This window comes from Sorex araneus, chromosome X, assembly GCF_027595985.1.
Source record: "Sorex araneus isolate mSorAra2 chromosome X, mSorAra2.pri, whole genome shotgun sequence".
Taxonomy (NCBI): domain Eukaryota; kingdom Metazoa; phylum Chordata; class Mammalia; order Eulipotyphla; family Soricidae; genus Sorex; species Sorex araneus.
Genome location: NC_073313.1, coordinates 332,320,783 through 332,425,698, shown reverse-complemented (window position 1 = coordinate 332,425,698; position 104,916 = coordinate 332,320,783). Strand labels below are relative to the sequence as shown.

Here is a 104,916-nt window from a genome sequence, read left to right as displayed (position 1 = left end):
AGCAAATTATTAACAACAATATAAATCATTTAGGGCCTGCTATTGGGGCAGGCTTGGGTGGTGGTTGGGAAAATTGGAAATAACGGCGGTGGGAAGGTGTAATGGTGGTGGGATTAGTATTGGAATATTAAATATGACAAATCATGAACAACTCTGTAAAAAATAAGTTAAATAATAAAACAGGCCTGTTTGAATTATTTCACAGGGATTTGGTCTTTGGGTTTTTTGTTGTTTTTGGTTTCTGGGTTGGGTTTTTTTTTTTTTTTTTGGTAACAAGCCTTGGGGGTAATTTTCCCTTAGTTTGTCAAGAGTTTGATAAAGGAAGTTTGCATAAGAAAAGTGCATTTCAAAGGAGTCGTTTTCTCCTAGGAATCGAGCTAGCACAACCAGGCCCCTTAATATCAAAACGTTAGCACTGTAGCACTATCCTCCCATTGTTCATCCATTTGCTTGGACGGGCACCAGTAACGTCTCCATTGTGAGACTTGTTACTGTTCCCTCTGGTAAACACTAATTTTATAGCCCAAGAGGTTAGTTTTGTTTTATATCATTTATTTGTCTGTTTTCTCTGCATATCACATATGAGTGAAATCAGAGTGTTCATCCATTTTCGTTAAACTGGGGGACCTGAAACATTTTTTTCAACTATAAATTATTTCCTATTGGATCTTCTGTCAATACTAGAATTAAGAATAATTTAACTAGGGCTAATTAGAAGTATTAATGAAAGGTACACAAAGCCAGGAAGCTTGTGGGGCGAAAAGTCTCCATTCTAATTTTTCTCTTTAAAACAAACAAGCATACAACTAATTTTATTTCATGCTTTTTCAAATTACTGCTGAATACTGGAGTGATAGCACAGTGGGTAGGACGTTTGCCTTAAGCACAGCTGACCTGGGTTCGATTCCTCTGTCCCTCTCGGAGACCCCAGCAAGCTACCGAGAGTATTCCACTGGCATGGCAGAGCTTGGCAAGCTACCCGTGGCATATTCGATATGCCAAAAACAGTAACAGTAATCAAAACGTTAAGGGAGAAAAATTACATCGTTTTATAATTAGTATTGTTGTGTGTGTGTGTATGTGTGTGTGCACACGCGCGCGCACGCATGTGCGTATGCAACATCCATTTGTGCTCAGGGAACACTCCTGGTGGGGACCATGTGGAGTGCCCAGCACCTAACCAGGCGTGTCTGATGTTCAAGACAAGCACTACCACCCCATACTATTTCTTGGGCGCTTAATACAATTGTTCACAAATGTACTGCACACTTCTGTGAGCCAGAGGATCCATTAGTCAGTGATAAAAAGATGTGACAGCTATTGAGTAACTTCCAATGAAGGATACAAATAAACCATGTGACATACATTGATAGGGGTTGAATAAGATATAAAGGCATCCAACTGGTTTTGTGGAAAAAGTTTTCATAAGTTAATTATGTCTAAACAAGACCTTAAGAATGAGTAGATATTAGCCTGCTAAAATGAGGTCGTTTCTAGTGAGAACTGGTGGGAAGTATTAGCCAGGTAGAAGAGAATGAATGTAAGCAGGGGAAAGGATAAGTTCTTCTGAAAAACTTAAGTGTAGGGCTGGAGAGATAGTACAGCTACCTCTGGGGTGCTTGCCTTGCATGGGGATGACCAGGTTCAATCTCCAAGCACCCAACTTGGTCCTTGAGGCTGGCCAGAAGTGATCCCTGAGCACAGAGCCAGGAGTAAGGGAGTAAGCCTTGTAACCCAAAACACAAAAACCAAAAACACATCTGCTTATCTGAGATGCCACTTCGTTATCCCCAAGAGAATTGAAGTAGAGGTATATTTGAATTTCAGAAGAGATAATAATCAGCATACAGAGTACGTGGTACCATCACGCCAAGGAAAGAAAGGGGCTTAGAAACAGTGAGAGAAGAAGCCTAAAGGGAGACTCAGGAGTAACTAGAGAAACAGAAATACAACAGGGTATTATGTCAAGTCTGCTTTTCCAGGCAATTAAACTCCCTTTAAAGATTGATTTTAAAAGTCATAAGGAATGAAAATCTTTATTGATCCAAGAAGTCCTAGTCGACTTAATGGCTTCTGAAGTGGAAAAAATTTAGAGACAACTTTTGAGAAGTTTGGCTGATACAGGGAACAATATGGCTGTGGATAAGGTAAATGTGGAACTGAACAATTTTTGAAGTTGGTAGAAACTTCAGCACTATTGTAAATTAGTGTAAATTAGTCAGTATATAGGGTACAAAGGGGAAAATTGAAGGAATAAGTTCCATAAAGGGATAGCCTGAGCAAGAAAAGCAAATGGCTCTTTCCTCCTTTATGACATGATAGGTATTAGATTTTGCTAGGGTTTCCTCATTACTAATCAAGATGCCCTCTTTCGTGATATTCAGTACTGTGTATCTTCAATATCACTGTACTGTACTTTTTTTTTTTCTTTTTGGGTCACACCCGGCGATGCTCAGGGGTTATTTCTGGCTCTGCACTCAGGCCATATGGGATGCCACTTTGTTATCCCCAAGAGAATAGGAGTCCTTATCCCACAGTCAGTAAATAAGCTTTTGCTAGTCCTATTTCTTATAAAAATTACCAGCTTTGGGGCTGGAGTGATAGTACAGTTGATAGGGTGCTTGCCTTGCATGTGATAGACTCGGGTTCAATTCCAGACATCCCATATGGTCTCAAGAGCCAGGAGTAAGCCCTGAGCACCAATAGGTGACCTCAAAACACCCCCCTCCATAACCCATCCTTAGCAAAGTTAAATATAGATGCAAAGTTAAATATAAATATATAACTATTTCACTGTTAAATATAGATGCATTATGCCGACCCAGTAACTTTTCCCCTAACAAGTTGTGATCTGACCAAGTGGTTGGTGATGTACATTTATTCATTCCTGTATCTTATTATATATATATATATATATATATATATATATATATATATATATATATATACTTTTGGCTTTTTTGGGTCACACCTGGCAACGCACAGTAGTTACTCCTGGCTTTCCATTCAGAGATCACTCTTGGCAGTGCTCGGAGGACCATATGGGATGCTGGGAATCGAACCCAGCTCGGTCCATGCAAGGCAAACACCCTACCCGCTGTACTATCACTCCAGCCCCTCATTCCTGTATCTTGAATTTGGAAACATTTATACTCTGGGTGGGAAAGGAATTGTACTGTTATCTTTTTTCTTTATGGTTTTGGCACCACACTAGGCGATTCTTAGGGATTATTTTTAGCTCTGCATTCAGTAATTACTCCTGGTGGTACTTGGGGGGGCATATGAGGTGCCAGGGAATCAAACCCAGGTTGGCCACGTCCAAAGCAAACTCTACCTGCCGTACTATTGCTCTGGCCCTGTCTTTGTTTTCTTTTTTTTTTTTGGGGGGGGGGTGGGTCACACCTGGCCATGCACAGGGTTACTCCTGGCTCTGCACTCAGGAATTACCCCTGGCGGTGCTCAGGGGACCATGTGGGATGCTGGGATTTGAAGACAGCTCGGCCGCGTGCAAGGCAAACGCCCTACCCGCTGTGCTATCTCTCCAGCCCAGTTTTTTAAATGTAAAAGGCAAAGCAACTTTGCTACTGTATCTCTTTATTAAAGCAATAGCTTTGCACACAGCCAACCTGGGTTCAATTCCTGGCACCTCGTACGATCAAAGTCCTGCCAAGAGTGATTCTTGAAGGTAGAATAGGAGTAAGCCCTCAACATGGCCAGTGTGCCTCCCTCCCCAAAAAAAAGGGTGACAATTATTAAAAAAAGAAAAGAAGAAAATGTAACCTCCAGGTAGTTAAATTATTATACTCAGAACATTCAAACTATAGTTCTGTAACTGAAAGAGAGATGCTATTAAAAGCATACCCAGAGAATAAATTTTGAACAGATAACTGATGAATTTATGGACATATCCCAGGAAAGAAAAACCACTAATAAATTCCAGAAATTAAATGTCACTGGGAAAAAATAACCAGAAAGAGAAAACAATTCTGCTATCAACTGTTTCATTTTTGTTTCATATAAGAATTTATTATTTTCCAAATGGGTATTTATACAGATACATAAAAATGATTCCCATTTTTAAAAACATACTAAAAATATACATTAACCACAAAAAAAAGTACTTACTCTGACTGGAAATAATGACAAGCATGGCTATTTTCAAAATAGCAATAAACACAAGCAGCCAACATATATAAATCATGACAAACATACACCTCGTTTTTGATAAAAATAAGTTCTATTTTTACATTAATGCTTTATTATCAGCTTTTATATGAGATCCTCAACTTTATTTACATTGACTATGAAATTTCTATTATGTATAACTCAAAGGCACTCAATTCAGAGGTTATAAAGTCCTGAGTTTAAGTAGGGAATATGATTAATAATTAAAATTTAAACATAAATAATCCTAAAGATCAGAGATATGAAAATGTTTAAAGTGTAATATTTGGTACAAAAATAAACCATGACTTAATAATAATAGAGTTTTACACAATGTTGAAGACCAAGTAAGGCAAAGGATACCCTCAGAATTAAACTTAATTTCTCCCCCCATTCAAGTTCATAAATTCTGAAGTAAGTTTTTTGGTTGTTAAATTCCTCAGAAAGTTACACCACAGTCAAAATAAAACAACAAAAATTGAGTTAAAGAGAGTTCCTCATCTTAGTCTCCAAAATAATGAACAATTTCTTCAAAAATATAGACTGAACAAATAGTACAATAGGAGGAAGAATCATAAAGAGAAATTTTAAAAAATTAAAGGACAGCCTTTAAATGCACCGACTGAAACAAGATTTACAATTGGTCATTTGAATTATTCCTTTAGCTTCTTGTAGCTAAACAGAAATAAATTCACAGATGGATACTGAGATTACTAACACTAGGTAGACTGATCAAAGCTTAAGCTTAAAAATTAAATCTATATTTGGTTCCAGAGAAATATGAAATTTACCTACAGCTATGTTCTACTGATGCTAATTAAAAGCACAAGTTGATATTTTTAACAAAAAATGGTTTCACAAATATTTTCTTGGCTTTAAAATTTTTTTTCATATATGCATAGAAATGAGATGAGAATAAGAAGTGTTCTGTATTATTTGTAGAGTTCATAAGGCCTTTGTCTTTGTTAGTCACCTTGGATGTGAATACCAGTAGGGTCATTAATTGGATGCTGGCCTAAATAATTTTCAAAGTGCTACTATTTCCAATAGATGAGACCCTCAATTTTCTGAATTTTCAGGATGATTATTTTCAGTTCTTTTCTCTGGTGATATATACAAGAAGTTACAGCAGATATATAAAGGGAAGATGAGAAGCCTGCTGTCCAAGTTCATCACTACTTGTTCCTATAAAAAATAAATAAACAGAATGTTACAACTTCAATGGTAAGCAGAGAGTAATAGTAAAAACACAACAACATGAAAAACAAGACTACTGAAAATACAAGGAGATTGTATGGTGGCATCTGAAGTTTGAGGCCCCACTAAATTCTCAAAACCATCATGGACAGGCTGTGTGACACTGGACAATTTACTGATTTCATGAAGTGCAGTTTTCCACTGTAAACTGGAGGACTATAAGCATACTCCATCTCATAGGATTTCGCCAAGGATTAAATGAGACATGCAAAGATAGCTATATGAAGTATTCAGTAATGAGTTATTTCTAATTTTAAAAGTTCCACATAAGTAGATACTCAAAAGTATGAGTATCTACATATTTTTGCAACGATTTATTGAAGAAATATAAAGACTACTCATTTGGTTTTATTATTATTATTTTTTAATTTCTGAAGACCTTTAGATACAGCAGATGACTGGGATGAAGGTAAGGAATAACCACCAACAAGCCTGGTTTCCCCTCTTAACTAAGATTCCCCACTACCTCTAAAACAAAACAATTTTTAAAACATTTAACTTTAGGGATGAGTGATATCACAGCGAATAGGGCATTTGCCTTGCACGCGGCTGACCCAGGTTCGATTCCCAGCATCCCATATGGTCACCTGAGCACCACCAGGAGTAATTCCTGAGTGCAGAGCCAGGAGTAACCCCTGTGCATTGCCAGGTATGTATGGCCCAAAAAGCAAAATAAATAAATAAATAAATAAATTTTATTTTTGGTGTTTGGGCTACTGCCGATTATGCTCAGGGCTTATTCCTGGCTCAGCATTCAGAAATCATTCCTGGAGTGCTTGGGAGACTATCAGGATGCTGGGGACTGAATTCGAGGTGGCTTGTGCAACTCAAGTGCCCTACTCTACCATACTATCACTCCAGCCCTAAAGAAAAAAAAAAATTTGTCTTTTAGAATGATCATGTAAAAATGAGGATGTTATGGGTATATAAAGCACTGGTTGAACTCTACAAGAAGAAAACATCCAACCCCATCAAAAAATGGGGCGAAGAAATGAACAGAAACTTTACCAAGGAAGAAATACGAATGGCCAAAAGGCACATGAAAAAGTGCTCTGCATCACTAATCATCAGAGAGATGCAGATCAAAACAACCATGAGATACCACCTCACACCACAGAGACTAGCACACATCCAAAAGAACAAAAGCAACCGCTGTTGGAGAGGATGTGGGGAGAAAGGGACCCTTCTTCACTGCTGGTGGGAATGCCGACTGGTTCAGCCCTTCTGGAAAACAATTTGGACGATTCTCAAAAAATTAGATATTGAATTCCCATTTGACCCAGCAATACCACTGCTGGGAATATATCCCAGAGAGGCAAAAAAGTACAATCGAAACAACATCTGCACATGTATGTTCATCGCAGCACTGTTTACAATAGCCAGAATCTGGAAAAAACCCGAATGCCCCAGAACGGATGACTGGTTGAGGAAACTTTGGTACATCTATACAATGGAATACTATGCAGCTGTTAGAAAAAAGGAGGTCAAGAATTTTGTAGTTAAGTGGATGGGCATGAAAAGTTTCATGCTGAGTGAAATGAGTCAGAAAGAGAGAGACAGACATAGAAAGATTGCACTCATCTATGGTATATAGAATAACAGAGTGGGAGACTATCACCCAAGAACTGTAGAAATAAGTACCAGGAGGTTGACTCCATGGCTTCGAGGCTGGCCTCACGTTCCGGGGAAAGGGCAACTCAGAGAAGCGATCACCAACTACATTGTAGTCGAAGGCCATGTGGGGGAAGGGAGTTGCGGGCTGAATGAGGGCTAGAGACTGAGCACAGCGGCCACTCAACACCTTTATTGCAAACCACAACAGCTAATTAGAGAGAGAGAACAGAAGGGAATGCCCTGCTACAGTGGCAGGGTGGGGTGGGGGGGAGATGGGATTGGGGAGGGTGGGAGGGACGCTGGGTTTACGGGTGGTGGAGAATGGGCACTGGTGAAGGGATGGGTTCCAAACTTTGTATGAGGGAAGTATAAGCACAAAAGTGTATAAATCTGTAACTGTACCCTCACGGTGATTCTCTAATTAAAAATAAATAAATTAAAAAAAATAAAATAAAAGTCTAAATATAAAAAAAAAATATATAAGATATTTACCATAATGTAAGCTCTGAAAGGAAAGAAACCTTTTATTTACTTATGTACCATTGAGACTAAAGGAATGCAAAACATAATGGAATCTCAAACATAAAATAAAGCAATGTATGAACTACAGTAAGTAGATACATATCATATTTTCAACAATTTTACCCTCTAATCAGAATAAATGATAATATGTGACATATAGCAAAAAAAAAAAAAAAAAAAAATGAGGATGTTATGAAATCCAGGACAGAATTTCAACCCAGGACAGAAGCAGGAGAATAAAACCTGAGAAGCACACATTTAAATATCACTCATGCTACAGATTGCTTGGAACCCTTCATTGGCTTCTATAGTGAAGAGCAAGTTCTCAGAATAAAAGCAGCAAGTGAAATGAGAACTTTCTGTCTACCTGAATATAACCTTAGTAATAGCACTGCAGAACTGTCGTCCCATTGTTCATCGATTTGCTGAAGTGGGCAACAGTAATGTCTCCATTGTGAGACTTGTTACTGTTTTTGGCATACTGAATACGCCATGGGTAGCTTGCCAGGCTCTGCCATGCGAGTGGGATACTCTCGGCAGCTTGCTGGGCTCTCCAAGAAGGATGGGGGAATCGAACCCAGGTCGGCCATGTACAAGACAAACACCCTACCCACTGTGCTATTGCTTCAGTCCTTAGTAAAAATATACATTTATTTCATTTTGTTTTATACATTTTGTAGACTATATAATTAAACAGTTTACATCTAGAGTTTCTTTTTTTTTTTTTAAACTGAGGTGTATATTCCTGCAATGACTAGGTACAAAAACTGAATACCAGAGCAATTTACTTAACTGGATTCAGTTTCTGTGTTGGAAGAACAGCAAATTCTCCCAAGTGTACCCAACAATTATCAAAATGTATAAAGGTAGGATATGAATTTGGATAAAGGTAGAAATTTGGATATCACACACATATAATTTCTATGAGCTTCCCCAAAGGGAAAGTGGTGTTTTGTTCTGAAAAAGGTAACAGTGATCAAGATGGTAAGGTCAGTCGAGGTGAGCACTGGGTTAACAGTGCTAAATTTAGCAGAGAGGAGGGCTATCAGGTTGGTCATTAGATGCTAATAACCATCACCTAGTCAAAGTTTGTAGTAAGGCACATTTGCTAAGCTTGTTGAGTACTTATGGGATGCCAGGGATCGAACTCAGGGTGCTAGGTGGGCCCGCTAGGGATGGGAGAGGCGTGCTGAAAGTAGACTATAGATTGAACATGATGGCCACCAATACCTCTATTGCAAACCACAACACCGAAAAGGAGAGAGAGAACAAAAGGGAATGCCCTGCCACAGAGGCAAGGAGGGGTGGGGAGGGGTGGGGGTGGGTGGGAGGGATACTGGGATCATTGGTGGTAAGAATGGGCACTGGTAGAGGGATGGGTACTCGAGCATTGTATGACTGAAACACAAGCACGAAAATACGCAAATCTGTAACTGTACCCTCACGGTAATTCACTAACAAAAAAAATAATAAATTAAAAAAAAATTGAGGGCAAAAGCTGTGCTCTGGGATCACTCCTGGCAGACTGGGGGATCTTACATGGTATTGGGGATCAAAACAGGGTCAGCCACAAGAACTCCCTGCCCACTTTAGTATCACTCTGGCTGCTCACCGAACTTTTCAATTCCAATGGGCAATTTACCTCTGTATTTTCCTTCTCCCACTCCTGACCTGGAAGCTGAAATTCCCACACACCACAGCATTAGAGAGGTGGCACAGTCCTAGGTTCTGAACCCTACTTTCTTTCTTTTTTTAAATTTTTTTTATTGACTTACCATGTGGAAAGTTACAAAGCTTTCAGGCTTAAGTCTCAGTTATACAATGATCGAACACCCATCCCTTCACCAGTGCACATGTTCCACCACCAGGAATTCCAGTATACCTCCCCCCCACCCCAGCCCCCACCCCAGCCCCCACCCCCTGCCTGTGTTGCTGATAAATTCCACTTTTTTTCTTTACTTTGATTACATTCAACATTTCAACAAAAAACTCACTATTATTGTTTGGAGCTTCCCCCCCCACCAAAGTCAGACCTGTTGAAAAGGAAGCATTTGATAATTTGTTTTCCATTGCTGACAATGAAGAGCTATGAGGCCGCGTGTTGAACCCTACTTTCAACCATCATTTCCCCATCTTTGTGTACAAGTCACTGCTGCCTCTTTGAGGTTCATGCCAGTCATTCTGTACTATGTCACTATTAGTTTCTTAAAGTCTATGATATGGAATTCCCAGGATCCATAAAAATCAAACATCTTAGGAATTATTTTTTTTTCCCCAGCTGAAAACCTTTCAATTAAAGCAACTCCAACAACAAAGGTGGCCCTGAGCCAACAGTACAAGTCCAGCAGACAGGGTGCTTGACTCCCACACGGCTGATTTGGTTTGATCTCTGCACCACATAACCAGTTCTGTGGCACACACCCCAGAGCCAGGAGAAAGCCCTGAGCCCTGCCAGGTGTGCTGTCCCCTCACCCCCCCCCCACACTACCCCAAAAGGGAGAAAACCAACTCAACTCCGAATCATCAGCTACAGGCTTCTTTCCCTTTCTTACTGTGCCATCTACACTTTCACCCCACTCTTACATTCTTTCAGGAGGGTACTTTATTTATCCTTAAATACCAGTAGGTTCTTTAAGTTTCCATCTTGTCACACTCACTACACATCCACTACAGTTATCTCATCTAACCATTGTTTCTAGTCCAGGCACTCCTTGTGAATGTCAAGCCAATTTACCCACTAGCCTATATGAAATATACCTTCAATTAACATCTTTTCATTTGTTTCAGGCCACATCCAGCAGTGTTCAGGGCTTACTCCTGGCTCTGCACGCAGGGATCACTCCTGGCAGGGCTCCAGGTTACCAGGGATCAAACCCGAACCTGGGCTGGCCACATTCAAGGCAAATCCCTTTCCCACTGCAATAACTCTCTGGTCCACTCTGCCTTAAATTGGAGATGTCATTGCTTCTCCACCTTCATTTGGTCATGTTTCTTTGCCTTCCTATAACTCAAATCTCAGGAATTATAAATCACGTTGCCTATGTTAGAAGATCAAAAACTTCCAGTGACTACATTCTTTCTCACCCTCACAAAAATGAAGCAAAAACTCTATCAACTTTCTTTCAAGAATCAGAAAAAACTCATTATAAATCAAACTGCCTAAATTAGAACATCAGAAATTTTCACTGACTATGCTCTTTCTCAATCCAGCCCTCACACAAACTAAGCACAAATTCTACCAACTGCACTACTTTGTTTCTAGAACCCATCAATGTTGATTTTTATGCCCACTAGTATCTTCTCTAGTTCAAGACTATGATTTCTTTTTGTTTGTTTTGGGGCCATGTGCAATGGAGCTTAGGAACAACACTCCTGGCCTGATGCTTAAAGACTGCCCCTGGTAGTGCGCAGGACAAAGGGCAGCACGAGGAACCGGCCCCAGGCCTCCTGCGGAGAAAGTGCTTGCTGTGTTCTGAGCTCTCTACCTGGCCAGCTTCTCATATATTATCCTGATTACAGGAGCTGCTTTTAAACTGTCTTCCTTACCAAAAGTTATCATGTCACTAATTCTTTCTACACACTGATTCTTCGATAATACAAATCCTGTTTGTATAATTCTATGAAACACACTAAAGTCACTAGCTTTCTTTTTCCTTTTGGGCTACACCTGGTAGTGCTCAGGGGACCATATGGGATGTCAGGATTCAAATCTGGCTCAGTTGTATAGAAGACAAGGACCCTACCTATTGTACTATCTCTCTGGCCCAATGGAAGACCAATTTTTTTCCCTTTCTTTTTTATTGGGGGTATGGTGAGGGGGAGTTGAACAGCCTATTGTGCTCAGGGCTTATTCCTGGGTCTGGACTCAGGGATCACTTCTGGCGGAACTCAGGGGACCATTTGGGGTGCTGAGGCTCGAACCTGGTCAGTCGCAAGCAAGACTGCTATAACTGCATGTTTTAACTGTTATACTATCTCTCAAGCCCCTCAAAAGGAAAACAAATATTGAAACAATATAAACGGCCAGTTTATATGTTCAAAGAGCAAATGAAGAAAGTAGTAGTAGTACAGGTACAGGTATGTATTTCGTGTGGTCAACTCCAGTTCTTTCCATGGAATCACATGGTCCCTCGCAGGTCTAGAAGGGCCCACACTTCCCAGATTGGCCCCAGAACTATAGGGTTCCAGCAGCACCACAAGATTTATAATATTTTGAAAAAGAATTAAGAGAAACTATTATTTCCTTATTATCAGATTTCCCTTACACCTCAAATCAAACTGTTTTTCCTTTTCCTGTTTCTGCAGTGCCAGGGGTTAAATCCAAGGCCTCGAACAAACACGAAAAGAGCTACTAAACTATGCTTTCTTTTTTTGTCTTAGTTAAACTTCTAGAAAAAATGGGGCAAATTGCGTAAAAAAATATTTATATGCAGTACTTTCATTTTCATCCTCAAGAAACTTTTAAATCATTTATAAATCAAATACCAATTCTATTTTCCAAAAAGTTTTCAAATTACATACTACAATGAAAGGAAAAATAAGCATACCTGATCCTTTTCAAGTGTAAGTATTTGGTAGCCAGTTGTTCTACTACATATTAGTTTTCCACTACTATCAAAAGAGGCCAAACGTAATCTAGGAGAAAGAAGATAAAAAATAAACAATTTTTTTAAACCACAGATTAATCTGAGTAACCCTTCCCTCATTTTAACACTCTTTTCATCCATCGTCTGTTTCGCATTCTCCTTAAAATGTCATTATCAAGCAATTCCCTTCATATTTACAAATTTGTGCATACTTTAAGGCACAGATATTAAGTTTATACATAGGACATAAAACGTTTATAGATAAGACTATTCTAAAATATCTATCAAATTTACTACCTTCACCATTTTAAGCTATATAACTCTGTGGGACGAGTAACTGACATTGTTCTGTCATCAGCACAATCCCTCTCAGAACGGTCTCTTCCTCTTCAACTGAACTCTACTTTACTTGCCCTGATGCTGGTCCATGACAACCACCACCAACTGTTCCTTGAATTCTTAATTCTCAAATTAGTAGAATCAGTATGTCTTTCATAGTTTGTCACTTAGAACAGTATTTTCAAGGTGCACCACTCGTGTTACAGTACGTAACATAATTTCCTTTATTTTTAAGGTTGAATAACATTCCATTGTAGTATGTATATACCATATTTTATTTACTGGTACATCTGGGATTTGTTTTAGTTTGGGGGCCACACCGACTCCAGGGCTTACGACTGTCTCTGTGCTCAAGGATCACTAATGGCAGAGCTTTCAGTGTGGGGTGCTGGGGGTCAAACCTGGGTCATCTGTGAGCCTGGCAGGTGCCCTACCCACTGTACTATCCCAGCCCCATGGCTGGTTCCTCTGTTAACAGACACTTGAGATTCCACCTTTTGCCTATGTGACTAATGCTGGTGTGAAAATGGGGTATGAGTATCTGTTGGTTTTATTTTTTTTCCTTTTTGGGTCACACCCAGCAATGCTCAGGGGTCACTTTTGGCTCTGCACTCAGGAATCACTCCTGGCAGTGCTCGGGGAACCATACGGGATGCCAGGGATCAAACCTGGGTTGGCCCCATGCAAGGTAAACGCCTTCCCCACTGGCTCCGGCCCCAAGTACCTCTGAGATCCAGCTTATAACCCTTTTAAGGTTTTTACCTCTTACAATTCTTTTTCGGTAACTACCCAGAATAATAGATTTTATGGCAATTCTATATTTAAACATCTTTTTTTAGGAAATGCCATAACATGTTCCCACAAAAGATGGATCACTTTCCATTCCCACTGAAGGTCCATTTGCTCCATTTCACTGGCCTTTGTTATCCTGATGGTATGAGATGGTCTCTTGTGTTTTCTGTGGGGGTGGGTGGCCAGAGATTGAACCCAGAACCTCACACATGAAGTATACTCATTACCACTGAGTCACATCCCTGGCCCCTCACTGTGGTTTTTATGTTTGTGTGTATAAAGTAAAAAAAGCTTAACTTAGACATAGGAAGAGGAAAGGTGAAATTAACAGCTGTGAGGGAGACCAGTTTTCCCCAGAAAGCAGCCCAGAAAGTAAAAGGAATTATATATCCCAAGTAGAGATGCATCCAACCCCAGAATGGAGACACCCACCCCCAGTGTGACTTTGTTATGATTTCCCTAATGACTGATGATGTTTAACAGCTTTTTGTGTGCTTATTGGGTATCTTTTACTGGGGAAGAGGGTGTTGTTATCTTCTTTGGAGAAAATGCTTATTTAAATCTAAACTGGGTTGTTTTCTGTCGCTGTGGCATTTTAGCTCTCGACATAGTCTCAAAATTAACTCCTATCAGATACATAGCTAGTAAATATTTTCATATTTCACAGCTTGTCCTTTCAATCTATTGGTAATATCTTTTGATAAATAACTTTTTCATTTTTGGTTAAATATAATTTATCATTTTTCTTTCATTGTCTTTACTTTGATATCATATTGGAGAAATCAGAGCCAAATCCACTGTCATGAAAGTGTTTCTTTTGGAGGGTGGAGAAAATCACATCTGGTGGTACTCAGGATTCATTCCTAGCAGTGCTTCAGGGGGACTATAAGTGGTGCCAGGTATCAAAGTGGGGTTGTTTACATGCAAGGTAGTGCCTTAATTCCCTGTACTGTTGCTACAGCCAAATTTTTTAGCCTCTATTTTCTTTCGAAAATTATTACATAGATTTTAAGTTGTATTCTTAGGTCATTAATAAACATTTAGTTTTTTTTTAATATGGTGTTAGCTTAAATTTTTTTATAGAAATATTTTTCACTTATTTGAGGGCACTTAGGGCCATACTCAGCAGTGCTCAGGGGTTATTCGTGACTATGCACAGGGATCATTCTTGGTGGTGGTTGGGGGACCATAAGCAGTGCCAGGGATCAAACTGGGGTCAGCCACAAGCTAGGCAAAAGCTTTATCCCATCTACTATTTCTCCAGTCTTATAAATACTATCTTTTAACAATACGTTCATTAAACTACTTTTCAATTTGTGAATATTCTGTTCATAAAAAAACTATTAGCTCAACAACCAGCCAAAATTTAAATATTAAATCCTATAGGAAGCTAAAGAAAACATTAAACATATTTTCCTGGGGAATACCTTGCTCTACATTAGTTAAAACATTTTATTTACTAGAAACAGTAGTAAGCCAATAGCTTCAAGTCCACTATCAATTCTATGTCATTCACAGTCTAGCCAGACTTATTCCTAATATACTAGTTCTTATGACTTTGATTATTAATACATGTTACAGGAACGGAGCCTTATCATTTCCCTGTACTTTCATAAAATCTTACCAAAGCTCTACCATTGCTAGAAAGAACTATCAAGGTTTTATTTCACTTCTTATTTTTCTTCTGTAGTGCGGAGCAGTGGGGCGGGGAAATCTCATCCTACCTAAATGCTATGCTCCTTCGAGGTTGTAAACTGACAGATCCGCTACATGGCTGATTCAGTGTATTGCGTTTGAAAATGATGTATCGATTGGTGTATGTGACAAGCAGGTCAAAGCCGAAGTTAAAACCTGTCCACCGCCAACAGTACTAAGAAATACAAAAAAGATAACTTATTTCAGTTTATCATATTAATAAATTTTTTTAAAGGCTCAAGTTTTTTCTTACCCCAAGTAATTTTTCTGTAATGGGTTCTAATATTCTGTCAGAGCCTCTCCTAAAGGCTTACCACACAAAATACATTTGTGAATATATATACTCATATAATATAGATCTCCATAAACATATCCTACAAAATAATATATATCAAAGCAAGAATAGCAGGATTTAAAGTATTATTCCTTAAGATACTATCCTAATTGCTGCTTCTTGATCCATTTCCTTTTCTCTCCAACTAGATTCTATCATAAGTAACATAGATCTTCTCTGCAACTCTAAGTTGGTATAGCTTTTAGGGGATCAGGAGCCTAGACAGAGGTAGCAAGAACCCATTAATAGTATCTTAATTAACCAGCATCTGAACAGAGCTATTTTAAATACCATCATGAGGCTTATAAAATTTGTTTATTCTAGCATCTAATAGTGAATGAGGAAATCAATCATAAGGGAACATGGTATGGTATAGTGAATTAAAGTTGGGCTTCAACTGTCTGGATGAGATTCTGGATTATAACAGCTCAAATTTGGGGGGGGGGGGGGTTGTGAGGCACTTCTGGTGATGCTCACAGATTATTCCTGGCTCTGCACTCAGGAATTACTCCTAGAGGTGCTCGGGGGACCATGTAGGATGCAAGGACTGAACCAGGATTGGCTGCATGCAAGGAAAACATCCTACCCAGTGTACTATTCACTCTGGCCCCAAGTTAGCTCAATATTTAACTGATATTTATTGAGCACATATTATGAGCACTGCTTTAAGCATTGCAGAAATAGGAGCAAATAAGTTTCTGCCCTACTAGAATATAAATGTGGAAAGAGGTTTCATAGTATGAAACAAAATGAAAAAAAAAAAAAAAAGAACACCAGGAAAGCGTGACGAGATAGGGGAGGTGGTGTGCTGGTTAGGCTGGTGGTGAGGGAAAGTCTCTATGGAGATGCTATGTGAGTAGAACTTTGAGACTATGGAGACCAGCGAGCTATATCTGGGGAAACGGTGACTCAAGAAAATGAGAAAAGCAAGTATAAAGCTTTGGACGTCAAAACGACCTGAGCATGTCGTGGGATCCTTATCCTAGAAGATGACACTAACCTGTACTAAATAAGCTTTCCTGAGGCACAATAGGTGCTACAATATTTTGCACTAACAATACAACAGTGTCTGAGAATAGTAAGCGTCCCAATCTTTACTTACTTCGCCATCTTTGGCGAGCTTTCTACCACACCTCATGCTATTTCCTTCCAGTTCTTCTTTGTTAATTTCTTGAGGCCTAGAAAGAAAAATAAGAGATAAAATTTCACAGGTATTAGTGGAATAGGCAATTAGTAGAAAAATAATTCTGAGTTAATAGGAGAGAGAGAAAAAAAATTGTTATTAGATTTTGAAATAAAATTGTACAGTAAAGATCCTCAGCACTCCATGGTCCCCAGAGTACTGGGCCAGAAGGAGCCCTTGAATGAACGCTGCTGGATTTGGCATAAAATCTAAAGATGTATGCACTGACTCATTCCAGTCCACCGTCTCTGCTAAATAAACATGATGCTGGGGAGAGGGGGGAAGTAAAACAAGAGGGTTTTTTTTTGTTTTTTTTTCTTTTTGGGTCACACCCGCTGATGCTCAGGGGTTACTCTTGGCTCTGCACTCAGGAATCACTCCCGGCAGTGCTCGGGGGACCATATGGGATGCTGGGAATCGAACCTGGGTCGGCCGAGTGCAAGGCAAATGCCCTACCTGCTGTGCTATCACTCCAGCCCCAAGAGAGTTTTAATTGAAGCCGATTTAGAAAGAAGTGAGGGGAGAGAAAGAGAAGTATGTGCTCAAATGAAACACAGGCCTCACCAGCATGGAAACAAGAAACAGAGACAAGCAATCGAGATACACATGGTCAAGCAACACAGGTTTAAGAGCCACATAAAAATGATTTAAAATCACTAACTTTTCACTTACTGCCCTGGATTCTAGACTATTTCACTAGGGCTCAGCCAACCTTAAGGTGGGGGTGTGTGAGGGAAGAAATCTATGAGAAATTCTGCTCACCTAGAAAATAAACACATTAAAAATGAAGTGCTGGGGCCAGAGAGCTAGAACACTGGACAAGGCATTATTAGCCTTGAACACAGCTTACCTGGGTTTGATCCCTGGTACCCCATAATGGCCCCTCAAGCCTGCCAGGAGTGATTGAGTGCATACCTGAATACTGGATATGGCTCCTTTCAAACAAAAATCAAGTGATAAATACTTAAAATATATTACTTAATATAGGGCTTGTTCTCCACTACCTCTTAATAATGCTGTTTCATATGCAAGCCATTTACTTTGTAGTATAACCATACAAATGCAATTACTTAGTAGAAAGCAAATCAATTTTTTATTAACTTGTATTTCCTTGGTACCCCATTTAAAAAACCTAAGAGAAAAATTTATTTCAACTTTTTATAGCAAATGCCTCTATGCATATGCAATATTTTTTAAGTGCTGGGATACTGGAGACACCATTGCCATAATAAAAACACTGAAAAAATTAAATAAATGTTTAAAAATGTAAAAGCAGAACTAATAAAACAACATTCAAGAATTCAGTACAGCAGGGAAAATAAATAATATTTATACTGCTTTGTAGAATTGTGATGTCAGGAGCATAGATAACGATGGCAAAGATTTTCTACAGGGGACTAGACGATCATCACAGTACCACTTATATCTAAGTGGGCGCTTGCTGAGATGAGGTCAGGGTGAATTCTAGGGAAGGGTACCTGCTACAGGTACTGCCCAGGAGTGACCCCAGAGCACCGAACTGTCACCCAAGCACCACTGAGAATGACCCCCAAACCAAAACCAAAGCCTGTCCCCCCAAACCCCCCAGACAAAAAAAAAAAACTCTGGAGCATAAAACAAAAGGAGCCAGGGAAATAGCTCATGTGAATGTGCTTAGGAGTGGGAAATCTTTCCCTTCCAGTAGCCAGGTGGACACCTTTGATGTCACTGTTGGGCCATACAATACAGGCAGGCAGAAAATGACTTGAAGCATATGTATCCGTTGATTTTGTGGGTGTTACACAGCTTGCAGGCTGGATGGCTCCCAATCCCTGCTCTAAAGCATATTCTTAGCAAGCCTGGGGCCCAGAGAGATTCAGTCTCTGCACCACTGGGAGTGGTCCCAGACACCTCAATGTAAGCAGATTTCTCTCTCTCTCTCTCTCTCTCTCTCTTAAAAATTTTTTTCTCTCTCGCAGCACTGCAAGAAAATCCAGATCCCGCATGTTCAAGGCATGAACTTTGCTGCAGAGCTACATCCCTGGCCCTGGAGTCTAGGCATTAATTATTAATAAATTATTATTAAAATATTCAAACAAAAATGTTAGAAATTAAAGACTCAGGCATGTGGCTCAGTGGTAAAGTGTATGCTTCTCAGGCAGAAGACCTGGGGTCCCTGTTACTACAATAAGAAAAAGAATAAGGAAAGTAGTGCAAAGATAAAATTTTCTCAACATTCTAGCTTTAATAATCTTTTGTTGTTTTGTTTTTTGGCCATGCCTGGTGGTGCTCAGAGTTTACTCCTGGCTCTGCACTCAGGATCACTTCAGGTGGAGCTCTGGGGACCTTATGGGGTGCCGGGATTGAACCCAGGGCTACTGCATGCAGACCACAGCAACAACAATTACATACATAGCCATATAACTAGGTGACAAAAAATTAGTATTATTCAATTTTACCAATATAGCAGTAATGACAAGCCAAACACAGCAGGGCTGACCAAAAAAGATATTTATAAAACTGGTAACATTATAAAAATGTAATAAGGAAAGTTGATCTTTTCTCTACTTTAATAGCTCCTGATTTTACAATACTGGTTTGTATGTGGTATGCTGACAGTACAACTCTGGATCTTACATGCAAAGGTAAGTGCTCAACCACTGAGCTACTCCGGCCCTCACGACTGATTTTTCAATAACATAAATACACTAAAAACTTTTTTTAAAAAATTTTACTGAATCACCGTAAGATAGTTACAAGCTTTCATGTTTGGGTTATTATCACACAATGATCAAACACCCATCCCTTCAACAGTGCACATTCCCCACCACCAATATCCAGAGTATACCCCCTTTTCCCACCCTCTCCCCGCCTCTATGGCAGACAATATTCCCCAGACTCTCTCTCTACTTTTGGGCATTATAGCTTGCAACACAGACACTGAGAGGTCATCATGTTAATAGACTAAAAACTTTTATAACAGGGCCTGAAAGAGGCTTTAATACCTCCCTGGCAAGCTTATGTTCATGAGTTTTAATCCCCAGCACTGCCACATGTGCCAAGTGGCAGCTCTACTCTCTGTGATCTCCCAGCTCCATAAGAAACTTCCAGCGACATATACAGCCGGATGTACATAGTACTATAACAGGGCAGTGTGAACCCTGGAGAGGACCTAGTCAAAAACCAGGCAAGCACCTGGTCAGGAAGTTCACTACTGGCATGTATATATAAGTTCCCTGGGGTACGTATAACCCCAGGAAACCACAATCAGAATGAGCGCCAGCACCACAACTAGAGTGCAAACCCTTGTGAGGACACGTGCAAGTGATGACTGCGGCAGAGCAGCCCTCAGTGCAGCCCTCACAGTGAGCACCGTGGCTGAGGGTGGGAGCCCCACAGCGAAAAGTGCAAGCAACAAGCTGGGCAGGAGTGCAATCCCGGGTCACTGCAATGACAACAAAAGGAAGAGGGCAAATGAAAACCTAAGAACAAAACTGACTCATCATGTAATCTGTCAGGAAACCAGTGGCACTGGGTCAAGGGGCCGACCCCCAGCTCTGCATTTGGGGGTTATTCCTGTGGTCTACAGGAGGCCATGTGATACCAGGGACCAGACCTGGCCTTCAGCAGGCAAAGCACGTGTTGTCCACTGAGCAATCTCTCTTGGCCTCTTTTACAGCAGAAATGTTTAATAAATAATGACATGATAGCATATGATACACTTACCCCATCTCACTATCTTGTTCTGCTCGGAGCATAGCAAGCCACTGCTGTTTATACACAGAAGACAGCCATTCTAAAAGTGAAAACAAATGAAGAAATATGGAAGAACAATAAGAATAAAACTTTTTAAAGGAGTTTATAAAATTCTACCATTTCTTAATTCATGTTCAAATGCCTTAATTCATGTTTAAATGTTTAAACAGCAATAATTTATATTTTACAAGTATTCTGTAACAACATGGCTTTTAATAGGGTAAACATTATTTGGTTTTTCCCAAAGATACTCTATGTCACACACATTAAAATTAGATGTCAGGGGGATGAGATCAACAGTGCAGTGTATAGGGCATTTGCCTTTTAATGCCACCAACCCAGTATTCTATATGGTCCTGTGAACACCACCAGGAATAATTTCTGAGTGCATAGCCAAGAGCAACTTGTGAGCAGTGTAGGATGTGGTCCAAAAACCAAAAAAAATTTAGAGTTTAGAGTTGGAATTAGAATTTAGAATTTAGGAATTAGAATTCAGATACAGCAGGTAGAGAGCTTGCCTTGCATGCAGCCAACCTGGGTTCAATCCCTAGTACCCGACATGGTCCCCCACAAGTGCACCAGGAGTGATCCCTGACCACAGAGTTAGGAGTAAGTCCCCGAACATTGCCAGGTGTGGCCCAAAAGCCAAACAAAAAACCCTAATTAAATTAGGATTCAGAGGCCAGAGCAATAGTACAGCAGGCAGAGCATTTGTGTTGCGTGTGGCCAACCCGGATTCCACTGCAGGCATCCCTACCAGCAGTAATCCCTCCCAGATGCTCCCCACCAGGAGTGAGCCTTGCCAAGAGTGAGCCCTCAGTGCACAGCCAGGAGTAAACTCCTAGGCACTGCTCGGAGCTCAAAACACAAACAAAAACTATAATTTCTACATTAACTAACACCAAAACAGGACCAGTAGCTTAATTTCAACTTTACTAGGACGTCTCAATAGAACAGCGGGAAGCCGAAATAGGTTGCAGGGAGGTGAGAAATGGTGAAGCAGTGAGGAGACAGCGTCTGTGATGACCCTGAAAGTGTTAGAAGACGGTACTAGGGAAGGAATTTAGGACTAAGGAAGGGTTTTGTGTGTTGCTGAGTGAAAGAGGCCTGACAATATCTATAGGATATGGGAAAAATGGGCAGGAGAAAGGCTGAACATACAGTTGAAATGATAAAGCGACATTCTAAAACAGGAAACTATAAATTTGAGCTTAAAACATGGCCGGATAGAGAGGGAACACCTTCACCTTGAGACGTGAACAAATTATTGTTCTATTCCTTTAGATTTCTGTAAGGAGACAGTTTCCATGCTGATGGTGAGATGACTGAGTAGGAAGCCTGGTAATACTGATCTGATAACGATGCTGAAACAAACAGGAGGTGTGACCAAATATAAACAGCTGGGTGTAGTGCCCAAGCTTTGCTGGGTGTGGGCTTCAGACAAAAAAAAAAAAGATAAAAAAATAAAATAAAGGGGTTAGAGAGATGGGGCTAAGGGGGAGCATTTAAGACTTGCAGGCAGCCCAACCCCAGTTTGATCCCCTGCTCAAGGCCCCCGAGCACTGCTGGGTGCAGATCTGGAGGCCCTGGAATACGCAGCACCGCAGGGCCTGAGCAGAGAAGCACATCCTCTTGCCCTCCACAACGGACTCTAAACTTTTTTAATTTAAATAATATTTTTGGCAGTGAAGTGAGGCATAAGGTGTTTTTTTAAGGAAGTGAGAGTAGAAAAATACTCACAGCACAGAGAACACTAGGAAGTAGCCTAAGCACACATTCATTTCTAGAGCTAGAGAGGTATTACAGAGGGCCCGGGTAAAGTAACTGCCTTGCATAAGGACACTCCCAGTTTGGTCCCCAGCACCACTGGGTCCTCTAAGCACCACTGGGAATGACCCAGAGCACAGAGTTAGGAGTAGCCTCTGTGTACCACTGAGTGTGGAAACAACTCTCAAACATTCCTTTCTAAAGGAGAGGGAGACTGGGAAAAGAGAAAGGAAGTAGAGAACTAGAGTGACATTTTCAAGGGTCTTTGGCATAGTGGTGGTGGTAGAAATGCAATGCAGTTGCATGCCAAAGCATAAACCTTCATGCTATTATGTCACCTCAATAATTATAACATTTTTAGTTAATACAATTATCTTTTTCTTGGGGGGGGGTGTCAGGCGTGGTAGATCACACCTAGCAGTGCTCAGGAGTTTCTACTGATTCTGCATCTGGAGGTCACTACTGATGGTACTTATGCATATAAATTCTTTTTGATTTTTTCTTTTTGAGTCACACCCGGCAATGCATAGGGGTTACTCCTGGCTCATATACCCAGGAATCACCCCTGGCGGTGCTCAGGGGACCATAGGGGATGCTGGGAATCGAACCCGGGTCAGTTGCATGCAAGGCAAACGCCCTACCCACTGTGCTATCGCTCCAGCCCCCGCATATAAATTCTTAACTTAAAAGGAAGTATAAGACTAGAGAGGGAGTAAGTAATTGGCCTTGACATCTAATATTTCAATGCATAGTTGTGAGTTTGGGTTCCTGTCCCCTTTCTCTGAAGACTGTATTTCCCACAGAAAAGCAGCTCGATAGCAGTATTAGCATGTGCTATGCAACAGCACCAGCAACTGTATAAAAATGTATGCCTAAAATGTTAAGAGTTACTTTTATTTTCTTCACTATTCATCACGTTATTTATAAGGATGCATCAAGATACTGCTAAACACAGGTATTATTTCTTATCATTCAACCATGTTCTTACCTGAAGGTACCAGAGAATCCTGTTCAATAATCCTCGCGGAGGCCAAATCACTGATAATGTACTGTAACCGTAAATGCTTGAATACCGACACAAATGGTTTTCCTTGCTCAGTTTCAAGAAAGGTCATGCCTTCAAAATCTATTAAAATGAAAGATGAGTTGGCTTTTTCCCCCCAATTTACTAATATTTTTCTGTGCAGGAACACACACGCCTTCTCTCTGAATATAAACATGAGCTCATTTTAAAGTTTTCAGGACTTCACACTGCTCAGATGGGCGGACACTTGGGCTGGAAACTCAGCTGCATACTTATCTGGGATTTGGAGTGTTCGGCGCAGCAAGATGGAAAAGGCAGGCCACGGATGGAGTCAGGGTTATGGCACCTCTCCAGAATGCTCTCCCCCAGGGACTGAACTCAGTTTAGAAGCCAAAATGCCTTCTTTTCTTTAGGATCTTTATAAGATACAGAGGATATGACTACCGCATGGAATTATTCTAACGGGCTTTCACAATTATGAAGTACACTAGTCAATATATTAAGTACCTATTAAAATGTACAATAAAAATGATACTTTTTTTTCCCTAGAAATACTCTCAGTTGCATCCCAATATACTCATGAGTAGGAAGGCAATTTCTGGAGTTACTGCTAGAAAACAGGGCCCTGCATGTAAGCCCTAGACTACTTCTTATTACACAAATACACCCAGGGCAGCAAACTCATTCCGATTTCTACTGCAGACTGGCGGGAATGCCGAGTCTCAAGTCCCAGTCTCAAGCCATGCTTCACATGGAACAAGTATCTCCTGCAGACCAGAAAGAAACTTCTACCCACTAAAATATATTTTCCTGGAAGCTGCAGAAAGACAAGGTTTATAACTTTTACAATTTCCAAATATTTATCCCTTACATTTCTCTATTCCTTTGGTGCTGTCTAGAGTCAAGCAAAACACAAGAAAGCAGTAAACTCAATGTTTAAAAATTAACAGGACTCTGCTTGTTTATAGCAAAAGCACAAGGCATGTAATTGAGATTTACATCTTTTTAATAGAAACATTAGTTCTAGGAGGTCACACGCTGAACAAAATGTGCTTATTTTTATTTTTAAAGTGGACTGAGAATTCTATTATGTTCTTACAGGTGTCCCATGATATAAAATGGTAAGAATCTAATGTAGGTTGTCTCAGAAATCTGAACATTACCCCATAAAGCCTTTTCTTCAAGGGCAGAGGAGACTGGTTTATTTACTTTTTTAAGAATGCAGAGAAATTGGGCGGAGCCATAGAAAAGCAGGTAAGGCACTTGCCTTGCTGACTCAGGTTTTATCCCTGGCATTCCATAAGATCCACTGAGCACCACCAGGAGTAATTTCTGAGTTTAGAGTCAGGAGTAACCCCTAAGCATTGCTGAGTGTCGCCAACTACCCTCCCCCACCAAGAAAAATTTATAGAATTAAAAATGTTTTAAAACTTCTATCTGACCTAAATGAAGCCATACTAATTGTAGCAGCCAAATTCAACTGCAATCCCTAAGTATATTTTCTTTTTATTATTCATGTGGTCCTGACGTACATGAATCTGAAAAGTCAAGTTAAGACAATCTAAGAGACAGTACAGGGATGAAGGCATTTGTCTTCCATGCAGCTGACTGGGGTTTGATCCCAGGCTCCACATACGGTCCCCTGAGCACCTTTAGGAGTGATCCCCGAGCAGAGCCAGGAGTAAGCTCTGAGACCACCTCATGTGGCTCAAAACAAAACAAAAAAGAAAATGTAAGGGGGGGTGCCCAGAGATATTTTAGGGGTACAATTCTAGGCACTCTGTGGTCTCTCAAGTACTACAGGAGCAACCCTCCTATTCACATAGCCAAGAGGAGCCCTTCAACCCCACTTGGTGTGGCCCCGAAACCACATACATTTTTAAAATTTCAGACATACCTTTTTTCCTCTTAGAAAACCAGACATCTGTTTCAGTCAAAAGCTGTTTTAAAGATCCATTCCAAGAAGGCACAAGTTGAAGGAACATCCACTGAAATTTAAAAATTTTTAAGACTTCATCATTTTCTGATTTTGCATTCTTAAACTTCCACCTTAAAATCTAGATTCTAAAAAATTTTCATTTCTATTTCACAAGCAATTACAAGAATAATTCTCATGATATGCTTTTAATGTTCCGATGATAAAAACTCGATGTGTGTGTAAAGACTGAATCGACTCTTGAGGATTACGGAGAGGGCCCAGTGGCCCGGAGCACAAGCCTTGCCCGGTGTGACCTCAGTTTGAACCCAAGTCCCAGTTTGCTCAGCACCACTAGAAGCACCCCAGAGCACTGGAGCTAGGAGCAGCTTCTGAGCACCAGCAGGTATAGCCCAAAACCAAAACTAAAATAATCCCTGTGCTTATGGTTTCAAATACTGTTGCTACAGAATAGACCTTTTACCTATAGTTGTAGGTCAAGTTTTTAATCTTTATTTTTTTTTTTACTTTAGGAGATTCAAAGCAGTGTTCAGGTGGCCTCTGCCCACCTCCTGGTGATTCGCAGACAATGGGGAACCAGCAGTTCAATGCAAGGGTCCCAGGATGCAGTACAGGGTCAGCACACTAGCCATTATTTTATCTCCATGTCTCTGACCAGGATTCTTTTTTTTCTTTAATTTTTTATTAGTGAATCACCGTGAGATAAAGTTACAGACTTACAAACTTCCATGCTTGCGTTTCAGTCATACAATGATCGAGTGTCCATCCCTCCACCAGTGCCCATTTTCCACCACCAATGATCCCAGCATCCTTTCTACCCCCACCCCCCCACCCCGTCCCCATCCCCTCCACCCCACCCCGCCTCTGTGGCAGGGCATTCCTTTTTGCTCTCTCTCTCCTTTTGGGTGCTGTGGTTTGCTATAGAGGTATTAAGTAGGCATCATGTTCGGTCTATAGCCTATTTTCAGCCCACATCTCCAATCCCTAGTGGGCCCACCTAGCACCCTTTGCTTGGTGGACCCTTCTCTAGCTGAGCTGCCTTTCCCCCAGCATGTGAGGCTGGCTTTCAAGCTGTGGAGCAATCCTCCTGGTTCTTATCTCTGCTGTTCTTGGGTGTTAGTCTCCCACTGTTACTTTATATTCTACAAATGAGTGCAATCTTTCTATGTCTGTCCCTCTCTTTCTGACTCATTTTACTTAACATGATACTTTCCATGTTGATCAACCTATATGCAAATTTTATGACTTCATCTTTTCTAATAGCTGCATAGTATTTCATTATGTAGGTGTCCCAAATTTTCTTTAACCAGTCATCTGTTCTCGGGCACTCGGGTTTTTTCCAGATTCTGGCTATTAGAAACAGTGCTGCAATGAACATATAGGTGCAGATGTCACTTTTACTATACTTTTTTGCATCTCCGGGATATATTCCCAGAAGTGGTATTGCTGGGTCAAATGGGAGCTCAATTTCTAATTCTTTGAGAAGCGTCCATACTGTTTTTCAAAAGGGCTGAACCAGTCGGCATTCCCACCAGCAGTGAAGGAGAGTTTCTTTCTCCCCATATCCATGCCAACACCGGTTGCTTTTGTTCTTTTGGATGTGTGCCAGTCTCTGTGGTATGAGATGGCATCTCATTGTTGTTTTGATCTGCATCTCTCTGATGATTAGTGATAAGGAGCATTTTTTCATGTGTCTTTTAGCCATTCGTATCTCTTCCTTGAGAAAGTTTCTGTTCATTTCATCGCCCCATTTCTGATGGGGTTGGATGTTTCCTTCTTGTGGAGTTCGACCAGTGCTTTGTAAATCCTTGATATCAACCTCTTATCAGATGGGTATTGGGTGAATATCCTTTCCCATTCTTTAGACTCTGTATTCTTCTGACCAGGATTCTTAAGAGCAGGGTGTGCCTCAAGTCTGACACAGTAATTTTAGAAAACTACTTACACCCTTGGAATAAGAATAATAACCAGTCTGCCTCTTCAGAGTTATAAAGTAGAATTACATTTAAAATGTTGAAACTGGGCCAGAGGGAGAGAATATATATAGTATGATATTAAGGCACGTGCCTGACCCCAGTCTGATCTCTGGCATCACCTATGGGTCCTGAGGATTACTGGGAGTGGTGCTTGAGCACAGAACATAGAGTAAGCCCTGAGCACTGACAGTTGTGCCCCCAAAACCAAAAAAGTTGAAACCTTTCTAAAGAACGAAGCACAACATGTGCCTAAAGTGCAAACTAGGCCTTTAAAAGAATCTCAACATTTCCTAGAAAACCTGTGTAAAATATCAACATAGTCATTAACTAACCAAATCTAAAGTTTTTTTGTGGTTTGATTTGAGGCCATGTCCAGTGGTGCTAGGGAGCTCCTTGCAGCTGCTGTTCAGGGAGTCACTCCTAACAGTGCTCAGAGTGATCTGGTACTCGGGATTGAACTTGGGCCTCCTGCTTTCAAAGCCTACATTCCAGTCCACTGAGCTACCTTTCTGAAAACCATTAAAAACATGCTAACATTTCTGATACCTAAGTAACATCTTTGTTGTTGAGAATAAAACAGAAATAGATTCCTAAAACAGAAAAATACAAAGGGACAAAATGAAAATCATTCATGATACCAAATCTGCAAACACAAAAACTTTTAACACATTAGTGTATTGTCTCTATCTTTCTCATATTCATAACTGTTCACTAAAAAACTAGGTAGGGGCCAGAGTGATGGCACAGTGGCAAGGCATTTGCCTTACACTCAGCAGACCTGGGTCCAATCTTCAGCACACCCCATGTGGTCTTCTGAACCTCATCAGGAAAGATCTCTGAGCCCAGAGCCAGAAGTATGCTTGGTGAGCCCATTTTAGGATATGGCCCCAAAATAAAAAACAAAATAGCTGTTCCTAGTTTTTCACTATTATAAACAGTGCTGAGGTGACATCCTCATAGTATGCTGTGCTCATACCTTTTTCAGAGCTGTATATACATCCATCTCCACTTGCATCACAAATAAGTTAGATGAGCCAATGAGCTGTTTCATGACATTTATACTAGAAAAAATGAATGAGAAGCAGAGTTTATTTTCATGTACATGTTAACAGACTTGGGAAAAAGACTCTTACCTTTTATCTTTTTTCTATTCAAAAGAAAATGTGAAATAAAAATTATATTACTGTCTTAATCCAAGACAAAATCTTAAGATATATTTGAACACAAGGAGACTTTTAATTATCAGACAGTGTGCCATAAAATAACATTTTTCGCTAATTAATGAAATTAAAGCAAGGTCCCAATTGGTTAAGCTTTAGAATGCTCTAATAATCTAGCAATCTTCTTCAGTTTTTTACCCTCTATGTTAAAAAAAGTTAATAGGATTTGTCAAAATTAACTGGAAATGGCTATATCTTCTAAGTAACCTTCAACTTCTAGTCTTCACTGTATCACTGTATCATTGTCATCCCGGTTTTCGTAGACTTACTTGAGTGGGCACCAGTACGGTCTCTATTACACTCAGAGACTTTTTTTTTTTTAATACCTGGCTGTGCTTAGGGCTTACTTCTCACCCTACACTTAAGGGATCACTCCTGCTGGGTTGAAGGACCATATGGGATGCCTGGGATCAAATCTGTCAGCCCCAAGATTTTAGCAGCCTCTCCTTACTCATCTTTCCCAACGATTGGAGGCTCTTTCAGAGTCAGGGGAACGAGACCTATCGTTATTGTTTTTGGCATATCGAATACGCCATGGGAAGCTTGCCAGACTTTGCCGTGCAGGCGGGATACTCTTGGTAGCTTGCTGGGCTCTCTGAGAGGTATGTATATATCTTTTGCTGTATTTGAGATATGAATACACCACGCGGAGCTTGCAAAGTTCTCCTATGGGGTCAATAGACTCTTGGTAGCTTGTCAGGTTCTCCAGTTCAACTTCTAGTTAAACTTCTAGTCTTAAGAGAAACAATTTGAAAATATGTAATTCTACTAAAGAGTAAAATTAAGAAATGTGTTGATGGATATGGCATGAAAAACACATGAAGTGTGTACCTATAGTATTTATAAAACACAGCGCTGTAAAGTAGTATCACTTTAGCTGAAAAATTAAAATTAAATGTATTAAAGCCAGACAGATTTATTGTAGGTAGGACACCTGCCTTGGAAGTGGCTGACTTAGATTCAATCCCCGGCATCTCGTATGTTCCCATGAATCCTGCCTGGAGTGATCCCTGAGTGCATAGCCAGGAATAAGCCCTAAGCCCTGCTGGGTGTGGCCCCAAACCCAAAATAAAATAAATGTGTTAGCTTCAAGTTAGAGTAGAAACATATGAAAACCATGTGTTCGTGCATGTGCTTGTGTGCGCGTGTGTGCATGTGCAGCTGGCTTCTGGCAATTCTTGGCCAACTGGGAAGGTGGCTCAGTTCTAGGGCCCTTGGATGCAGCACTGTGTGAGCCCTGTAGTCCCAGGGATGGAATCTGAGTCAGGCACTTTAGGCCCATCATCCTAACCACTAGACTATCTCCTTGCCCTCCAATGATCTTCAAAAACCAAACACATTTGCAGAAAACACTGTTTATGCTTTGACATCAGTAAGTGCTGACTTTATGTCGAATGACCTAACCTCTGTACTACCTCCTGACCCTCCAAAGACTTTCAAAAGCCAAACACACTGCAGAGAGCTTTGTTTCTGCCTTGGCATCTCTAAGTGGTGATTTTATGCAGGATGCTTCACTTTTTTTTTCTTTAAACCAAAGCATCTCTAAAAGGCAGAGGGAAGAAAGTCCAGAAATCCAGGATGTGGGTTAGCCATATAATTAACATTTTTATTAATTTATGAATTTCATCTAGAAAGTTTTTGTTTTGTTTTGCTTTTTGGGTCACACCGGCAACGCACAGGGGTTATTCCTGGCTCATGCATTTGAAAATTACCCCTGGCGGTGCTCCGGGGACCATATGGGATGCTGGGAATTGAACCCAAGTCGGCCGTATACAAGGCAAACGCCCTACCCACTGTGCTATCGCTTCAGCCCCTTCATCTAGTAAGATTTAAGAAGTGATAGCTCTCTCTAGTCCATATTGTATGGGGGTGTAAAAAGTTTAGGTTTTCTACCTCTTTTCCAGCCTTATTCCCCATATCAAAACCGACATTTTGGGAAGTTATGTGTGTTATCCGGAAGTGCTTTGGTTTTATCTCTTTATTGGAAAGACACATATTTCTCAGAACACTCATATCTGAATCTCAGAAGCAGCACTATCAAAGATGCACGAGCCTGAAAATGACTATCAGGCTTACTTACTGGTCTTTTTTTTTTTTCCACTTACTGGTCTTTTAAGGACTGGAGTGATAGCACAGTGGGCAGGGCATTTGCCTTGCATGCGGCCGACCCAGGTTTGATTTCTCCATCCCTCTCAGAGAGCCCAGCAAGCCACCAAGAGTATCCACCCACATAGCAGAGCCTGGCAAGCTCCCCGAGGCGTATTCAGATATGCCAAAAACAGTAACAAGTCTCACAATGGAGACGTTACTGGTGCCCGCGCAAGCAAATCGATGAACAACAGGACAGCAGTGCTACTTACTGGTCTTTTAAAAGGTCATTGCTTTCCTGAATTTGTTGCCCTTCACAGACATCTTAACTCAATTAAAACAAATTAAATCATGACACAACCCCTATCACTGAACCTCAATACATAGTGAACATTTAGAATTATTTGGTGAAAGAATGAATAATCCACACACTTAAAAATCAACCAAATGTGATTTATGTTCCAGTGGCTTGGGGAAAAAAAAAATGTGTAAAAAAAAAAAGTCTTAAAAAATACACTTTCAGAATCTATAAATTCAGCAATTCACAAAAAACTTGACACTCTTCCCTGATTTCATAGCAACAATGGTTCTACTCAAATGCATTCAAGCAGAAAACCCTAATTCTAATGTGTCACTTATAACAAAGAAATAAAATTTGCGTAGCATTTCTTCAGTTCATATATTTCGTTAAATCATTTTTTTATAAGTGGTGTATTTTGTTTCACACAAAAATTACATAGCCTACTTTAAAAATGGGCTGGAGTGACAGCACAGCAGGTAGGGCTACTGTGCACACAGCCAACCTGAGTTCGATCCCTGGCATCCCATATGGTCCCCTGAGCACTACCAGGAGTAATTCCTGAGCATTGCTGGGTGTGACCCAAAAAGAAAAAAAAAGTGATTTAAAATTTAAATACCTTAGTTCTTTAAAAAGTTCAACATTCTGGTGAGTCATCAAATTGTTTAGAAGCCATTCAAGACACCTGAAATCAAAACATGTACAATTACATTAACTTATGGCTTAGTAAGTAGGTCTTATATTTAAAATAAAAATAAAGCAGTAGGGGGGATTGGGAAAAAAATCAATAAAGCAGTAGTCTTGCTAGGACATGCTCAAAAATTTTTAATAATGAAAGTTTAATGTTGCTTTTGTAGCAATTAAATAAATGTCAGCTCCTTTTTACTAATGAGAGCACCCTAATAAGAAAACCTCATTTTCAGTTTATGTGAAATGGCTTATCATTTATTTCTGTATTTTCTTTATAATCTGAAATGAGTACTGTAGGGTTCTGAAGTTAAGACTGTTGCCAGTAGCTGCACAAATATGTCTACTATGCTTATTCCTTAAAATTTAATAGAAAACACATTCTAAAAAGTGATTAGTTTTTTATCAGTTTTTTTATAAGCACAAAAAATCTACCCATATTCACAAAGACAACACTTTGAGGCATTTTATAATTAGTCCAATGTAAAAAACAAGTGGCTTCTTAACAACAAAATTCTATTCTCCTCTCTTTTTTCCCACTTTTTTAAATAACTACACATTCTCTTACAAAACCGAAGAAGACTAATTCCCAAAAGTAGAATGAAAGGAAAAACAAGAAAGGGAACTCACTTTTTCTTCACAGAATCTAATCCATAGGTCCCTGCTGATGTGTAATAGCCACAAACAGTTTTCACATTAATTGTTTCCTTCATTGTCTCACCACACTGCTGTATTAAACCATCCTGCAAATATAAACAAGCATTGGAAAGACCCAGTTTATGTGGGAAAAATCAGCTTTAAATATGTGCTTTTACGGGGGGGAAGGGAAGACAAAGCCAAGAGTTGCAAGTTTAGATTTTTTATTAAGTCCATTAAAAACAACACACACCCAGAGTGCACACTAATAAATAAATTAAAAAAACTGTTCAGTAAATATCAAAACAAATTCTTAGAAGAGGTATAAAGGCAGTAAGATGAGTATTGCTATATTTTCTTTTGATTTAATAAGTGGAGTTCAGTTTTGCCTTTTCTCTTCAAATTAAGACCCCTTTACAGGAGCAAGAGAGGCAAGGGATTAAGGCATTTGCCTTGCATACTGCTAATTCTGTTTTGATCCCCAGCCCCACAGGGAACAACAGCACCCTCAACCCAGAGCCTGGCATTAAGTGGTTTTAACACCACTGGGTGTAGTCCAGTCTGCCTCCTCCCCACCAAAAGACCCCTTTACATAGTCAGCTGACCACGTCAAGACTTAGGTAAGAAATATGAATCAAATAAAAGATGTACCTAAAACATGTATTATTTTAAATTTACAGGGAAACTTTAAAATGCTATATAGAATAGTTTAAGTGAACTTTATAATTTATTATTGAACTTTCTCAAATAAAAAAATTATGGGGATGGAGATAGTACAAGAAACTGGTAAGCCCATGGTACTGCAAGTGGCCCTAGGTACCACTCAGGAGCCCCCCAAGCCCCACCCCCCAGCTATATATATATGCTCTTCTGGTTTTCTTAGGACTTGAAGAACAGATTTTAAAAAAGAAAGAGACATTCAACAGAGAATCAGCCGGGCGTTCTGGTGAGCAATGTGGCCGGAGAATGCTCCGGACCCAAAACCGGGCCAGCAACACCGGGGATCCAGACAGAGGAGGTGCAGCCACCACACCCTCTCCAGATGGAGCCCCAGCGACACTGAGCACGGCTCCGGGATGCGGGACTGGGACAACTCCGAACCGTGCGGCCACATTAGCGGCCGTGCGATCTTTTCTAAAAACTGAAAACATAGTCTTTTAATGGAAAACTAATTATCAAATGCTTCCCTGGTAGTAGGGCTGTCTTTCTTGAGGGGAATCTCCAGCGATAATAGTGAGTTTTGTGTTGAAATATGGAACATAATCAAGGTAAAGAGAAAATGAAGTGAAATTCATCAGTTATACAGTTGGGAGTGGGGGGCGGGGGCGGGGGGTATACTGGGGTTTTTGGCAGTGGAATATGGGCACTGGTGAATGGATGGGTGTTTGAATATTGTATAACTGAGACATAAACCTGAGAACTTTGTAACTTTCCACACGGTGATTCAATAAAAATTTAAAAAAATATTAAAAAATAAAAATAAAATAAAAAAGAAAGAGCCCCAGAGAGATAGCTCAACAGGCTGATACACCGCACAGTCCCCCAGCACCACTGCAAAATGACCTTCTTAGCATAGAGCCAGGAACAGCCTTCAGCACTACCAGGTGTGGCCCCAAAAACAAAACAATGAAAAGTGAAAAGAGAAAAAAAATGCTGGTGGTATCATTTCCACTCTAAGTATTTGTATTTTAATTTTTTGAAGTTTATAATACTATATATATTTTTAATACCGTATGTATTTTATGAATACCACAGGTTAATATTTATTATCCTCAAATATGTTAAGCATATAGAAAGAAAACTCATTTTTAATTTAAATTTCTGAAATATATTCATCATGCAAGTATATATTATTTAAGTCATAAAGAAAATGTAGACTGGATTTAGAACAAACCAAAAGAACTCAAGTAAGAAAATAAAATATACTCATTGATCAAAACATTTGAAAAATCAAATGATCTCAGCCAAGTATATTTAGCAAGATATTGTCTAACACTTTGAATATGCTAGTATTCAGATGCCATGTAAAAGGAAACTTTTGCAGATCAAAGTAAAATACTGCCTGTATTAGGACTTTATATTCACCTAGAAGTCTTTTTTCTTTTCTTTTGTATTTTTGGGCCACACCAGCAGTGCTCAGGGCTTACTCCTGGCTCTGCACTCAGAAATTACTCCTGGTAATGCACAGGGAACCATACAGGAAGCCAGGGATCAATCCTGGATTAGCTGCATGAAAGGCAAGCGCCCTACCCTCTGTGCCCCTCCCCTGGACGTCACTTTTGTCTCTTCCCCTCTCCGTTTTATATCTGCCACCACATCCGTTGGCTCATCCCTGCTTGATCTCTGAAACCTAGTCTTCCCTTTTCGTTCCACTGCTATTATTACTCTGATTCAGCCCTTCACTTGGACTAAAACTGATTTCCGTCTTCTCTAATGTATCCTATAATTTTTTGTAATTTTTGTATCCTATTATTTTTTGTATAATAATTTGTAAAGGATTCATCAGCCCTCCAATGAATCCTTTACAAATTATTATATTCTAAAACATAACTCAAGGCCTGGGGACACTTAGTGGCAAAAAGCCCCTCTGAGGCAAGAGGCCCTAAGTTAGATTCCTGATGCCACCTACCCTGTGCCAAGCTCAGGCCCAGCAAGTCTGCTGAATGAACCCCCTAGTACTGTAGCAAAGTGTGTGATCCTCAGTGCACAGCCAGGTGACACAAACTGCAACTGAGGCGGTATGAGCACCGGGCCAGAGCTCACACAGTCTTAGAGGGTAAGAACGCATATTTTCCATGGAGCCCCAGGTTCTATACCTAGCACTAAACGGTCCCCCAAGTACCACTGGAAACAACCAACCTCCTAGTACCACAACTGATGTACTCCATAAACCAAAAAACATGTGTACTATAGTCAGGAAGCGTGATGCATAGTAAGCACATATGTGAATACTACAATCCTTTCCCGCTCCCACCACACACACACACACACACACACACACACACACACACACACACACACACTCTCTTTCACTCTCTTCCTCTCTCTCTCTCCACAAATTGTGAGTTCCTTGAAAGTCGGGATTATATTTTCATTTACCTCTGGATCCATATGAGTAGTTTTGACTACTCAAAAGGCTTCGCTGAAAGAACAAATCTGTCATTGTACCAAAAATTAAAATGAATTTATTATGTGATTTACACATAAATGAGAAAAAAAGCCTGCATAGTAAACACTCATTTTTGAACCCAAGAACTAAATGAGTCAATGATAAGCTCTCTACCTGATAAGACATTAATAGGATTCTATAAAAATCCTTAGACAAAATTTTTATTATAGCTATTCTAAGATATAAATAAAGAGATAACTTCCAATCATTTTACATAGACAACATGACCCCCTTAGCTGTATAAGCTGTTTGGGGTTAAGTATTTTAAATGACTGAACATAAATGGTCTACATGTTTCATCTTTATTTTAAAAACTGTAAAAATCATGAAAAGCTAAGCTCTAATTCTAAGTTTGTGGAAAAGACAAACCCTCTGAAACCAAACACAACCATGATTCTTTCTGTAATCAAAGTCAATACTTACCAATTGTAGCATACAAGCTGCCGCCAGAATGGCAATAACACGACTGGGCTTTATTAAGACATCATCTCGATACAGTGAACCAAACGCAACCTGCAGTGCTGAAAGCGAAAGTATTATTTGCAGAGATGAAATAAGAATTAGACCCCAAGAAAATTTTTTAAAATTTCTGTAGAGAAAAGAATCACTAATTAAAAAACTGGTAATGGTCACTGGTTGATGATACTTATTTTTACTAACCATGATATAAATTTCTATCTAGTATGCCAAACTGAGCTAGAATTGTTTACACGCAATCCTGACATTAACGACCAGAATTAAGATAGATTTGGGAAAATTCTTATACCCCTAAACAAACCATCATTAAATATAAGTACGATTATATCTCAGTGCTTTCAATGATTTGCTAGTGTGGAGTAGATAACAATTATAACATTAGTTACCTTCTATATCTATATTCTGGTCAGGTATCTCCAGTTCAATAATATTCATGCTGGATTCTTTCCATGAACCACTGAACATACTAGAAAAATAGCCAGACTGAAAGGAGGAAAAAAAAATATTACTGAATACTTTGGAATTCTAAATTATTTTCCTATTTCTAACTTCAAGTAATTAATTTACTAAACTAATCCATTATTTCATAAAAAAAATACAGTCAAATATGTCTTTAGGAGAAAAAGAAACTAAGAATACTTAGGTATGTCAAAATACTTCTGGCTCGCTCTTTTGGTTCTTAGGTGTGCTGGCTGGGTGCTTTGAGGACTATGACCCACGTTTGATCTCCAGCACCCCCTGTGGTCCCATCTACCTGCCTCACGTTCCCGCAGCATGTTCAGGAGAAAGCCCGAAGCACTGCCAAGTGTCATCCATAAACCCAAAACAAACAAAAAGCCTTCTGGGCTGGAGAGACAGGAGAGCAGACAGGTGTTTTCTCTCCATGTGGCCCACCCTGGCTACGCAGCACCCAATAAGGTCCCCCAAACCCATCAGGAGTGACCCCGGAGCAGACAGGAGTGAGCACTGCCAGGTGTACCCTCCCACCAATTTCCTTCAGATATCTTAATTTTATTATTTTTAAAATTGAAGCACTGTGAGATTGACCCTTACAAAGCTGTAAAAGTTTATGAAGTTTTAATTTAGACCTCATTAGTAAAAATTTAGTTCTTACTAATGATGTTACCATAATTCTAATAAATGACACTGTCAGAGGACTAAATGGTTGTCCATGCAAAAAGATTACTAAGAAATGCAGTGAAGAGTATGGTTTAAAAGTGAATTTTAAAAGTGACTACTTTGTTTATTCAGATAGAAAAAGAAAATACTTACTTGACATAAATATATTTTGTGTAAGCTCCATTCTTCTCCTAGCGCACAAATCTTAATGTCACTATTTTCACCATTCAAAAATAATGTCTGATAAATATACTTGGATGTACTCTTTAATTTTTTCCTGTTTAAAAAAATGCAAATGTTACCAAAGTATAAAACAGAATTACTTTATATGCAATTCAGGATATTCCTTTAACAGACACAGAATGATCTCTCTCAGATATGGGATATAAAGAAACAGTGGTGGGGGGAGAGGCATGGTACCGCCAGCATTTCAACCTGTACCTGCAGGGCAAGTGCATCAGCAGCCTGATGGTGCCTTCAGGCTTCCTGATACCCTAAAACTGCCGCTGTGCCTTTGGCCAGACCCAACAATTTGGGGCCAAGTTTCCCAAGAAATTAAACAGCCAAAAGTTAGGTATGTGAGAACCACATCCACAAACCACCTCTGGCTCAGCTATACATGCTCATTTATTGGCCTTATTTCAGAGACCCATAAATACATTTCAAAAGAGATCAAAAGCCAACATTAATCTTAGAACCCTCGCAAACTGGGGTAAACTGGAGGGGGGCTTGCTGGCCAGGGGCCTGTTCAAGCAGAACCCCCAGCACCCTCTTCCTTCCACAATCCAAAATCACCACCACACCCCAAGTCTGACTCCACTGTCTCAAGACGGACCTCATCAAGATATAATCTGCTGAAAATTCGAGCCTGTGGGTTTTATGACTAAAATCTCCAGGCTTTTCTGGAGTTGGGATGGGCTACCTCCCCTCACAAACCAACTCCAGAGCCCGCAACCACGTAAGCTCTACTACCAGCCTTGCTTCAGAGACCCATAAGTAAATCTCAGAAGAGAGCAAAAGTCGCAGTTAATTCTGGACCCAGGCATGGCTGAACAGACCATTAGATGGGGGCAGGTTGGCCAGGGGCCAACCCAACCAGAACGCCCAACAGCCCCTTGCTTCCACAGTCCAAACTCACTACCAAACCCCCAGCCTGACTCCACCATCTCAGGACGAACCTCACCAAGATAGAATCTGCTAAAAATTCCGGTATGCAGGTTTTGTGACTGAAATCTCTAGGCTTTCTCGGGGTCGGGATGGGCTACCTCCCCCCACTCCCCATACTTCTGGAAGCCTCTGCAGCCACATTCACACCCCAAAGCAGCCACCCAATTGAAATACTCCAGCCTTACCGTCCAGATAAAAATACCAGATACCCTGAACAAACACTATGACCTGTTAGCACCTGTACTGCAAATCATAATGCACAAAAGAAAAAGGAGAGAGCAAGAAGGAAAGTACCTCCCATAGAGGGAGGCTGGGGGTGGGGAATGGGGTGTTGGGGGATGGTGGTAGGGAAACAGAGAACATTGGTGGTGGCAAATGTACACTGGTAGATGGATGGGTGCTGGATCATTGTATGACTGAAACCCAATTGTAAACAGCTTTGTAATGGTCTATCTCACAGACATTCAATTTAAATAATTTAAAAAAAAAGGTTATGTGGAGTTCATGCCCAATTCAATCAGCTTAATCAATGGCTGGCTGAATAAAGAGTACTCCTACATTAAAAATAAAATAATAAAGTTGGTGAAAAAATAAAAAAAAAACATAGTAGGGGAATAACAAACTTCCACAGACAATAAAAACAATGAGACAGAGAACTGGCTTACAGTGGGAGTCTTGCCACTGGGGGCAAGGAGGGACAGATCAGGGAAGGGAACAATATATTGGTGGAGGGAAGTGGTCACTCTGGAGGAGACAGTGCAGGGGGGGCGGGGGAGGAGAGAAACGGGACAGCGGACATTGGTGGATGAAAGTGGTCAGTGGTGAAGGGGTAGTGTTGGGCCATTGTATGACAAAAAATCATAAATAACTAATTCTGAAATTCATGGTGATTCAATTAAAAAAAGAAAAATCAAAAAAATCCTTTTGCTGAATTTCTATTAAATAAAGCTAATTTGTATATTGTATAAAAGGACAGAGGGATTACAAATATATTTATACTTGCTTACATGTGGAAGATTACACAGAAACATAACCAATAATAGAGATTTATCTGGGTACTGCCCACAGATTAATAATGGAGGCAAAGAACATGGGAGAAAGACCTTCCAATGTACAACTTTTTGAAATTTATGACTACTGAACTAAGTACACTAACCTAATTTAAAAAATTCAGAAGACAAGTTAGCACCGATTTTTGCTTGTCCCTATTTAGAAATTCACATTACAGAGGGTTTCGATACAACTGTAGTAATACTTCAATGAAAGAACGAAAGTGAAAATTACCTACACGAGAAATTTTTCAAAAAATGCACTTAATCTTTTGTTAATATCAGGTGTTTAATGAAACTAGTTTAAATGTTATTTCCTCCCTCTGGACAAAGGGCTTGTAGTTTAGAACAAAGGATTTCAAAATTATGCTCAATAGAAGTGTCTTACTGGCTCCAGGGGAAAGACATGAAGGGTGGACAAGGATTTCCACCTAACTTCAACCAGAGCAGCTACACACATATTTGTGCACATCTTGGATTTGTGCATAAGACTTAATTTAAAGGCAGAATTATATTTTTTTAAGTTTAATAATCAATACCCAAGATAACTCAATAAATATGTCCTAGGCAGAGGCTGATTAGTATCATTTCTATTCTGGTCAATCTGACAGCTTTCCTAAGACTGAGTTAAAACTTTTAAATCTTGGGGCCAGAGAGATACTGGGCAGGAAGGGCATGTGCCTTGCATGAAACCAACTGGGTTCAATCCCCAGCATCCCATATGGCCCCAAGAGCAGCACCAGGAGTAATTCCTGAGTGTAGAGCGAGTGGGTAGGGCATTTGCCTTGCACTCGGCTGACCTGGGTTCAATTCCCAGCATCCCATATGGTCCCCTGAGCATTGCCAGAAGTAATTCCTGAGTGCAGAGCCAGGAGTTAACCCCTGTGCATTGCCGAGTGTGACCCAAAAAGAAAAAAAAAAAAAAGGTGATGGCCTTGCCAGGTTAACCCTGATTAGATGACCCTGATTCAATCCCTAGCACTGCATATGGTCCCAGCCAGCACCTCGAAGAATTATCCCTAAGCACAGAGCTAGGAGTAAACCCAGAGTCACTGTTGTGACCCAAAAACAAACATACAAACAAAAAACAACAACAACAACAAATTTACAATGAAAGAACTTTCTAGTTAAATTTCAAAGCACCAGACTTGGGAAAACTCCAAAAATTCCAGAGCAGAGATCAAAATCAGCAAACTTCTTATTAACAATATCTAGAAGTATCAGTCTAGAAGTATCAGACATAAAGTTTTTGAAAATCAGATTTACAAAATTAAAGGATGAATAAAGTAAGAAACTTGCGCTTAGATAAGCACAAATTCTCTTTTTCATAACTTCTTAGGAAAATACTTCACTATATGGTTTCCTAAAAATGCAAGAAAGCGATAAGCTGCAAAAAACAGTAGACTCTAGCCTTAGAATATGGTGAAAGTTCCAGGGCAAGTTCAGCAAAGAGTTCAGGAGGAAATGCTCAGGATGACGGTTTAGATTTAGTAGAGGGGGATGGGCATGTGTTTGGAAAATCTGGAGGTCAATGTTTTTCTTCTGCAACTGCCAGTGGCGGAGTGAGATGAAGGTTTAGAAACTGTGGGAAAATAAAAGCACAGTTCCGGGCCAGAGAGATAGTACACGCACGAGGTGGACCAGAGTTCAGGTCCTGGGTACCACAAATGGTCCTCTGGGCCCTGCCAGGAGTGAACCCTGAGCACAGAGTCAGGTGTAAGCTCTGAGCACTGCCAGGTGTGGCCCCAAAACCAACACACAGAGAGAAGCAATGCACAAAAGTCCCTCTACTCCTAAAAACAGACAAAACCAGACTTTGGTTTTGGCCACACCTGAAAGTGCTCAGGACTTACACCTGGCCCTCTGCTCAGGTTCTGCAGGGCTCAGGTGACCATATGGGAATGCAAGGGATCAAAATAGGGTCAGCTATGTGCAAGGCAAGCATCTTACCTACTGTACTATCTCCCTGGACCCTCAAAACAGATTTTATGCACAAAAAAAGACAAGGAAAAAAATTTTATTTAACTATGCTATTAGGAAATTTCTTCCAAGATAAAAATAGGGGTTGTGACACTGGACCCATAAAGTATGATTAATAATTTTAGGACACTACTTGACTACAGTGGATGCAATTTCCATAGAGATAACAATAAAACTATTTAATCCAGCTGTTGCAATGAGATCATCTATAGGCAAAACACTCCAAAGCCAGTTGTACAATAGTTCTGTTGATGTAAAAATAAAATATTTGGTAAAAAAAATTCTAAGGTGACATGGGGTGGTGGGTGTTGGGGTTGGGGGTGGGTGGGAGGGATACTGGGAACGTTGGTGGAGGAGAATGGGCACTGGTGGAGGGATGTAAATGATCACTGTATGACTGAAATGCAAAGATGGAAGTTCATAAATTTGTAACTGTACCTCACAGTGATTCACTAATAAAAAATTAAAAAAAAAATTTCTAAGGTGACAGATGGGCCTAGAAGTCAGTACTTTTGAGAAAGTAGTTGAGATGGAAGTGTACTGCAGACGACCTTAGGAAGCATGAGCGCCCACAGACACAATTCTGGTTCTGTGTTATTTCTCACACTCCTCACTCTGGCTGAGTGAGCCAAGCATCTTCCACTGATCTAATACAAACATCTGGTATTTATTTTCCTTTTTTGTGATGGACATACTGTATGAATTATTAATGCTAATGATTAAGAGATGCAGGTACCCTTAATATAATGACCAATCATATCACAATCCAGCTGTTGATGTGACCGGCTCTTTCTAGTCAAGATTTGCTCTAAAGACTTTCCAGTGCAGTCCATTCATGTAGTCCTAGAGTTGGTAAATGGTTTCTGTAAAGGTCTAGTCTAGACGGGGTGTTTTCAGATTTATAGGTCACTGGCTCCAAGGCAATTCTGTTGGCATGGTCCCAGTGCGTCATTTCCTGCCTGCCAGCTTCAACTACATCACTGAAAACTTCATCTTGTGGGTTACAGCCTCGCCTCTGTCAACAACTAAACCACAGCTGGAGAAGATTCCAAAGGGGCTCCTTCTTTGGGGGTCCCCAGCAGTAGAACAGCTCTCACAGCTTCTATTCCTGTAATTTGGGGGAGATTTCTTTACCTTAGTGGAGTTCTGCAGTTCAGTAGTTCACTACTGACTCCTGGTTAATAATGATCATATTAAATTTTTCCTATTTAAATTACTGTGCAGATTCTCTCTTTCAAATGTACCTTGACATAGATTTTTTCAACAATTACATTAAATGTAAATAGCCTAAAAACAAATTAAAAGGCAGAAATTATTGTTAGATTGAAAAAAAAATAAATCAAGTAGTATACTGGGAAGGGTGCTCGCCTTGCACGCAGCCAACCCAGGTTCAATTCCTGGCACCTTATATGCTCCCAAAAGATTGCCAGGAGTAATTCCTAAGCACGGGACCAGGAGCAATGCCTGAGCATTGCCAGGTGTGGCCCAAAAGGTCTGGAGGGAAAAAATAAAGATCAAGACCCAACTAAATGATGTTAAGATATCTGTTATAAAAACAAAGACACTTGTAGGGGGCCAGGGATGTGGCTCAGCGAGAATGACTGGCCGGTTTGTGTGAGGCCCAGTGTTCGATCACCCACAGCAACTTACCCCCAAACCAAAGGGGCATAAAGTGAAAAAGAGAAAAGAAGAAAATAATAGCGTTAATTTATTTATTTATTCTTCTTTTTGGGTCACACCCGGCGATGCACAGGGGTTACTCCTGGCTCTGCACTCAGGAATTACTCCTGGCGGTGCTCAGGGGACCATATGGGATGCTGAGATTCGAACCCGGGTTGGCCTCATGCAAGGCAAACGCCCTACCCGCTATGCTATTGCTCCAGCCCCGAAAATAATTGCGTTTAAACACAATAAAGAAAACTGGCAAGAAAGTGGATGTGGCTCTATTATCAGGGATAGAGATAACTGTATTGACATAGGGGACCAATTCATCAAGGAGCATTATTTGCTCAGAGGGAGACAGCTGACTCCTGGGGGTGCTCCAGGGCCCTGAGGATCAAAGGTGGGAGTGGATGTGGGGGATGGGGGGGGAGGGAGATGGGGAACTGACCTGCATCCCAGCCCTTTGAGGCCTCTCCCCAAGTAGCTACGATATTTACTGTGCAGTTATACACCAAGCACTGTATACATTCTCCTACTGTGCATTGCATTCATTCTCCTACGCGTCAGCTCCAATAAGGAAAATAATAATATCACCAGTTTATCAAGGAAATAAGGGTGAAGTGCAGAAAACAAACTAGAACTCATAATTCGAGTTCTTGAAACTAGACAACACCTACTTACTCTCCAAAAAGGTAACTCAACAATTTAACAGTGGAGGTCCGTTTTTATAAACTCACACCGAAGGCTGAGATTTTATAAAATCAAGCTCCTGACGGGTCATCTACAATGCACTTAAAAATATAAAGCACTTGCACCGCCAAACTGTGAATCATTTTCAAAGGTCTCATTTAGAAAAATAAATACACCTCTAAGCAACCCAAATGACCACCTTTTCGCAAAACCGAAAGCCGCCCACTGCGCTTCCGTGAAAACACTATTTGTCAACTACATTTCAGCTCGCAGTAAACAGCTGGCTTTCAATCTCTGCAAAAAAAAAAAAATAATAAACTGCAGAGGTTAAGCAATCAGCAGGTAGCCCCGCGCCCCACACGAGTGCACGGTCAACGTCCTGGAGTCCAGATTTGGTGCCTAACCCGGCGGGCGCCTATTCGAGGTGCTGGACCCGGCGCGGGTGACGTTCCCCTCGGGCACTCACGGAGCAGCCTGGGGAGGGGGTAACCGTTTCCCCTTCTCCCCGGGGCGGAGGCAGGCGCGGGGGTCGCGCCGAGTCCACGCCGGCGCGTCGGGACGGCAGGACCCACAGCCACGGACCCGCCCGCCCGCCGGCTCCGAGGTTCCCGGAGGCGCAGCCCAGGCGTGGCCCGTCTCGGGCGCATCTCGGGGCCGCGTCTGTGGTTAACGAGCCGCCACCGCGGGCGTCGCCCCGCTCCCGGCTCCCACACTGCCCGGGTGGAGGCGACGCGCGTCGGGCGCCCGCGGGCGCGGGTCCCCCTACCTCCGCGGGGTGTTGAGCAGCCGCTGCTGCTCGTCCCCTTCCTCCTCGTCCTCGTCTGTCTCGGAGTCCGGGTGGCAGTAGCAGAAGGCCCCGCTGCCCCGCTTGCGCTTGCGGCTGCCCGGGCAGTAGCAGAAGCCGTGCGCCGCGTCCCCCGCCGGCTCCGCTCTCCGCGCCGGGCCCCCCGCGGCCGCCGCCGGCTCCTGCACGGCGCGGGCGCGCCCCGGCGGGCGCAGCACTCGGCTGCTCAGCGAGCCCATGGGGCCGGCGAGCGCGGCTCAGGCCGCCCCCCCGACGCGGCCTTCCGCCATGCCCCGCCGCTCCGCTGCTCGCGACCCCGCGCCTACGCGGCCGCCCGGCCTCGAGCGGCCCCGACCGTTGCGGCGGACGCCACCGCCATCCTCGCCCCGCCCTCGGCGTCTGGCCGCGCGGCGCGCCGGGACCGCGGGGACCTCGGGCCGGGCTTTCGCAACAAAGCCGGGCCCGCAGTGCGCAGGCGCGCGGCGAGCCCCCGGAAGGGGCGGGGACGCGGTGTCTGCGTGGCGGCCGCACGCGGAGAGTGGGGTGCCGGCTGCCTAGCACCGTGGGTGCAGGTGTGTGTGTGTGTGTGTGTGTGTGTGTGTGTGTGTGTGTGTGTGTGTGTTGGCACCGCGGGTGCAGGGTATGTGTGTGTCTGTCTAGCATCGCGGGTGCAAGGTGTGTATGTGTGTGTGTCTTCTGCCTAGCGCCGTGGATGCAGGGTGTGTGTGTGTGTGTGTGTGTGTGTGTGTTGGCACCGCGGGTGCAAGGTGTGTATGTGTGTGTGTCTTCTGCCTAGCACCGCGGGTGTAGGGTGTGTGTGTATGTGTGTGTGTGTGTGTGTGTGTGTGTGTGTGTGTGCTGGCACTGCGGGTGCAATTGTGTGTGTGTGTGTGCTGGCACCGCGGGTGAAGTTGTGTGTGTGTGTGCTGGCACTGCGGGTACAGTTGTGTGTGTGTTGTGTGTGGGTGTGTGTGTGTGTGTGCTGGCATCGCGGGTGCAGTTGTGTGTGTGTTGTGTGTGTGTGTACTGGCACCGCGGGCGCAGGGTGTGTGTGTGTGTGTGTGTGTGTGTTGGCACCGCGGGTGCAGGGTGTGTGTCTGTCTGTCTAGCACCGCGGGTGCAAGGTGTGTATGTGTGTGTGTCTTCTACCTAGCACCGCGGGTGTAGGGTGTGTGTGTATGTGTGTGTGTGTGTGCGCTGGCACTGCGGGTACAGTTGTGTGTGTGTTGTGTGTGGGTGTGTGTGTGTGTGCTGGCACCGTGGGTGCAGTTGTGTGTGTGTTGTGTGTGTGTGTGTACTGGCACCGCGGGCGCAGGGTGTGTGTGTGTGTGTGTGTGCTGGCACTGCGGGTGCAGTTGTGCGTGTGTTGTGTATGTGTGCTGGCACCTCGGGTGCAGGTGTGTGTGTGTGTGTGTGTGTGTGTGTGTGCGCGCTGGCGGGGCTGTCGTGTGCCTGTGCACAATGAGTGCAGTTTTGTGTGCGTGTTTTCGTGGTGAGTGGAATTTTGTGTTTCCGTGGTGAGTGTTTTGAGTGTTTCAGTGGTGACTGGAGTAGGGTGTGTTTGTGTGGCGAGTGGAGTGTTGTGTGTGTTTGCATGGCAAGTGGAATTTTGTGTGTTTCTATTGCAAGCAGAGTGTTGAGTGTGTTTCTGTGGCAAGTGGAATGGTGTGTGTTTGTATGGCAAGTGTTTTGTGTGTGTGTGTTTGCGTGGAGAGTGGAGTGTTTGTGTTTGCATGCCAAGTAGAGTATTGTGTGCGTTTGCATAGCGACTGGAATTTTGTGTGGTTTGTGTGACTAGTGGAGTCCTGTGTGTATTTGCATGGTGAGTGGAGTATTGTGTGTTTGTGCGACAAATAGAGTGTTGAGTGTGTTTGTGTGATGGAGTGTTGTGTATTTGCATGGCCAGTGAAGTTTGTGTGTGTGTGTCTGTGTGGTGAGTGGAGCATTTTGTGTATTTGCATGTTGAGTGGGGCCTTGTATGTGTTTGCATGGCGATTGGAGTGTTGGTTTTTTCATGGCAAGTGGAGCATTGTGTGTTTGTGTGGCGAATGGAGTATTGTGTATTTGTGTGGCGAGTTGTGTATGTGTGCGTGATGCGTGGAGTGTTGTGTGTACTTGCACAGTGAGTGGAGTGTTATGTGTGTTTTTGTGTGGTGAATGGTGTTTTGTGTGTGCTTGGTGAAGGCCGCAGAAGTGGAACTGGCTTTGAGGGGTATGAGGTGCTGCATGCCATAGTTTAGTCCATGCTAGGAAGGCTGGGTCGTATGCAGCCCGAACCCTGGGGTCTGACCTGGCTTTGAGCTTTTCTTTCTGCAGTACCCTCATGTAGCAGGACTGGAAATGCCTGCTCGCTCTCTCGCTCTCTCTCTCTCTCTCTCTCTCTCTCTCTCTCTCTCTCTCTCTCTCTCTCTCTCTCCCTCTCTCTTTCTCTCTCTCTCCCTCTCTCTCTCTCTCTCCCCCCCTTCCCTCCCTCTCCCCTCCCTCCCTTCCTTTCTTCCTTCCTTCCTTTATTTTTTTGGGTAAAGGTTTGTCAAGCTCTAGATGCCTATTGGGCCTTGTAAATGAAGCAAAAAGTGTTTGTGGGTTCTAATTTGGAGGGACTTCCCACGTGCTGCAGGGGTGGGAAGCAGCTTCCCAGAGAGGCGAACCTGGAATGTGAAGTCTTGCTAGGCTGGGTGTCTTCCACATAAACCCTCCACACTCCAGCCTCAGCAGCAGTGGAACTGATTAGAGGCAGGTACCCAGACTGTTGAGGCTTAAGTAAGTGTCTTGAGGCCCAGGTCCATCGATGATTTTGCTATCTTGTTTCATCTTTCTTTGGGGGGGGGGGGACAGGAGGAGGGATCAAACCCAAGGTCTCACACTTCAGGCAAGTGCTCTACCACTGAGCCATATCCCAGCCCCCTCCTGCTACTCTAAAATAAAATCTGTAATAGGCCAGAGTGATAGTACAGCGGGTAGGGGCTGGAGTCACAGCACAGCGGTTGGGCATTCGCCTTTCCCGCGGCCGACCTGAGTTTGATTCCTCCGCCCCTCTCGGAGTATCGAGCCCGCGCGGCAGAGCCTAGCAAGCTACCTGCATATTATCCAGCCAAAAACAGTAACAATAAGTCTCTCAATGAGAGACGTTACTGGTGCCCGCTCGAACAAATCGATGAGCAACGGATGACAGTGACAGTGACAGCTTATCCAGGTTCAGCCCCCAGTGTCCCCCAAACACCACCACAGAGTATAACTCCTGAGCACTGGCAGGTGTGCCCACACCCCAAAAAAGGATGTCTAAGTGTTTCCTGTGGAATAAGTGTGGGCCACTGTAGACAGCCAAGCATGAGACCATCTTAGATCTTGTAAGAGGTTTTAGTGGAAGAGTAGACTTCAACAGAGAACCTGAAGGCCTCATCAAATCTAGGGACTGAAAAGGGAAAATTGCATTTGTCTTGCCAAAGGAACCAAAGGTCAGTAGTTCCTGGTGAGGGGCTGATAAAGGAGCCCTAGAGAATGCCCACAACAACCTGCTTTAAACATCTGCCAAAGGCACACAGCTGATCCTTTACAACCATAGCCATGAAGGTCAGGAAATTACTTGCCTGTTGCCCCTTACTGTGCTTCTTCCTTCTACTGTCCTAGCTAGGTTGGGTGTGGGGAAGGAATGGAAGGCAGCCGGTGTCCAAAAGAGCCACCGGGTCCCTGTTGCCCAAAAGTCAGCTTCCTGCTGGCAGAAAGGCTGAGCTGAGTGGGGAAAAGGCTTCAAAGTTGAATTTTGATTGGATTTGTTATTGGCATGATACTGTTTTTCTGAGACCTTAAAACACTTCACAGCCAGACTTTTTTAACTGAAAAAAAAATTAATGTTAAGGCACCATAATCTACAGTCATTCCATCTGAGTTTTAGGTATACAATGTTTGAACACCGATCCCACCACCAGTGCCCACTTCCCTCCACCCATGTCCCGAGATTCTCTCCCACCTCTCAGCCTGTCTCCTCCACAGGCACATTTTAAAGTTCGACTGTAGTTTGGATCTCCTGGTGGTGGTATTGGTTCTGCATGCCAATATGCCTGAGGCACTCTGCCCTACCCCACTACCTCCTGCCTATCTTTTCTTACTCTTCACAGCCGGACTTCTAGTTATTTAATACGTTTTAGTCATTGTCATTTCTGTAAACTTTTTTTAGGTACAGTGATTGACAATATTGTTAATCATAGTTTCTTATGTACCTAATTCCAACACCACACACACCACCAATGTACCCACCTTCCTCCCCCAAGGACCTTAATGTCCCTCAATTTCAGATGTCCCCACACACAAACTCAGTTTTATGGATTGGTTTCCCTGTTGTGTTAATGTTGCCTTTGTTGCTGCCTTGCTGTGCATTAAGTCCCACACGTGAGGGAGATCATTCTATATCCATCCCTTTCTTACTGCCTTCACTCAGCCTGATGCCCTCTAGTTCTATTCATGTTGTGGCAAATTTTATGATTCTTTTTCTTAGAGTTGCATAGTATTCCTGTGTGTGTGTGTGTGTGTGTGTGTGTGTGTATCGTAGCATCTTGATTCATTCATCCTTATGACTAAATGAATGGTCATGCTCCACACCTTGGCTATTGTGCCACATACAGCCAGATCTTTTAAAACCTAAAAGTGATTGACACGTCACGCCCCTATCCTATCTGAAGTTTTATCTCAAGGAAGAAGTAGGCCCACTGGATAAGAGCAAGTGGACAATAGAAGGAGAAAGCAAAGTTGTTTCACAATGATATTTCAAAAATATATTTGTTCATCGTAACAAATATTCCTCCGGGGTGGCATTATCCAGCCTCTAACACTTCCTGTCAATAAGTGCAGTTGTTTTAAAAGTTTGCCTAAGTCACTAGGGCCTGGGTCTGTGGCTCAGTACGGAGCCTCTGCCCCACAGGTGTGAAGCCCGGATTAACCTTTAACAAGTTTGTGTGCAAGCCCAGGGCACTGTCACTGATGTCACCAGGTTGCCATCCTGATCTGTGGACACAACACCAGCCAAGGGAAGAGAAATTTGTTGGTTGTCAAACATAATTTGAATAAAAGGCTGCCAAAAGGGTAACACTTCCAATCCCAGAACATTGGTTGAACTCCATTTTCTTTGGAGGCAGGTGTCTGAAGGAGCAGTCCTTTTGCCTGTCATTAACCAGACTAAGTATTCATGTCATAACTTTCAGCAAGAAAGAAAGCACTTCTAATAAGCAAATGAAAACAAACTGGAAACCAAGGCCATGTACTTCATTCATCAAATACAATATATATTCAATATGCCAAAAACAGTAACAACAAGTCTCAAATGGAGATGTTAGTGGTGCCCGCCCAAGGAAATCGATGAACAATGGGACAATAGTGCTACAATGCAATGTTACAGAATGATTTAAGATGACAACTATTCTTTTATATTTTTATTTATTGCGAGAGAGGATTGCACCATACCTTCTGATATTGCTAAGAATTTACTCCTGGCTCTGTGCTCATGGGGGTCACTCCAGACAATGTTAGGGAAACGTGTAGTCTTAGGGCTTGAACCAGTGTCAGCTGTGTGAAAAGCTTTTAACCTCTGTACTACCTCTCCAGCCCTGTAAATCTTCTTTTTTAATACTTAAATGTTATACTTAGAATAGAGAGCACCACTCAAGGCATAAATACATTCTTTTATATCATTAAGTAGTATTTGGTATATATGAACATTTGTTTTACAGCAGTAGGTACACACAAGACAATGTTATTTTTATTTAATAGTTTCTAATAGAAACTAATATAAGTCCTTTTGATCTCTCAGGGATCAGAAAGTGAAAACTCAAAAGTAGAAAAGTAATCACAAAGAATATATCTTATTCTAAAAGACAGCATGTTTTATTAAAATTTTTTCCATGTTGTATACAAACTAAACTTTTGAATTAAATTCAAGCATGCCTTAAAAATTTTTTAGGAAGGCACATGTAATTTACAAAATGTAAACTGCAAACATAAATTACTATAAGTCAACAAAATTAAAAATGATTAAAATTATTTTAGCACAGCACGAAATTTTTCTTTAAGAAAAGCTAAATCTAGTACATGACACCTCACCAGAATACTTATGTTAGATACTAATATTTTTTCCAGTAGTCTCCAAAAGGAAAGAACATATTAGTTCTAATATTATGGAATGTTTAGGATTTATGTCTGGTAGATAATTAGATATATATGATCTGTGAACTCATACTTACAATTTAACCTGATTTTGGTGTACTTCAACCAGATGTGAGTATGTGATCATAACAAGGTGTGATGAAGGAATTCTTCCACAACAAACCTAGTAAATTAGATTAAGTAATGCTATGGGTTAATCCTGAACAAAGATTAGTGATTACCTTTAAACTGACTGAAAAAGACAGTAATCTGGATGATATTCTAACTGATTAGATGCTCGAAACTTTAAATCAGGGAATTACTATCCAACTTAAAAATGGATTAGGGAAGAAAAGTGATTCTAGAAATATCTTCCACTTTAAGAGTCTTTCGCTGAAAAGAAAACATAAAGAAACTGAATATATGCCAACTTCCATGAAACGCAAATAAGGATAAAATCTGTTTAAAAAAAAAACACGAAGTACATTTTTATTTTTTATTTAAAATCTCCTTTTAGGTTTTAAGAGCTTTGAAATGCAAGTACAGCTTTAAAGCACTCGTAATGGCTAATTATAGATGAATCATAATACAGTCTATATCCTAGGCGGCATCTGTGGGTGTTAATTGGAAATAAGCAGTTTGAGATCATGCTAATAACAGTGTAGAAAAATGAAGTTAAAAAAAAAATTCAAAGTGTTGGGAATTCTCTTCTCCTTCAGAGGCTGTATTTTAATCATCTCCTCCACAGAGAATGAGCAGGACTTTCTTGTAATCTCCAGAGGTGTCACCCTGGGGGCAAAGGAAGCAAAGTAACCATCAGACAAATAGGTTTCAAAGCAGACTATGAAGCTCAAAGTCATCTAGGTTAAGTTTTTCAAGCTTATCTGGATTTTCCTCAGAGGTTTTAAAACTAAATTAGCCATTTTTTTTAGTTGCAAAGTAACACTTCTTCAGTGTAGGAAATAATGAAAGAACATAAAAATGATCAGTCATAATTCCACCATCTAGAGATAATTTTCTTTTCTTTTCAGTTTGGGGGCCACATCTAGTGGTGCTGGGGGCTCCTCTGTGGTGCTCAGGATCATTTCTATTCTGATTATTTTAGTTTGTGCATAGCCTTCTGGACTTTTCTTTGCACATAGATTTTTATGCAATAGGAAAGTATCACTGTAACACTGTCGTCCCCGTTGCTCATCAATTTGCTTGGGCGGGCACCAGTAACATCTCCACTCTGAGACTTGCTGTTACTGTTTTTTTGGCATATCGAATACGCCACGGGTAGCTTGCCAGGCTCTGCCACATGGGCAGGATACTCTCGGTAGCTGGTAGCTTGCCGGGCTGCTCGAGAGGGGCGGAGGAATCAAACCTGAGTCGGTCTCGTACAAGGCAAATGTCCTACCCACTGTGCTATTGCTCCGGCCCAATGGGAATATATGTAGTCTGCTTTTTTATTTACTATAATGAATATTTCCTCATTTGAGTTCATTGAATTTTTCTGAGAAAACATTACTCCTTTTGGGTTTTGGGTCACACCTGGAAATGCTCGGGGCTTTCTCCTGGCTCTGCGCGAAGGGATATCTCCTGGGAGTGCTGAGGGACCAGATGCGGTGCCAGGATGAAGCAGGGTTCAGCCAAGTGCAAGGCAAATGACTTAACCCTTATACTATCATGCAGCCCCAAATCATTTTTAATAGAGTATAAAATTATAAGCAGGTAAAATAATTTATTTGAATATATTCCCTTGTTGGGCACTTATGTATTTCCAGCCTTTTGAAATAAACAATAAACAAGGAGGCAGTAAGCACACAATAGTTACATTTTGTGGTGGTACTCAGGACTAACTCCTGGTGCTTGAACTCAGGGATTGTTCCTGGCAGGGCCTGGAGGACCTTCTATGGTGCCAGGAATCAAATCTGGGTCTGCTGCATGCAAGCACCCCACTCTATATCTGGCACTGTGCATTTTCTTGATTTATTCAGAATACATTTTAATAAAAATATAAATTCCTAGATTATTATGCATTTTCTCTTGAAGGGAGGGAGTTAGGCCACACTTAGCAGTATTCCAGGGATACTCTTGTTCTATGTCCAGGAATACTTCTGGCAGTGCTCAGGGGCCAAAGGAAGTAAGGTGCTTGCCTTGAATGCAGTTGACCCAGGTTGAATCCCCGGTGTCCCATATGGTCCCCTGAGCACTGCCAGGATTAACCCTTGTGCATCACCAGGTGTGGTTCCAAAACAAAAGAAAACTTCTGACAGTATTGAGGAGACCAAATGGGATTTCTGTCTGCATCTTAGCCCCTTGAACTATTCTATTTTGTTTTGTTTTGGTTTGGTTTTTGAGTGAACTATCTCTTCTGTCCCAGAAATACTGCGTAGCTTCCAGAAACATTATATAATTTCTATATGTAATTTTAATAGTCTAACATCATTCAAAAAAAACAGAGGTCAAACCCAGCAAAGCTGGGGTGGGGGATGGGGCCACTCCTGGTGACCTCTCCATGGTTAACTCCCACTGGCTTGCAGTACATTATTGCTCAGGCCTCCTTGTTGTGGGGGTCATAAGGGTACCTGTAGGATAACATTGGTTTATTCTTTCCCCTCTGCAGCCAGAAGCTTAGGTTTATATTAGGTTTATATATAATAGCCATTGTGATGGCTATTGGGTTATAGCCATCACCATGCTTCGAAGCACACCTATTTCCTTGGTAGTCATCTTTAACTACTCTGTGCTCTGCTTTCTCTCTCTGTTAATCACTCATTTCCCCTAACCAGAACCTGTGACTTGTAAGGACTTAGGATTTTGTATTTTTAAGTCAAATATTGCTCTTCTCTTTCCCTTATGTCCTTTGCATACTTTCCTTTAGAGCAATGTCCTTTTTGTATAGACACAGGAAGACAGTTAATGCTATGCTTTTGTTAACTTGGGAGTTAATTGACTCCAAATAATATTTATTCCTGGGCATGTCATATTTACTCAACTTAACTCAGTTGCCCTTAGTTCCTAGCACCCCAAAAGCAGGGTCTCAATGAAGGGACTGGATGAACCCAGGGCAAGCTCTAAGCTACCCTGGCATCAAAATGGGACCGACTAAGTGCCAAAAACTTATAATAAGAGCATGGTAGTGGATGAATTCCCACTACCCAAGAGTCATGACCCAAGGAGAAGTGACTGGACAAGGACCCTGCTAGGGCTATGAAGGACTAATCTGACCTAAGCACTGTAGTCTGGGATCTATAGCAAGATGTCCCAGGAGAGCCCCCCCTATAAGCAATATATCTCTTACTGTGTCCGACAAAATGACTAGAAAAGTTATTAAGAAGTAAATCTAAGATGATTGTTTATGAACTAAGGAAAAAAGAAGCATACCCTTCGATGAAATTCTGCCCTTTTGTAAATCTCCTAGCAGGAGGAGATCTTTGTCTTAGATGAGCTTCCCAGGAAGGAAGGGAAGGGCTTTACATGTGTTGATCTGACTCTGAGTAGTTGCTACCCCCAACTCTTAGAGGTTGGGCGCTAGACTAAAGCTGTGAGACCCGAACTCAGGGAGAGTAGCAGAGGGGACAGGAGGAGACAGGAATAAGGGGCAGTGTGAGACTAGAATGGGATGCTCAATGAGACTGGAATAGGCGTGATGGGAGAATAGAATAAACGGCAACTGATCACCAACCAGCCTGGCGGCCCAGTTCTCTCCTTCATGAGTCTATTGGTGGCGGCTACAGGCCGCCATTTGTAGGAAAGCGGCTCATGGCCACAGGTGGCGGGAGAGAATCCGTACATTATTTTGTGAAGACACACACACCTAGTGGGCTGGGGTGGACGTGAGGTGTAGGAGCTGGAACCCTGGGCCTCACACATGTGCAGCATGCTCTCTCTCTCTCTCTCTCTCTCTCTCTCTCTCTCTCTCTCTCTCTCTCTCTCTCTCTCTCTCTCTCTCTCTCTCTCTCTCTCTCCACAGATCTCTCAGGCTCCACAGATCATTTTTTGTTAGTCCTTCATGGGCAGTAGAAAATCTGTCTACTACATACAAGTTTAACGTGTAAGCTATTAAAATGAGTCTTTTCATTTCTGTGGATACTTTGCCTCACTTATCTGCCAAAAAATAAAGATGTGAAAAAAAATCTCTTAGCAGAATACGTCATTACTGTCTTCTTTTGGCTGATCAAGTGTCTCACATGTTTACTTGAATAAAAAACTATTTGGCACCTAACATTTCATGCAGTTCAATCTTTCTTGTCAATTGTAACTTGATGAAGATAAAATGATCTACTTTCTCCCACTTAATACTTCTTTCTCTAGAAATTCTTCTTTTTACTGAAAATACAGCTCCTATTTTCTTTTGATCTTGTGAAATGCTCTTTTATCTGGACTTTTTGTTTTGTTTTGTTTTTTACTCCTGGGTTGGTGCTCCAGGATCACTCCTGGTAGTTCTTGGGGGGGCATATGGGGTACTGGAATATTTTGCTTGTGGGCCACACCTGGCAGGGTTTAGGGTTTAATCCTGGCTCATTGCTCAGGGATCATTCCTGGTGGGTTTGGGGAACTATATGGGATGCTGTGGATTAAAACTGGGCCAGCTATGTGCAAGGCAAGCTCCCTACCCACTGTGCTATTGCTCTGGCCCCCAGTATCTGTCCTTTAATGTTGGCTTTATTTTACTTGGCATGTTGCCAGGGTTCAGCCAGGTATCAGAAACTGCATTGTTTCATATATTTAGATAAGCATATTATATACAATAAAGTATATTATATACAGTATATGCATGCATTGAGGGCTGGAGTGATAGCACAGCGGTTGGGCGTTCGCCTTTCACGCGGCCAACCCATGTTCGATTCCTCCGCCCCTCTCGGAGAGCCCGGCAAGCTACTGAGAGTATGGAGCCCGCACGGCAGAGCCTGCCAAGCTACGTGCGTATTGGATATGCCAAAAACAGTAACAATAAGTCTCTCAGGGACTGGAGCGATAGCACAGTGGGTAGGGCGTTTGCCTTGCACGCGGCCGACCCGGGTTCTAATCCCAGCATCCCATATGGTTCCCTGAGCACCGCCAGGGGTAATTCCTGAGTGAAGAGCCAGGAGTAACCCCTGTGCATCGCCGGGTGTGACCCAAAAACCAAAAAAAAAAAAAAAGTCTCTCAATGAGAGACATTACTGGTGCCCGCTCGAACAAATTGATGAGCAACGGGATGACAGTGATGCATGCATTACATAAAATATATATTATATATAATATGGTTAAATATATAAACCACATTACATTTATGCATCAATTGTTGATGGTCAAATTGTTTCCACTTTGACTATCGTGAGTAATCTTTTCATTGGTGTTTCAACAAGTATCTGAGTCCCTGTAATTTCTTTTTCGAGTATATACCTGGGAGTGGAGTTATTGGATCATATGGTAATTCTATGCTTAACGTGTTTTGTTATTTTTTTTTTTGAGGATGTGCCACTCTCAGTCCACAATGGTTGATTCATTTACATTCACATCAGTAATGCACAAGGTTCCAATTTATTCACATCCTCATTTTAAAAATTATTTTTCCTTTTGGAGGGAGTAGGCTTGGGTCACACTGATGTGTTCAGGTGTTATTTTGGACTCTTCCTCAGAAGTGACCACTGGCAGTGCTCAGAGGACCATATGCAGTGTGGGAACAGAACTGGTGGGATCTGCTGCATGCAAGGCAGGAACCTTACCTCCCGTACTATCTCTCTGGTCCTATTCCTCCCCCCCCCCCGCCTCTCTCTCTCTCTCCACATATATATATGTATACATATATACACACTACACACATACACACACATATGTGGATTAAAACTGGGCCAGCTGGTGGTGTGCAAGGCAAGCTCCCTACCCACTGCACTACTGCTCTAGTTCTAGTATTTGTCCTTTAATGTTGTAAATATACATAATGTATAATATACATACAGGTCTGTGCATATTATATATATATATGTAGGATGTGGTTTTGATCTGAACTTTCCAAATGATGTTAAGATCTTTTTGTGTGCTTAGTGGTAATTTGTATATTATCCTTGAAGAAATGTCTCTTCAAATCTTTTTTATTTTTTAATTAAAAATATATATATATATATATTTGCTTTTTGGGTCACACCCGGTGATGCACAGAGGCCACTCCTGGCTCTGCACTCAGAAATTACCCCTGGTGGTGCTTAGGGGACCATATGGGATGCTGGAAATTGAACCCAGGTCAGCCTCGTGCAAGCCAAACACCCTACCCACTGTGCTCCAGCCCCCTTTTGTTTTTTTTTTTTTTTTTTTGCTTTTTGGGTCACACTCGACAATGCACAGGGATTACTCCTGGCTCTGCACTCAGGAATTACTCCTGGCGGTGCTCAGGAGACCATATGGGATGCTGGGAATCGAACCCGGGTCGGCCGCGTGCAAGGCAAACGCCCTACCCACTGTGCTCCAGCCCCCCTTTTGTATTTTTTTAAACTGGGGTTGTTTGCATTTTCATTATTAAGCTATAGGAGTTGTTTATATATTCTGAATAGTAAATCCTTGTTAGATATATCATTTCCAACTATTTTATCTCTTTCTATGGATTAGTGCACTCTTATTTTATTTTCCACAAAGAAATTCCTGAACCAGAGAGATAGTACAGGGGACAAGGCCCTTGCCTTACATGCAGCTGACCTTGATTCAAACCCCTGGCCCAGTCTGCGGTTCCCCATAAACCCACCAGGAGTGATCCCTGACTACAGAGCAGGAGTTAACACAGGAGTTAAGTCCTAAACACAGCTGTGTGTGCCACTCCAAAACAAATAGATAAACATTATAGAGGCTGAAAATACAGTACATCAGGTAACACTCTTGCCTTGCACATGACCAGCCAGGTTCATCCCCAGCACCCCATGGGGTCCCCCAAGTCATGCCAGGAGAGATTCCTGAACACAGAGTCACAAGTAAGTCCTGAGCACTGCTAGGTATCACTATATGTGTATCACTGTTATCCTGTTGCTCATTGATTTGCTCAAGCGGGCACCAGTAACATCTCCATTGTGAGACTTGTTACTGTTTTTGGCATATCAAATACGTCACGGGTAGCTTGCCAGGCTCTGCTGTGTGGGCAAGATACTCTCGGTAGCTTGCCGGGCTCTCTGAGAAGGGCGGAGGAATCGAACCTGGGTCAGCAGTATGCAAGGCAAATGCCCTACCCGCTGTGCTATTAAAACAAATTATTGGGGCCTTAGCACAGCGTATGGTCCCCAAACCCCAGAGGAGTGATTTTTGAGCACATAAGTAAGTCCTAAGCACCACAGGCCCCCAAACCAAAAGAAACTTAAAGCAAAGCAAAACAAAACAAAAACCCTCTAAGTAGGACTCAGAATATTTCATTTAAGTCCTGATTTGAAATTCTTTGAGCAACAAAACCAGCTTCTAGAGTTGGCTTCACATTCCTGAGGCCCCCTCTGACTTCCTCCAAAAGCAAAATGCCAGTAAGGAGGGATTGCTAGGTGTGTGAATCATTTCTCAGCATCCCATGCCATCTTAGGATGCCCAGATTTCCAGTGCTAGGAAAGAACAGCAATTGAGGGTAACTGACATTGCTTGCCCGTATTTTCAGCAGATCTTTGCAGGCCCGGGCTCGGTCTGGTTGACTGGTTCGGGTGCTAATCTTACACTGTAAACTGACACATGAAAATTGTGCTCTTTAAAGTACTCATTAAACGCTTTCTCTGGGATTAACATGAAATAATTACTGTATTTAGAGGGCAAATATTTCCAGCTTCCTAGCCAGCAAATGTGAAAGGAGAGAAACTGGAAATATCTGAATGACATTAGCAACTTTCAAGTGAATGGTATCTTCCAAAGAGAGGACAAGAAGTGCCTAAATACCTAGGTCTGTGCCCCATCCTTTCATCAGACCTTTCCCCAGGCCAAGGCAAGGCCCTGTCCTCACCTTGATGAAGGAGTACAGAGATTTGCCATACATCCTCTTGAAGTTTGCCCGAATGTCCAGCATATCAATCTCTGCCCGAGAAACCATCACTCTGATGAGGGTGTCATCGTCTGTTCCCAGGCCCTAAGGAAGAAAGCAAGATCCTGCATATGAAAGCCTCCTCGGATCTTGTGATGCTCACTCCCACCTACCAAGGCAAGGCAACGGGTGGCCCTCCTGATGATGTTTTTTGTGTACGACTTTAGACGTTTAGGATTATTCTCAGTCCTCTGCATGATACTCAGGTCTCTCCACATGTTACCTTCTCAACCCCATTTTCTGATCAGAGGAAACGACTCTGCAGCTAGGGACATAGCCTGTGTTCAGTGATTCCTTCCCACACACCAATGTCTGTCTCTAATCTCCATCTCCGCCATCCTTTCATGCTTCTAAAATCCACTGATGTAATATTTCCTTTGAGGTCTTACTCAATTTTCTTATAATGTTTTTCTGTGATCCTTCCCTACCAAAAAATGTTGGGGAAAAAAACAATCTTAGCCTTTTTGATGCTATAACTTTGAATCATCAGCTACATTTTATTTTGTTTTGTTTTTCTTGGTGTTATTTGGTTGTTATTGGTTTTTAGTTTTAGGCTACAACCGGTGATGCTCGGGGGTTATGCCTGGCTCTGTATTCAGGAAAACTCAGGAATTGCTCCTGATGGAAAACCATATTGGATGCTGGGTATTGAACCCGGGTTTGCCGTGAGCAAGGCAAGCACCCCACCCACTGTACTATTGCTATGGACCTCTTCTTGGTGTTTTATATATATTTTTTTGTTCTATTTGGTGTTTTACACATCACTGACATCCTCAAGGCTACAAGTTCTTTGAGAGTTAGGACTGCACTTGGTTACTTTTCTGTAACTCCTATGGTTTTCAGCAAGAGAGTTTGCAGAGTACAATGTGTGGTTAGGAGCTGGAGTTCTAAAAACACACTTCCCTGTACATTAGTTCTCCCTCACTGAGGACTGTGGAAAAAAAAAACTGTGTATTTTTGTGTCTCAGTTTTTTTAAATCTTGAAAATTGGAATGAATATATCTGTCCCTCAGCCTATTCTTGGGTAAAATTATTCTATACTCATAAATACTATAACAGTGATGGGACATTATGAGTATGTGATAAATATGATCTCAGACAATCACTAGCAGGAAATCAATAAAATATTTGATTAGGATGAATATTTCAGGTTGAAATTTGGGTGGGTATGTAAGCAAATAAATGTGGGCCAATATATGTACAAGACATTTAAACACTAATGAAGAGCTAATTTACCTTCATAGATTTATAAAGCCTTTCAGCAAAATATGCAGGTTTGTTCCTCATGCATTTTACTGTAAAGAGAGGGAAAAGAAATTAATAGAATGCAGATAAAATCTATGAGAAAAAAGCGATAGCCATGATCTCTGTATTATAAGGTACGAAATACCATCTCTTAATTGCTTTACCAGAAAAATTTTAGACAAGCAATGTTTAATGAACATAATCTATGCTGAAAGCATTTTCACAAATGGAAAACATTTTCAATGTAGCATCAGTTCCTGGAAAAGTCATTGGTAAGGGCTGTCAAAGACAGCATATGCTTTCAGAATAGTCACACTATCATATCTAATAGTTACTTAGAATTGTTCATAGATTTGCAAGTCTAGGATTATCTTTCCTATGTACCACGAAATAAAGACACAGAAGATATAAAAATATGTAGTCGGGGCTGGAGTGATAGCACAGTGGGTAGGGCATTTGCCTTGCATGCAGCCAACCCGGGGTTCGATTCCCAGCATCCCATATGGTCCCCTGAGCACCGCCAGGGATAATTCCTGAGTGCAGAGCCAGGAGTAACCCCTGTGCATCGCCGGGTGGAACCCAAAAAGCAAAAAAAAAAAATGTAGTCATATGGTATCATAATAATTAGGTAGTATATTTTATTTCTTACTTAAAATTCTGAGACATACTGGAGCGATAGCACAGCGGGTAGGGTGTTTGCCTTGCATGCGGCCAACCCGGGTTCGATTCCTCCATCCCTCTTGGAAAGCCCTGCAAGCTACCGAGAGTATCCTGTCCGCACGGCAGAGCCTGGCAAGCTACCTGTGGCGTATTCAACCTGCTGCTACTGCCAAAAACAGTAACAACAAGTCTCACAATGGAGACGTTACTGGTGCCCGCTCAAGCAAATCGATGAACAACGGGACGACAGTGCTATAACAGTGCTACAGTGTTACCATGTCCCAAAATTTAAACCACACACCATTTAAAACACATTTAAGTTGTTATGGTTGCTTGTATCCCTAAAAAAAAGTCTACATCTCCTTAGAGCAAACGAATAACAAGGAGAAAATCTATAGATAGTTGTTTCTCTACTCCCATCCTGGCCAGCTTACCAATAGCCAGTAGAGCATCTTCAAAGCTACCAGATGTTTCAGATTTAATGCTCTCTTCAATATCCTTCTTCGCTATTCTTCTGTATTCATCAAACACTACAATTACAAACAGATTGTAAATAATAAAACAACAGAACAAGTAGAATTCATGGAGAGACTGAGCATCTTTTACCTAGGCACCGTTTATTCTTTGGCACATTTCAGGAGGAAGCTGATTGGCATATGGGTGGGAACCCAGGAGGAATTTGATGACTGGAATCTCCTGAGTCAAGGAGAAGGAAGGGACCCCTCAGGATATCAGGCAAGTTTATTCCCTAACCTGGACCCTGTTTTCTCACACTGAATGGAGATTTTCTTGCTTTTCTCATTCTTCCTTAATAAGGGGAATATTTATTTATAATTTAGACTGTGGAAATAACCTGTAAGTCAAAACTAGAGTAACTCAATCTCTTCAAAACAAGTTATGTCTAATAACAGCTGGTTGCATCTTATAATGGACTACAACATAATTATAATCTTTTTAGTTTTTGCCAAGCATTTTTTCATATGGTGAACATGTTTTCCTTTCTTGTTGCTTCCTTCTGGAGCCCTTTTGAAGACAATTTGCCTTCCTTTTCTCCCTTCTGTTGTTTTGTTTTGTTTTCCTGGACCATAGCAGTGCTCAAGGGATCATACGGTACCATAGATCAAACCCAGAACTGTCGCATGCAAAGCATGTGCTCCAGCCCTTTGAGCCATCTCCCTGACACTTCTAAGAGAATTTTTAATTAAGTAAATCATACAGATGACCATATAGAGAGTTCTCTTTAATGTTAGCAAACATTAAGAATCCCTGAGGCCACAGATGGTCCCCCAATACACCTCCAGGGGTCACTCCTGAGCACACAGAGCCAGGCATAGCCCCTGAGCACAAACAGGTGTGGCCCAAAGCCCACCTGCATCCCGATACCCACAAAAGTCATAAAAGTCATAAAATTTGCTGCAATGTGGATCTGGAGGGTATCGTGTTGTGTGAAATCAGCCAGAAGGAGAGGACAGACTCAGAATGATCTCTCTCTTATGTGGGATGTAAAGAAACCTCATCAGGGACTATCAGATGCCCAATGACAATAGAAATGAAGAAGCAGAGAACTTGTCTTCATAGGAAGGTTGGCACTGGGGCAGGGGTGAGGGGGATAAGTTAGGGAAGGGAACTCTAGGACATTGGGGGAGGGGAAAAGTGCCTGCCACAGACAGGTTGGGGGGTGGGAAGGGAAACTGGCGACACTGGTGAAGGGTAGTGGGCACTGGTGAAGGGACTGAAATTGAAATAATATATGCCTGAAACTTGGTATCTTGTCATTCATGGAGATTTAATTAAAAAGGGTGCAAAAGTATGTTATCTCCAGTGTACACAATTAAGGGTATGAACACCACGATCTAGGATGAGACCTCCACAAACACAGCAATAGAGTGTGTGTGACCCTGGTCACTGCACCCACAAAAGGAGAAAAGGAGAAAGGGAGAAAACTTCAGCTGACACACTTTCTACGCATCAGTTTTCACTGTAAAGTAGGGGAAATCATGGTCGATCCACTGGAAAAAACAACCCTTCCAGCATGTTTCACACTACTGCTAGGGGATAAACTCACAGCACCTTAGCTACTGTACATCATCACTCTTTCTAGTGGTTAGTAAGAAAGCTATGAAATTTTATTTACCGAAATAGGGCTTAAAATAAATTTAATTTTCTAATTGTCTAATTTTTGGTTTTGTTTTGTTTTGTTTTGTTTTTATACCAGGAAGCTAAAACAATTGGAAATGTATTGGCACTGAATCAACTTCTGAGGACCTGCAGTTCTTGGCAAGTCTCACTAGAGAGAGATCTGTATTATTATTATTGATAGATCCAGGCAAGGGAAGGCAAAGAAATGAAGAGCTGAGTCAGAAATTGGAGCATCTAATGGTAGCCCAGAAGCAATCACCCATTTCTTGACACTGTGGGATATCTGAAAAATAGCAACTTCCAAAATGGGGTGCATTTTTCAATTACTTTATATGTTTAATTTAGCAAACTGTTTCTTCTCTAATTTCCCACAAGTTTTGTAAATTGTGTGTCATCATAAGGGCACTGTGGGTTTACAAAATTAGGAGATGGCATAAAATCTAAAGAGCTTACATAAAAGATGAAATATCTTATTAAACTCTTATTTCTGTTTACAAAAATAAAATAAACCTGACTACAAATATTCAACAAATGCCTAGCATCGTTTTCTCCAGGAAGTTAAAAACCCATTACAAAGTCTAATATTATCAGTGGCAAATTAGAAACATTACACACAGGGAATAAAATGTGTAATTATCCACTATTCATCTTCTGCAATGTAACCCCTACAGAAATCACTTCTAATAGCTTTACAACTTGGATGTTAAATAGGAATAAATGTCAACCAACATTTCCATTATATCACTTGCTGATTTTTTTTTATGTAACTAGATTTCAATGGGGTTGCTTTAGAAAGAAAAAAAACTAGAAAAGTTGATTTCCTATAAGCAGAAATGTCAAACTGATATAACAAATTGTGCATTTGCTCATTATTCACAATTGCTCTCTCAGAAGTTGTCAGTTATGCACAGTACTGCACTTACACATTTCCAAAATAAGCCCTCTTAGGCATTCAACAATCATATCTCAGTGCCAAGAAAAGAAGAAAAGGTTCCCTATTAATTCTGGGCCATACAGCTTTCACTCTCTTTTCAACAATCACTTTGGAAGGTAAAGCAAGTGCCTTACCATGCAATAGATGATTTCGGTTCCGAGAACAGAGGACAGTTAGAAATTTCACCTCATCAGTCCCCCATTTCTTCTCTCCAGCCTCATACAGTTCCTAGAGCCAAACAAAGCACAAGTTAGAAACCACATAAAGTCACATGAAATCACAGTGCCAGGACACATGCAAATATTTCCAGAACTTGAAAGAGGTGCATGGCTTAGCTTTATTTGCCGGTGATAGGGGTGGAAAAGATGCTGTCCGCATGTGGAAATGTCTGAAGATTTTTCTCATATATTAGACTACGGGGACCCTATACTGTCTCCCAGAGAGTCAGACCACATAACAACAGCTGCTGATATGCTACTACAAGGTTCCACCTTATGAGCTTAAAGAAATACCCTTGTCGTGGGTGGTCTCAAACAGTAACCACTAATCCCAAGTGGCTGTTTGAAATGTAAATAAAATTAAATGTAAAATTCAACTGAGTCATATTAGCCACATTTCAATGCAAGTGGCCAAATGAGGCAAGTGTGTCTCCAATGTTAGACAGTATTAGGCACATTCTGTTGAACCACACTTTTCTTAAGTGATCAATGATTTGTGCAAAGCAGCAAGTCTTACGGTAGAGTCTGCACTCACTAGGAACTAGTTATTCTCCAATCAGATAACTATACATAAACTGACTCTGTATTACTGACAAATCAGAACTATTGTTCATAGCACCTCATCCCTACAGGATAACTGTTAATTGTTTAAAACTTCAAGAGATAGCTCAGAAGGGATCAAACTGTGGCCAACCCCAGTCTGGTTCTCGGCTCCACATATGGTACCTTGAGCACTGTTAGCAGTGATCCCTGAGTACAGAGCCAGTGGAAAGCCCTGAGCCTGCTGGGTCTGGCCCCCAAAACAAAACCTTAAAAATTCAGTTATCAAGACTAAGACTACGGCTCAAATAGTAGAACAGATAGAACGCAAGGAGGCCTTGAGTTTGATCCCCAGCATCACACAATGACCCCAACAACTGGTCAAATCCCCATCCCGCCAACTGTACAGCCTTCAGAGGCCCACACAGAATACCAGGGGATGCGACAGGCAGCATGCAGCCCAGACTGAGCTTACACTCTGGGAATGTTTCCTAGAGGAGCAGAATTTCTAAGATCAGAGTGAGAGAGGAGAGGACACAGGTCCTCTGAGTGACCTGTCATTGCCGTTCTCCCGTGTCCAGCAGGCACTGACGCTGGAGGCAGCTGAAACCATGTGTGGAGTTGTTCTTAAATTCCTGCCCTTGATATTGACTTGAAAGACCAGGAATGTCCTAACCTAAGCCCATCAGCCTATGTCTAGCTTTCCCAGCCCAAACTTATTTGGGAGCAACTTTGCCCCAGATCACTGCTAAGGAGAACTATGCTCCTTGCACTGTCTGTCTATACCACTGTCCTCCCGTTGTTCATCAATTTGCTCGAGCAGGCACCAGTAATGTCTCCATCGTGAGACTTGTTGTTACTGTTTTTGGCATATCGAATATGCCACGGGGAACTTGCCAGGCTCTGCCGTGCGGGCGGGATACTCTTGGTAGCTTGCTGGGCTCTCTGAGAGGGATAGGGTAATCGAACCCGGGTTGGCCACATGCAAGACAAAAGCCCTACCCACTGTGCTATCGCTCCAGACTATGCTCCTTGAAGACCTTAAAATACTTATTGATTTAATTGCATGACTTTTAAAAAATTCAGATGGACCTGGTTTGAAAGAGCCCAAATCACTAGCTCTGTGACTTTGTACAAGCTATTGAACCATAAAATAGAAGTATAATGTTTCTGCATAAATGTGTGATCAGGAAAAAGTGTAAAGTAGTGAACACGATGTCTAGTACCAAGTAAACCCACCGAAAAGTTCATTGTGTATATAACGTTTCAGAAATAAATTTTTCATTAACTCTTCATTTAATCTGGTGTTCACCTGGACTATGAAGCTTCCTTCCAACATGCCCTCAAATGCTCTCATTTACCACTCATTAAAGGTAAAATTCACATAAGCACTGCGTGTTCCAAAGTTTTCAGTAGTTTCTACTCAAACTTTCTAGATTGAAGGCAATTTTCCGAATCTCTTGTATAGGATGGGATCTTGTATCCCTGAGTCCTCAGAATATTTGTTGTTCTTTTGGGGCCACACCTGGTGGTTCCTGGAGGGAACCTGGTATTCATGGGTCCTTCCTAGCAATGCTGGGGAGATCACAATGATATGAGGGACTGAACCTGGGACTAACGTTCACTGAGAGAAAAGAGGGTTTCTATAGAGGGGTCTGTCTGACAGGTAGAGAGAAGGGAGCCACAGTTCTCCTCACCTGGGCATCCTGTCTGAGGAGAGCATCATCCAGAAAATTTCCTTGATCTCTGCCACCCTGAGGAAGAGAGGGAGAGAATATCCATGAGCTCTGTGGGGACTAGAAATGACTCATTTAATTGAAAATATCCAGGAACGTGTGACGAGAAGGCCACAAAGGCTGGTGCTGAGTCCAGGATGAGAAGCCAGCTGTCCTTTGAACGTTGTGTGTTATTCCACTGACTAATCTGAGCACAGATCTGCGCACGTGGCTAGTCATCGGTGCCTATGGCTAGCCACGCTGGGGGCTCCCCCAGGGTTGCGTGGGTGTTTCTGTCATCAAAGGGGAAGCAGAAGATAATGATGACTACTCCCTCCACTCCCACCTACTGCCCCACACCCCACGCCCCACCCCTGTCTTTGAAGCTGACTCAGCCTTGTTAACTGCAACTCCTCATGCATCGATTACACCCAATGGGAACCGGGAACAGAAGTGAATCAAGAGGCTCTGGGACCAGGGGTGGGCTTTGAGATGCCGATGACATCTCATTAGTACCAGCTCACATAGGAGGTGGGGCTGCTTTAGTAGATGCTGACTAAAGCAGCTACGCTCCTCTGGGGCGGAGGGCGTGGTGGAGGGGGAGAGGGTTGACTATTTTTATCACGATGCTAGTTCAGTAATCTGCGGTCTGAGCATGCTCAGCCACGTGGCAGGGCTGGGAGGAAAAGAAAATAATGGATGGGAAATCAGGTGGGCACTCTGAAGTCAGTATCAGAGAAGAACCAGGAGGGAGTTGGAGATGGTTCGTGGAGATGGGGATTTGGTTAGTCAGAACAGAGTCAGGTGGCCAGGCAGGATTGCAGGATTGAGGGGTTGACAAGTTCAGGGTTAGGTCTTGGAGGACTTAATAGAGGCGATGACAGAATCTCCTTAAATAACACCTAAAATGGAGGGGGAAAATGAGGCTCACTCTCAGTGGGGAAGGGGAAGCTAATGAGAAACTGGGAACCACCGGAACTACCCATGTGCTCACCTACTTTTCTGGCCCAGCTGCTGCTGCACTAGCCTAGCCTGGCCTCACTCTGAGGCCTGGTCTCCCAGCCTCCACTTCAATCCACCTTAAGCGTCACCATCACCATAGCAGCAGTGACCTGGGAATGCACCGCCAAGCCTCCAGCAACTCCCATCTCTCCAGCAAGACCCCAGCTCCTCCTTTCCCCTCCCACTCTCATCACAGAATGTCCAGTGCAGTTGCTCAACCTATGGTTCCCTCAGTGCAACCCCTGCCTGGAGAGCACCCCCACACACCTCTGCCTGGAGAGCACCCCTGTATACCTCTGCCTCGTGAGACCCTACCAAGACTCCAGGTCTGGTCTGCCACAAAGGCTTTCCTTTGTTCCACAACCAAAATCCCTCCGCAAACTTTCCCTCTACTCTACCTCTCTCCTACTGCTCCTTAGCAACCTGTGTACCGGATGCACTGACAGCACCAGCTCTAACAGCCCCAAACCACCATCTTCATGACCCGCAATGCTCTGATTCTTACACAAATCCAGCCTGTCTGCAGTATCTGGCAGGTATAAATCATAAAGGGTGGATGAAAAAACAGAAAAAACCTAAGAACAAGACACCATTTGCTTGGCTGAAATAATAAGAAGACTGGAAAGGGGATACGGAATGCGCATCTCAATAGTATCCCTTCCAATCCCCACCAGAAACGCCAACCAACTGGGGGAGCAAATACTCACAGTGGACAGAGACACCAGCACCCGCTGGAACATGAACGACGTATCCGAGCGAATGTCATCTTCCAGGCTCCGCCCATATTCTAGCAAGAGAAAATTCAGAGCATCAGAATCGTGTCCTATTCAATACACTACAGAACCTTCTGTCCTCTCTGGGACCAGCCTGTTGGCCAAAGCAGCTCACCTGGGGCATTTTTTTCCCCTACCCCACACACGGTTTTTCCAAAACTAAACTCTAGTCAAATGCTCTAGTTTATCATTCTCAGGCTGGAGTGTTCCTGGCCCTTTAATCTGTAGTTCTCTTTATATGCAAATTTCATGACTTCATGTTTTCTGACGGCTACATAGTATTCCATTGTGTAGATGTACCAGAGTTTCTTTAACCAGTCATCTGTTTTGGGGCACTCTGGTTTTTTCCAGATTCTGGCTATTGTAAACAGTGCTGCAATGAACATAGAAATACATATGCCATCTCTACTATACCGTTTTGCCTCTCCGGGATATATTCCCAGGAGTGGTATTGCTGGGTCAAATGGAAGCTCAATTTCTAATTTTTTGAGAATCGTCCATATTGTTTTCCAAAAGGGCTGAACCAGTTGGCATTCCCACCAGCAGTGAAGAAGAGTCCCTTTCTCTCCGCATCCACGCCAACACTGGTTGCTTTTGTTTTTTGGGATGTGGGCCAGTCTCTGTGGTGTGAGATGATATCTCATGGTTGTTTTGATCTGCATTTCCCTGATGATTAGGGGTGTGGGGGTGCAGGGTGGAGCTATACTGGGATTCTTGGTGGTGGAATATGTGCACTGGTGAAGGGATGGGTATTTGAGCATTGTATAACTGAGATTTAAACCTGAAAACTTTGTAACTTTCCACATGGTGACTCAATTAAAAAAAAAAAAATCTGTAGTTCTCGCTCTAAGGTTCTGACTGCACACGTGTCCGTCCTGCAGGTGGCGTGGTGAGTCCCTGGAGAATCCCTCCAGGCCATTGCCAGGGATGCTAAGATTAACTGCTGCTGCCATTTCCCCACAAGCACTGTGGATTCTCTACTTGCTAACACACACCTGGAGAATAAGACATTGCCCTGGGTTGCCTCATCAGACTAAGATCTCTACCTCGGACATGTTGAGGAGCTGACAGTCGTTGCCTAGAGAGGAACCTGCCTCATAGGAAGAGTCTGCAATAGAGGACTCACTGTGGCCAAAGTTTCAATGCCTGAAGTTGATCCAGGAGCAGACCAGCTGCCAGTCGGCTCCTCAGATGACAAGGGAACATCTACCCTGAGGTGCTACTTACGCAGCTGGTAGGTCTCCTTAATGCGCCGGATCTCCTCGGTTGACCGTGAAGCCAGGATCTCAATCAGGCAGCCTTCATCCGTGCCAGCACCCTAAAGCCCAGAGGAAAGAACATTAGGAGCCGGTCGACAAAGCCAAGTTCCACACGCCCAAGGAAGACAGTTGGGAGTCCGCAGAGAAGGAAGACAACTCACGGAATTTTAGCAACAAAAGTTGCTTGTGTGGTTTTTTTTTTGTTGTTGTTGCTGTTGTTGGTTTAGATGTGTGTGTGTGTGTGTGTGAAGCAAGAGAGTTTTTTACTGAAAGGTATTTAGAAAGATTTGACGGGAGAGAAAGGGAGAAATGTGCATTGAAGACAAAACACAGGCTTTCCCAGAGTTAAAATAGGCAGGAAAACACCACAAGATACATGTTCAAGTGAGAATATGGGGGCTTCAAGAGCAAGTCCAAGATCATCTTGTTTTTAATGATCCTGCCCAAATTCCCACACGTCTGCCAGTAAGTATTAGCAATAGTCAGCTTTGAGATGCTGTTTCTCCGTGTGGGTGAGGCCAAGTTAGGGACACTTTGCTCTCTGAAGGCGTCCTCAGCTTCCTATTCTCTTCCCTTGAAGGACAGGACAGAATTCTCTGGTGAAGGTTATTAGTGAACTCTGCTTTCCCAAAAGCGTAGCAAAGAAACTTGTATTTCTCAGTATTTTCTGACATGCCTGAGTAGGGTGACGGTATAAGTTGGTTCTCCGCAACCGGGCTCCCGAGTGCGGGCACACTGTGCCTGGCAGCCAGGGAAGCTGAGAACCCTTTCAGGCCAGTTCTGAGTCTCTAGCAATGTGTCTATCACAAAGTTTCCTATCTCAGAAGTAGTTAATTTGATAAGGAAGTTTCCGGAGCGGCCTCCAAGGCACAGCAATCATCATTCCCTCCCTCTGGTGTTACAGGAACGGGAAAATGATCTCATAGGTCTGGGGGAAACAAGTTCTCAGCAGCAATGGCTGTAATGCAAGGTCTTGTTTTCAAGCAGTCCTCCATAGAGAAAACCTTTCTCTTGGAGCTGCTCCTCCCCCTCCCCAGGAGGTCTTTGCCCCAGCGCCTTGAGAAAGCCCGTCCGTCCGACTGGGCAGGACAGGCCAAGTGCACGCACACAGCATGCTGGAAGGAGCCCCACCTTCATGGCCTTGCGCAGCTCCTGCACATCATACAGCACCGTGGGGGTCATCATGCCCAGGATCACGTTCTCGAAGTTGCCGCTCAGTTCTGACTTCAGGTCATCCAACAGGTCCTGCCAAGCGAGAGAGCAGATGAGCTGATCGGCCACACTGACTTCAAAGTGTGGTCCGGGGGTGCCTGCAGTTTCTGAGGCCCTCTGTGGGGCAGGGGAACTGCAAGTGAAAGCTCATGAGGATAATACTAAGATGTCACTTATCTTTACATGGATATTGCTCTCCTAACCATAGAGTGGAACTTTCCAAAAGGCTATTGACATAGCTATGCTTCTGTTAAAGGCTATTAAAAATATTCCTTCTGGAAGCTGGAGATAGTATAGTTAGGACACTTTTCTTAACTATACTATACTTAATGGTATAGTTAAGACATGCAGCTGACCCTGGTTTAATTCCCAGCACTGCCAGGAGCCCCGGGGGGCCCTTCCCTGAGAGTCTCAGATGCTTCAGTTCAGTGCATGGGCCCAAGGATGTGATGCTGTCCAGGCCTGTGGTGCAGGGATTAGCCAAGTCACACTCCAACTGTGCTCACCATACTCAGCAGTGCTCAGGGAACTAGATGGAACTGGGGGTTGTACTGGGATCAGCCACACGCAAGCATGAGCCTTAACCTGTATATTTTCTCTCCTGCCACCACAAGAACTCCTCCCTTCCCAACTAGATCTGAAGGAGACCACATTTTTCTCATATATTTCAACCAGAACCACATTATCACAATAAACTGAAAGTAGAAGCAGACATGAGAATTTGGTTGTCTTCCATGAAGGGAAATGTTAAAGAAAGTTGCAAAATGTAAACTAACATCAATCTTGCCACTAACTTTTCTTGTTTTGGAACATATAGCTATTGCCACTAAAATTATCTATGTCAATGCATGATGTACTAATTGCAGGGGTGTGGAATCCTTTTGCTGCAAAGAGCTATAAGAATATTTTTGTTTTGATTTTTGTTTTGGGCATCACCTGGTGATGCTCAGGGGTTAATCCTGGCTTTGTACTCAGATATTACTCCTGATGGTGGTTAGGGGACCTAATGGGATGCCAGGGATTGAAGACAGTTCAGCAGTATGCAAGGTAAACACCCCGTACTATAGCTCCAGCCAATATATGGATATTTTTAACAACATTCTTAGGTCATACAATAAAGGTAAATGGACTGAGAAGCATTTGTGCCTCTCCAGTTATGGACCAGAAACTTATAATTTTGTGGACTTTATATGGCCCATGAGCCAGACGTTATCCACTTTAACTCACTGTTTTTAAAATAAGTTAACAAACAGATATTTAGAAATGTCCTTATGGTAATATGGTGGCTATCAAATATATTACAACTTCCTCTATAAAGTTCTCAATAATTTAATAGAGTCTAAAGGATCCTGAAATTTAAAAACTTGGAGACACTGATTTCAGTGTGTTTGCAAACTTAACAATATACTTCAAATATGTTACATATTAGTATTTATATATGACATTTTTAATCTGCTGAAATTTCTATATTGTACAATACAATTTCTGTAGCCAGTTCTCTGCTTATGCAATAAATGTATGCATTTAGTGGTATCTTTGTGATCATTCATGATCATTTCGATCATTTCGTAGGGTTCAGTTCCTGAAAAGAAATGCAAATTACTTGGAAAAAGGATCAAGTTCTAAAGACACTCAATCAGGGCTGGAGAGATAGCACAGCGGGTAGGGCGTTTGTCTTGCATGCGGCCGACCCAGGTTCGATTCCCAGCATCCCATATGGTCCCCTGAGCACTGCCAGGAGTAATTCCTGAGTGCAGAGCCAGGAGTAACCCTTGTGCGACCCAAAAAGCAAAAAACCAGAGGCTGGAGCAATAGCACAGTGGGTAGGGCGTTTGCCTTCAACGCGGCCGGTTCAGGTTCGATTCCCAGTATCCCATATGGTCCATTGAGCACAGGAGTAACACCTCTGTGCATTGCCGGGTGTGACCCAAAAAGCAAAAAAAAAGACAATCATATTTTCTCCTAGAATACGTCAAAGAATTTAAGAAGCTTCTTTATTATTTTTTTTCTTTTTGGGTCACACCTAGTGATGGACAGGGGTTACTTCTGGCTTATGTATTCAGGAATTACTCCTGGAGGTGCTTGGGGGACCATATGTGATGGTGGGAATAGAACGCAGGGTGGCCGAGTGCAAGGCAAACGCCCTACCCACTGTGTTATTGCTCCAGCCCCAGAATTTAAGAAGCTTCTTAAGCTTAAATGACTCATGAAGAGTTGAGTTGCTACTCAAGCCCCAACTTCTGATTCTTATAAGTCTGCTTCTACAATACTGCATTGCAACACTGCATGTGCATATTTTAAGGTTAAATCAATAGATAATGAATAAACGAATGAATGAACAAGCACAAAAAGTGGTGCTCAGCAAAATATGTTATCGTAGGTCATTTTTTTTTTGGCTTTTGGGGTGACACTCGGCAATGCACAGGGGTTACTCCTGGCTTTGCACTCAGCAATTACTCCTGGCGGTGCTCAGGGGACCATATGGGATGCCAGGGATCAAACCTGGGTCGGCCGCGTGCAAGGCAAAAGCCATACCTGCTGTACTAGTGCTCTGGCCCCTGTAGAGCATCTTTTTATTGAGGAAATATTGCCAATCAGTGTCTTTAGGCCTGAGAGTGCAGGAACTCTGTGATAATCATTCTTGTCCATTCCAGACGCTTAAAGCTCCATTTGAGAATCTGAGGGTGTATCCCTCAATTAAGGAACCTCATAAGAATGAACACACAGGGGCTGGAGCAATAGCACAGCGGGTAGGGCATTTGCCTTGCACGCAGCCGACTTGGGTTCGATTCCCAGCGTCCCATATGGTCCCCTGAGCACCTCCAGGGGTAATTCCTGAGTGCATGAGCCAGGAGTAACCCCTGTGCATCGCTGGGTGTGACCCAAAAAGAAAAAAGAAAAAAAAAAGAATGAACACACATCACAAAGCAGTTTCTGTGGGAGAAATGAAATAGATCTTATGCCTGCCACAGAGGCAGGCAGGGTTGGGGGTGGCTTAAAAGGGTGGGAGGGAAACTGGGGACACTGGTGCTGGGAAATTACACTAGTGGAGGGTTGGATGTTGGACATTGTATGACTGAAATGCAATTATTAACAGTTTTGCAATGCTCTATCTCACAGTGATTTTTTTTTTTTTTTTTTGCTTTTTGAGTCACACCCAGCGATGACGTTCAGGGGTTACTCCTGGTTCTGTATTCAGGAATTACTCCTGGCGGTGCTTGGGGGACCATATGAAATGCCGGGGATTGAACCCAGGTCGGCCGTGTGCAAGGCAAATGTCCTACCTGCTGTACTATTGCTCCAGCCCCTCAGTGATTCAATTAAAAAAAAAAAAAAGAAATAGACCATAAATGGCAGGAGAGCCCATGTACAATAAACAGAGTTTAAATATGCTAGCCCTCCTTAACTAGGGGTGACTAGCTACAGCGGTCTAAAAGAAGCTGGGCCAGGCCCAGGGAAACAAGTCTGGTGTTTAGTCCTCCAATCAAGTTCCCATGATGTAAGGATAAGAAGAGACCAAGCTTCGTCTGGAGTCCTATGAATCAAGAGTTCCTTGGAATCACTTCCGGTTAGTAACAGAGAAAAATTTGACATGAAACTTCTCAAGAGGAATATTCAGAAACACAAGGCCACTTTGGGAGTCTAGACGGGGAACTGCTTCCTGGCTAGGTCTAGTGGCAGCGGAGTTTGTCATGGCACAGAGCCTCAGAGGTGGCACCTACCCTGCCAATATTGGTCTTGTAGGCTGTCCGGATCTCCTGGCGCTGGGCAGTGCTGCGGTGGGCCAGGATGTCGATAATGGCATCTTCATCGGTGCCTGGGATGGAGCAGAGATAATGGATGTGGTTTGAGGGAGGAATGAAAAAACAAGTTTCACGGCAGACATCAGAGTCACCCAAACACGCAGAGAGCTTGCTAAGAGGTCCTTGTTCAGAGGGTTTGCCTTCCCCCAACCCCTCCCCCCACCGAGAAACAAACCCTAGATGTGAGTCACTGCCTCTCCTTTAATATGCTTATCCCATTGAACGAAAGAATGGACTTTACTGAGCACTCATTTCCTTTTCTAAAAGTTGTGTGATTGATCATAACTCACTGCCAGTGTAAAATAAACCAGCTGAGGCATTGGAGAGAGTACGGCGGTGACATGCAGCTGACCAGAGTTCGATGCCTGGCACCACATATGCTCCCTCAAGTCCCACCAGGAGTGATATCTAAGCACAGAGCCAAGAGGAAGCCCTGAGCCTTGTCAGATGTGTCCCTAAAACCAAACAACAGCTGCAACCCCCGCCCCAAAATCAAACCAAACCAAAAAAAAAAAAAAAGACATTAAAAAAAGCAACTGAGTGCATTACTTAGTACAGTGCCCAGTACTTACTAAATATTTAATAAATGTTTTGGGGCCCCACCTCGTGGTGCTCAGGCTATTCTCAGATCAGTGCTCAAGGTACCATGTGGTGGTAGGAATAGAACCCGGCTCTCACACATGTAAGGTACGTGCTCTACCACTTGGCCACATCTTGAGGCTTCCCCCCTGCATTTCCTTTAAGTGAGACCCACTGATGAGCCCCTCAGCCAGAGCCGCAGTGTGACGGGGGCGCAGGACTCCCAGGAGACACTCACCAAGCCCCTTCATGGCCTTCCTCAGTTTCTGCGCATCTTCGGTGGCGTTGAATCCTGGGGCAGCTTTGACAGTCCCTCCTTTGGTTGCCTGGGCACAAGGAGAAATGCCGTGACTGAGGGAGCGTCTCATTCAGCACACACTCAGGTGCCTTCCCTGGGGCCAACGCCAATCTAGGTGCCAAGGAGAGAGCAGGCTGTTCTCCATCAAGCTCAGGCCCTAGGTCATGGGAAGCAGCAGGCAGCAGAAAGGAAAGCGAGTCCACCAATACATTCCCCTCCATGCAGGGAGGTGAGGAGGGACCTGGTGCTGGAGGAGAAGCCTGGCAGTGGCTACTCTGAGGAGTGACTCTGAGACTGAACAACTATGTGCCCTAGCTGACTGTGCCGCAGATGACCAGGCCAGGGATGACCAGGCCAAGGTGTTCAACACAACAGTGTAAGGCTTCTAGTAAGTGAACCCAAGTCCTGAGTCACCCTCGGCTCTGAGTCCCTGTTCTGGGGTCCCTCCATCTGTCGTGGCTGTCTTGGACCTAGCTGGGACATAACTGTGTGGGATTTTCTGTGAGAAGAGTTTCCTACCAGACCTGAGGCCTGTCTTCCTGCATCTTCTCCTGCAGTTAGAGCCTAAGAAATAATCCGTCATTTTGCTTCTTTTTTCTTTTTTTGACCACACCTGGCAATGCTCAGGGTTCACTCCTGCCTCTGCATTCAGGAATCACTCCTGGTAGTACTCAGGGGACTATATAGGATGCCAGGGATTGAACCCAGGTTGGCTGTGTGCAAGGCAAGGACCCTTCCCGCTGTACTATCTCTCTGGTCCCACATCTTTTTTCTTGCCTTCTACAATAATAAGTCAAAAGTAATAAGCAAATTGGTGATTTGCTATCAAAATTCCTGCAAGGTCTCACTCGGTCCTTGGTCCAACCATGAGACAGTTTCCTGAGTCAGATGCTTCATCAGGTGCTTTAGGAACTTTGTTATTGAAAAAAGATGTAGCTGATACTCAAACATTGCATTTGACTTTAAAACCAACTGCCTTGCTGAAGGACACTTATGTGATTAAGGTTAATATCTGACAAGGTGATCGATAGAGGGATTTGCAAGAATGGCTCAGTTTGTCAATAAGCATTTTTAGTGAGGGTTTTTTTCCAGGAAAAGATAAGCTTTAGGGTGAGCCCTAAAACGTCTGTATTGATTAAATTCCAGGGCACGATGCCCCATTACCGGTGCTGGAAAGGCAGGGATTCCATCCGAGGCCGGCTTTTTGTGGTCGCAGGCAAAGGGAAAGGAGGATGGGAAAGAATAACAAAAACAAGAGCTAGGAATGGGTGTTAAATCATAATAGAGGAAAATTTTTTTGGTTATTAAAATAATAATGAGGGGCTGGAGCAATAATACAGCGGGTACGGCACTTGCCTTGCACGTGGCTGACCTGGGTCAATTCCCAGCATCCCATATGGTTCTCTGGGCACAACCAGGAGTAACTCCTAAGTGCAGAGTCAGGAGTAACCTCTGAACATTACTAGGTGTGGCCCAGACCCACCCACCCCCCAATAAAAATAATAATGAAAGTGGTAAATGTTAAAAAGATTGACATGCAATTCAATGAATATGATTCAGCAGTAAAAAACAGAGTGGAGGAACAAAGGCTGAAATTTAGCAGCACCGATAACTTGCAAAAATTTTGAACATGTAGACTCTAGATTCCATTTGTAGAATGTTCTAGAACAGACTGAACTAATAATCCTAGATTAGGCAAAACAGTAGCACATATCTGGGGACAAGTGGGGAGCATGATGACATGGTCTGTCTTAATAGGGGAATAAGTTACATGTACATACAAACATATGTATGTCCAACTTACCTAACCTAAAAGAGTTGTACATTTCACTACATGTAAATTATACCTCTAAAATTTTTTTGTTTGTTTTTGGATCACACCAGACTGTGCTCAGGGCTTATTCCTGGCTCTGTACTCAGAGGTGTTATTCCTGGAGATACTCAGTGACCATACGTGGTGCCAGGGATTAAAGTCAGGTTGAACATACGCCTTACCTGCTGTACTTTCTCTTCACCCACTTTCCATTAATTTAAAATTAATTTTTAAAATGTTACTATTTCTTACACTGGTTTTTCATTTTCAAATCTAAGGGCTGGGAACATAGCTCATAGGTAGAGTACTTGCCTCATATATATATGTATACATATACATATTACATATATATGTATATATACGTATATATGTGAGGTCCTGGGTTTGATCTTTGGCACCAAAACCAAAAATAATTAATGAAGAACAGATAATCATTTGCGATCATTTACATGTCCCTCTTCCTTTTTTTTTAAATGTAGAAGTACTGCTATTTATTCAGCCATTGATTAAAGCTGATTGAATTGCATGTCCCTCTTTCTAAAGACATCTGGAACTGCATCTAGTTCCTCTCCAGGTATCCGATTCTACTTGTATCATTTTTTCCCAGATGACCAGAGATCCAAGCCACCTGCCTATTCAGAAACCTCCCTCGGGTGAAAGAAGCAAAGCAGATGGCTGGCCTGGCGAGGAGCTGGGTGGGCAGCTAAGAGGCTCAGCTTCCACTGCAGCTTAAAACTTTATGAAACTCTTGAAGGGATCAGTTTCCCCACCAATCCCAAAGATCAGATAACCGCACTGGGAGGAATCCAGTCACAGACCAAAGCATGAAGAGGAAGACAAGTCCATATGGCCGAGAAACCCTTTCTAGGTGAACCTGGGAGAATAGGGTTACATCAGATGTAAAGGGTACGACACCTCACATCAGGTTCTGTGAAGTGACTGGTAATCATTGGCGGGAGAATCATTGGTAGGAGAATCTGTGAGATTTGGGAGTTTTCCTTTATCTTGGCCTAAATTTTCTGCAACAAATGTGCAACACTTCTGCACAGAAAAAAAGCATACGCTGTTTCTGCATCTCGGGACATTAGACTAACTCAAAAGGATTCACTCTCTGCGTTAATTCTCAGGGTCAAGGTACTCACCACCCCAGAAAGAAATCAAGCTGCTGTTTCATTTCCTCTTCCCTCCCCCATGCTGTGCAAACAGCTTTGCAATGAGACAATAGTCGTAAGTCTACACACCTGGTACCTGTCTGTGGCTGGCACAGGAGGGCGAGGCTCCCCCACTTACCATGGCCATGACTTAATTTCCAGATCAGAGTTCAGTCACAGGAGCAGAAGTTCCTCTGTGATAAGAGCAGAAAGGAAATGACCGTGATGAGTAAATTGTTATTAGAATTGTTAACCTAGATATCCTGCAGGTAGCAAGAAGTTAAGCCATGGACAAATCATACTCAGTTTCCTCAAAAAGGTCGGCAACTGATTGCCAAAGACACAAAGGCCAGGCTAATAATTAAAGAGAAATGGTTTGAATGACTAGGTTAATTAGGCCAGCAAAATACTTGACCCTATCGCTCTTCTGTTTGGGAACACACATTACAGAAATAATTCCTATTATTTGGTTAAGGTAACATAACATTATCTGTACTAGAGCCAAACCCAAAAATTTTTTAATTGTTAATTTTGTTCTAGTTTAACCAAGTGACAGCATCCCACCATTGCCAAGTGCCCACAATTCCCACAACTGTTGTGAAGTCACCTGTCGACCTGTCAACATCTCTCCCCTCCCCAGACCTCCACTGCTTGGTTTTGTAATCCAAGGCCAAGGATTTGAAGTTGTTCTATATTGTCCTTTTCCTTTTTTTTTTTCTTGGTCTTACTCTCTACCACAGATGTGCGAGATCCTTCAAAGTTTTTCCTTTTCCCTTTAAGTTATTTCACTTATCACAATACCCACCAGTATCCTCCAGTTTCGTCCACGTTGCAGTGAACCACATAATTTCACTTTTTCTTAGAACGGAGTAATACTCCACTGTATACATGTACCCATGACTTCTTTATCCACTCATCTGTCTCTGGTCACTTAGCAGACCCAGATTCTGAACTGCGTGCTTTAGTGGACTAGGAAAGGGGCCTCATCAAAGAAAGAGATCGAGGAGCACTGAGGAATGCACTGCGCTCTGGCATCCACTCCGTGTGTTAACATGTATGTACAGGCTCAAAGACAGGCCAGTGGCCCCGTCAGCATTAGACTCTTGACTTCCCATTGACCCCAGTCACTATCATGTTGTGAGACTTCATGGTGCTTCCCTTCAAGCTACAGCCTGACACTATGCCTTGCCCTTACTCCTTTACAGCACCCCTTCCTTCATCAAGAACATGGCTCAAACATTCATCCAGTCATTCAGAACACAAGAAATATCTTCCTGGTAGACGGAGACTCCCAATAAGTCTCATATAGACAAGCTTCCTATTTCTATGTCTAAGTCCTCTCTAGATAAGGTCCATTTGCTAAGCATTTCAGATCCTGGACAGTCAAAGAATCATCCCAGAAACAGAAACCTGAGCATCACCTGGGAGTTTGCTAAAAGTGCAGAATCTCAGGTTCCCCTGAAGACCGCTTCCCAGAATCTCCATTTCCACAAGATCATCCAAATATCTGTCTTCATGATGGTTTGGAAAAGCACAGACCTGGACAACCCTTCTAAGGAGTTCTGTCCAGTTATTATTCCCCAGAAGAGTGAAATCCTTCTTAATCCATTTTATTTTATTGTTTTTTTTGGGGGGGGGATTGGAGCGATAGCATAGCGGGTAGGGCATTTGCCTTGCACACAGCCGACCCGGGTTCGATTCCTCATCCCTCTCAGAGAGCCCAGCAAGACACCGAGACTATCCCACCCACACAGCAGAGCCTGACAAGCTACCCATGGCGTATTCGATATGCCAAAAGTAGTAACGACAAGTCTCACCACGGAGACGTTACTGAACAACAGGACGACAGTGCTACAGTGCAGGGGTTTTTGGGGACACAACTGATTGTTCAGGAGCTACTTTCAGCTCAGGGCTCAGGAGTCGCTCTTAGTGGTACAAGGCATGGGGCAGTGCTGGGGACTGACCTAGGCCTCCTGCATGCAAAGCACGTGTTCATTCTGTTTAGCAACCTCTCTACCCCATTAACTTGCTTCACTATCAACTAAACCCAGGCCAGCCAAGTTCATCGTTCATCTTTCCTTAAGCCCATCCCTTTCTTCCTTGTTCCTATCTTTCACTGCAGACATAACTCACACTACATAGGGGTTCAAGCCAGTGTATTTCAGTGGTCAGCTCACACACTCACTCGTGGCACTGGGCATGCCAAATGGCACACCACATGTATGGATGACACTGGGATCCAACTCTAAGGCTCTCACCTGCCACTGAGCCATTCTCTGGATCCCCCAAAGCCTGTTTCTATCCAGCCTACAAGCTAAGGGTGGCTTACTACTTCCAACCGCTCACATGAAAAGGAAAGAGTAGAAAAGAAAGGATAATGTTTTACATGTGAAAATTATATGAAACTTAAATTTCAGGATTTATAAGGCTTGCTGGTATAGTCTCAGACATTCTGTTTACCCTTGAGTCGTTTAGTCCTGAGCAGAATTGAGTAATCGTGACAGACAGAGATGGTACAGCTCCAAAGCTGGCAATATTTAGTATCTGGCCCTTCACAGAAAGTGTGCCAGGTCTTGGTGTGAAGGAAGAAGGACCAAGAAGTTACCAAGAAGAAGCCGCTGTAGAGCTGGGACCACTGGCACTGAGACCAGAATGAGAAGTGCCAATCCTTCCAAGTTCTGGAAGAAAACTTCTTCAGGTAGAGGAATTGTCCATGCAAAGGCGCTGGGACCACAAAGAATGTGCTATGTATGAGAAATGGACAAAAGCGTCAAGAAAAAGGAGCAAAATGTACAACTTTTGTAATGCTCCATCTCACAGCGATTCAATAAAATAAAAAATTAATATAAAAAAAAGATAATGGAGCAAAGTGACACAAGGTAAGATGGCAGAGGGCCTGGCTACGGGTGGATGAGAAAGTTCATCTTTCTCATTTATTTGCCCAGAAAGTGCTAGAGGAAGCTGTGACAAGGACTTTTGAAGCCTCTCCTGAGCTCAGCCACTTCTTCATTTGGAGGCTGTGTTTCACATGCTATGAATTACCCAAATGCACCCACATCCCTCATTAAGTTTAAACACAAGGATTCAGGAGAGATAGCACAGTGGGTAGGGTGCTTGCTTTGCATGTGGCTAACCCGGGTTCAATTCCGGGCATCTCATATGGACCCCTGAGCACGTCCAGAAGCGACCCCTGAGTGTGAGCCAGGAGTAATCCTGAGCACCGCAGGGTATGGCCCCCAAAGCCAAAATAATAATAATTAAAAAAAAAACTAAACAGATAACTCATAGAAAAGCTGGAGCAGTTGCTGACAACTGGTTGATGACCTGGCAGGCAGAGTTTTAAGGAGCTTTGCTTCCTTAAGGGTTGGAACAAATGATAATGAGCTAAGTACCAGAGAAGGGAGACTCCACCCCAAAAGCCTCTACTATATTTTATTAATTAATTAATTTATTTTTGTTTTTTGGGTCACACCCAGGGATGCACAGGGGTTACTCCTGGCTCTGCACTCAGGAATTACTCCTGGCGGTGCTCAGGGGGCCATATGGGATGCTGGGATTTGAACCCGGGTTGGCCCCGTGCAAGGCAAACGCCTACCCGCTATGCTATCACTCCAGCCCCTCTACTATATTTTAAGCTATAATATAAGCACTGCTAGTTCTTTAATTCCATCCGGAAGCAGAAAGAGTGCTTGGGCCAAACCTTCTGGAAATACTGAGCGTCAGTACTCAGCGACCTAAAAATATTTTAGTGGAGGGAAGAAATGTATCATAATTGAACACAGGGTGCTTTTAGTCAGATAATTTATTCTGAGACTTGGACCGCACACAGCATAAATCCATTTACACAGAGACAGCTATTGAATATGTATTATTTACTAATCTGGAAGAAGTTTCTAAGTAGATTATAGAATAAATGCAGAAAATGGTACTCCTTGAATATCTGATTAGATATCAGGCAATGCTGCAAGGTTAACACACACAAATGCTGAGAGCACTGTCTTGCACCTAATCAGATCTAATAACTAACTCTTGGCAAGGACAAGGTGAGTGCAAAGGAGAGAAAGGAAAAAAGGGACCACCCTTATGTCTCCTCCCCCACCGCCCACTGCCCTGGTATCCCGTATGGAACTGTTACGGGAGCTGCTATGCTGCTTTGTTTTAGGGCCACACCTGGCTGTGCACAGGAGTGACTCCTGGCTTTGCACTCAGGAATCACTGAGTGGGACTGCTGGGGAGTGAACCGGGGCTGCCACGTGCATGAGCACCCTATCTGCTCTACTATCTCTCTGGCCCCTGATGCAGGAGCTGCTGCAGCTGCTTTTTTTTTTCTTTTTGGGTCATACCCGGCAATGCGCAGGGGTTAATCCTGGCTCTGCACTTAGGAATTACCCCTGGTGGTGCTCAGGGAACCATATGGGATGCTGGGAATCAAACCCGGGTCGGCCGTGTGCAAGGCAAACACCCTACCCTCTGTGCTATCACTCCAGCTCCCTGATGCTGCCTTTTTAATCTTTAAAAAAGTGTAGCACTGCAGCACTGTCTTCCCATTGTTCATCGATTTGCTCGAGCGAACACCAGTAATGTCTCCATTGTGAGACTTGTTACTGTTTTTGGCATATCGAATACGTCACAGGTAGCTTGCCAGGCTCTGCCACGCTTGCGGGATACTCTCGGTACCTTGCCAGGCTCTCCGAAAGAGACGGAGGAATCGAACCCAGGTTGGCCTCTGTGCAAGGCAAACGCCCTTCCCACTGCGCTGTCACTGTGAAATTACAAAGTTAATTCACGATTGGGTTTCAGGCATACAAGATTTTAACACGGATCCCTTCACTTGCCTCCACCAGTATCCCCTTCCCAACTCCATTTGCCTCCTCCCTAGCAGTTTGCTACTACAAGAGGCTTTTTATACATTGCTCTGTGATTGACAGTACTGTTGCTGATGGGGTTCCAGACATAGCACCTTACCACCTTCAAGCATCACCTCCTCCCCCTGGCCGAACGCTTCCCTCTCCTACAGATGTTGCCCACTCCTGTCCTTTCCCCCCAGCTCCTTCAAGTGGCATGTTCCCTACTAGATACCAGTTCTCACGCTCTTTGTTTCCAGTGTCTTTTGGTACCTGTTATTCTATCATTATGTTTCTTTGTATAATCCATATGAGAGATCTTTCTGTGTCGGTCTCTCCTCTGATCAACTTCACTCAACACGACACTCTCCAGGACCCTCCATGTAGCAGCAAATTCCAGGATTTCATCTTTTCTTATGACTGAGTCGTATTTTAAAAACTATAGATTTTTAATCTATTCATCTATTTTGGGATACTTGGGTTGTTTCCAGATTTGGGCTACTGTGGATCATGCTGCAAGGAACAGAGGCGTGCAACTATCCTTTCTCCATTTTGCTTTAGGGTCCTTAGGGCATATTCTAAAAAGTGGAGTTACTGGGTCAAATGGAAGCTCAAATCCTAGATATTTTAGGAATGTCCATATTATTTTCCAGAAAGGCTGGACTAGTCAACATTCCCACCGGGTGCTTTTTTTTTCTTTAAAAAAAATTTTTTTAGATGATTGAGATTCTGTGGTTTACAGTACTATTATTGTAAACATTCTCATGCACATAATTCTAACAAATGCTGGATATTCTTAACAGCACAGATGATCAGCCACCTTCTCCCCAGAGTTCCACTTATAATACTCCTTCATAGTTCACACACACCAAGGCACACAACTCACAACTACAACTCACAAACATACACAAGCTCTCATACATTCTCTCACATACACACTCACATACATTTAGTCTCTCTTAGATACTCTCTCACACAGAGAGATTCTCAACAGGAATCTTTCTCTGCCTCAGCCTCTGTGACTCTCTCTGAAGTGCAGTCTGCCTGCAAGTGCATACACTGAAGGATATAACCAGGTTTCCAATGACTCAGACCTAGCATAGGGTATTTAAAAGCTCCCTCTAAACTAGTAACTGTGCCTGGTTTTTCATCTGCAGAATGCAAATATACTCAGGTCTGGGTGTGGTTTAAAGGACCCCATAAGTGTCAGGACTCTTCCCGAAGAAAAGGATGGAAGGAATTCTGTTAGTGGTGTCTATAAAAAGCTCAACAGGCTGTGTAGTAATGGGACTCTGTAGCTATGCATCACACCGGGCTCCTGGGCATGACTGGAGGCAACTCAAAGAAATCTGGGAACTAAATGATAGTGGTTGTGACAATGGGGCTGGAGCAATAGCATAGTGGGTAGGGCGTTTGCCTTGCACGCGGCCGATCCGGGTTCGATTCCCAGCGCCCCATATGGTCCCCTGAGCACCGCCAAGGGTAATTCCTGAGTGCATAGTAAGGAGTAATCCCTGTGCATCGCCAGGTGTGACCCAAAAAGCAAAAACAAACAAACTAATTGTCCTACAGTATCCCTGAAATCAGCAAGCCAAGTGTCAACCCAAATATAGAGTTTCTTGGGTCCTTATGGCAGGAACAGGCACTTTAGTTTCAAGTAATATTTCAATAAATCATTCAGAGGTAATTGGGCTGCTCACCCAGAATTTGGAAAACAGGCAAATCAGATGATTTGAGTACTAAGTTAGTAAAATCAGCAAACAGTCATCAAAGACATGCAAACTTGTCTCAATGAAAAAATGGTTTTTGAGGAGCCAGGAAAATGGCTTCAAGGGCTGAGCACACACTTTGCTTGCAGGAGGCCTGGGTTTGATGCTCTAGCACTGTGTGGTCCCCAAGCAAGGAGCAATGTATAGTGAGTAACCTGAGCACAGCTGTGCATGGCCCCCTAACAAGCTAAACCCATCAAAAACTCCCACCTGCTAAAAGGTAGTAGCATAATTAAAGAAAAATGTAGATTATCTATCAGCAATCAAGCTCCACACAAAAAACCATCAGAGGATTATTTTGAAGTATTTGCCAAAGCCCTGTTTTGTTGTTTGGTTGGTTGTGTTTTGGGGCCACAGCCAGTGACGCTCAGTGGCAACTCCTGGTTCATTCTCAGGAATCACTTCTGGCAGTTCTCAGTGGGATACATGAGATGCTGGGGATTGAACCTGGGTCAGTGGTGTGTAAGAAAAGTGCCCTAACGACTGTACTATCGGATCTGTACTGTCACCCTCTCTTCCACCCCTCACCCACCCCGACTGTCTTAAAGAAAGAGTACAGTTGGAAAGGCACTTGCCTAGCATACAGTATACCAAGGTTCACTCCCCGCCCCCTCCACGTATGGTTCCAGTGCACTGCAGGATATAGCCCCCTCCCCCATCCCACACACACCCCCAAAAGACACAACTGCCCTTCAAGGAAAGGGTGGCCCATACCCAGGATTCAGTTTTCAGGCGCCAAATATTTCTCCACTGTGAAATCTCCACTTTGTTCTGACTTTATAGTTGCCAAGCAACTTTGTCTTCCCCTGTGGCCTTGTTGACATAGCACTGGGACATTGAAGATTTAGTCCAAATAACATTTATATTTCTCAGTGTAAATAAAGAAATGAGCGCATCTATTTGTGGATGTGTGGGTGTGGTTAATCTATAAATACAAGCTTTCTCTTGATTGGGCTGGAGGATAGCACAGCAGGCAGGGCGTTTGCCTTGCACATGGTCGACCCAGGTTCGATTTCTCTGTCCCTCTCGGAGAGCCCGGCAAGCTACCGAGAGTATCCCGACCGCATGGCAGAGCTTGGCAAGCTACCCATGGTGTATTCGATATGCAAAAAACAGTAACAAGTCTCACAATGGAGATGTTACTGGTGCCCACTGGAGCAAATCAATGAGCAACAGGATGACAGTAATACAGTGATACAGTCTCTTGATTGGCTGCTGATACATCCTACCAGATGCTTCATGGTGATGAAGTCAACCTGGGGCTCTCCAACTTCTCCTGGAAGCCCAGTTCTTTATAATCACCCACATCCCGAGACAGGAACACTCTTCCTAACAGCAGGATTTACAGTCCCAGTGACTTGTTCTTACTGACCCGTTTCCTCAGATCACAAGAGAGTCATTTACGCTTTACCTTTGGAACATGCTCTCATCTGATATCCCTCAGAATGACACACTTTTGTCTCTAGCCTGGAGCTGTGAGGTGGGCCTGATTGCACCTCACAAGCACTGAAGTTTTCAAAAGTAAGAAATCAGATAACGAAAGCAACTTTTTCCCCTCAGAGCTTAGATCTTTGGAGAGATTAAAGTGGGATTTCAGTGCAGATAAAAACATTTTCAGGGGACCAGATGGATTGTATAGAGGGTAGGGTGCTTGGTTTACGCGCGATCCACCTGGGTTCAATCCCCCCAAATATATAAAATATATATAGTTTGTATTTTTTAAAAAATAATTTATATTTTATATGTAAATGCATTTTATATGTAACTTAAAACAACCTCCCTCCTCTGTCATTCCATATCTTGACAAATTCTATCAGTTGTTTTTTTTGTTTTGTTTTGTTTTTTGTGTCACACCTGGAAATGCACAGGGGTTACTCCTAGCTCTGCACTCAGTAATTACTCCTGGCAGTGCCCGGGGGACTATATGGGATGCTGGAAATTGAACCCGGGTCGGCCGCGTGCAAGGCATACACCCTGCCCACTGTGCTATCGCTCCAGCCCTCCTATCGAAGTCTTGACCTCTGACTTCTTTGTCCAGAAGGTAGGAGACAAAATGCCGCCCAGCTACTTATTAAGCTCCTAAACAGCCATGATCCAGAGACACACAAACAAATCTCAGGACCAAGCAGCTCACTGCAGAGATCTCTCCAGACCATCGTCACTAAAATTTTAGAAATCCAAAAGCGCATGGCTGCTCTTGTGGCTGCGTGACATTATATGCTACCCATACAAGCAATACCAAACAAATTCTCTAGCATTGCCTTTTCGGCAGGTTTGAGCGGTGGTGGGAAAATTCCAAGTAATAAGGGTGGAACAGGTTTCAAAATACTGAATGTAATCAAAGTAGAGAGAATATTGTGGAAATTGCCTGCCACATGGTCAGGGGAAGGGCTGGGATTAGGCAGGGGGGATCCGGGGGATTTTGGTGGTGGAAAATGTGCACTGGTGAAGGGATGGGGATTTGGTCATTGTATGACCAAAAACTCAAACATGAAAGCTTTGTAACTATATCTCACAGTAATTAAAAAAAAAAAGGTAGGAAAAAGGAGGAAAGAATATTTAGTTTGAACCCATCCTAGATGGTCCCCTGAGCCCTGCTTAGTGACCCCTGAGCACAGAGCCCGGAGTGAGCCCTAAGCACCGCTGGATGTGACCCGAAAACAAAACCAAAAAATATTTTCAAATATACCACCAAAGGCAAAGGAAGCCAGCTAAATGAATGCAGGAAACTCACTTGTTAAGAGATTTTAGGGAAGAACCTATTCCAGCCCAGCACCTGGCAAGCAACTTATTTAACAGTCTGCAGTTCAAACTTATAGCCTCTATTCACAGCACTGTGGGGAACAGTAATAACAATTTTAACCTATCAGTCAGTTTCATACCTATTTTATATATAACTTAAAACATCTTCCTTCTTCTGTCATTCCATATCTTGACAAATCCTATAGAAGTCTTTACCTCTGACTTCTTTGTCCAAAAGGTCAGAGGAAGGAGGAAAAGAATATTTAGTAAATACGTTATCTTAACCCACCAATAACCTTTGGAATCACAATTATTATCTCCATTTTGCAGACAAGATAGATGATAACACAATAAGAGCTGTCCAGAGGAAAGGCTGTTTCTGTTTCTCTCCCTCTCTTCTCCTTCCCTCTCTCTCTCTCTCTCTCCCCCCCTTTCCCTTCCTCCTTCCCTCCCTTCCTTCATTCCTCGAGATAAGATTAGAAAAATCTAAAGTACAAAGGAAGTCCTCAATGACTCAATGATAGCTGGAGATCTGGTTGGGTCCTGCACTCCAAGCTCAACACTTGCCTTACTGAATATCTGTTTCCTTCCCCTAACACTTCTGTTTCCCCAGTCTGGCCGGCTCCAGTGGGTCACAACTCAGAGCACACTGCAATAAATTTTGAAAACTTTACTCCCTTGTTTCTGGAAACTGATCCCCTTACAGTATATAAACCTTCAAAGTTTCATAGGTAATTTTCTTTCATTATTTGAGCAACTCCTTATAGAGTGGCACAGCTTATAGAGATCTTTGGGCATCTGGGTTTTTACTGGTGATGGCATTTTTGTTTTGCCTTTTCCATTTTTCCTTTTCATTATAACAAATGATCTGGATTTGGGCCAGTAGTCATAGATACGAAAAGCAGACAGATTGGGAACATCAATTATTACTCATACTCATGGGACCAAGCCTATGTTTTATGCACATTCATTCATTCATTCATTCATTCATTCAATTAACACCATGGTCTGAATGCCTGCCCCTGGCCATCATCCAGGTGCTAGAAGGTACAAATAAATGTTGCCCTCATGCAGAAAATAGTCCCCTCTGGCCGCTCTTGCCTGTTCAAGAGTTGCCCATCTTTAAAACTATCCTGGGCCGGGGTAATGGCTCCGTGGGTTGGAGTATCTGCTTGGCACACAAGGCCCAGTTCCACCCCCAGCACCACACTGTCCCCTGAGTTCAGAGCTGGACGCTATCCCTAAACACCCCAAAAGCAAACCAAAAAATGACAACATGCAACAAAAAATGTCCTGGAAGATGTTAACAATGCTCAGTTGAACTTGCCCCCACCTCGAAAAGACCCTCTGTAATTTTTCCGGACATCCTCCCCCACACCCCTCCTTCCCCAGCCTGAGTCATTTTCTCTCTGGTCTTGCTCAGTCCTGCACACACTGAACCCCAGCTAAGAGCCTTGGCATCACGAAAGCTGCCCTTGAGCCCCTTCTGTGAGCTGCAGCTAGGGGGACGTGCCTTTCTTTGTTATTTAAAGGTGGGGGCTCCAAGCAGCACTTGGGATACTCGGTCAACCAGGCCTAACAGTTCAATAAAACGGACACGCTGGGCCCAGTGGTATTGGGGTCAACCAGGACCACCTGATGTTGGTCAGGACCACCTGGTGTCAGGACCACCAGACACCAGGGCTGGAGCGTGGCTCCCAACACATGCCAGCCACCTGCCCTGACTGCTGAGCTATCTGCCCAGGACTCTAAATGAAACCACTAGTTTGTACCGAGTCCCTAGAGGCTTTATCAATATTACACCACATCGCATTCTCATTGGCTAGTAAAGTGGTCATGAGCACGTAAGTTTCAGCCAGGCTGAGAAGGCCATGGGGGGCATGTAGCTCGCAGCCCAGCACTTGCGTGGCATATGTGAGCCCCAGGATTCCACCTGTGACACCACAAGCAAAAAAACTCCAGAAAGGTGACCTAGAAGCCTTTCTATTAAACCACACAAACGCATGCACACATACACAGGGACACAACCATATAAAAGCAGGTGACACACATACACACATATATGCATATATATGTATAGAATGGTGAAAAGAACATACACCAGCAATACTAAACATATAGTAATGGAATAAAAAGTTTTAAACAGGCACACTTTTTGCCGAGTTCAATACTCTTTTGTGCTCCAAATATTTGACAAGCTAGATGTAAAGCAGCTCTAAACAATAACAAAGGGCTGGAGAGATAGTCCAGTAGGTAGGGAGCCTGCCTTGTGCACGACTGACCTGGGTTTGATACCCTGAGCACAGAGTCAGGAGTAAGCCCTGAGCACCATCAGGTGTGGCCCCCAAGCCAAAACCGAACACACAAAAAATAACAACCCAAACCCTCAGAGGCAGACTCATCTGGTGGAAGTGGACCGCACGCTTGACTTGCTCCAGCCAAATGCGGGAACAAACTTACACTGTTTGAAGAAAGACCCCACTCTGGCCCTACACTCCCTCTATTAAGTCGGCTCACACCATGTTTCTGGGGGGACAGCAACGCACCCTGGCCTAGAATGATGCCTCTGTGAGGAAACCATGGTTGGAAGTGTGCCAGCTGAGGTAGGAATGCCACCAGACAGACCCTGGGTGGTCCCTGTAACCCGACCCAGCACCCTGAACTAATGCATAAAGGGTGGGGTGGGGGGTCATGAACCATTTAAGCACAACATCCAAGTGCCAAAGGGCAGCCTGTTACAGGGACTGGCTGATGCACAACGCGGCCAGAATCCAGTATGAAAGAAGGTCGAAATAATGAGCCCTTTGGCTACATGTCTCTGATTCCCTGCAGCAATATTAAAACTAGCCAGTATTAAAACCATCCTGAGAATGAAGGAGTGCCAGGAATACCCTCTGAGCTTCTGGTCTGAACTGAAAGCAGGATGGGCGTTCATCCAAAGTCTAAGAGGCCTTCGGCCCTGCTGGGACGTTGCCGTCTCAGGCCTGAGGGCACTATTCGCGGCAGGGCCCCTCTAGACTTGGAACACAACTACCGGGGCTGGAGCGACAGCACAACAGGTAGGGTGTTTGACTTGCACGAGGCTGACCCAGGTTTGATTCCCAGCATCCCATATGGTCCCCTGAGCACCGCCAGGAGTAATTCCTGAGTGCAGAGCCAGGAGTAACCCCTGTGTATCACCGGGTGTGACCCAAAAAGCAAAAAAAGAGGAAAAGGACACAACTACCTTTTGATCTCCCAGAGTTGCTTCCCGCCATTTCAAATCAAAATGTCAAGAAAACCATTCACTCCAACGTTGAGTTTTCAAACACAAAGAAATGAGACGAGGACTGTGGGTGAGAGGACGCTGGTTCTCAGGAAGAAGTCACTTCCACCAGCCTCGGACCATCCGGCCAGAAATGGCGTCAGGGAGCAGAGACCCAGCGTGACCTTTTGTGGACAGGAAGCAGGCCTGTCTACAGGGACTGAAAGGGTGGCCTTCTGGAGAGTGTGTGGTAAATAGTATCGGGCCCCGGGTCAGACACAATGAGATGGGAGAATTCCAGCTCTCATTCTGAGGAGAAACAGTAGTCATGCAATATGAAGAGGAGGGGGGTGTAGCTAACTTCGGGGTGGTAGCTCATGCTGCAGGATGGCTGTTCAGACATGCAGGAGCACCTCCTTCAAAGAACGCCAGGGAAAGTGGCCAAGTCTGGAAAGCCACCACTGGGATATAGGAACTCACCCCCCCCACACACACACACTTTCCAGATGTTTGATTTGAAGCAAGTTATAATCTCTCTGTACTACTTCAGTCCCCTCCTGAGTAACATGAATTGAACAATGGCTACTTTATAGAGTTGTTGGAAAGATTCATCAAGTTATTACATCAGACACAGCTCTTAAGAGCTTGCATTATGGGGGCTGGAACGATAGCCCAGAGGGTAGAGCATTTGCCTTGCACGCGGCCAACCGGGGTTCAATTCCCAGCATCCCATATGGTCCCCCAGTGCATGAGACAGGAGTAACCCCCGTGCATCGCCAGGTGTGACCCAAAAAGCAAAAAAAAAAAAAAAAAAAAAAAAAGAGTTTGCATTATCCACTCAATGTTAGCTTTCCTTTTTTATGACCACCCTCATCAAGTAATCTTTCATGACCTTATCTACATATTCCGGCATTATCTGTTTCGTTAAACCTTTTAAGGTGTGTATGACCAACACCACCCATATGAAGAACATCTGTGGTGGACAGAGTTCACACTCACGTCTACGGCACATCAACCAGGGCTTATCTGCACCACCACTTCCCCCCCGCCCCGCCACCCCGCCATCCATGTGGTCTGTCTGCTGACAAGAGTGAGTCCTGTCCCCTCCATGTCTGAGTTCTGACACTTCCCTCTGCTCACCAGATTCCCTCCTGCAACCCTATTTTTCTGCTTCTGATTCTGAGGAGTGCTGAGCCCAACAGGACCTGTAAGAACGACTTGTGACTCTAACTGAAAGCTCTATATTGTGAACGGATAGTAAGACCGAGATTGCTCGGGCCTCCTGAAGACCTGCTCTCCCAGAAGGACCCTCTGCCCGCCCAACCTCCACAACCCTCAGCCTCACAACCCCTCACAATCTCCTCCTCTCCTCTGGTTTCTGAGCCTCTAAACAAATATTCACCTGGGTCTGATGACTCCACTCAACAGCTTATTTCTGATCTAAGAGAATATATTCTTTTATCTACAGGCATGGAGTGCTTAAAATGACCTGATTGAAATCATCTGCTCAGGGGCCAGAGAGATAGATAGTACAGCAGACAGAGCACTTACTTTGCACCACACTTGGTCCTCTAAGCACTGGCAGACACGACCCCTGAACACAGAGCCAGGAGTAAGCCCTGAGCACTGTGCAGTGTGGCCCCAAAAGAAAACAAAACAAAAACAAAATACGTTTTAAAAAAATGACACAGAAAATGAGCAGAGGGCTGAGGACATGGCTTAGTGGTAGAGCTCTTGGCCTTGCATGGGTGAGACCCTGGGTTCAAATGGTCCCTTGGGCACAGAATCAGGAGTAAGCTTTGAGCATTGCTGGGTTTGGTCCAACCCCCAACAGCTACCTTTTTGAGCTTGTTAAAAAAAATTTTTTTTTAATAGAATTAACCCCTTAAGTCTCATGTGCTTTTCTGTATGTGCCTTCTATCTCAATAACAGAATATACATGTGTATACAGTTTAAGAGGCCAAAGTCTCAGCTCTGGGGCTAAAGCAATAGTACAGAGAGTAGGGCTGGGGTTGGAGCAATAGTACATCGGGCAGGGTGTTTGCCTTGCACAAGGCTGACCGGGCTGGGTCCCTGGCATCCCATATGTCCCCCCGAGTACTGCCAGGAGTGATTCCTGAGTGCAGAGCCAGGAGTAATCCGAGCATTTCTGGGTGTGACCCAAAAAGCCAAAAAAAAAAAAAAAAAAGACCAAAAACAGAGGGTAGGGCGATTTCCTGGCATGCGGCCAACCCATTTGGGTTGGATCTCCGGCATTCCATATGGTCTCCTGAGCACTATCAGGACTGATTCCTGAGTGCAGCCCTGAGTATAGTTGGACATGCCCCCATTTCCCAAAAAACATCACTGCCGCTTTGTTGCAGACAATGAGCTCTCAGGGGTGGCAGACTGCTGTGACTGATCTCCCAAATACCACGCTAAGGGCAATTCTGTAAAGCAAACCTCCACGCTGCTTTTGAATAGCATCGTAGGTAAAACCATGTCTCTTTGGGGATCACAGTTATTTATTTTTTTATTGCAGTTATTTAAATAGAAAATCTGTCCAGCACAGTTAGACTTTCACACAGAGTCACAACATCTTTCTGGGTCAATTTTCAGAGTTACTTCGAATCAAAGCTCTCAACGAAATCTCTCCTCCTTCCCACACTCCTTCAGAAACACCAGAACCAAACTCTCCCCAAGAAAGTGAGAAGCTAATACAGAAACTCAAGTTAAATGATCACACAGGACCCAGCTGATCACGAGCTCCTGGCATTGACCTCTAGTTCCTGTCTGTTCTAGCACCCAGGTTCTCCTATGGCCATTCACCCTGGTATTTGCTTATGAATCACAGACGCCAGGCAGCAATTACCACAGATTCCAAGTTCACCGACACTCTGGATCTCTTGTCATAGCAATATCTAAGTCTTACGGATAAAACAAGAATGCCTCATCAGAAAAAAAATAATAATCCCGCCTGAAGCATCTGGTCTTTCTCTTCTAATCTTTCCCAGAGACACTGAACTCTATGCCGGTTTTCTTCACGAAATCTTTTTTGGTGCAGGAAAGGAACAGGCCCAAACAAGAGACTTCACGCTCAGGAGGGAAGGGCCCTGCAGCGGGCGTGTGAGATAAGCCAGACTACTGTCCTGCTGGGTTTCATTCGCCTAGAGATAGGAAAAGAGGTTTCATGCAGTACAGCACTTTCCTCTCCAAAACCACCACCTCTGCTTGCCATGAGAAAAGAAAACTCTCTTCTCAGGTAAACAGGAAAAATAGTTGAAATTTCCTTGGATTTATAGTAGGCTCAACCTCGGTGATCAGGAAGGCAGCAGAGAATAAATATTGTCTCTTAAAGGCCTCCTTGTTTTCTGGGAACCTCCCATGTCCTGAAAATATGCAAGTTTTAGCTCTGTGGGCATTCCTCCTCCAGGCTCCGGAGCCAATCTCCTTCACTTGTCCAGGGAAGGGTTTTGTCTCCAAGTGTTTCCAGAATTCAAGCTGATTCTGGCAGAAAAACACAACACACACTGCAAAAACTCTTCCACAACCATTTTCTGACTCACAGAGGAAACTTACTTTTTCTGTTACAAGCTTCTCCCAATTTTTCAGTAAAAAATAGGAAAATATAGGGAGGCACAATTTTCATATGAAGTTCAGTAAAAAACATTCTGATAAAACCAAAAGTCTAGGGGCTGAATAAGTAGTACAGGGGTTACGGTTCTTCCCCTGCATGCAGCTGGTTCAATCCCCAGCATCATATGTGAATTTCGAGGCACCACCTCGAATATTGCCCAGGCACTGCCAGGTGTGGCCCCTAAGCCCCACAGCAAAAACAAATGGCAAAGTCTAGCCCCAATATTAGACAATGTCACAAGCTGAGAGGAACTGAAGCTAAGTTAAGGGAGATAAGAGTTGAACGGAGAGGATGGGTGCAAAGGGTCAGGGATGGGTGGGAGGGAAAAGGACAGGATAGCAGGGAAATGGGCTTGAGTTCTCCATCAGTTTTGAATTATGTCGGGATCCATCCAGAAAACCCTACTTCAGTCTACCCACCTGAGTTGAGAAGCTGTGAGGGAGCCCCATTACTGGCCTAATCACTCCCAAACCAGCCAAGAGGTACTTAAGGGGACGCTGTGGTGGTAGAGTGGGTGCAGGGGAAAGTGACCAATTAGAGGAATCCTGGTAGAAGAAGTGCATGCTGGGAAGTATAGCTCTTGTGCTCTCCCCCCCCCATTCACTCACACGTTCTCTCTCTCCCTATGTATAATATTATGCAACTCAGTAGGAAATATGAGGACATATTTTCCTCACTGTAGGAAAATATGTCACTTCAAAAGAAAAAAACGTCCAGAAATTAAGCATTGGATAGGGCACTGTATATTTGGACATTTCACTAATTACTGAATTGTATGGTGAACCTGTCAGGTACACTGTACCTTTGTTGGTATAGTTGGATTTATTTATTCACTTTGAATACATTTTATATGTACTGAAACAATTTGAATATACATATGTCTTTTTCTAATTATTAATATAAAATGCTGGGAGGCCATATGAAATCAGGGCTTGAACCAAGGGTCATGCATATGCTAGGCTTGTGATCTGTCTGGCCCCCAATCTCTTGAGCTATCTCCCTAGTTTCTAAATACATTTGTTTGGCTAGAGATGTGGCTCAAGTCATAGAGCATTTGGACTGCCTTGCATGTGTGAGGCCCTGGGTTCCATCCCAACACCACAAAAACTAGTTCTATATTTTTTTATGAAAGGTTGAAGGTTATGCTTCTGGGTGAGGAATAAGTTCGTGAAGGTCTTTTTAGCTATTGTCTCACTTGAATGCACGTGAGGAAATGTTCATAATGAAAACACTGGGGGGTGCCTTAACTCACTTGGGCTTATCCCGGGTACCATCTCTGGTACCCCCTGGGATCCCCTGTGCACCCCCAGGGGTCGCTCCTGAGGACAGAGCCAAAAATCAGTCCTTAGCAGTGCAGCGTTTAGGACCCCCAAACCAACAATTAATATATTAATTTAATTAAGATTTTAAGTTGCTAGAATTTCATTTCTATTTGTTTTCCCTCCTCCCTCCTCCTGGTTTTTAAGTGATTGACTTACTCTATGACTCATTTGTTTCCCACCCACTAAACTTAGCCACAACCTCTCCCTTTTTTAGGCACAGCTATTTGCACAGGGCTATACTTCAGTGAAGAAAAGTTTCCTTGGAAAATTCCGAGTAACTGGCACTCCTTTCCTAAGAACAGTCTCCAACACTGCCCCACCAAAAAGATGCATAAAAGCCAGAGTGAGCTGATCATCTTTCTCCGAGAAGAAGAACTAGTACAATTAGGTGCCACTCCACACCAGTGGGTGCCCAGATAGGATGGGAAGGACATGGCCACCTGGGCAACTAGAGCAATGGCAAGTGCCAGTCCCTCCTTTATCCTCCAGACTCCAACCCTGTCTACCAGCACTAGCTCATTCCCGCATAAAATTGAGAGTCACAGTTCTGGAAGGATTTCTGCAAGAAATTCCACTATAGCCTGCTTCCCCAATAAGAGAAATTTCTTGAGCTGGAGAGAGAGTACAGGAAGTAGGGTGCTTTCCTGGCATATGGCAGGCCCCAGTTGGAATCCCAGAACCACATATGGTCCCGTTAGCACCATCAGGAGTAATCCCTGATCACAGAGCCAGGAATAAGAACAGAGCACTATCAGGCATGACCCATAAGCCTACCCACTCAAAAAAAAAGGAAAGCTTATTGAGTTTAGAGATTGCATCTAGAAAACCAGGAAAGTAGGTAGTACCTCACGCCCCAGGAATGAATGGAGACTGGCCCAGGCAATCCCTCTCCAACTTTGCAATTATTGCTCAGAATGGTTTATGAGTCTGATTTATGTGACATACTTCTACCAATGAAAAAATAAAGATAAACTTGCATAACGTTTGGGACAAGCATCCCCCAGGGATGAAAAGGATAGAATCAGTCTGCCCATTCTCCTACTTCTTTCAGGCCATGAACATTATCTTAATAAAGTTAAAGAAAGATCCTAAGTCGAGGCCGAAGATCAGGGATCAAGGTGCTCACCTTGCATGTGGCCAATCCCTGTTTGATCGCTGGCACCACGTATAATCCCCTGATCACGGACCCAGAAATTAGGCCTAAAAAGAGCTGGGTGTGGTCCCCAAACCACAGACACTCACACACACACACACACACACACACACACACACACACACACAGGATCCTAAGTAATATTATTAAGGGCCTAAGTATGGTATTTAGGAGGAAGTTCTTAATCCTGAGTGTGCGCAAAAGTCATCTGGAAAGTGTTTAGAAATACTTTTTTTTTAAGGGCCAGTGATGTGACTCAGTGTAGAGCACGTGCATGTGTGAGTCTCTGGGCTCCATCTGTTACACCATAAGGCCCCCTCAACCCCCACCCCCAGCACCACCAGGAAAGAAATACAAATTTGGGGGAAGTGGGCTCTAGAGCTGGAGTCTACATCCTGGGTGGAAACTAACTGAACCAAGTTTCAGTGGTTCTTTTCAGATCCCGCCCTGGCCCTGAATCTCATGGCGGCAGCCCCTGCCTTAGCTCCTGTTCCAGAACTCCACTCACTGTGTGTGCGGGCCCGACTCCAAGAGTGCTGTTGTCCCCATCACATAGGGGCTAGATTTAGGAGAGAAACTGAGCTGGAGTTCTCATCTGCTTCCAAGGAGCATATAAATCTAGTAAGAGAAACTAAAAAACATCTGCAATCCAGTGACAAAATCCTGGATGGCAAAAAACAAGATCAGAGCTGCAGGGAGGGGTGGGGGACAGAGAAAATCCCGCATTGTTCCTTTTCCCTGTCACATTCCCCACCCACCTAAGAGACAAAAACCTTTCATTATGACAAAGGAAACAATTTCTATAGGGAAAGAGTTTTTGCAGTCACTGGAAAGAACAGTCTAAATGGGACCTCAGCTGTGATAAGGAGTGATAAGTATCGTTTGGAAAAGAGAAACTTCATTTGGAATTGGGCTGGAGTTTTCAGGACATCAAATAAGCCTGAGGAGGCAAAAGCTGAAAAGTTGTTCTCAAAAAAAGGTTCATTTGGGGCCGGAGAGATAATGCAGCAGGTAGGTTGCCTTGCACACTGCTGACCAGGGTTCACTCCCTGGCATCCCATAGGGTCCCGGAGTAGCACCAGGAATAATTCCTGAGGCAAAGCTAAATAACCCTTGAGCATTGCTGGGTGTGACCCCCAAACCAAAATAAAATAAAATTAAATTAAATTAAAAAGCCTGATTTGCAGCAGACTAGTCTTGGATGGAGCCATAGCACAGCGGGTAGGGCATTTGCCTTGCACACAGCTGACCCGGATTCAATTGCTCCGTCCCTCTCGGACAGCCCAGCAAGATACCAAGAATATCCTGCCCACACAGCAGAGCCTGGCAAGCTACCCGTGGTGTATTCTATATGCCAAAAACAGTAACAACAAGTTTCACAATGGAGATGTTACTGGTGCCCACTCGAGCAAATTGATGAACAATGGGATGACAGTGATACAGTGATACAGTCTTGGAGGTTGGATCCCATTTTCCCGACCCGGCATGAGGCACCCCTTTGAGAATCACCCACTAAGTGTGAGGCCAGAGACTGGGGCTGCACAGATACCACCCCCAATTCAACGTTGAGGGGAAGGACCCAGACCCATAATCAGACACAGGAAGGCCAGAACATTTCCGGGAGAGGGGGCTACAGAGAAAGAGAACCCTGAGCCCAGGTGATCTGGGAAGAAAACTATCCGAGCTAAACCCTGAGTAGTTTGCCTGATGCAGGACTGGGAAGTAGGGTGTTTCATTTCTCCAACACTGACTCTGTCTGTATTTCCTTCTTGGTATACCGTATGCTTTCTTCTTAACAACAACAAAAAAATACCTATTACTGACCTATCCTAAGCACTGGAACAGCTGCAGAAGAAATCAGGGACTTACAATCCACACCAGCAGCTCTTACAGTGGGTTCTAGGACCAGATCTCAACACTGTCCCCCTCAGCTCACAGAGCTCTGCCTTTGGCTCTGCAGTTATTCTTGGTGGCGCTCAGACAACCATACGGAGTGCTAGAGATCGGACCCAGGTCTCTTGCATGCAAAGCAAATAAGCAAATGATCAGATCAAACCTGAGTCCAATCCCCAGCACCCCAAATGGCCCTGAGCACTGCCTGGAGTGATCCCTGAGCATAGAGCCAGAGTGATCCCAGAGCACTACCAGGTGTGGCCCCCCTCACCCCCAGAAAGACTACACCAATTTGCTTACCTCCCAAAAATAGTGATTCTACCCTTGAATCGCTAGTGCCTGTTGCAACTACAAAAGAAAAATAAAATCTTTAGCCATCTGAAATGGGCTGGAGACTTCCTACCTCACTCCTGAAGACACTTCCTAAGGAGCAGAGAAAATGCCTCTCCCACCTTCAGCGGTGGCCCCAAGTCTTGTCCCCACAGGGAGTGGCCGCCAGGACAAAAGCTGTGCCTTGTCCTAGTCCACTGTCTGCCCTCCCCTCATCAAATCTTTCCACCTGTCTTTCCATGCCAATTCTCCATTTGAAACCTCTTACCCTATATGACAGTGACAGAGCATTGGGAAGAGACGCGGACTGCCAAGTTCAGATCCTGGCTGGAACACTTTCTAGTAGGTGACAGTTGAGTATGCACTCAGCTGTCCTGTGCCTCAGTTTTCCTCATCTGTACATATAAGGGATGATCCTACTAGCACTCATCTGATAGGGGTGAAAATTTAATCAAATCACAAACCAGGTGCTCGGGTGAGGGTCAACCCCACCGGAAGCACTTGGTGAACATAGTTATCAGCACCTGAAGCACAGAGGTTCCCACATGGAGGAACAGTGCTCGCAAAGACCAGGTCACAGTCGGGCAAAGGACGGGAGTGTGCACTGACAGCAAGGCAGGCCCCTCAGTGCCCACGACCTGCATCACTGCCAGGACTCGGCCTGTCACACAGCCCTGCACCAACAGGTCTCTCGACTCTACACGCCACAACAGGTCCCAGCTACCTCGTCCCTCTGCTCCAGCAGCAAAAGTATACGAAACCCATCAGACCCTGTACATACACGGCTTTCCTCCATGCAGTTCAAAGCACATTATGTTCTTTGGGGAGCCTGTGGAAGGTTCCAAATGAATAAGTCACCTCATTGGAATGGATGGCAAGGATGAGGAACTAGCACTTCATCTCACTGGGCACTGATAAAAAACTGCAGCTTTCTCATTGTGTGCAAATAAGAATGTATACGGTCACATGCACATCTACGCTGAGGTCAGAAAATGTGACCATCATGCACTCTTCACTCCTGCCTCTTCAGCCACTTTCTACAAACAGTGTGAAGTGGCTCTACAATTCTATTTGGGGAAGTCAATGGTAACTGTGCTGGGGATGGCTTCAAGCGTTAGAGTCTGCTTTGCATATGGTAGCCCCAGGTCTCCTCCTTGACATCACATGGTCCCTTAAGCACTGCTGTGAGAGACCCCTGAGGACCAAACTGGGAGAAACCTCCAGCATCACAGGATGTGACTAAACAAAGAAGTCAACAATATATAAACATGATGAAAAAAATTTTTTTATTTGTACAAAAAGGTATACAGAGATAAACCTATATGAACACTCCCATCCCACCTCCCTGGCAGTGACCAGTGTTAAAGATTTCTTAAGTGTCCTCTCCTAAGTATTTAATGCAATAAGAAGCATATAAAAATATAGGTAACGACCACCATTCTTACATATAGTATGGGAGCAAGGTCCGGAGGGCTCAGGGCTCAAAGTGCCTGCCTTGAGCATGAGTCTGACTTGCACATGTAGCTCTGCTGGCAGAGGAGCGCAAGCATCGCAACTAAAGTGGCACGAGTCAGGGCAAACACCAGGACCAAAGACATTTGAGCACTGTGGCCTAGAGTGCAACCCTGCAAGTACTACAAGAAGGTGTAGGAGCTCCACAACCAAGCATGTACAATTATCAGTCATCACAACACGGCAAAAAGGCAAAGGGAAGAGAGGATACAACTCTTAAAAAAAAGGGGCCGGGCATTATTCCAAGAAAACCTGTACTTCCCTTTTGAAAAAGTACCATAGCAATAACATTCTTTATCTGATTCTACCAACCTCATCATTAACAGCTGCATAAATATTCCATAATTTAACCAATGTCTTACTAAGAGATATTTAAGTTGTATTCAGTTTTATCTACTGCGAAACAACACTGCCATGTGTATGTCCTATATACATATCTCCATATATCTCCATAGATAGCTCTATCTTCAGGATAAGTCCCTAAAATTCAAACTGCTAGAATAATGCATTTTTAATTTTTATGGTGTGTGTGTGAAAGAGAGAGAGAGTGGGGGAAGAGAGAGAGAGAGAGAGAGAGAGAGAGAGAGAGAGAGAGAGAGATTTCTCTCCTGCGTAGAGACTCCAAGAAGCCAATAATGCACTTTTTCCATTCTGACACACAGTGCCAGGACAATTATTAACATGATGCCTACATACCTGCTAGGAATGCATGGATGGGTTTGGAAAAGTTCTTGTAACCCCTTGAAACTATGAAAAATGTGAAACATGTGTTTACTCTTTTGGAGAGAGGATCATGGCTTTAATCTATCTCAAAGGAGCCTGTGACTCTTAACAAGTCTGAGTACCAGTGAGTCAACAGGTCCTTGTGGAGCATCAGAGATAGCAAGAGCAGAAACTTAAGTTTCAGAAGCCCAGAAAATGCCTCCCTGAATCCCCTGCAAAGAAAAAAGGGGCAAATGCTTGGCTGATAAAACCAATTCTTTTATTAAGGACCTCTTAGCAGGGGGGTTGAATTATATAGAAACCCGAAGTCTTTGCTTCTCCTCACCACTGGGTCCCTTCCTTGCTGGTAACAATTCCATGTTATCCTTGGTAGGAAGGAAAGTTAAGAGCTTTATTTTATTTATTTATTTATTTGGCTTTTTGGGTCACACACACCCGGCGTTGCACAGAGATTACTCCTGGCTCATGCACTCAGGAATTACTCCTGGAGGTGCTCGGGGGACCATATGGGATGCTGGGAATGGAACCCGGGTCGGCCGTGTGCAAGGCAAACGCCCTACCTGCTGTACTATTGCTCCAGCCCCGGGAAGTTAAGAGCTTTAACCCTAGGAATGAATCCATAGAGACTAGGTGGTAGGTCCTTATGATGACTTGACAAAGGTCCCCGCATGGGCCTCTGGCTGCTCATAATGTGGTTGTTTTATCTAGGCCTAAAGGGTTTATGATATTTGATGACAGTGGGGAAGAGAGTTGATGGAGTAATCAAAAAAGTAATTAGTCTGCCCTTTTACAAAGTAATTAGTTGGTCTTTGGCAGTAATTTAACCCTGCTGCTAACTGCAAACACCACTTTCTTGGTTTTATTCAGACAAAGGAGCAGTATTGCCATTTACTGACCTCAAACCTCTTGAACCCTTCCAAAAGAATTCTTTGAAAGTGGTCTTTTAGGTTTCCATAGCAAAAGCTCTCAGTCTTGTCAAACACAATCCAACACCAACAACTTAACTCCCAATAAAACCAACAAGCCTAGAAACCCTAAAATCCCGGAGCAACTAAGCCAAATATAATACATTTCAATTGAGTTTTAAAGCAAATTTTAAAAACTTTTATTTTTTTTATTTTTTGGCTTTTGGGGTCACACCTGGTGATGCACAGGGGTTACTCCTGGCTCTGCACTCAGGATTTACTCCTGGTGGTGCTCAGGGGGCCATATGGGATGCTGGGAATAGAACCCGGGTTGGCTGCATATAAGGCAAATGCCCTACCCGCTGTGCTATCGCTCCAGCCCCAAAATTTTATTGTTGTTGTTTTCTTTCTGGGCCACACAGGGCAGTGTTGGAGACAGCTGAGTGATCTACCCAGATACAACTAAAAAAACCTTTAGCTGAAACTCCAGTTGGTCTTGGGGTGTCAAGCTCTGTGAATCCATGAGGTCCAATCTTATGTAAGAGGTGCAATAAAGAGTTCTCCGTGAGAATGAAGGCAATTCTGGCCTTTTTCCCTTTACCCAGAGTTTATAGCATAATCACAGGCTTTAAAGCCCTCAAGTCTTCTGTTTGTGTTAATGCTTTACTCAATTAACAACATCCTTCTCTAAGAGTTTTTAAACCTCAGTTTCTCAAGTCCAATAAACATCGAAATTACAATTAGTCAGAGAGTGTATTAAATATGCAGATTCCTGGGCCCTAGCCTGTCACCATGGATCCAAAAGTAGGTGGAATGGGGCAAGAAGCAGCTTTTAGAATTCATCTTTCTGGGGGTTCCCAGCTGGTGCTCCGGGGACCCAGAGTCACTCCTGGCAATATTCAGCCCAGCGGGCCAGAGGTTCAGTGCAGGAGCCTGAGGCTGCCAGGTACTTGGGCCCTTAGTGCTGGTACTGAGGATACCCAGGGTACCCCACCACGCTCGGAGGCGATTCTGGGGGCTTCTTGGGCCACACTCAGCAGTACTGGGGGGCTCTCCTGGCTACCCTCAGGGATACTCGAGGGCACTCCATGTGGGGCCATATACTCTCTCTGGCCCTGAAGGCCTTAGTTTAATCTCCCCTTCACTCATCCTTTCACTCCACCAGGTCCCACATCCCATGCTCTTGCCAGCTCCACCGTCACCCAGCCTACAGGCTTCAACTTCAGCTTCCTTAACCAACACCAGCACTGAAAATTGTGCTTTCTGGCTACCTGGTCGCTTCACTAAATACAGACAAAACTTCTTTCACTAAATACATCCAAACAAAGTGTTTCTTACACATCTAGGGGGAAAATTCACAAAACACCCTCGATCCAGAAGCCTACAGTGTGTACAGCACCTACCTGTGTGAGTATCCCCCAAACAAAAGGCATCTATCCTCAGCTTAATGTAGGGGATCTAGCTCTGGCCGGAGAGGGAGCTGGGAAGAGAGCAGGTTTGGGCTAGCTAGGGTGACCACTTTTTCATTGCTCTCCTCTCTGTCCTGCTTGCTCTAGTACCTCAGAAGAGATCCACAGTCATGTGGCAACAGAAGAAGGAGGCAGAGGATCCTAGGATTGAGAGGCAGGTGAGAGGATGAATTTGGTGATGAGGACTACCCTTTCCAAAACTCCAGGCTGGAGAAACCAGACACCCACCCACCCACGTTTAATTAATAATAACAATAATAATAATAAAGTGAGCTACTCTGGAGCCACAAGGCTCAACATAAAATAAAAATCCGCACAGGACACTTGAATCTGCCGTTTTGGGCAGACTCTAGAAGTAGCTTCTTAGGCTGCCAAGTCTCTAGCCAGCCAAAGGCATGTTGAAAGAAAGGGCGAGCCCGCGGCTCGGCAACAGAATCCGGGATCTCCTTCCTAATAACAGATTCCACGTGTCGGGCACCGTGCCCAGGGGCGAGGGAGAAGGCTGGACAGCAGGAGAAAAGAGCTTCTTAGAAAAGGGAAGGAATGAAAAGTCAAAGTCAAGACTTCAGTGTTAGACGGGATCGGTTCCGAGCGACGCTAACTCAGTCGCTACTTTTCAATGCCCCAAGCCGGCGCCGGGCGTGGCCCCGACTGGCACTGCCCTGGGCTCCCGGGGGCGGCTCTGGGATCCCTCCCGGCGCCCCGAGGCCGCTTTGCCCTTCTCTCGGCCCGGGGTGGGGGAGGGCAGGGAGACCCGGCCGGCCTCTGGCCCGAGGCCAGCCCCAGCGCCGCTGCCCAGCAGCCCCACCCCTGCCCCGCGCATCCAAGACCCCCGGCCCCGGGCCCACCTACCGCGCGTGCAGGACCCGTCTGCGCTCCGCTGTGGCCGCCGAGTCACACCCTAGTCGGGGCGGGCAGCGGGTCTTATCCCCAGCGGACCCGCCCCGCTGCGGGGTGGAGACTGAGCCCGAGTTCCTGGACGGGCCGCTGCCCACGGGACCGGAAAATCCTCCCGAGCGGCCGCGCACCTGGAGCCGGGGCCGCGGGCGGGGGCTGGGCAGAGCCCAGCCGGGCCGGGAGCATCCCCCTCCCCCCGCTCCCTGGGACGGACCCGCGGGACTCTCCAGGCCTCCGGGCTTCCCCCCTGCCTCTCCCGGATGCACAGACCTGGGAGCAGAGGGGCACCGCTCAGCCACCCGCGCACCTGTCTACACGGACCCCGAGGGTCGCAGGTGCCCCGGGCGCTCCCACACCCTCCCAGGTCCAGGTCCCAGGGCATCTTCCTCCGGGCCCGCTAGGCGAAGCTTCCTCCTTGGGAAACCACTTTCTCAGGCCGAGACTGTGGCCCAAAAAGTGGAAAGGAGAGGGCGGCGGGGGCAGGGGCTTCGGGTGCCTGGGCAGCGTGGCAGGGGGCGGGGCTGGTGGTGGTGTAGCTCTGCAGGCAAACCACATAGGCAACAACACCGAAAACACGAGATCCTGCGGGGGAGGAGGGAATGTGGGGACACAAGGGAAGGGAAGTTGACACTGGGGCTGGGGATTAGTGCTGAAACACTGAGCCTAAAATTCAGTTATCAACGTTGTCAATCACGGTTCTTTAACATATATTCACATATATTTAATTTTTTATTAGTGAATTACCATGAGGTACAGTTACAGACTTACAGGCTTTCGTGCTTGCATTTCTGTATATTTAATTTTAAGTGTAAAGGAAGGTCCAGAAGGCCCATGTGCCAAAGGTTCATGTGCCACACTTTCCCTCGAATACAAACACTTCCCAAGTGTGACAGTAACACACACACACACACACACACACACACACACATACACACACAGGCTCTGCAATGTCCAGTGTATTGTGTCTGCCTCCTACGAGGGGCTGGGAGCCCTTTTGAGGCACTAAAGGTGCTGAGATCACACACAGATGGGTGCTCTGTAAATGCCAAAAACTTGATGATGTTGTTGT

The 104,916-nt window shown here is 43.5% G+C and overlaps 2 protein-coding genes across 3 annotated transcripts; both read right to left on the bottom strand.

Moving 5' to 3' along the window:
• Positions 1-4,011: 4,011 nt before the first annotated feature.
• GMCL1 (germ cell-less 1, spermatogenesis associated) lies at positions 4,012-44,380 on the bottom strand. Its single transcript, XM_004609150.2, has 14 exons — positions 43,933-44,380; positions 36,772-36,895; positions 35,886-35,982; positions 35,446-35,543; positions 31,848-31,960; positions 31,150-31,215; positions 27,901-27,985; positions 24,910-25,000; positions 22,977-23,114; positions 20,192-20,261; positions 16,406-16,481; positions 14,999-15,144; positions 12,105-12,192; positions 4,012-5,349 (listed from the first exon to the last, which is right to left on the bottom strand). Exons 1-14 carry the CDS (start codon positions 44,187-44,189, stop codon positions 5,224-5,226), a joined length of 1,575 nt encoding a protein of 524 aa, XP_004609207.2. The 5' UTR covers positions 44,190-44,380; the 3' UTR covers positions 4,012-5,223.
• Positions 44,381-50,549: 6,169 nt separating this feature from the next.
• ANXA4 (annexin A4) lies at positions 50,550-104,209 on the bottom strand. 2 transcript variants are annotated; one of them, XM_055121938.1, is made up of 13 exons: positions 104,118-104,209; positions 77,568-77,622; positions 74,405-74,492; positions 73,507-73,601; positions 69,704-69,817; positions 68,541-68,631; positions 67,248-67,327; positions 65,521-65,577; positions 63,200-63,293; positions 60,427-60,522; positions 59,324-59,382; positions 58,010-58,132; positions 50,550-50,871 (listed from the first exon to the last, which is right to left on the bottom strand). In XM_055121938.1, the coding sequence occupies exons 2-13, from the start codon at positions 77,574-77,576 to the stop codon at positions 50,812-50,814; spliced, it is 966 nt and encodes a 321-aa protein (XP_054977913.1). In that variant the 5' UTR covers positions 77,577-77,622; positions 104,118-104,209; the 3' UTR covers positions 50,550-50,811. The 2 variants fall into 2 exon arrangements, with proteins under 2 accessions (XP_054977913.1, XP_004609208.1); XM_004609151.2 differs by lacking the exon at positions 104,118-104,209 and adding an exon at positions 103,803-103,934.
• Between the last annotated feature and the right edge of the window lie 707 nt (positions 104,210-104,916).

Excerpts from the sequence above, each read along its gene's own strand:
- ANXA4 (XM_055121938.1), bottom strand. Across the intron at positions 69,818-73,506 it reads ACAAGACCAATATTGGCAGG|GACCTGTTGGATGACCTGAA; the intron begins GTAGGTGCCACC and ends CTCGCTTGGCAG. Across the intron at positions 68,632-69,703 it reads AGCTGCGCAAGGCCATGAAG|GGTGCTGGCACGGATGAAGG; the intron begins GTGGGGCTCCTT and ends TCTGGGCTTTAG.
- GMCL1 (XM_004609150.2), bottom strand. The coding sequence starts at position 44,189 with ATGGGCTCGCTGAGCAGCCGAGTGCTGCGCCCGCCGGGGCGCGCCCGC. Across the intron at positions 35,544-35,885 it reads CCAGAATATAGATATAGAAG|CACTGCAGGTTGCGTTTGGT; the intron begins GTAACTAATGTT and ends TTTCGCTTTCAG. Across the intron at positions 12,193-14,998 it reads CGAAGGAGCATAGCATTTAG|ATTACGTTTGGCCTCTTTTG; the intron begins GTAGGATGAGAT and ends TCTTTCTCCTAG.